This window comes from Helianthus annuus, chromosome 13 (assembly GCF_002127325.2).
Source record: "Helianthus annuus cultivar XRQ/B chromosome 13, HanXRQr2.0-SUNRISE, whole genome shotgun sequence".
Taxonomy (NCBI): Eukaryota; Viridiplantae; Streptophyta; class Magnoliopsida; order Asterales; family Asteraceae; genus Helianthus; species Helianthus annuus.
Window position 1 is genome coordinate 51,506,107 of NC_035445.2, and position 144,179 is coordinate 51,650,285.

General features: G+C 40.3%; 2 pseudogenes; one reads left to right on the plus strand and one right to left on the minus strand.

Moving 5' to 3' along the window:
- Positions 1-21,770: 21,770 nt before the first annotated feature.
- LOC110900828 lies at positions 21,771-101,489 on the plus strand (annotated as a pseudogene).
- LOC110897854 lies at positions 62,332-67,004 on the minus strand (annotated as a pseudogene).
- Positions 101,490-144,179: the final 42,690 nt, after the last annotated feature.

Consider the following 144,179-nt stretch of genomic DNA (forward strand, 5'->3'; position numbering starts at 1 on the left):
ACCCCGACCTGTTGAAGGTCAGCAATCTGGCGATCCTGATCCTCAACATGGCCAACATATGTCTCTACCTCAGCAAATTTCTACAAGGAATGATGTCAGAAACCAAGTGATCCTTAGACTAGCAGGATACACAAGCAGAACAGTGATCCTTACCTCGTTGATGTAATCCAGACACTGTTGGCGGAGCAGGGGCAGACCTTGCAAATTCTCAGCTTCAGAGGCCTTTCTCTTCTTGCTTCTTTTTCCCCTGATAGGTGCTTTAGGGGCCGAAGCAGTTGGGCTAGCAGCAGGGGTCTTCTTCTTAGAGGATTTGATGTTAGTAAGATCAGTGATGCCGAACTTTGAGGAAGATTTGGTGGATTTTCCAGCGCCCGCACAACCAAAACAAGATAAGTATCTTAATTTTATTTGACTCTCATTATATAAATACTCCTTAAATAAGGATACTTACTTGACATTGTGACAGAAGCAGAGGATACTTCCTGAGAATCCTGGGTGGTAATCTTGAAAGTTCTGACTTCAGGATCAAGCTTCTTAAAGGCCAGGAGTCTCTCTTTTGCAGCAGGAGTCAACTTCAGATGTGAAACTGAGATAGCTGCACAACAAGAAAACAACAGAACATCAGTGATCCTTATACTAAAGGACAAGTTCTACGATGATCCTTCCCAGGATCCTCTATCCTACCATGGGTAACCCACTTCTTGGGCAAATCCTCCCCATCAGGGATGGTATCTCTCCTTACAAAAAAGAACCGCCGCTTCTAATTAGTATCATTCTTGGTAGCCTTGAAGATCGGATGCTCCTCCCCGGGTCTACGTTTAAACAGATAACGATGGGAACCAAAGGTGGTCAGATCGTATAGCTCACCCAACTCGGCCATACCTAAGTCAATCCCCTCTTGCTCGATGATCCTCTCAAGGGTAAACAAAACCCTCCAGATCATCGGCATGGCCTGGATGTAAGATATGCCGGTCAAGGAGAAGAAGGCTTGGGTGAAGGCTGGAAAGGGATACGTATAACCTATGGAAAACGGGATCACAGGAAAGGCAACCCACGAATCGGAGGTGTGGTCACTCAGGGCAGAAGGATCATAAGCTTTGAACACCGTATTTGCAGGAAAACAGCACCGAATCCTATCAATCTGAGGATCAGCGAAGATACAGCGTTCTTTAGCAGAGTTTGTGATGATCCCTTGGCTCTTAAAGGGGCTTTCTTTCTGCTGATCCTTGGCAGGAGAATTCCGGAGCAACATTTTCAACGAAATAGACACAAGAAGAAAAACAGAGCAATCGAGAGAGAAGATGAAGGGAATACCTGTTCAATCCTCTGGTTGCGGTTATAAAGGGAGAAGTTCTTGATTTTAAATGCAAACGATCCTATCCCTATCCCTATCTCTATTTATAATCATGATTTGTGCAGGGCTGTCACCTCCGTGACGTCAGGGTTGCAACGGATAGTTCGTTCACAACGGCTATATATCTGTTGAGTTAGTTACAGATAAGATCAGCAAAATATAACTCGTTAATATTACATAATTACTCCTTATATTTTGGGGGCAATTGTTAGGGCAGGATTTTAATGACCTATGATCCTTACATGATATCCTAACAAGTGATCCTTGTTTCTTTGGCAGATAGTGATCCTCAGAAGAGCTTCAGGATCAGGATCATGGATCATCCTAAGGATCCTCATACTAACGATTGTTCTCTTTATATTTAATGTTGTTTTGCAGGAATTACGAGTTGGACCTGGTCTTGGCAACGTTATTAAGGAATCTTTCACGCTAATTTCGCACATGCATAACCAGAAATAGACGTTGTGGAGAATATGGAAACTTAGCACAAATTACGGGCGTTTAGTTAGGCTAAATTTTACTTCTGTTTCTAAAGGGGTAACGAGCTAGTAGTTAGGTGACTTACCTAAATTCAACCACACACACTTATATAAAGGGCACTCTCAAGCATTCGGAAGACACTACACATTTCTTACACACTCTAGCATACTACACCATAGTGATCCTTGTACCTAGCTCGTTACCATCCAAAGTTGTAAACATTGTTTATTATATTGAAGTTTGGTGATCGGTAGTTTCCATCACCCGAGGTTTTTTTTTGCCGGAGATCATTCATTGATCAAGGGCTTTTTCCTCGTATAAATCCTTGTGTCACTTGTGCAATTTACATTTAAGTGATCCTTTACTTTATCCACCACTACAAGCATCATTCCCCGTTAATAGAGAGTTTGGTTGCATTATCCTTGTGTGATTTTTGACCAAAACAGTTCTGACAAATTATATTTTGATAAAGAGTTTCCAATAAGAGGTGTTAAACCAGAAATGATCAAAAAGGTTTTCAAACTAACGGAAATTAATATTTCTGAAATAAAAGATGAAAATCTTACAAGAAAACCAAAACCTTACACCTCAAGAGTACAACAACGTTTAAACAAGAAAAAGGGTTACAATTCTGGTTCTGGTTTTCAAAAGAAACCAAACCAAAATCGTAGCTACAAAAAGAAAGGACTTGGTTTTATTCCACCTGAAAACTATAAAAATGAAAAATTTTCTAAAAATACAAAATTTGTTTCAGGACCATCTGCTGAAGAGGAAAAGAAGAGCTTATTCTGGAGACAATCAAATCAAGAATTTCTTGCTGAGAAAAAGAAGATTGAAGTTCAGAAAAAAGAAAGCAGAACCTGTTTTAGATGCAATGAAGTTGGACACATTGCATGGAATTGTCTTAAATCGACCAAGACAAAACAGGGAGTTTCTGGAAAACTGAAAGAAGTTGTTGTTGATAAAACCAAACCACCAACTGAAAAATTTAAAGTTTTCAAAAATTCTACATTTGAAGTTGGTGAATGTTCGAAGAGATTTTACAGGCGAAGTGTAAAACTTGACAACCAAAAATGGGTTGTTAAGAAATCTGAGGTAAAATCTGGTGATGAATCTGATTCCACAAAATCAGAGGAGCCACAGTTTGATGAGAGTGATGAAAACTCAGTTCCTTTAATGGATGACGACAACTTTCCACCATTGAGGACTGAGAATTTTAAAAGGAAAGCTGGAAAGTCTGAATTCTCAAATCAGGATTATTCTGAAAAGGATAATTTTGATGTTGAGAAAACATTTAATGGGAAAGTAAAGAAGATTTTCGGAAAAATGGTTGATGGGAAGGTGAAAGGGGTAAAGGACTTCTATGCTAAAAAGAAAGCAACTTACTCCCCAACTAAATCCGAATTGAAAACACCCAAGGCTGGTCAGGCTTGGGTGGACATTTTCTTTGCTTGAAAAAACTGACTTGCCGGAGATCCCAAGTTTGTAATCGTGGATCAGGAATCGGCATCTTTCATGTTTAATAAGATTGTTTTTGAAAATACTTGAAATTGTTAAATTTTACAGGTTGAATGACTACGCCGGAGCTTCCTGGTTGGTAAGTGCGAAGCAGGAATCAGCACTTTGATGGGTAAAATGTAGATGACTCATTCCTACAATTGGTATTGATTGGTTATACCTACAAGTGGTTATTCTTACAAGTGGTTTAGAGGTTGCTTGATTGCAAACAGTAAATCAAGGACATTAAGTTGTACTTGATTTACTACATTTGATAAAACTGACAAGATGATGAACCATATCCCCGTACTTAAACAAGTGGTAAAAACAAACTCATTTTCCGGAAAAATCATTTTGATTAAAACAAACATAAGTGTTCTGAAATCTAAATGAGAAAATGGTTTGTGAAAGGGGGAGTTCAGATTGTTTATGCCTAGTGAATGGCGAATTGAGGCAATTTGATATCGGTTGTCGTGTTTCTGTACAGTTTGTTTTGAATTTTTCTTCAAGTGGGTCAAGAAGTTTAGTTTGTTTTCAAATTTCTTTAATGTGTTTGCATTTTAGGGGGAGTAGAAAATTTCAGAAAATTCAAAAACATTAGAAAATTTGAAAAAGCCAAAAACATGAGAAATTCAAAAATGAGTTTTGCTGTATAAAAGAGGAAATGATAGTACATCAGTGGACTGTCAAAACATGCTAAAGAATTGGAAATTTAAAATGTGATAAACAATCTCACTGCGGATATGCCAGTAGGATTTTACACATTTAGTAGATTGTGACGAGATATAAACCTAAAAAATTCAAACTTGCTTATTCTGTGGGTAACAACATCTTAGATATATAGGTAACCCATGAAATCTTGTTTGAAAGGTCCTTTATTCTGAGATACTAGGTCTTTATGCTCAGTGATATCTGGGGTATTATCCCGGAACTTCTGCTGTATGGAAATACTGACCTAGTCCCCGGATAATGCTTTCCGCAAATGCTTGAAACATAGCATCGCCCTCAGCATGCTGATGAAACAATAAAATTGATAGTCGCTGCTGTTGAAATAAAAAAGATCCTCTAAAGGGGACACACCGAAAAGTCGAAGCCGTCATCTCTCTGCGTATACGGAAGTATCGACCTGAGCTCTCACGGCCCTCGCATTTAACCCCTGAACAGATATCATTTGTGGTATACTCACCTGTAAGACTGAATATTGGGATCTGGATACGGGAGTATATTCAAGTAGTGGGACACACGGATAAGTTTAAGTCATTAAAACATTAATATGTATCTCAGATCAGTTGAACTTTGTGTGAAAATTTAAATGGACAAATATACTGACAATCTAGGTGAATTGTTTAAAACTTAAAATGAAATGAAGCTTAGCGGTGTTGGTGACGTGTCTCAAAAACTGATATGATCCTCTTACACGAACTCACAAAAAAATTTAGTTTGTAAATATTTCTTTACTGCATTACATGTTTCTTTATTACAAAATCCAAAACGATTTTCAGTGTTTTAGCATAGAGTTTAAAAAAACCAAAAAGATTTTTGACAACTGATATTGGAAAGCTGATTTTCAAAATTCTGAGTGCTAAACATGATGAGTATAATTTGAGTGGGAGTTTTGTCTTTAACACTGATTATTTTTTATCAAACCTTCAAATGGTTCATCAGATTGAAAAATCATTTTGTTTCGGTTTTGAGAGTGAGTCTGAGTTAGTGCATGTGTTTATTTTGAAATATGTATGTAAGAGAAATTTACTTTGAGGTAGAGTTTTTTTCTTTTTTTTTTTACAGGATAAGATGAGCCAGGTTATTTGTTCATGAGATCTGAGCTAGATGAGAGCCAGGTTCCAATACCTGAGGACTCTGATTGGAGATAGCCAGGCAATGATCTTGAGACATGAAGAGTCAGGCTGATTGATATTGAGAAGCTGTTAGATGGAAAGCCAGACAACGATCCTAAAGCTGATGATGCTGATGAACTGAAGAAATGCCAGCATATCGCAAGGGGGAGTCTGAAGACTTGCAAGAAGAGATTGAGAGAGTAAAGCCCAGAGACAGATCAAGACTGAAGATGCGAAGACTCGACACTTAAGACTCGTCAACATCTGAGGGGGAGTCTGTTAGTGCATACATTTGTCGACTTCGTCTTGTATCGAGTCTTAGTCTTAGAATGTTAGATTAGGTCTCATTGTACGAGATTTCCCGACATGTCCATATGTGGGAAACCTTATGGATAGTTCCGCTTATGTGTACATGTCCGTATGTGGGAAACTATTAGTTCCGCTTATGTGTACATGTCCATATGTGGGAAACTATTAGTTCCGCTTATGTGTACATGTCCGGATGTGGGAAACTATTAGTTTCACTTATACGTACAATAGGGGGTTTCGCTTTTGTGTACATGTCCATATAAGCGAAACCTAGTCCCTATATATACCACATGAGCGAAATCATTTGTAACGTTCTTGTTTTCCATATCGAGGTGCTGCCGGTGTGAGAATTGGATGTAAACGCTGTTATATCAATCAATAAAGTGATTTAAGTGAAGATCTAGCTGTTTCTACGTCAGGTACTTGTTTTCCGCACCTGTATCTGATCAAAACTCCTCTGATAGACTCGTTCGGGTCAGAATTCGATCCTACATTTTGGCTCTACCTTAACAGGATCAGCCTTAAAATGGCTGTTAAACGTTCATCCTCACTCAATTACTTCTTTTGCTCATTTGGTTAACTTATTTAATACTCAATTTTCTTGCAGCCGGAGTTTTGAGAAATTAACTAGTGATCTTTACAGGATAACTCAAGGACCTCAGAAATCCTTGAGGGACTATGTGAATAAGTTTAGCCGGGAATCCTTGGATATCCCGCACCTTGATGTCGCAACAGCTGTGCAGGCTTTTAAGATGGGATTGCAGAAAGATTCCCAATTTTACCAGGATCTTGTGATGAATCCCTCCAGGAATCTGGATGAAGCTCGTAACAGGGCATTGAGATACATCCGGCTGGAGGATGATAAGAAGATGCAAGAGAGAATGAATTCATCCACAACCTATGAGTCAACCAACAGGAAATCAGAATCCTCATATAAACCATAGCGCTCAAAGCCATATGGCAGAAATGATGGCAAAAAAGTCAATGCTGTTGAAGATGAGGATCCTGAAGAGTATCCTGAGCTGTCTGAATATTGTTTCTCTGTTAATATACCTGAATTGATGTATGCTATGCAAGGTTTAGGAGACAAAGCCAGGTGGCCTTGGAAGAATCAACAAAAAGCTGATTGGAAGGATAAGTCCAAATGGTGTGCCTTCCATGAGGATTTCGGACATGTTACTAAGGATTGCATTGCCCTGAGGAAAGAAATAAGTTATCTCTTAAGAAAAGGATATCTGAAGGATCTTCTGGGAAGAAAGAAGAATAAGGGTCAGGATACTGAGAAGGATCCTGAACGTGCAACATCACCTCCTGCAGATGCCAAGATAATCAACTTTATTTCAGGAGGATCCGACATTTGTGGAACTTCATATTCCGCGGCCAAGAGGCATGCAAAGGAGGCCAAAGCCGAAAGAGGGGAAAGACTAACCAGGATGACAACCCTCACAGCTGATAAAATGATCACTTTTGATAGTGATGACAGGGATACTGTCCAGGATCCTCACCATGATGCTCTGGTAATAACATTATATGTGGCTAACCATTTTGTACGCAGGATATTGGTGGACAATGGAAGCTCCGTCAACATAATCCAACTAGAGACGTTGAAGAGGATGAATGTATCCCCAATGGATATCACTTCAAAATCCACTGTACTCATTAGCTTCAGTGGAGTAGCTAGGAATACTATGGGAGAGATCAAATTACCAGTATATGTTGAAGGGGTCAATTCAATACAACGCTTCTGTGTGATGGACTCCCTATCCTGCTATAATATTATATTGGGCAGGCCATGTATCCATGATATGAAAGCTGTGCCATCGACTTATCATCAGTGCATCAAAATCCCTAGACCTTGGGGGGTTGTCAAAGTAGACAGTGACCAGCAGGAAGCAAAGGAGTGTTACTCATCCTCCATGAAATCCTCTACCAAGCCTAATGCAGCATAGCAATTAAAGATACGGGCCCAGGATATCACGGAGACTTCGGAGCAGGATGTAAAGAAAGTTATCCTGGATCAAGATAATCCGGATATCTCGGTGCTCGTAGGGACCAATATCCCTCAGGATATTGAGCACCAATTGACTAACTTTTTGAAATGCAGGATGTCAACATTCGCGTGCAAGCACGAGGATATGACAGGTATTTCCAAGGATGTTATAACACACAAGCTTGGTATTGACAGGTCATTCAAGCCTGTCCAACAGAAAAGAAGGAAATTTGCCCCAGAACAAAATGCAATTATTCAGGAAGAAGTAGACAGATTGTTGAAGTCGAAAATGATCAGAGAGGTTAAATTTCCAAGGTGGCTAGCAAATGTAGTAGTGGTACAGAAGAAAAACGGGAAATGGAGAGTTTGTGTAGATTATACAGACTTGAACAAGGCTTGTCAAAAGGACCCGTTTCCTCTTCCTCATATTGACTCATTGGTAGATGCTACTGCCGGCCATGAAATGTTAACCTTCATGGATGCATCCTTAGGATTTCAGCAGATCCAGATGGAACCTTCAGACCAGGAGGATACTGCCTTCATGACACCAACAGGTATTTATTGTTATACTGCTATGCCTTTCGGTTTGAAAAATGCAGGTGCAACATACCAGAGATTGGTAAACATGATGTTCAAAGACAAACTAGGGGACACTATGGAGTTGTACATCGATGACATGGTAGTAAAGTCTAAGAAGGCTGAGGATCATCTTCGGGATATTGAAACAGCATTTGATATCCTGGATCAGTACAACATGAAGCTGAATCCTGCTAAGTGCCATTTTGGAGTGGGGGCAGGAAAGTTTCTAGGATATATGGTAACTAAAAGAGGGATAGAAGCGAGCCCGGAACAGATCAAAGCCATCCTAGATATCTTATCACCTTCTAAAATGAAGGATGTTCAATGACTGACAGGACGAGTAGCAGCGTTAAATAGATTTATCTCAAGATCCTCAGAAAAATGCAAGGAGTTTTATGATATCCTGAAGAAAAATAAGAAGTTTGAATGGGGGGAGAAGCATGAAGCAACCTTGCAGGATTTGAAGCAATACCTCTCAACTGCACCTCTACTAATGAAGCCTGAGGATGGTGAACCATTATCCCTGTATCTTGCAGTATCAGGGAATGCAGTAAGTGCTGTCCTAGTAAAGATCATGAAGGTCAGCAGTATCATGTTTATTATGTAAGCAAAAGTTTATTAGATGCTGAAACTAGATATTCTCATTTAGAAAAATTGATATTGGCCTTAGTTACAACATCAACAAAGCTTAGACATTACTTTGAGACACATAGGATTCATGTTAAAACTAATTATCCTGTTAAAAATGTGCTTAGGAAACCTGAGATGTCAGGTAGAATGGCTAAATGGTCAGTGAAGTTAAGTGCCTATGATCTAGTGTATGAACCTACAAATGCCATAAAATCTCAGGCTTTAGCTGACTTTGTGGCTGATTTCAGTAGTGATATTCAGGATGAAGTAGACCTAGAAGTTCAACAATTAGGAGAATCCTTAGAATGCTGGACATTGTATACTGATGGTGCATCTAATGTAAGAGGTGTCGGTCTAGGTATACTACTAAAATCGCCACAGGGGGACATATTACCCCAGGCTATTAGGTGTGAATTTCCTGCTACGAATAATGAGGCAGAATATGAAGCTTTGATTGCAGGATTAGAGTTGGCTAAAAGTATGAGTATCAAGAATTTGCAAGTATATGTTGACTCTTTGTTAATCACTAATCATTTTAATGGAACCTATGCAGTTAAAGGAGAGAAGTTAATCGAGTATCTCGAGATTCTCAAAAAAATAGCAGGATATTTCGATATTTTTACACTTGAATAGGTACCAAGAGAGGATAATGCTGAAGCTGATGCCTTGGAAAATCTGGGATCATCGGTCAGGATACCGGAAGGAACCCGAATACCAATATTACATATCCTGTATCCTGCGACGAATCCTCAGGATAAGAAAGTAATAAGTATTCAGGATCCTGATGACAAGTATCCCGACGAGGATCCTATGTCCTGGACGGCTCCAATCACAAGATATCTCAAGGATGGACATATCCCCTAAGATGAGAATCCTAAGGCCTTTAGGATGAAGGTTTCATGATTTACTATTATAAATAACGTTTTGTACAAGAAATCTCTTGCAGGTCCGTATCTGAGGTTCCTGGAGGATCCCGAGACCAAAGAGGTACTCCAGGATATCCACGAAGGGGATTGTGGTAACCATACTGGGGGCAGGTCTTTGTTCTCGAAGGTGTTGAGAACAGGATATATTTGGCCGACGATGAGAAAAGATGCTGCAGAATATGCTCGAAGATGTGACGCATGTCAAAGGCATAGTAATATATTACATCAACCTGCTGAACCATTGTATCCTATTGTTTCCCCTTGGCCGTTTATGAAATGGGGAATGGATATAGTGGGAAGGCTTCCAAAGGCTCCTGGAGGAAAGGTTTTTATGTTGGCAATGACGGATTATTTCTCCAAGTGAGTTGAAGCAGAAGCATTTGTTCAGGTCAGAGATCAAGAAGTGGTATCCTTCATAAAAAGGAACATCCTGACTAGGTTTGGAGTACCATCTAAGATAATTTGTGATAATGGATCTCAATTTATAAGTAGAAGGACTACCGACTTTTGCAAGAGTTGGGGAATCAAGATGATCACGTCCACTCCGGTACATCCTCAAGCAAATGGACAAGCAGAATCCTCGAAGAAGATAATTGTCAACAACTTGAAAAAGAGACTAGGGGCTAAAAAAGGAAGGTGGGCAGAAGAATTACCCTTTGTTTTGTGGGCCGATAGGACGACGATGAAGAGTGCAACTGGCCAAACTCCTTTCTCCTTAGTATTTGGAGCAGAAGCGGTGATCCTAATAGAAATGATGATACCGACAGCTAGATCAAGCCTACGGGATCCTGAATCAAATCCTGAACTCTTATGTCAAGAACTGGATACTATTGATGAGACAAGAGATGCAGCAAAGCTAAGGATGGCAGCATATCAACAGAGGATATCCAGAGCATATAACAAGAATATAAGGACTAGAAGGTTCCAAGTCGGAGACTGGGTGTTAAGGAAAGCTTTTCAGAATACTACGAATCCTGCTGATGGAAAGTTGGCTCCAAAGTGGGAAGGACCCTATAAGATTGAATCGGAATCCGGAAAAGGAGCATACCGGCTTAAGAATATGGAGGGGGATATACTACCAAGATCCTGGAATGCTATACATCTCAATGCCTATTTCAAGTGAGTTTAGAATTTAATTTCTAACTCAAGATGGTATGAATTATGTCTCTTTTAAATATGATTTATTTTATTCGAGCCTAATACTAACTTAAGCATCGGAGGGGTGTTAGCCAAGCTAACACCCACCTTAGTTTAAGGTTGTTTTGCAGAATATGCTTCTGGATATAGCACCAGGATACACACTCAGGATACTTCGAAAGATTAGAGGAGTGGCCCCCTCTCTCACGTTTAAGGGATCCTGATCCCTTCACATGTATAAAGGTACTCACCTTTCTCACGAATTGGGTTTAAACACCCCGCCTGGAGCACAAGTTATCCAGGGATAGTTCAAGGTGGCGGGACCAGTTCATGTCAAAGTGGCTGACAATTTCGTTACTGTTGGCTATACCCTGGATCCTTAAGGTATATGAGGATTGATCACCCTCTCTCGCGGAAGGGTATTTTCATACTCTCTAAGGTTTAAAGGTTTTCACCCTTCTAAGTCCTGAAGTTTATACACTCCCGCCTGTAGCGCATGAAAATTTGGGATTATCCCCAGGATACTAAGGATTTATCTCCAGGATGTTTTCGGGTTTTACCCCAGTAAATCTAAGCAATTTTTTCTAAGTGTTGGAGGATTTCGTGCACAGGGGACATTTCTCCTAAGGCGATTATGTAAGACACAATGAGTCAGGTTTGAACCAAGTGTACAAGGACTGGGGACATCTTGGTACAAGGAATTACAAAAAGGATTTAAGTTTGAAACTAGGGTTACACTCTATTCCTGGTATGATCTTTCCTTTGTGAATCTTACACAACTTGATTGAACTTTTGAAATCATGTTTGAAGTTTAAGTATCCTGATCAGGATATATCTCTAGGATATATTCTAGAGATATATTCTCGGGATATGATTCAGGACATTTGGTTGGAACCTTTGGGATGCAATACTTGGGTTTAAAAATCAGAGTTGGATTTGTTATAAATTCTGACTAAACTAACTTTTTCCTTTGAAAACTTTATTCGAATTAGTTGAGACTTTGAAAAATAAACTATTTTGAGAAACTTTGTCCAAATTGTTTGGATATTGAGAAGTCCTATTTTACGAAAGTCTGCATAGGATATCACTGAGTATACTGATTAGGATATCTTCACAGAAATGATAACACTAATTTCACAAAGCTAAAGTGAGTAATGTATGGCAAAAATTTAAAAAAGGCTACAACAAATAAGTCAAAAGAGAGTTATATTATTAGCATATCAAAAGTTGTGCTTTTGGTTTCACCTTAAACCAAGGCCCATCCACCAAAAGCACAATGGATTCCTAACCATATTTACACAACGATTGAAGGTTTCGTTTCAAACTGAAACCCATCCACCTCCAACCGTTGTATTGTCCAAAACAAAATATACTAACTGATAACCAAGGGTTCATCCTGAAACCCAGGACCCATCCACCTTTGGTTATCAAATTGTTCTAATGCAGGAAAGGTAAATTGTTCAAAAGACATGGAAAATAAATTGTTCAACAAGTCACGACCATCAAACTTAAAAAAGTGGGCTCCGGCCTTGGCACATATATCTATCATTGCCCACTTCGCTGCTTTTAAGGGGCAGCACCCTCTTCAACCATCGCTTCATCAGCACCTGCACCAGCGTCATCTTTGGGATTCTTCCCAGCATCGCCACCAGCATCGGCCGCCACCTCTGTCGTCTTGGGAGGATCCTCACCAGCATGCTTTGCAGGATGTTCCACAGGAGTGCCTTTGAGATCCATCAATTTCGCTTCCCAGGCCTTGACATTCCAGGAAGGGCATTCAAAGCCCAAGGCCTTGGCTTCATAGGCCATCCTTAGCCTGGCTTGAAGAAGGGAAACAACAACGGATCCTTTAAGGCCATCCCGATAGGAACTCATATCCTGTTGGTATTGGAGATGGGCAGCATCCAGCTTGGCTTGGGCGTCCTCATTGGCCTTGTGAATAGCGGCTTGGTGCTCCTGGGTCATAGCCTTGAATTTATCTTCATAATGCTGAGACTTTGTGGCGGCGATCATCCCTTGGTCAGCAATGGTGACTTCAGCTTTCTTGAGCTTGGCCTCCAGCATCTTGTTAAGCCCACACGCCTCCTCATAAAGGAACATGAGACGTTCCAAGCTCTACAACCAAAAGCACAGGTATCAACATATATATAAAATGTCCAGGATAATAGTTAACATACATGTGCAGGATATCAGATGAGAATTTTTACCTGATTAAGAAATGAAGTCATAAACCCACTAGCTTCATTTAATCCATAGTTCTCGTATGTGAAAGTCTCGGAGGTAGCCGGAGAATCTGTTTCCTTCCTCTTCCGGGCGCTAAGAGCACGAGTCCTGGTGGCTGGAGGAGGCTTGGGAGTGGTAACGTCTTTCGAGTTGCTGGGCCTGGAAGACGTGGGAGCTTTAGGGCTTGGTTCCTTCTTCACCAGGATGGGAGCGGAGTAGCTATCCAATTCATCGAGATCGAAGACCTCTGGAGCTTTGACTGGTGCTGCATAAAAGGGAAAAACATCTAACCCTTGAGTATTTATAAGTTATTATCAGGGGTGTGCAGAATTCGTTTCGAATTCGAAAAATTCGAAATTCGTTTAAATTCGATTCGTTTATCAAGAATTCGTTTCGATTATAAGAATTCAAATTCGAATTCGATTCAATTCGAGTCAAGTAAATCGAATACGAATCGAATACGAATTTATAATTTCAAATTCTATTCGATTCGATATTCGAATAAAAATTATACATTTTTATCTATTATTTTTATATATAATACATATATAACTTTTATTAGGCTATACTCTAAATTATTTTCAAATTTTTTTTGAGTATTAAAACTACCCATTACCAAACCCACTGACCTATAATTAAAACCTAAGTAACAAATCTATCAACAGATTTCTAAGCGTAAAAATATTAACTTGTAACGTGGAGTGGTTATTCCCGACTTCTCGTTTTGAATTTTAGACTTGTGGTACTTTATTTGGAACTTTTTAATGTGATATCGTGCTTTATAGCTGCTTTAAAATTTATGTTTCATTTTGAAAGTTTTTTACATGTTTTTAAAGAATCTGAATTAAATCGAATTTATTCGAATTCGATTCGAATTCGATTTTTTAATCGAATACGAATTGGGTTTTTTATTCGAATACGAATTCGAATCGAATTAGGTAGGTTTTAATCGAATTCGAATCGAATACGAATTCAAAGAAAAATAAAAATTATTCGAACAATTCGATTCGAATAATTCAAAAATTCGATATTCGATTCGATGAACACCCCTGGTTATTATATTTGTTTCATGTATATTAATATACTTACCAGACATGTCGGAGCTGGATTTTTGGCTTGAACTTGTAAATGACAGAGAAAAAGTTCTCTCACTTTCTGGGAGTTGGTAAATGCTTTTGATTCTCGGATCTGATTCAGCGCTTGGGGGGGCTAGATCTTTGAAATTTGCTGCACAAGAAATAAAGATGTCAGTTCAGGATATAACTTCAGGATACGGTTGGGGATATTCCTAAAACCCTAAATCCTACCAGAAGTTAACCACTTCACTGGAAGATCAAAACCTCCAGTGATATAATCCCTTTTTACAAAAAAGAACTTTCGTAGCCATTTTTCCTCGTTCTTTGTGGCTTTAAGAACGAGAGGGTTTTTAGAGGTTGAGAAAAGGAGAAAACGACTGTTGCCATGAGAACGAAGGCGGTAGGCTATCGGGAGATCTTCAATGCAAAGGTTAGGGATAAAACGAGATCTGATTTGATCCAAGGTCACTAGCACGCGCCAAACCATGGGCATGGTTTGGGCATAACTAAGACCGGTGAGTTCGAAGAAGCGGGATATAAAAGCCGGAAAGGGGTATCGAAGTCCGATAGAGAAAGGGTAGGCCAAGAAGCACACCCATTCGTTGGAAGAAAAGTCCGATCGGACTTCTCTGTCGAAAGGGCGGATGATTGTACCGGCAGGGAAAGCGCCGGAAGCTTGCAGGGCAGCAATGTCAGCGTTGTCGAATGAACAGACCTCTTTCTCGGGCTCTTTAAGAAGGTTTTGGGCTTCGAAAGTCGGGATTGAATCGTCTGTGTGGGATCTAGTTCTACTAGCCATGGAGGATTTCTGTGGAGAAAAAACAGAGGAAAAAAGAAAGAGAGGGAATTTACTTGAAGATTCCGGTGAAGATGGTGGTTTATCAAACAAAAAAAGAGAAGATATAGGGGCTAAATGGATAGCCATCGAGTAAAAAATGCATAGGAAGTTGCACACTGTCACTTCAAGAGTCCAATCATATTAATTGCCTCGATTCACGAGATAAGCTTTAAAATATATCCGTTGGATTATTATACCAAAAAATATATTTTGGGGACAATTGTTATGGGCCGTTTTCTGAACATATATCCTGATTAATATTCTGGTTTTGATTGTTTATTTGAGGTTAGGATACCGGATCAGGATATTGGTAATATCCTGATACGATATCCTGGTAATATCTGATTTAACCACGTGCAGATTAAAGGGTATAAGTCTCCAACGTTCAAGTGGACTTCTTCCCCTCAAGACTCGGGCAAATCAGTTAGATAAAAGACGTTGAAGCCGGAAGAAGTGGACTGCAACGTTCATATGTGGAATATTCGCTGTTTCCTGGAATAATAGGATAGTTGGTTGCTTTCTTTTTACTATAAATAGATTGATCGGATCAGATTAAGTCACACACACTCTTTCGCACACTTTGCTCTCTAGTTACTAGCAAACATTACACACAAACACTTGTACTCAAATCTCATTGTAACACTTAGTTGATCCATATCATATCCTGCACTGTATCCTGATATTTGAAGTAATTGAAGAACAAGGCAGTTGCGATTGTCAGCTCCCGAGGATTTATGCCGGCGATCTAGATTTATCAAGGGCTTTCCTCGTATATCCTGTGTCACCCCTTTTACTTTTCTGCTCATTGTTTGATCATCAATACGACTCTGTATCTTGAGCCGTATCCTGAAACTGTGTTTGCAAACAACTTAATCAACATATTTTTGAACACATTCTCTTAGCACACTACCTCACTTAACTAATTTAATTACTAAATTGCTTAGGTAATTTTTGACCAAAACACCACTGATAAGCTATCCACTGATAGTAAAAGTCACCCACTGTTTTCATTATAACCGTTGCAACCACTGATCTTGTTCCATCAGTGGTTTTCATAAAACACTTGTCCTTCATTATTCATCAGGGGTTGGCACGTGGACAGTACATAGCGGTCAGATCTTTTTGTAACCTGATATTCGCTAATTTACACAAATTTTAGTCCCCCGTTTTACCCCTATTTTATGCATTTTCAGCCGTAAAACCGTCATTCGGATACTTAATTATCTACATTTTTGTTTACAGGCCTAAAACAGCATACCAGACAAGATGATAGCAAAAACGAGGACTTTCCAGACAAAACGACGAAGCTGCGAAACTTCTGTTAGAAAACTGAACTGGGCGTCTGGAACGGTCGTGCGACCTCATGCACGACCGTGCGTCACCGATGATCCTGAATGACCCGGCAGTGAACGAGGCGTGCAACTCCGTGCAAGGCATTGAAGGCCAACCCGAAAAGGCACGGTCGTGCCGTATGCGGAACGGTCGTACGGATCCGACGATCAAACAAGAGCTCGGAACTGAACGACCAAAGGACCAGGCGTGCAACTAAACTTCGGTGAGGAACGACCGTGCCAAGTGAAGAACGCCCGTGCTTCTCCGAAGACCAGTCAACGATCTGTGACGTCACGCAGTATGGTGGACCACCACCAATAATTGTTTAAAGTGCACGGTCGTGCGATCGAAAGAACGACCGTGCAACATGGAAAAAGCATAAAAACAGAACAGAACCATTCTATTAGTAACTCTGTAATTTTGGAGAGCTTTGCAGGCGATTTTGAGGCTCCGAGGACTTCTGCTTTCACTCGGATTCAAGCCACATTGCCCGGTTTTGCTCATTTACTATCCGGATTCTTAATCTTGTGCTTTTTTATGGTTGGGTTTTCTAATCTTTCCATGATTTTGTTAATCTTTCAAGCATTTAGATTAATATTTATGTATTATTGTAGCCTTTGGGCAAAAACACAACAATCCCTTGCTTGATTATAACCATTAGTATGTCAATCTATGTTTGTAATGAAATTTGGAAGTGTTTTCTATGATTATCTTTGATGATTAGTTTGCAACCTTGTTATTGATATTGATTTCTTGATTATAAGTAATTGTGTTGGATGATTGGTGCTTGGTTAGGTAGGATAGTTGCAAAATGAAGCTTATTTAATCACGTATTAGTAAACTTTTAATTTGGTTAACTAGTTTAACTTGGTTAAAATGTGGGCACCATGATACTCTAACGGGTTAGTGGTTTAATAAAATGTAATTATTGTTAATCAAGAAAGCTTGCCCTCACGGAAGAACTCTAACGGGTTAGATGGTGTTGTTATGAATTCTTGCCATAATTTGTTAGCTTAGTTAGTAGTTTCGGCCAAAATTGCTATCTTGGTGAATTTATGCGTAAGATTTGTAAAATGAACTTGGTTGTGATTTAATCTAGTTTATGCTTGTCTCGGTGGTTGCATTGTGTTTATCGGTGTTGCTTTCCTTAATTAAGTGAGGTTAGAAAACTCCTAACGGATGACTAACTTATTTTTAGGAGATTTTTGTAGACATTAATCAATCGCACGTTAAAGAACAATTTTAGGTGGTTAAAGTGTGTTTATCGTTTTAACTTTCTGAATGATTGTCATGTTAGGATTCCCGAAAGGGATACTAATTGTCTTAAATTGGAAAATTAACCGAATGCTTCTAGTGCCAAAACCGACTTAGTTGACATGCTTTGGTTGTGTATTAAGCAAGGCTATATACATATAATTTACTATGTTTTATAAATATTTGCTTATGCTTATGTTAGTTTAATTAAAACCAAAACAACGTATGTTTTTACCGATAGTTTAGCGACAAAGGTCTAGTATTATTTCTCCGCCCATTTCCGTGGATCGATACTTGGTTCTTACCGATACTTTACTACATATATGACGGGGTACACTTGCCTCTTTCGTGTGTGTTTTGATGTAAAAGTAATAATCACTTTTATAAATTTAAAACCAATTCGTGTGTAATTTCATTGTAAAAATATGTATAGTCGCGCACGTACCAAGTTTTTGGCGCCGCTGCCGGGGATATGGCAAGTTTTAGGAACGACCCGAGTCATTGTGTTATCGGTGTATATACTTGTTAATATTTGTGTATATTTTCGTGATTATTTATTTTTTGATTTATTTGTTAATATTTCTTGCTTTTAATTCAATTTATTCATTTTCGTGATTCTTTTGTACACTTGTAAATTTTTATTCTATTTATTTGTTCAAATCCGGATTTATTTATTCATTTATTCTTTGAGTTTTCGGCTCTTAAAAATCATTTTCATACTAGTCGATTCGATTATTTTCGTTGCTTTAATTTTTATAAAAATTTCGGCCCATTTTCGGATTTTTATAAATTTTACAGCCCATATTTATACATATTTTGCTTCTATTCAGCAAAAAAAAAAAAAAAAAAAAAACATTATTATATTAATAAACTATTCATTGTGTCAGTTTTTCGTTTGCAGGTTGATGTCCTCAACTCCCGCGCCCGCTATTGCTGAGCCTACTGACGAACCAGCGCATAATCTTAGAAGAAGTAAGAGGTTGCGCGAAAGGTCGCTTGTCATTGCACAATGCATAGCAAATGCAATCGACGAGCCGGTGATTATCTCTGAAGACGAAAGCTCATGGGACGAGGAGAGAGTCGTCATGGCGGACGACGACCGACCGTTGAATGAAACAAATCAGCCCGGAAGGGCAGGCCTGGAGCCGAGTATCCTTCAGCCCACTATAGATGCACCTACTTTTGAAATTAGATGTAGTATTATTAACATGGTGCAGAATTCAGTACAGTTTGACGGACGTGAGCATGAGGATCCCGGGAGGCATATCGCTGCTTTTCTTGCTATTTGTTTGACATTTAGGATTACAGGTGTTTTGGAGGATGCGATTCGGTTGAGGTTGTTTCCGTTTTCATTACGTGACAAAGCTAGAGCTTGGCTTATGTCACTTCCTGCCGGGTGCATCAGGACCTGGAATCAGTTGGCGGAGCAGTTTATGCAGAAATATTTTCCACCTGAGAAAACGAACAAACTACAGAACCGGATTGTTTCCTTTCGCCAGGACGAGGGCGATTCGTTGCATGCGGCTTGGGAGAGATTCAAGGATTTGTTGATTGATGTGCCACATCATGGCTTCTCCAAGCGACAGCTGGTTTTGACGTTCTATCAGGGGCTCAACTATAATACGCAAGAGCGATTAGACGTGAACGCGAGAGGCGATCTTGGAACTAAGACGCCGACTGAAGCGTATGATATTATAGAAAAAGCTGCGTTGAAATCCAGCTCGCGTCGGGACGGAGATAGAGGTCGGGCATCATCATCATCATCATCATCTCGTTCAGGAGTTCATGCTGTAGACGACTACACGGCCATTACTGCACAAATCTCGGCTCTTGCATCGAGATTCGACAGGTCCCAGATGATTGCGCATGCTGGCTCGGGATGTGACCAGTGCGGAGTGTCACACGAGCCTGGGGCATGTTTTCAGGGAGTCGTATATGAGGGCCACGAAGAAGTAGATTTCGTGAGTAATTAGGTAAGGCCGCAGAACAGCCCGTACAGCAACACCTATAATCCCGATTGGAGAAATCACCCAAATTTTGGGTGGCGAGCGAACACATGAAATCAGAACCCATTGGGGTTCACTCAGCGTGTTCCAGCGCCTCAGCAGGGTCAGCAGTACCAGCAGTACAACCAACCCTACCAGCAGCGTCCATACTCGTACCAGAATCAGGGCACTGGGAGTAGCTCCCAGCAGCAGGCCCCTCAGTCTAGTTCCAAGCTGGAGGATATGATGGCTCAGCTTCTCTCTAGCTCTGAAAAACGATACCAACAAAGCGAAGATCGTTTTCTAGCTAGCGAGGGAGAAATGAGGAGTCAGAAAGCCTCGATTCAGAATATCGAGAATCAGGTTGGTCAGCTGGCACAGATGATGTCCAAAAGACCCCCAGGCGGTCTTCCGGGTAATACAGAACCAAACACGGGCGGACACAGGGATGTGAATGCTGTCATGACCAGGAGTGGAAAAACTACTGGACCCGTCATATCGGACTCAGCACCGATCACTGAAGCGGTCCCGACTGACACACCAGACGAGGTGCAAGCCAGGCTGCGCCTAGCAAGTACAGCACAAGTCCAAGAGCCGGTTAAAGGTTACACTCCTCCAGTACCTTATCCAGGCAGGCTGAAGAAGCAGAAGAATGAAGAACAATACGGTAAGTTCCTTGAGTTGTTTAAGCAACTACACATCAATATACTGTTTGTTGAAGCCTTGGCCCGGATGCCAAAGTATGCGAAATTCCTTAAGGATATCCTCTCGAATAAACAAAAGCTCGTGGATATATCATGTGTGGTGATGAATGAGACTTGTTCCGCCGTTCTACAAAACCGTCTGCCCACGAAAATGGGAGATCCTGGTAGTTTCACGCTCCCGTGTTTGATTGGAAACATGTCTGTTAGCCATGCATTGGCTGACTTGGGAGCGAGTATTAACCTTATGCCATATAAGGTTTTTACTAAACTGGATCTGGGTGAGCCGTCACCTACTAGGATGAGCATTCGGTTGGCAGATCGCTCAATAAAGTATCCGCGCGGATTTGTGGAAAACATGCTTGTAAAAATCGATAAATTTGTTTTCCCTGTGGATTTTGTTATCCTTGACATGGACGAAGATTCAAGAGTACCTTTGATACTTGGACGTCCTTTCCTCAATACAGCGAGGACGATTGTTGATGTGGCAGCTGGCCAAATCACGCTCCGAGTGAATGATGAGCACGTAACATTCGATATCAAAAGATCGATGCAGCATCCGCAATGTCACGATGACAAGCTTTATTACGTCGACATTGTCGATGCATGTGTGTGCTCTCATTTTCAAGGTACTATTGACGAGATTGATTCGGACACACGTCTGTCGTGTGGGGACCTGATTGGCATTACGCAGGAGGGCCACGATTTTGAGCAGCCAGTCTATCAGATTGGTGACGATGGTTCCCAGAGTTCGGAGAGATTTCTTGAAATTGACCATGTGAAAAAGGAGGAAGCAAAGCCTTCGGTTGAAGATCCGACGCCTTTGGAGTTGAAAGAACTCCCACCACATCTCGAGTATGCATTTCTTGACGAGGAGCATCGCTTACCGGTCATAATTTCGGCATCATTGGAAAAGGATGAGAAAAATCAGCTTCTCGAGGTTCTGAGACTTCATAAGAGAGCCATTGCATGGAAAATCATGGATATCAAGGGCATCAATCCTTCTTTTTGTACTCACAAGATTCTGATTGAAGACGAGTACAAACCATGTGCACAGCATCAGAGGCGCTTAAATCCAAATATGCAGGACGTGGTGAAAAAGGAGGTGATTTAGTTGTTGAATGCCGGCATGATTTATCCTATTTCGGACTCTGTGTGGGTGAGTCCAGTGCAGGTCGTACCTAAGAAAGGTGGTATGACTGTAGTCTCGAATGATAGGAATGAACTAATTCCTACCCGTAGCATCACAGGGTGGCGAGTTTGCATTGACTACCGCAAACTCAATGATGCTACTCGCAAGGATCACTTCCCGCTTCCATTCATCGACCAGATGTTGGAACGTCTGTCGGGGAAGTTGTATTACTGTTTCCTAGACGGGTTCTCTGGGTACTTTCAGATTCCTATCGCTCCTGAGGATCAGGAGAAGACTACCTTTACCTGCCCCTTCGGCACGTTCGCCTACCGGCGGATGCCTTTCGGGTTATGTAATGCACCAGCGACCTTCTAGAGATGCATGGTTGCAATTTTCCATGACATGATCGAGGATTCCATGGAGGTTTTCATGGATGATTTTTCGGTATTTGGGGATTCCTTCGATCACTGCTTGGAAAATTTGAGAAAGATGTTGAAGAGGTGTGAGGAGACAAATCTGGTCCTGAACGGGGAGAAATGCCACTTCATGGTGAAGGAGGGCATAGTTCTGGGACACAAAATTTCTCACGCGGGCATGGAAGTCGATCCAGCTAAAGTCGACATTATTTCTCGACTTCCGCCCCCACCTCTGTTAGAGCTATACGGAGCTTTCTCGGTCATACCGGGTTCTATCGGCGATTCATCAAGGATTTTTCAACAATCACCAGACCCATGACCCGTCTGTTGGAGAAAGACGCTCCGTTCATAATTGGAGATGATTGCTTGAGAGCCTTTGACCTTCTCAAGCGAAAGTTGATTGAGGCCCCTATTTTAGTTGCACCGGACTGGAGTCTGCCGTTTGAGATTATGTGCGACGCGAGTGATTACGCTATAGGGGCCGTTCTTGGCCAAAAGAGAGAAAAGCACTTTCACCCGATCTATTATGCGAGCAAAACTCTTCACGACGCTTAGGAGCATTATACCACGACAGAAAAAGATCTCTTAGCGGTCGTTTTCGCATTTGAAAAATTTAGATCGTACTTGGTGCTTTCGAAAACCGTTGTATATACTGATCACGCTGCCATCCGATATCTCTTCAGCAAACAGGACGCCAAACCGCGTCTGATCAGGTGGATCTTGTTGCTGCAAGAGTTCGATATTGAAATTCAAGATAAAAAGGGTGCGTTGAATGTAGCGGCTGACCATCTATCTCGGTTAGAGCATGGAGACATCGTGGACGCACGTTGGGATTCCATAAATGACAACTTCCCACACGAGTCTTTGATGAGTGTTGAGATATGCGATGAGTCGCCATGGTTCGCTGACCTTGCGAACTACCTTGCTTGCGGGATTCTGATTAAAGGGTTGACTCACCAGCAAAAGAGGAAATTCTTTTCGGATGTTAAGCACTACATTTGGGATGACCCTTACTTGTTTTGGGTTGGTGCTGATCAGGCGATCAGGAGATGTGTTTCAGGGAAGGAGGCGACCGATATTCTGCGCCACTGTCACGAGGGACCTACCGGAGGCCACCATGGAGCCAACTTTACCGCCAAGAAAGTGTTGGACTCCGGGTTTTATTGGCCGACTATATTTCGTGATGCGCAGAGTTGGGTTAGAGCGTGCGATGCTTGCCAGATGGCGACAAATATATCGGCACGTGATGAAATGCCTCAGACCTGGATTCAGGTTTGTGAAGTCTTTGATATCTGGGGGATAGACTTCATGGGACCATTTCCCCCCTCACGAGGTAATAAGTACATCCTGGTCGCGGTTGACTATGTATCGAAGTGGGCGGAGGCACAGGCCTTACCCACCAATGATGCAAGGGTGGTCGTGAGATTTTTGAAAAGCTTATTTGCCCGGTTCGGCGCTCCGAAAGCGCTTATCAGTGATAGAGGGACGCATTTTTGCAATACTCAGCTCGAGAGAGCTTTGTCCCGTTACGGTGTGCATCACCGTCTATCCACGCCCTATCATCCACAGACAAGCAGGCAGGTGGAAGTCACGAACCGGGGGCTGAAACGAATCCTTGAGCGGTCGGTAGGTGCAAACCGCAAGGATTGGTCGGATAAGCTTGATGAAGCGTTGTGGGCTTTCCGTACGGCTTACAAGACGCCTATTGGGACTACTCCCTTTAGGCTTGTGTACGGAAAGGCATGCCATTTACCGGTTGAGTTGGAGCATAAAGCAATGTGGGCGCTAAAAACCGCAAATCTGGACCTAAAAGCCGGAGGTGAAGCCCGGTTTCTCCAGATTCATGAATTGGAAGAGTGGCGACAACGCGCTTATGAGAGCTCGGTGTTGTACAAGGAGCGCACGAAGAGATTGCACGATAAACGCTTGAAGGACCACAAAGAATTCCAAGCGGGCGATCTTGTTCTTCTTTACAACTCGCGGTTGCGCTTATTTCCCGGGAAGCTTCATTCACGTTGGACAGGCCCATACACGGTTAAAGAGGTATTTCCATATGGGACTGTTGCAATAGAGAACGCGGACGGCGTTATTTTCAAAGTAAATGGCCATCGCTTGAAGTTATACATTGCCGGGCCGACAGAGTCGGTGATGGAGGTTATTGAACTCCAAACCCCGCACACATCATAAGTGTGGGGAGGAGAGAGTCTACGCTGCTGACTCGCGGACCAAAAATGCAGCAAGAGCGTATTTTGCGCTTTAGGGGTAGTATCGTCATTTAGGATGTATTTTCTAGTTTTAACTTGGAGTCTTGCTATCGACTCGTCGACAAAAATTTAGCATGAGTCTATGCTACTGACTCGCCGACAAAAATGTAGCAGGAGCGTCTTTGGCGCTATAGGGGCAAAATTGTCCGTTTTTATGTTTTTGTAGTTTTAGCGTGATTTAGGTTAGTTAGGTAGTTTCCGTTAGTTTGTACAGTTTCTATTCGTGCCGAGCGAAGGTTCTATGTTGCAATATTGTTAGAACAGTAGGCGTGTTGAAAAAATGGCGAAAAACGGCCAAAACAGTTGCTGGAAATGGCTTCTGCAGAAAATTCTGATCTGCAGCTGATGGACGACCGTGCCAGGATTCGCACGCCCATGCATTTCCGAGCTGCTGGCACGGTGGATCGCACCCTCGGTGCATCACCGAGAAAAGTGAATGTTGTCGGCGACGCACGACCGTGCCAAACGGAGAACGACCGTGCGTCAGGCTGAGGGCAGTTTTGTCATTTGGCACTATAAATACCCTCATCTGCAGCCCCCATTCACAATTCGCGAAACCCTACCAGCACCAGGCCGTTCCAGAGCGATACTTCATCAAATCGCACGATTTTTCGCACGATCTCACACCCTTCTTCGCACGGTACGTTCCTAGTTGTAGATTTATTGTTTCCTTGCTTTCTAGGTGGATTTCCTCCTATTCTTCAAGGGATTTATTAGGGTTCTCTTCATAAACAGATCGAAACCCTAACCCTTGTTTGAATCTTGCTTATCGTGAACACCCGGTTAAGTTTCCGACCCCTGTTTGTGCAAAAAAGTTGTTGATTTTGGGAAAATCAGGCTATTCAAAGTTCAGGGGATTGAAATCTGCAGGTCAGCAGTCGCACGGTCGTTCCTTGGATGGAACGGTCGTGCCGTTCCGGGTAAATCACGATTCAAGCTTGTTGTTCGGTGTTGCACAGTTGTGCCGATTGACCGCACGCCGTGCAGTTCCGAGTTCCCTGGGCAGATGGTGCACGTCATCGGCGACGCACGACCGTGCGTATCGCCGCACGACCGTGCCGGATGCCCAGATCAGATTCACAGTTCCTTCATAATTGTGCGTTCTACTGTTTTCGAATAAAATTTTTCCTGTTCCATGATTTCTAACTATATTCCTCGTGCAGATGAATCATCCCTTCCTACAATTCAACCCCAACGACGAGCGTGAGGCTTTATGCATTCCAAAAAGAGACGAACTATGGGCCCGGAGGGGGCAGTTCGGAGTCCCTAGATGGCTGGATTGGGAAGTAATGAAAGAGCTCAATCAGTATGACCGTTTAGAGAACATAATGAGTCGCCCACTTACAAATCTGGTCGGTTGCAACCGACCCGTTTACTTGGAGCTGACCATAGAGTTCTTTGCATCATATGCCTACGAAAAACTGGTTGCTGCTCGACGACCCAAAATCCGCCACAAGGAGCAGATAGCTTTCAGATTATGTGGTCGATGGCACAGGTGGTCGGTTGGTCGTTTGGGTAGGAGGCTCGGGATTTAGACTAGAGAAGACATGGATGATCCCGATGTCTTCACAGAGCAGTTCACCTTCCCTTCTGATGCAGCACGGGATGCGTTTTGGGCTGTAAATGCTGTTGGGGACCCATACAACCCGAGGATGTCAAAGGCCTCACGACTTAAAGACCCTCTGGTGTGAGTGATGCACCATGTGTTTAGCCACACTATATGCGGTCGCATGGACAGTCTTGGTAACTGTCCAACACCAGATTTGATTATTCTATATGCATTGGTGGAGAAGGCACCCATCAACTTAGCGGCGCGAATGGCTGAATACTTTGTGAAGTGCTCAGGGAGGACTCCTAACAGTCAGATACATGGCGGTCAATATGTGACCGAAATTGCGTACAACGAACACTTTATGACTGAGGAGGTGCTTCAGGGTCTCACTCTGATAACCGAGGGGGTTCATGTTGACATCAGGTCACTGAAGGCGATGGGGGTAATTGTTGAGACTGATCACGGGGATAGGTTGAGGGGGCTCAACAACGAGGTCTGGGACCCGTTGCCCCCACTCTCAGCAGAGGAAGAGGAAGAGGATATAGAGATTCAGGAGCAGCACGGACCACACACACCACCGCACCACACACCGCCACACCAGCCGCAGCACTATGAGTACTACCAGCATCAGGATTGGCCTGAGTTTTATCAGCAGTTCCAGCAGATGCGTGTTACGCAGGAACAGCATGGTACGTACATCGACCAAATTAGGACCAGCCAGGACCATATCCGGGCTAGTCAGGATCAGCTCAGGGCCACGCAGGATCAGCTGAGGCATAGCCAGGAGAGCTTATACCAGGGGGTGAGTGCCGGATTTTCGTACCTATTCGGGGAGATGCACCATGCATATCCCGACTACTTTCAGCACCCTCCACAGTTCCCACCGTGGAACCCACCTGGTTATGGTGGTGCGGGCCCATCCTTCACGAGAGACGATGACGGTGACGACGAGTAGGAGTTGGTGGTGATGTTCGTTAGTGGTTTTTATTATTATTTTAGTACTTGTCATTTCGGGTGTTCTTTTTTGCTTAGTATGTCGAACACCCTCGGATTGTATTGTATTTTCAAACACTTTACTTTCTGTTATGTCGTTATTTGGATTGGTAGTATTTATGTACATTATGGTTTATTTGTGTTTATTCTGTTACTGTTCTGTTTTGCTATACCATATGACATACTTGCAGATTTTGGCTATCAAGTCTTTGACCGGAGCATATGACAGACATAGCTTTGGAAGTCTCGATTCATCAGATATCATCTTGAGGGGAGTACTATTATCCTTTTTCTCTATATTTCGGGTTTCGCATTGGGGACAATGCGAAGTTCAAGTGTGGGGAGGGGGTTAAATTTGTTAACTTTGTTTGTCCTCATATATATATATATATAAAAAATAAAAAAATCAGAAAAATCATTCAAAAATACCTGTATTTTGTATATATTTTAGTAAATAAACCGGTTGGTTGTGTTTTAGAAAGCTTCGGACTTGATAAAAACTCGACAAGCAAAATATTTTTTGAAAAAGGAAACCGGAAAGCGTGACAAACAAAGAAAGACTTACATGATAGTTTTCACACTTTTACCCATTCCATTCGTTACGTGAGCATATTTGAGCCTATTATTATATATTTGTTCATTTCGGATATAGGAGTGAGCTGGATGTTATGTGTAATATAGAACTTGTCACTAGTATGCTTGTTAAAACCATGAACTTGCGGACGACGACCGACCGTTGAATGAAACAAATCAGCCCGGAAGGGCAGGCCTGGAGCCGAGTATCCTTCAGCCCACTATAGATGCACCTACTTTTGAAATTAGATCTAGTATTATTAACATGGTGCAGAATTCAGTACAGTTTGACGAACGTGAGCATGAGGATCCCGGGAGGCATATCACTGCTTTTCTTGCTATTTGTTCGACATTTAGGATTACAGGTGTTTCGGAGGATGCGATTCGGTTGAGGTTGTTTCCGTTTTCATTACGTGACAAAGCTAGAGCTTGGCTTATGTCACTTCCTGCCGGGTCCATCAGGACCTGGAATCAGTTAGCAGAGCAGTTTATGCAGAAATATTTTCCACCTGAGAAAACGAACAAACTACGGAACCGGATTGTTTCCTTTCGCCAGGACGAGGGCGAGTCGTTGCATGCGGCTTGGGAGAGATTCAAGGATTTGTTGATTGATGTGCCACATCATGGCTTCTCCAAGCGACAGCTGGTTTTGACGTTCTATCAGGGGCTCAGCTATAATACGCAAGAGCGATTAGACGTGAACGCGGGAGGCGATCTTGGAACTAAGACGCCGACTGAAGCGTATGATATTATAGAAAAAGCTGCGTTGAAATCCAGCTCGCGTCGGGACGGAGATAGAGGTCGGGCATCATCATCATCATCTCGTTCAGGAGTTCATGCTGTAGACGACTACACGGCCATTACTGCACAAATCTCGGCTCTTGCATCGAGATTCGACAGGTCCCAGATGATTGCGCATGCTGGCTCGGGATGTGACCAGTGCGGAGTGTCACACGAGCCTGGGGCATGTTTTCAGGGAGTCGTATATGAGGGCCACGAAGAAGTAGATTTCGTGAGTAATCAGGTAAGGCCGCAGAACAACCCGTACAGCAACACCTATAATCCCGGTTGGAGAAATCACCCAAATTTTGGGTGGCGATCGAACACAGGAAATCAGAACCCATTGGGGTTCACTCAGCGTGCTCCAGCGCCTCAGCAGGGTCAGCAGTACCAGCAGTACAACCAACCCTACCAGCAGCGTCCATACTCGTACCAGAATCAGGGCACTGGGAGTAGCTCCCAGCAGCAGGCCCCTCAGTCTAGTTCCAAGCTGGAGGATATGATGGCTCAGCTTCTCTCTAGCTCTGAAAAACGATACCAACAAAGCGAAGATCGTTTTCTAGCTAACGAGGGAGAAATGAGGAGTCAGAAAGCCTCAATTCTGAATATCAAGAATCAGGTTGGTCAGCTGGCACAAATGATGTCCAAAAGACCCCCAGGCGGTCTTCCGGGTAATACAGAACCAAACCCGGGCGGACACAGGGATGTGAATGCTGTCATGACCAGGAGTGGAAAAACTACCGGACCCGTCATATCGGACTCAGCACCGATCACTGAAGCGGTCCCGACTGACACACCGGACGAGGTGCAAGCCAGGCTGTGCCCAGCAAGTACAGCACAAGTCCAGGAGCCGGTTAAAGATTACACTCCTCCAGTACCTTATCCAGGCAGGCTGAAGAAGCAGAAGAATGAAGAACAATACGGTAAGTTCCTTGAGTTGTTTAAGCAACTACACATCAATATACCGTTTGTTGAAGCCTTGGCCCAGATGCCCAAGTATGCGAAATTCCTTAAGGATATCCTCTCGAATAAACAAAAGCTCGTGGATATATCATGTGTGGTGATGAATGAGACTTGTTCCGCCGTTCTGCAAAACCGTCTGCCCACGAAAATGGGAGATCCTGGTAGTTTCACGCTCCCGTGTTTGATTGGAAACATGTCTGTTAGCCATGCATTGGCTGACTTGGGAGCGAGTATTAACCTTATGCCATATAAGGTTTTTACTAAACTGGATCTGGGTGAGCCATCACCTACTAGGATGAGCATTCGGTTGGCAGATCGCTCAATAAAGTATCCGCGCGGATTTGTGGAAAACATGCTTGTAAAAATCGATAAATTTGTTTTCCCCGTGGATTTTGTTATCCTTGACATGGACGAAGATTCAAGAGTACCTTTGATACTTGGACGTCCTTTCCTCAATACAGCGAGGACGATTGTTGATGTGGCAGCTGGCCAAATCACGCTCCGAGTGAATGATGAGCACGTGACATTCGATATCAAAAGATCGATGCAGCATCCGCAATGTCACGATGACAAGCTTTATTACGTCGACATTGTTGATGCATGTGTCTGCTCTCATTTTCAAGGTACTATTGACGAGATTGATTCGGACACACGTCTGTCGTGTGGGGACCTGATTGGCATTACGCAGGAGGGCCACGATTTCGAGCAGCCAGTCTATCAGATTGGTGACGATGGTTCCCAGAGTCCGGAGAGATTTCTTGAAATTAACCATGTGAAAAAGGAGGAAGCAAAGCCTTCGGTTGAAGATCTGACGCCTTTGGAGTTGAAAGAACTCCCACCACATCTCGAGTATGCATTTCTTGACGAGGAGCATCGCTTACCGGTCATAATTTCGGCATCATTGGAAAAGGATGAGAAAAATCAGCTTCTCGAGGTTCTGAGACTTCATAAGAGAGCCATTGCATGGAAAATCATGGATATCAAGGGCATCAATCCTTCTTTTTGTACTCACAAGATTCTGATGGAAGACGAGTACAAACCATGTGCACAGCATCAGAGGCGCTTAAATCCAAATATGCAGGACGTGGTGAAAAAGGAGGTGATTAAGTTGTTGGATGCCGGCATGATTTATCCTATTTCGGACTCTGTGTGGGTGAGTCCAGTACAGGTCGTACCTAAGAAAGGTGGTATGACTGTAGTCTCGAATGATAGGAATGAACTAATTCCTACCCGTACCGTCACAGGGTGGCGAGTTTGCATTGACTACCGCAAACTCAATGATGCTACTTGCAAGGATCACTTCCCGCTTCCATTCATCGACCAGATGTTGGAACGTCTGTCGGGGAAGTTGTATTACTGTTTCCTAGACGGGTTCTCTGGGTACTTTCAGATTCCTATCGCTCCTGAGGATCAGGAGAAGACTACCTTTACCTGCCCCTTCGGCACGTTCGCCTACCGGCGGATGCCTTTCGGGTTATGTAATGCACCAGCGACCTTCTAGAGATGCATGGTTGCAATTTTCCATGACATGATCGAGGATTCCATGGAGGTTTTCATGGATGATTTTTCGGTATTTGGGGATTCCTTCGATCACTGCTTGGAAAATTTGAGAAAGATGTTGAAGAGGTGTGAGGAGACAAATCTGGTCCTGAACTGGGAGAAATGCCACTTCATGGTGAAGGAGGGCATAGTTCTGGGACACAAAATTTCTCACGCGGGCATGGAAGTCGATCCAGCTAAAGTCGACATTATTTCTCGACTTCCGCCCCCACCTCTGTTAGAGCTATACGGAGCTTTCTCGGTCATGCCGGGTTCTATCGGCGATTCATCAAGGATTTTTCAAAAATCACCAGACCCATGACCCGTCTGTTGGAGAAAGACGCTCCGTTCATATTTGGAGATGATTGCTTGAGAGCCTTTGACCTTCTCAAGCGAAAGTTGATTGAGGCCCCTATTTTAGTTGCACCGGACTGGAGTCTGCCGTTTGAGATTATGTGCGACGCGAGTGATTACGCTATAGGGGTCGTTCTTGGCCAAAAGAGAGAAAAGCACTTTCACCCGATCTATTATGCGAGCAAAACTCTTCACGACGCTCAGGAGCATTATACCACGACAGAAAAAGAGCTCTCAGCGGTCGTTTTCGCATTTGACAAATTTAGATCGTACTTGGTGCTTTCGAAAATCGTTGTATATACTGATCACGCTGCCATCCGATATCTCTTCAGCAAACAGGACGCCAAACCGCGTCTAATCAGGTGGATCTTGTTGCTGCAAGAGTTCGATATTGAAATTCAAGATAAAAAGGGTGCGTTGAATGTAGCGGCTGACCATCTATCTCGGTTAGAGCATGGAGACATCGTGGACGCACGTTGGGATTCCATAAATGACAACTTCCCACACGAGTCTTTGATGAGTGTTGAGATATGCGATGAGTCGCCATGGTTCGCTGACCTTGCGAACTACCTTGCTTGCGGGATTCTGATTAAAGGGTTGACTCACCAGCAAAAGAGGAAATTCTTTTCGGATGTTAAGCACTACATTTGGGATGACCCTTACTTGTTTTGGGTTAGTGCTGATCAGGTGATCAGGAGATGTGTTTCAGGGAAGGAGGCGACCGATATTCTGCGCCACTGTCACGAGGGACCTACCGGAGGCCACCATGGAGCCAACTTTACCGCCAAGAAAGTGTTGGACTCCGGGTTTTATTGGCCAACTATATTTCGTGATGCGCAGAGTTGGGTTAGAGCGTGCGATGCTTGCCAGATGGCGACAAATATATCGGCACGTGATGAAATGCCTCAGACCTGGATTCAGGTTTGTGAAGTCTTTGATATCTGGGGGATAGACTTCATGGGACCATTTCCCCCCTCACGAGGTAATAAGTACATCCTGGTCGCGGTTGACTATGTATCGAAGTGGGCGGAGGCACAGGCCTTACCCACCAATGATGCCAGGGTGGTCGTGAGATTTTTGAAAAGCTTATTTGCCCGGTTCGGCGCTCCGAAAGCGCTTATCAGTGATAGAGGGACACATTTTTGCAATACTCAGCCCGAGAGAGCTTTGTCCCGTTACGGTGTGCATCACCGTCTATCCACGCCCTATCATCCACAGACAAGCGGGCAGGTGGAAGTCACGAACCGGGGGCTGAAAAGAATCCTTGAGCTGTTGGTAGGTGCAAACCGCAAGGATTGGTCGGATAAGCTTGATGAAGCGTTGTGGGCTTTCCGTACGGCTTACAAGACGCCTATTGGGACTACTCCCTTTAGGCTTGTGTACGGAAAGGCATGCCATTTACCGGTTGAGTTGGAGCATAAAGCGATGTGGGCGCTAAAAACCGCAAATCTGGACCTAAAAGCCGGAGGTGAAGCCCGGTTTCTCCAGATTCATGAATTGGAAGAGTTGCGACAACGCGCTTATGAGAGCTCGGTGTTGTACAAGGAGTGCACGAAGAGATTGCACGATAAACGCTTGAAGGACCACAAAGAATTCCAAGCGGGCGATCTTGTTCTTCTTTACAACTCGCGGTTGCGCTTATTTCCCGGGAAGCTTCATTCACGTTGGACAGGCCCATACACGGTTAAAGAGGTATTTCCATATGGGACTGTTGCAATAGAGAACGCGGACGGCGTTATTTTCAAAGTAAATGGCCATCGCTTGAAGTTATACGTTGCCGGGCCGACAGAGTCGGTGATGGAGGTTATTGAACTCCAAACCCCGCACACATCATAAGTGTGGGGAGGAGTGAGTCTACGCTGCTGACTCGCGGACCAAAAATGCAGCAAGAGCGTATTTTGCGCTTTAGGGGTAGTATCGTCATTTAGGATTTATTTTCTCGTTTTAACTTGGAGTCTTGCTATCGACTCGTCGACAAAAATTTAGCATGAGTCTATGCTACTGACTCGCCGACAAAAATGTAGCAGGAGCGTCTTTGGCGCTATAGGGGCAAAATTGTCCGTTTTTATGTTTTTGTAGTTTTAGTGTGATTTAGGTTAGTTAGGTAGTTTCCGTTAGTTTGTACAGTTTCTATTCGTGCCGAGCGAAGGTTCTATGTTGCAATATTGTTAGAACAGCAGGCGTGTTGAAAAAATGGCGAAAAACGGCCAAAACAGTTGCTGGAAATGGCTTCTGCAGAAAATTCTGATCTGCAGCTGATGCACGACCGTGCCAGGATTCGCACGCCCGTGCATTTCCGAGCTGCTGGCACGGTGGATCGCACCCTCGGTGCATCACCGAGAAAAGTGAATGTTGTCGGCGACGCACGACCGTGCCAAACGGAGAACGACCGTGCGTCAGGCTGAGGGCAGTTTTGTCATTTGGCACTATAAATACCCTCATCTGCAGCCCCCATTCACAATTCGTGAAACCCTACCAGCACCAGGCCGTGCCAGAGCGATACTTCATCAAATCGCATGATTTTTCGCACGATCTCACACCCTTCTTCACACGGTACGTTCCTAGTTGTAGATTTATTGTTTCCTTGCTTTCTAGGTAGATTTCCTCCGATTCTTCAAGGGATTTATTAGGGTTCTCTTCATAAACAGATCGAAACCCTAACCCTTGTTTGAATCTTGCTTATCGTGAACACCCGATTAAGTTTCCGACCCCTGTTTGTGCAAAAAAGTTGTTGATTTTGGGAAAATCAGGCTATTCAAAGTTCAGGGGATTAAAATCTGCAGGTCAACAGTCGCACGGTCGTTCCTTGGATGGAACGGTCGTGCCGTTCCGGGTAAATCACGATTCAAGCTTGTTGTTCGGTGTTGCACAGTTGTGCCGATTGACCGCACGCCGTGCAGTTCCGAGTTCCCTGGGCAGATGGTGCACGTCATCGGCGACGCACGACCGTGCGTATCGCCGCACGACCGTGCCGGATGCCCAGATCAGATTCACAGTTCCTTCATAATTGTGCGTTCTGCTGTTTTCGAATAAAATTTTTCCTGTTCCATGATTTCTAACTATATTCCTTATGCAGATGAATCATCCCTTCCTACAATTCAACCCCAACGACGAGCGTGAGGCTTTATGCGTTCCAAAAAGAGACGAACTATGGGCCCGGAGGGGGCAGTTCGGAGTCCCTAGATGGCTGGATTGGGAAGTAATGCAAGAGCTCAATCAGTATGACCGTTTAGAGAACATGATGAGTCGCCCACTTACAAATCTGGTCGGTTGCAACCGACCCGTTTACTTGGAGCTGACCATAGAGTTCTTTGCATCATATGCCTACGAAAAACTGGTTGCTGCTCGACGACCCAAATTCCGCCACAAGGAGCGGATAGCTTTCAGATTATGTGGTCGATGGCACAGGTGGTCGGTTGGTCGTTTGGGTAGGAGGCTCGGGATTTAGACTAGAGAAGACATGGATGATCCCGATGTCTTCACAGAGCAGTTCACCTTCCCTTCTGATGCATCACGGGATGCGTTTTGGGCTGCAAATGCTGTTGGGGACCCATACAACCCGAGGATGTCAAAGGCCTCACGACTTAAAGACCCTCTGGTGCGAGTGATGCACCATGTGTTTAGCCACACTATATGCGGTCGCATGGACAGTCTTGGTAACTATCCAACACCAGATTTGATTTTTCTATATGCATTGGTGGAGAAGGCACCCATCAACTTAGCGGCGCGAATGGCTGAATACTTTGTGAAGTGCTCAGGGAGGACTCCTAACAGTCAGATACATGGCGGTCAGTATATGACCGAAATTGCGTACAACGAACACCTTATGACTGAGGAGGTGCTTGTAGGTCCCCTTGAGTCTATGGATCGTCACAGAATCGTCTTTCCAATCAAGAGTGCGGAATCCTCTTGATCAGAATTAGCAGAAAACGTGTAGGAAACAGAAACAGCAAATCACTTTCAAACCGGGTTTTATTGATTATCTATCAAGACTGATTACAATCAATCAAACCCTAACCACAAACCCTAATTTCGTCCAAGCAAGCACTCTCACGAAATTATGTCTCTCAAACTCTGTTTTGGCTGATTAACCTAAACCCTAATGTTTAACCTTGTTTATATACCACAAGGTTTACAACTGGGCTAGGTTAAAGACTCCTGGGCTGCGAATTGGACAGGCCCAATTCGCCCCCCATCACCCAATCCTTTGGGTTTAGTTAGCCAAAACATTACAACTAACTATTACAAAGCTAAACCCGCTAACTGTTTATCGTTTAACTAATTACAAGATATCCAAAGACCAAATCTAAGCTGTTGTCACAAATCTGCACCAACAAACTCCCCCTTGACAATAGCTTCATAAAAACTTTGTCTTGAGTCAAAACTTTGTCTTCAGTCTTCTTGCAATCTTCAAGTAGTCTCGCACTGTCTTTGGTCTTTGGATAGCTTCAGCTTCAACAGCTTCTGTCAGCAACAGACTGTCAGCAACAGACTCCCCCTAAGCTGATGCATCCAATCACCAAATCTTCAAAACATTTGCAAAGCAATCTTCAAACTCTTCAATCTTGTCTGCAATATAGAAAGGAGGTTCTACCATGCATCCAATCAAACTCTCATCTTCACACGTTACAGCAACTTCTCAGCAACAAACTGCTTCAATCTGTATACTATAAAACAAACATCTCGAGAAACCATAAGAATTTTTCAACATAAGTTAAATAAATTATTATTTTTCAAGAGATTAGTTAAACTGTATCACAGATTAAGCCTTTTCAATTTCATCACCAACACGCAAAACTTTTGTCCAACGCATAAGAACCTGCCGTAAAATTTTGAACTCACTTTCTAACACCGTCTCCCCCTATCAGTAACAATTCCTCCAAGAATAACAGTTTTCCGTACGTTAAGAATTTTAAACAGAAAATGACACTATTTTTGGATTTTTATATTTTTCTGAAAGCAAGTAAATACAAAAGCAATAAACACTCTATTTTTGTGAGAATCACTGGTAAGAAGATCATATCAGCACAATCAGACTGCTTCACACAATTAGATAATTCTTTATTTAATTTTTCATAAACAGCAGTTCAAGACGATTACCAGTATATTTGTCCACTTAAACAAAATGCATGAACATTTCAAGTACCATTATCGTATGATACGTTAAGGTAATTTTATTACTAATATATTAGTGTACCCCACTTCAGGATATACCCCCGCGATCAAGGTATGCACAAAGATTCATCGTAGTAGGTGAGTATACTGATGTCATCCTCTAAGATATCCTTACTGTGTCTAGGTCTGCTTATAATATGTGTTATCATGTTTTGATTTCGTAACCATGAACACCCAATTAAATACAAATCAAATCCTGGAAATATAAACAGCACACTCTATCATGCAAGTATCTTCCCTACCACATATTTCACAAGTCCAATCCAGATTTCTGAAATCTTAACTGGGAATAGGTTGAGAAGAGAACAGAATAGATCTTTAGTAGAGATGGTATAATATACAGATCAAATGAGATTTTCTCAGTTTGATATAGGTTTCTTGGGTTTCTTTTGGGCACTTGAGGGCCTCTTTCGGGTGTATTAGATCTATAGCGCGACAACGTACAGCTAGGTCAGCATGTGTCTGGATGCAGCAGAAGCTGTCGTTGCCTAGCACCTCCAGGTCAGCATATATCTGGATGCAGCAGAGGAGGTACACGACTTTTTTCAGAGAAGATTTCAGAATCAGATCAAAATTGTGTGTATCGGGAAATATACAGACATTCAAATAGAAATGAGCTAATTCCAAGTGACTATCTTTCCTGAGGTCATGTACAATTTTTGTTCTAACAGACAGACAGCCAAGATATCCCTAGATGAAATAACAGTATAAAGACCCAAAACTTCAGATTTTGGCAATCTATCAACACAAGAATTAAGGTCATTAAACCATACACCATCTATGTGTTCCCCACTCATATTCAGTTCATTTAAGTTTATATCACATTGGTAAGTTGATTATTTCATGCTTTTTGCCTACTGGTACATCATATAATGAAGCTGCTATCACACTTAAGCAATTTAATTTCAAGTTCAGTGTGACAGTCTAACTTGCTGATGTACTATCATTTCTCCTTTTCACACAGTGATAACTCATTTTTTATTTTCTAATTTTTTTTTATGTTTTTGATTTTTCAATTTTTTTTGTGTTTTTGATTTTTAAGAAAACAGTAAACTATTTACAAAAATTCTTATGAAAAACCAGTTATTCAGGATTCCTCATCCCGTTGAGTTCGACTAAATGTTCAAAGCGAGCCCTGTCAAATGCTTTAGTGTAAAGATCTGCCAGGTTATCCTCTGTGTCGACTCGATGTAATTCAATCAGTCGCTTTTCAGCACAATCCCGTATAAAATGATGACGTATGTCAATATGTTTTGTACGACTGTGGTTCACGGGATTATTAGTTATTGAAATAGTGGCATTATTGTCTATCATAATAAGAGTACGAGTGAAATCCAAACCGTAATCGCGCATCTGCTGTTGAATCCAGAGAACCTGAGAGCAGCAGCTTCCAGCAGCAATATATTCAGCTTCACACGTAGAAGTAGACACACAGGATTGCTTCTTGCATTGCCAAGACACGATCCTGCCTCCTAAGAACTGACAACCACCTGTTGTAGACTTTCTGTTCGACTTGCATCCTCCAAAGTCTGAGTCAGTGTAAGCAACAAACGTCAAATCACTATCAGCTGGATACCATAACCCAAGTTTAGGTTTCCCCTTCAAGTAACGAAGAATCCGCTTCACTGCTTTCATGTGTGACTCTTTAGGATTCGCCTGATATCTGGCACACAAGCATACGGCAAACATGATGTCGGGTCTTGAAGCAGTCAAGTACATTAGAGAACCAATCATTGCCCTGTATTGAGTAGGATCAACGTCTTCAGTACTTTCATGATCTGGGCCAAGATTGTGATTTTCACATATGGGTGTGTTGGAAGTAGTGCAATCATTCATTTTGAACCGACTCAAAATGTCATACACATACTTTGTTTGATGAATAAACATCCCATCCGCCTTCTGTTCAACTTGTAATCCCAGAAAGTAAGACAGCTCACCCATAGCACTCATTTCGAACTTGCTCTTCATCACCTGCTCGAACTCTTTACACATGCTTTCATCAGATGACCCAAAGATGATGTCATCCACGTACACCTGTACCAGCAGAAAATCTTCCTTCTTCCTCTTGATGAACAGTGTACTGTCAATCTGACCTCTTTCAAAACCATTCTTTATCAGATGTGTAGACAGTGTCTCGTACCACGCCCTGGGAGCTTGATGTAACCCATACAAAGCCTTATCAAGTTTGTACACTCGATCTGGATAATCTGGATCAACGAACCCATCTGGTTGTGAGACATACACCACTTCTTGGACTTTCCCGTAAAGAAACGCACTCTTCACGTCTAGTTGGTAAACTTTGAAGCCCTTGAAAGTTGCGAAAGCCAGAAACAAACGAATTGCCTCCAACCTTGCCACTGGTGCAAACACCTCATTGTAATCTATCCCTTCTTGCTGATTGAAACCTTTGACCACCAATCGAGCCTTGTTTCGCGTAACTATACCTCTTTCATCCTTCTTGCACCTAAACACCCATTTAGTTCCAATCTCTCTTTCACCTTTAGGAAGATCAACCAACTCCCAAACCTTCAACTTAGCAAACTGGGCCAATTCCTCTTGCATTGCTTCAACCCATGAATTGTCTTTAAGAGCCATATGAATGTTCTTCGGCTCCTCTTGGGAAATAAAGCAACTGTACAAGCACTCGTTCACAATCCCAGTCTTCTCAATTGAAACAAATAACCCTGTATTCGCTGCTATGCTTCTTCTTGTTTGAACACCTGCAGTAGGATCTCCAAGTATCATGTCAACTGGATGATCTCTATTTGCTCGTGTAGTAGCAACAGCATCGACTTCCAAATTGTCACCCAGGTTTGAGCCAACCTCCCCCTGAATATGCTGATCCGCAAACGGATTAATGAAATCCTCCCCCTGATTGGGTTCGGGTTCATCGTCACTTGAATCAGTAGCAGCAGCATCTTGGGAAGGTTCCGGAGCATCTGTCATATCAACATTCGATCTAGGCATGAACTCGCCTTCATCATCACCAATCACTGTTTGAATCAGCTGAGACTCATCTGCATTGGAAAACTCAGGAATATTAAATGATTTAAAGACACTTTCATAATCATATAATATAGCTGGTCCACTCGTTGACTGTTGAGGTTTGTAAGAAGTGATTTCAACATTAAACACAACCTCAATTTTACCAGTTTTTAGATTAAAAACCCTTTTATTCGGTGCGCCAGGTACATAACCTAGAAAGTAGCCCTCGTCAGCCACCTCACCGAATTTTTGTTTATCTTTATTTCGCACAATGGTGCAGGGTAATCCAAATGGTTCAAAGCCTTCTAAGTTTGGTTTCTTGTTAAACATTAATTCATGACAAGTTTTGTTAAACTTTTAACAGTCAAAACTTTGTTTAGGACATAGCAAGCTGTATTCACAGCTTCTCCCCAGAAAAGAACTGGTAGCTTAGAATCTGAAAGCATTGTCCTAGCGGCTTCAATCAACGTCCTGTTTTTCCTCTCAGCAACTCCATTCTGTTGAGGCGTATAAGGAGCAGAATATTGATGTTCAATTCCCTTGCGAAGACAGTAGAGATCCAGAATACGATTCTTGAACTCCGTGCCATTATCACTCCTTATCCTCTTGATCTTTGCATCATGGACGTTTTCCAATTTTGTAAAAAGATCTATCAACATCTCTGCTGTCTCATCTTTTGTACCTAAAAAGAAAACCCATGAATAACGTGAGTAATCATCAGTGACAACTAAACAATAGTACTTTCCACATATGCTCCTCACGTTCACTGGACCGAATAAATCCATGTGAAGTAATGCGTAAGGGGCATCTATGGAATTTACTGTTTTTGATTTATGAGGTTTCTTGTGTTGTTTTCCCTTTTGACATGGAAGACATTTGTCTTCCACTTGAAACCTCCGCAATGGAACCCTTTTCACTAGCTCATTTTTAACAAGATAGTTCATTTTGCGATAGTGAATATGGGCCATGCGTCTGTGCCACAACATCGATTCAGCTTCAGATGCTTTTGATAGTAAACACGCCACCACTGCAGTTGGATCCTTAGCACCCATGTCCATGACATAAGTGTCATTTCTCCTTGGCGCTCGCATCACTATCCAATCGTCCGGTATTTCCAAACCTGGTTTCAACACTAAAGCTTCATTCTTGGTAAAATGGACCGAGTGACCCTTGTCACAGACTTGTGACACGCTCATAAGATTGTGTTTAAGCTGCTCAACATAGTTCACTTTGTCCAGTGTGATCTTCCCATTGGTCACCTTTCCTCGTCCAGTAATTCTACCACCTTTCGCACCCGCAAAATTTACTTGTCCTCCATCATATTCTTCAAATTCAGTTAACAACCTCGCATCCCCCGTCATGTGCCTGGAGCAGCCACTATCAACATACCACAAGTTGATAATCCTCCTTAGCAGCTCCTGCACACACCAACCAAAAAATTAGTTAGATTGGGGGACCCAAGCCTTAATGGTCTTGGGTCGTCCAAATTCACCAACCACCGGAACATCCATCCAATATCCATTACTCCTAACTGGAGTCTTGGATCTTAGACCTGTTGGAATTTGATTTTGACTTCCACTAGGTCTTTGGTCATGAGGGTTCCTATGTGTGTTTGGACTATTTAACCTTTGAAAATTTTGATTTTGATTCCAAGAAGCATTATTATTATAATTTCTAAAGCCATTGTTATAAAAATTTCGACCACCATTATTTTGGTATCGATTTTGATATTGACCTTGACTTCTGAAATTATTTGTATTTTGGTTGTTCATTCTTGGTGAACTGCTTCTAGGTCTCTCAAATCTGCCTGGTGGAGATCTAGGCTGAAATCTAGGTTGATTTCTTTGAAAACGAGGAACTTGTGGAGTTCCTTTTTCAGCCTTATCCACACCAACAGCAACCGTCTCTGGTTGCTTAGGAGCAGATTTCTTTGGAGAGTTGGACTCTCTCTCCTGCTTATCACCACTCTTCTCTGGTGACTTCTCTCTCTTCCTCTCATTCACTTGTGCTTCATTCTTTTTGTTAGGACAGCAGCTAGCTACATGTCCTTTGGTGTGACATTTGAAGCACGATATCTTTTTCGAAGACTTCTTATCTGAAGCCTTTGAACTGGATTCAGGCTTTGATGATGATGCTTTAGAAGAATCTGGTTCAGTTTGCTTAATTTCAGAATTTTCTTTGTTTTCATTTTTAGCAAACTCTACGTTCGATTCATTTTCAATAACAGCTGTCTCATTTTTCATGTCACTTCCTTGAACAAAATTTATCTTTTTAGCAAAAGTCGAATTTTTATTCTTAGGTTGTGAAGTGTTCTTTTTCAAAGCTGGTTTGCTGTTATTATCCTTCTTAGCATCACCTCTCTCAGACTCATCACCTCGACTTGCTGTGGAACTACTTGGTGCTGTTGACATAAACTTTGTTAGCTCATCTTCATCAGGTAGGAATGAATAATCATGACTAAGAGGAGGTGGGACTTCATTATAGCCTTGGAATCCCACACTAGTCTTGTCATTACTCTTCTTTAACCCACCCATCATATGTTTCATAACAAAAGTAGAATCCCTGAATTGACCCAATTTCTTTTCAAGTTCAACAATTCTGAGTTGAGCATCTGACAACTCTTTGTTTTTATCAGAAATTTCCTTTGTTTTTTCAGCCATCATGTCATGAGCTAAGTCTATGACTTGAAGTTTTTCATTTAATTTGCAGGTTACGGCTTCAATTTCACTTTCATAACCTTTTATTTTCTTCAAGTATGACGTTTCATTTCTTTTAGCAAAAAAGTTTGATTCTTTAATGTTAGACATTTCGCTTACCAAACTTTTGTTTTGTGCAGACAACCTGTAAACCTCACCCTGTAGTTCACGACATTTTAAACACACAGAATTAGATTTTACCTCTCCTGTTTGTTTGTCAAGGTTGGCCATTAGAGCTGCAAGCTGAGCTTCCAATTGTTTATACTTGGCATCCTTTTCCTCAGCTTCTCTTTCATATTCAGACTTTTGTTTTTCATCTTCAGCACCTGTTGTCTGATCAACCTTCTTTTCTTCAGCTCTATTCTCTACCTTCACCTCAGCATCCACTTTCACTTCTGCATCATCTACTTTAGCTTCACCATCATCGACTGGAGTAATCTCTGCCATGAATGCTTGAGTGACATCCCCATCATTTTCTAAGTGAATGCTCCAATCATATGAACCCTCTCTTGCAGTAGAGATCAACGCCTTTGAGCTAGAGTTGTTTGATGCATTCCTGTTGTTTGAACTCTGGCTCGAATTATCTTGCTTTTGTTTCTGACATTCCCTAGCAAAGTGCCCGTAACTCTGATAATTAAAGCACCTCACTTTGGTCTTGTCGAAACCAACACTCCTTCCCACAAACTTTCTTCCTATTCTGTTCATGAACCTTTTCACACGCCTAGAAATCATGGCCATTTGCCATTGCAAATCCATCTCTTCAAGATCATCAGGGTCAATCTGATCATAGTCTTCATCTAAAGTAGCAGGATCAGAAATCTTTCCCTGAATATAGTTTTCATAAGAAGCAACAAACGAAGCAATTAGAGCCAGATGCTCTTCAGCAGACTTCACACTCATTGGCATTGACTTAGCACTAGTACTCTGCTTAGAAGCTGACGATTTCTTAACTCCTGATGATCCTCCTGAAGCAGCAACAAAACACACATCACCATCCTGATTCACCATAACCTGCTCATTCTCACATGATAAAAACGCAGTAGCAGAGTCGCTAGAAGCGTTGTGAGATGAAGAAGATGTAAGCCCATTGTACACTGCCGGATCTTGAACCTGATCATATCCAGTATCTTTCTTCTTCATGCTGAGCTCATAAGCTCTCAACTTTCCTACAACCTCTTCAAGCTCTTTTGTTTCATAATCTGCTTCACCCTTGATCATTAAAGTGTAGATATCCCACTTAGTAGGCAAAGCATCTAGCAGCTTGTCATTCTTCTCTACGTCAGAATAGCAATCGATCTCATAATTGTCCATTTCTGACATCAGATGGTAGTAACGCGTGATGACATCTTCAAGTGACTCATGCTTCATGTACTTGAAAACAGCAAACTGCTTCTTCAGTAGATCAATCTTGTTCTTCTTGACATCAGCATTACCAGCGTATCTTTTCTCCAAAGCATCCCACATATCCTTTGAGTTAGTGTACTTTTTGAAGGTATGTTTGATGCTATCAGGTAACGACATTTTGATTGCAGCCAAGGCTCTCTTTTCAGCCTCATACATCTTTTTATCATTATCTTGCATGTTCACATATTCTGTTCGACGTGGTCTGCCCTCAAAGTCGTGTGTAGGATTCACGTAACCATCTTCGATGCATATCCACATGCGCGTATCCTGATATTCAATGAAGGACTGAAAACGATCCTTCCATGTCAGATAGTTTTCCACCTTCATCATCTTAGGTGGTTTGTTGGTAGTACCAACCTCATGCTCCATCTTCAACAGCTCGTTCAAAGTAGACATGTTTGACATTTTAACGTTAACAGACTGAGAAAACCGTACAAAAGTCATCCGAAAACAGTGGTTACCAAATTACACCGTTAGAATCGTCTCGAAAAGACGAGTCCAATGATATATAATGTCAAAAACCGAATTTGGGATTTTCCAGACTCTTTTTTTTGTCCTAAAAATCACACGAGTTCAACGGTGCAAACGGTTTTGTCCAACGAGCTACGGATCAATTTCTATTTGCAAAACACTGAAAATTTTCCGACGCTTGCCAATGGAAATTCCACCCCTTAATTTTGCTGTTAATTTCGCTAGGTAATCACCTAAATTCGCTGGTCACTTGTTCAAATTCGCTGATCACAGATCAAAGGTTTTCAGGTCTAATTTCGCTGTTCAAGTTCGCTAGTCAAATTCGCTGGGTTATTTCGCGATTACGACGACTGGTAAAATCGCCGAAAACCGTAATAATTTCGCTGTGAAAACTATACGGTTACCAAAGTCGCCTTTGGATTTCACTTCGCCGATCACCGAGGTACTTAGTCACAAAATCGCCGGAGAGTTAATTTCGCTGGTCAGTCAGCGAAATTGATCAAAATCGCCAGTTAAATCTGGAAACTTGATCTGTTCGAAAATTTTGAAGATTTTACTGATTTTCTAACAACTTCCTGCAAAATCAAAGCAGCAAATCAGCAAAAAATTTCGAAAATTTTTCAAGAACATATTGAATAAACTCAAGAACACGAAGAACAGTCTTCGAATCTTCAAGTCTATCAGCCAAAAACTTTTCCAGAATCAGCCAAATCTTTCCAGAAAACCTGCAAACCACCAAACAAACAAAACAGAAGATCAAACAGCCAAAAAATTCGAAAATTTTATCAAACCAAAACACACAAAAATCGAAAATTTTAAAACCCTAATTTTCAGGTTTCAAAAATTTCGAAAATCCTCCTGCCAAACACAATTCTGAACCGAGCAATCAAGAGCCTAATGCTCTGATACCAATTGTAGGTCCCCTTGAGTCTATGGATCATCACAGAATCGTCTTTCCAATCAAGAGTGCGGAATCCTCTTGATCAGAATTAGCAGAAAACGTGTAGGAAACAGAAACAGCAAATCACTTTCAAACCGGGTTTTATTGATTATCTATCAAGACTGATTACAATCAATCAAACCCTAACCACAAACCCTAATTTCGTCCAAGCAAGCACTCTCACGAAATTATGTCTCTCAAACTCTGTTTTGGCTGATTAACCTAAACCCTAATGTTTAACCTTGTTTATATACCACAAGGTTTACAACTGGGCTAGGTTAAAGACTCCTGGGCTGCGAATTGGACAGGCCCAATTCGCCCCCCATCACCCAATCCTTTGGGTTTAGTTAGCCCAAACATTACAACTAACTATTACAAAGCTAAACCCGCTAACTGTTTATCGTTTAACTAATTACAAGATATCCAAAGACCAAATCTAAGCTGTTGTCACAAATCTGCACCAACAGTGCTTCAGGGTCTCACTCTGATAACCGAGGGGGTTCATGTTGACATCAGGTCACTGAAGGCGATGGGGGTAATTGTTGAGACTGATGACGAGGATAGGTTGAGGGGGCTCAACAACGAGGTCTGGGACCCGTTGCCCCCACTCCCAGCAGAGGAAGAGGAAGAGGATATAGAGATTCAGGAGCAGCACGGACCACACACACCACCGCACCACACACCGCCACACCAGCCGCAGCACCATGAGTACTACCAGCATCAGCATTGGCCTGAGTTTTATCAGCAGTTCCAGCAGATGCGTGTTACGCAGGAACAGCATGGTACGTACATCGACCAGATTAGGACCAGCCAGGACCATATCCGGGCTAGTCAGGATCAGCTCAGGGCCACGCAGGATCAGCTGAGGCATAGCCAGGAGAGCTTATACCAGGGGGTGAGTGCCGGATTTTCGTACCTATTCGGGGAGATGCACCATGCATATCCCGACTACTTTCAGCACCCTCCACAGTTCCCACCGTGGAACCCACCTGGTTATGGTGGTGCGGGCCCATCCTTCACGAGAGACGATGACGGTGACGACGAGTAGGAGTTGGTGGTGATGTTCGTTAGTGGTTTTTATTATTATTTTAGTACTTGTCATTTCGGGTGTTCTTTTTGCTTAGTATGTCGAACACCCTCGGATTGTATTGTATTTTCAAACACTTTACTTTCTGTTATGTCGTTATTTGGATTGGTAGTATTTATGTACATTATGGTTTATTTGTGTTTATTCTGTTACTGTTCTGTTTTGCTGTACCATATGACATACTTGCAGATTTTGGCTATCAAGTCTTTGACCGGAGCATATGACAGAAACAGCTTTGGAAGTCTCGATTCATCAGATATCATCTTGAGGGGAGTACTATTATCCTTTTCTCTATATTTCGGGTTTCGCATTGGGGACAATGCGAAGTTCAAGTGTGGGGAGGGGGTTAACTTTGTTAACTTTGTTTGTCCTCATATATATATATATATATATATATATATATATATATATATATATATATATATATATATATATATATATATATATATATATATATATATATATATATATATATATATATATATATATATATATATATATATATATATATATATATATATATATATATATATAAAATCAGAAAATCAGAAAAATCATTCAAAAATACCTGTATTTTGTATATATTTTAGTAAATAAACCGGTTGGTTGTGTTTTAGAAAGCTTCGGACTTGATAAAAACTCGACAAGCAAAATATTTTTTGAAAAAGAAAACCGGAAAGCGTGACAAACAAAGAAAGACTTACATGATAGTTTTCACACTTTTACCCATTCCATCCGTTACGTAAGCATATTTGAGCCTATTATTATATATTTGTTCATTTCAGATATAGGAGTGAGCCGGATGTTATGTGTAATATAGAACTTGTCACTAGTATGCTTGTTAAAACCATGAACTTGTGGATTTGTGTAAAAGTGATAGAGGCACTTAGATTACCCCTTTGTTGTAAACCTTGTTCTTTGTGTTGAGCTCCCCGTTCACCTTATATTACCCTTTAGGATTAACCATGTCGAGCCTTCCCGTTTACCTTTGTTTACCCATATTATCGCCCACTTAGCCAAATTTAGCCTTTGTACGTTTTATACCCTTTTTAGTGTTGAAACTCGGACAAAATAATCGTTTAACTAGCGTTTGTTTCAGTTTATTGTATAGTTTGCTTATAAAAAAAAACACCCTAAAATAGGGTGAAGTTGATAAAATCGAGCAATTTTGAACACTTAAATGTTAAAATTTCGTTGATAAGCTCGATTGCGCAATAGTCGCCTTTTTAAGGCATTTGTGTGTATTGTTGTATACGTTGTTGCTAGTTAAACGCTACTACCGAGTTTTAACCATTTTCGCCACTTTATATGTCTACTTCCATACCCTTCGCCCAAGCCTAACGTTACAACCCGTAAAGACCTCTTGATTTACGCTTATTTGCATGTTAGTTGGTGGAGACGAGATCTTATGACAAGCTTATGATATTGCATGTTTCATTGACGAGGCATTGAGTGTTTGCACATACACATTATATGTATGTTTCATAAATAAAACCGAGTGTGTGTGAACATTGTGAGTCGCGTGAAGATAAACATGCTGAGTCGATTAAATGTGAAGTCACGGCTTTTTGGTTGTCGCTTTATAATTGCATATGCTGGTTGGGTTTGAGTCTTTTGATGTTGTCTTTCGACAAACCGGCTAACCATTTATAGTAGTTTTCAATAAAATAGTGTTTAAATTATCGTTCTTGTTTGCTTCCGTCTTTTATTGCTTTTTAGTTCAGCTTGCTTGAGGACAAGCAAGGTTTAAGTGTGGGGAGATTTGATATTCGCTAATTTACACATATTTTAGTCCCCCGTTTTACCCCTATTTTATGCATTTTCAGCCGTAAAACCGTCATTCGGATACATAATTATCTACATTTTTGTTTACAGGCCTAAAACAGCATACCAGACAAGATGATAGCAAAAACGAGGACTTTCCGGAGAAAACGACGAAGCTGCGAAACTTCTGTTAGAAAACTGACCTGGGCGTCTGGAACGGTCGTGCGACCTCATGCACGACCGTGCGTCACCGATGATCCTGAATGACCCGGCAGTGAACGAGGCGTGCAACTCCGTGTGCAAAGCATTGAAGGCCAACCCAAAAAGGCACGGTCGTGCCGTATGCGGAACGGTCGTGCGGATCCGACGATCAAACAAGAGCTCGGAACTGAACGACCAAAGGACCAGGCGTGCAACTAAACTTCGGTGAGGAACGACCGTGCCAAGTGAAGAACGCCCGTGCTTCTCCGAAGACCAGTCAACGATCTGTGACGTCACGCAGTATGGTGGACCACCACCAATAATTGCTTAAAGTGCACGGTCGTGCGATCGGAAGAACGACTGTGCAACATGGAAAAAGCATAAAAACAGAACAGAACCATTCTATTAGTAACTCTGGAATTTTGGAGAGCTTTGCAGGCGATTTTGAGGCTCCGAGGACTTCTGCTTTCACTCGGATTCAAGCCACATTGCCCGGTTCTGCTCATTTACTATCCGGATTCTTAATCTTGTGCTTGTTTATGGTTGGGTTTTCTAATCTTTCCATGATTTTGTTAATCTTTCAAGCATTTAGATTAATATTTATGTATTATTGTAGCCTTTGGGCAAAAACACAACAATCCCTTGCTTGATTATAACCATTAGTATGTCAATCTATGTTTGTAATGAAATTTGGAAGTGTTTTCTATGATTATCTTTGATGATTAGTTTGCAACCTTGTTATTGATATTGATTTCTTGATTATAAGTAATTGTGTTGGATGATTGGTGCTTGGTTAGGTAGGATAGTTGCAAAATGAAGCTTATTTAATCATGTATTAGTAAACTTTTAATTTGGTTAACTAGTTTAACTTGGTTAAAATGTGGGCACCATGATACTCTAACGGGTTAGTTGTTTAATAAAATGTAATTATTGTTAATCAAGAAAGCTTACCCTCACGGAAGAACTCTAACGGGTTAGATGGTGTTGTTATGAATTCTTGCCATGATTTGTGAGCTTAGTTAGTAGTTTCGGCCAAAATTGCTATCTTGGTGAATTTATGCGTAAGATTTGTAAAATGAACTTGGTTGTGATTTAATCTAGTTTATGCTTGTCTCGGTGGTTGCATTGTGTTTATCGGTGTTGCTTTCCTTGATTAAGTGAGGTTAGAAAACTCCTAACGGATGACTAACTTATTTTTAGGAGATTTTTGTAGACATTAATCAATCGCACGTTAAAGAACAATTTTAGGTGGTTAAAGTGTGTTTATCGTTTTAACTTTCCGAATGATTGTCATGTTAGGATTCCCGAAAGGGATACTAATTGTCTTAAATTGGAAAATTGACCGAATGCTTCTAGTGCCAAAACCGACTTAGTTGACATGCGTTGGTTGTGTATTAAGCAAGGCTATATATATATATAATTTACTATGTTTTATAAATATTTGTTTATGCTTATGTTAGTTTAAATAAAACCAAAACAACGTATGTTTTTACCGACAGTTTAGCGACAAAGGTCTAGTATTATTTCTCCTTCCATTTCCGTGGATTGATACTTGGTTCTTACCGATACTTTACTACATATATGACGGGGTACACTTGCCTCTTTCGTGTGTGTTTTGATGTAAAAGTAATAATCACTTTTATAAATTTAAAACCAATTCATGTGTAATTTCATTGTAAAAATATGTATAGTCGCGCACGTACCATAACCGCTGCCACGTCAGCATTCACTATTTCCTGTATAAAACCCTGAGCAAAACCCCCAAACAGGGTTTTTACTGTCGAATCGAATTCAGAAATTCCTTTTATAAAGCAGTTATCATCCATTTTTTCTCCAATCATTCATCGTTCTTCTTCTTCAAAATGACAAAATCAAAGTCTTCATCTTCTGAAAAACCCACTGAAAAAGCCATCGAACTTCCATATAAAGCTCCTCATAATTACTTGGGTCTACTCACAAAACCCACTCAAATTGAAACCTACAATTCCATCATTGACGCTCTTTCGTCTTCAAAGTACAAAACTTTGTTGACTGCAGATGCTTCGATTTACCTGAAAACCCAGAGAGAATTTTGGAAAAATGCTACTCTTGAAACTCAAGGTGAAGACATCATAGCCATCAATTCCTCACTAAAGGGTAAAACAATCAAAATCACACCACAATCCATCTCAGAGGTATTCGAACTTGATGATCAGCAAGGTAAAACTTCTTTTCCTAAAAGCGAATATCAAATTGATTTTCCTGAAAGGGGGTATGCAGAAGAAATGAGAAGGGATACCTTACAAAAAGGCAACTTTCCTCCTGCAACAAGATTTTTATTCCATACCTTCTTGATGTGTGTCTCAAATAAAACAACTACTTTTAACGAAATACCATTAAAGATCCAATACCTGGGTTATGCTATTTTACAAAATGAAAATTTTAAGTATTCCCGGGAGATCTTTGATGACTTGGTAAAAAATGTCAATAGCAAAGCATTTTTACTGTTTCCAAGGTTTTTGAGCTTTTATTTTCAAAAGAAATTTGGAAAAGATGATGCTCATGTGATCAACCAAGGTGACTCTTTTCAAATAAACTGTTTAACTGCTGAAACTTTTACAGGATTAGCAAAACCTTTCAAAACAAAAGCAGAGGCTCCTGAGCAGAATTTAGCAGCTACCACTGCTCCTCAGGCACCTGCTGCTGAGCCCACTGCTCTAGGTGATCACAGCAGCAAAACAATTGATGTGAAACCCACACCTAAAATCATCAAAAAGCCAAGACAAAAGAAAACACAAAAGCCCCCCAAACCTACAAAAAGGCAACTCTAGAAGATGAGATCCCAGAGCAACTGCAAGTGACAACACAAAAGTCACTAGAAACCTCTGCTGCTACTTCCTCACAACAGATGGTAGAAAGATCTCAACCCATGCCTCAAACTCCTCCTGCTTCTTCTAAAAAAGAACAGGTTGTAAGAATAGGGACACCACAATATGATGCTCTGTAATCACTTGCTTCCATCATCCACAGCCCACTGCCCGAGGCAAATTCTCTTTCTACACCCAACCTGACTTCAACAATTCCCCCACAAACAAAGCTATTGTTGGATGCTCTTGATTTGAACCAGACACAAACCAGTCATTCTCAATCACCTGTCAATGAGAACATACCTCAACAAGTGACTGGGTCTGATGTTTCAGTCATTGCTAACCCACCAACAACACCTGAGTAGGTTACACCCCTTGACTTACAAGTTACTCTTGGTGGTAGTTCAAGTGAAGCAGCCACTACAAGTGCTGAACCCACTGGTTTGCATTTGGACAGTGGTTACATAATAAGACTTCCTTGGAGGCAATCTCTTCTCTGGGAACACTTGTGTATCCAGTCTTCACTGGTTCACTAAAAAGTGTCTCTTAATTTGAAGGAAGAAGTCCCCAGTTCCAAGACAAAGGGGCATCAGTTTTGGAAAACATTCCCTGAGTCAACCACTGTTACAACCACTGAGTGTGGGAAATCAGATGATCCCATTAAGTTGGGTGATGGTTTAATGTACCAAGAATTGACGGCTAGAGTTGATAAACTAGATACATCTGTTGCAGAAATCAAAGACATGCTGCAACAGTTGTTGAAAGTTCAAAAGGTACCATCCACTGCTGCACCAACTCCAACAGCTGCTCCATCATCTGCTCCTTCAACATATGAGTTGTGGAGGTTATTTCAACCACTGCTCCAACATCAAAGAGAATTAGTTGATCAGCAACATGAGATACAAGTTCAAAAGATCAGAAATCTCATGGAGTCAAGGTTTAAAGATACCCAGGCTGATATCAAGGCTTTAAAGGCCCATTTGCTGAACACCACTGGCACTGCACCTCCCACTGTTATCTTTGTAGATAACCCTCCAACAAATAATGCCAAAAAGAAGGAGAAATTAAAGCAGTTCAAGAAGAAAGGGTATGGAGATGGCCTCTACATTGAACCAGATAAATCAAGCATGCTTACAGACATTCCCTTGCCAGATGGTAGTAAAAAGACTGATGTGACCACAAAAGCAAAAGCAAGTGTAAAAAGGGAAAAAAGGCTAAGGATAAAGCCAGGTGGGTGCAGGAGAAAAGAGCTTTTATGGAGCTGAATGAGCAGGGTATTTCTAAGCCAAAGGATGATAAAAATCCTGAGCCAAAAAGAAAGAATCCCACTAGAAAAGTGAGGGAACCCAAACACACACCATCCAGACCCACAAAGCAAACTCCTAAACCTACTAAAACCTCCACACATCAATCTTCCACCCAAACAATTCACTATAACACCTGCTGTATCAACAACTGTTGGTACTTCAGTGGTTTCAGTAGTTGTTAAACCAACATCCACCATTTCAACTACAACAACTGCTCCCAGTACAACCACTGCCTCACCAAAAATACCATCACCACCAAAAACCACCTCACCACTAAAAACAACTACAAAACCACCATCACCTCCTGCCAAAAAGCAGAAGACAGCAGTTGACACATCATCAGTTGTAATGACATAAGTGGTTGAAACACCAGTTGTTTCAACAACTGTTAGTCAGCCAACTTCCACTTCAATCACTTCTACTACAATAACCACCACTCAAATCACCACCACTGAACCATCCAAAACATCATCAGCCTCTCCTCAACCAAAAAGGAGAAGGTTAATTCTGAAAGATGATGATTCTTCACCACCACCAACATCTTCACAACCTTTGTCACTTATCACTATACCAAACCCTATTCCTCTCTCTTCAGCTCAAGTTCAAAAACCAATCACTGCCATTACTCCTTCAGGTGTCCAATATCCTTTAGAGCTTATAGCAGTCAGAGAAGAGATCAAATCTTTCTACTATGAAGATGACCCTGCTAAAAGGAGTTTGCCATCTGTTGAAGGATATCTTAAACCTAGTAACATTGAAGAATACTTGAAAGTTAAGGCTCAACAAGCAGAGGATATTTCCAAAAGAAATTCACAAGGAAAATCTGACAAAGAAATTCAAAGGCATTATCAATTTCTGCTCACACAAGTCAGATCTTTGGAGCAGTTTGCAAAAAATGTATGTCAGCAACTATCAGAAAGAGCAGATGAATCCTTGAGAAAAGACTATATTGAAAACATCATGGCTTACAAGAAATACAAGGGAGAAAAATACATATACAAAGAATGGACCATTCAAGAGCTTGAAAGTGAAGCAGCCAGGATTCAAGACATGATCAAAAACAAGGTTAAACATACTCCTCCTGATTGGGCAAAATACAAGAAAAATATACCTGATAAGGTGCTAGAGCTGAAGAGAATGAAAGAGGAACTTATCACTTCTGATTTTGGGTCAAGAAATCAGGTGACAAGGTGGAAAGAAGACAAAATCAGGGCCAACTACAAAAAGTTGGAAGAACTTAGAAAGAAAAATCCAAATATCCCACAAAAACCTGACTATCCTGAACCAGAGGTCTCAATAAGACCACCAAAGCTGCAAGTCAGGAAATCCACTGCTCCACATGCTGCTATTCTTTATCAAAGAAGAAGACAAAGCAAATGGATGCAGAAACACCAGAGGATCAAGCAGCATGTGGTGAAGTTTTAAAATGGTCCTTAAACAAATGATGGTTGATATTCCTGAACTTGCTAAAGCTCAAAGCACTGCTCAGTCAGTCATCACCAGGCCATCATCTCCAAATTCCTCATCAAATAAAGATCTCCCAGGAAACCCATTGGATTCAAAAATACTAAAGTGGAAAACTGACAAACAGTCCAACGTATTGACTCTGATCAAATCCAGTGGAGAAGTGAAGAAAATATCAAGGAAACAAGCACTAGGCCTGAGTGTTGAAGATCTGCAGGATCTCCTTGATCTTCCACTTTACAGGGGTGAAGATAATACAGATGCCCTAGACTTTGAGTTACAACTTAAAGGTCAGATAAGGTAACTACTGATAAGACAATAAAGATCTACAATAATGAAGGGTTTTGGCATCATCTGTTCCAGGGGGAGATTGTTGGGATTGAACCCTATCAGAGGAACAGATGATTAAATCCAAAACTGGATCAGAGCAGTGGATCCAGTATAAGTAGTGGATGTATACAAGTCTCTCCCCTTGAAAGTGATTCTATCAACTGATGATCTCCATCCACTGATCCTTTACAACATCTGCTGACTTACAACTGCTGATCAAGTTAAAGACTGATGAAGACTAAAGCCCTGTTGATCAATCTACTGCTATGGGTCAAGCACTGCTAAAGATATCAAGTACTGCTGGAGTCACAACAGTGGAAGGATAAAACAGTAGTTTAGTCTTTCTTATGTAATGTATTGTAATCAGTAGTTAGCATAGCAGTGTTTATATTAGATCGGTTGTTAGATTTTGTTAGGAGGTTAGATGTCACTTTCATGGTGATGTCAGCAAAGATGCCACAGTGGTTTGGGTGTGCCTATAAATAGAACAGTACCCTGTACTGTTCTATCAGCTCTTCATCACTTTTCTTCCTGTACGAACAAACATTGTGAGCTCAGGCTGAGGGGGAGTTTGTTACATGGATGCATATTGTAATTGAACCTTGGAATAAATTCAAGCATTCAATTCAATGTTAAAACTTGTGTGTTAAAAGCATTTCTCCTGTTTGATTGTGTGCAAAGTTTATTTCCATTTTAATTCCGCTGCATTACTTGTTCATCTTCATCATTTCATAAAAAAAAACACAATAAAAAAGAAACTCAGATCCTAACAACACGGTACTAATGCAACCTACTTTCTGCCTTCTACAGGATATCAAGACGGGTGTGATTATTGGACGTGGTGCTGAGCACCAAGGATTGTACTACGTGGATGAAGTGGCTCAACAGGGTATTGTGATGTTGGCTCATGGAACCGAAAACCGGGAAGCCTGGCTATGGCATAGACGTTTGGGACACCCATCCCATGGTTATTCACACCTTTTGTTTCCGAAACTCTTCTCTTCAAATGGAAAAATAGATTGTGAAACATGTTATCGTGCTAAAAGCCATCGATAACCATTTAAACCTAGCAATACCAAAGTTGCTTCACCTTTTTCACTAATCCATTCTGATGTGTGGGGTCCTGCTCCAGTGATGGGGGCAGGGTCTTCGGTACTTTCTACTATTCGTGGATGATTACACTCGCATGACATGGGTATATTTTTTAAAAAACAAAGCCGAAGTTTACGAGAAATATATCACGTTTTATGCTATGATTCACACTCAATTCCAAACCCAAATCCAAATCCTTCGATCCGACAATGGGGGGGGATTTGTCAACACTTCCATGAAACAATTCTTTAAAACCAAAGGATTCATTCATCAAACCTCTTGTTCTCATACCCCCGAACAAAATGGTGTTTCCGAATGGAAAACCGTATTATTCTTGAAATGACTCGAGCTATTTTAATTGAGTCTCCGGTACCCAAATCTTTCTAGCCGGAGGTAGTTGCAACCTCCGTGTATCTCCTAAATCGGCTCCCCACCAAAGCTCTGAAGTTTAAGACTCCCTTAGATTGTCTATCTAAGTCTGCCAATATTCCCCATCCTCTTACACTTGAACCTCGAATCTTCGGGTGTACAGCATTTGTCCACATACCCAAAACTAACCAAAACAAGCTTGGCCCGTGTGCTGAGAAATGTGTATTTGTTGGCTATGGGATCGATCAAATAGGTTATCGGTGTTATAATCCACAAACTCGTCAAATGTTCACCACAATGAATGTTGACTTCCTTGAAACAAAATACTTTTATAACACCCAACTCAGTGGTCAGGGGGAGAATGAACGTATAGACACTTTGAGTTGGCTAACTCAACTACCATCATCCGAAGAAGTAACAGCACAAAACCATCACAGCACTCTGAGCCCTTCAAACACAGCCACACAATCTGCGGAGCACGGTACCACTGAAGAAAGTCCATCCAACGTGATACCAGAGGTAAGAAATACTGAGAACCCTGAATGTCCTGCGTTTTTCAATTATGAGACAACAGGGGAACACATAGACCCGACAAGAACGGAATTTACAGAATAGGTTGAACCAGATGTGGAAGAAGTTGAACCAGTCATTGAACACGTTGAACCAGTTACAACAGAGACAACCGGAAGATACTCTCTTCCCCCAGAGAGCCAATAGAGGGGTCCCTCCAAAACGGTATTCCCCGGAGAGAGAAACCAGAAATTCGAGGTATCCTGTAGCTAATATGGTTAATGGGAACTTATCTAATAGTGCGAAAGCATTTGTCACCTCACTATACTCCGAACAAATACCTGATTCTGTAAAGGAAGCACAAAGTAAGAAGAGCTGGAAAGAAGCTATGGAAACGGAGATGCACGCTCTTATGAAAAACAATACATGGGAAAAGTGCATTCTCCCGAAAGGGAAAAAACAGTTGGTTGCCGGTGGGTGTATTCGATTAAATATAAACAAGATGGTTCCATTGGAAGATACAAAGCCCGACTTGTAGCCAAAGGGTACACCCAGACGTATGGAATCGATTATTCTGAGACATTTTCTCCGGGTGCAAAAATGGACACCATCAGAGTCCTCTTTTCCGTGGCAGCCAATAAGGATTGGCCCCTTCATAAATTTGATGTTACAAATGCATGTCTTCATGGAGACCTAACTGAAGAAGTTTACATGGAAGCTCCTCCAGGTTTTTTAGGGGGTTTTAAAGATGGCGAAGTTTGTAGGTTGAAGAAATCCCTATACGGACTAAAACAGTCTCCTCGGGCATGGTTTGGAAAGTTCACCTTGGCCATGAAAGAATACGGGTATCACCAAAGTAACACTGATCATACCTTCTTCCTCAAAAGGAGGAACGGCCTCGTAACTTGCTTAATCATATATGTAGATGACATGATTATCACCGGAGATGATGTAGAAGAAATAGCACGGCTGAAAAGGAATTTGTTTTCAAAGTTTGAAATGAAAGACCTTGGGAATCTCAAGTATTTCCTTGGGATAGAAGTTCTCAGGTCTAAATGGGGGATTTTCATCTGCCAAAAGAAGTATGTTCTTGATCTCCTGGCGGAAACTGGGTTGATTGATTGTAAACCAGCAGATACGCCAATGGCGGTGAACCACAATCTTCACAGGGAACTCAATGGAAAGCTCGCAGACAAAGTAATGTATCAACGGCTCGTGGGCAAGTTAATTTATCTCTCCCACACTCGCCCTGATATAGCTTATTTTGTTGGAGTGGTAAGTCAGTTTATGCACCAACCACAAGTTGCCCACATGGAAGCTGCTCAGAGAATTCTAAGGTATCTCAAGGGAACCGCAGGCCATGGAGTGTTGTTCAAAACAAATGGGCAAGCTCTACACTGAAGCAGACTGGGCAGGAGATAAGGGAAACCGAAGGTCGACATCAGGGTATTTCTCCTAGGTTGGTGGAAACCTTGTTACCTGGAGAAGTAAGAAACACAAGGTAGTCGCTCTTTCAAGTGCAGAAGCAGAGTTCAGAGGTATAGCTTGAGGGTTAAGCGAAGTTCTTTGGATCAGGAAGCTTCTAGAAGATATTGGTTTCTCCCAAAGGGCACCTAGTAAAATTAGGTGCGACAATACAACTGCAATACAAATCTCAGAAAACCCAGTTCAACATGATCGAACAAAACACGTGGAAGTTGATCGGCATTTCATCAAGGAGAAACTACAGGGAAGGATCATAGAGCTCCCGTATATAGCATCAAAAGATCAACTCGCAGATATCCTCACAAAGGCAGTCGACGGAAACACGTTTAGTAGCTGTTTAAGCAAGTTGAGCATTGGTGACCCCACTACTCAACTTGAGGGGGAGTGTCGGAAAGGAGAAAATAGATAGTATAGGGGCTAGTGTGTAAAGTGGTGTCCTATATAAACCAATCTTTGTAACCCTAGTTGGTAACACACAGAAAACAGTTTCAATACAATTTTCAATAAGATTCAAACCCCAAACGCTGTCCATTCTCTATACCAAATAACAAAAGCTTCCATACTAGATTATTTGTGACTATTTGAGCTTGTTTATAGATAAGAGATATCTTGTTCTCTATAAGGGCCATGAAGCAATGATTTAACAGTCATGACGTATAGTCAGGCTATGTGATAAAATAAGTACCAATACATGTACACATAAGAGAGATAATAATAATAATAATTAAGAGGCAATGGGTTTGACCTAGTCGGCTGTCATTAGATTTCGTATAATCATTCCCCAATTTTGCAATGTGGTATGTGGTGGCACCGTTCGCCGCTCCACTAGAAAGAATCTTCCATTGCCTTGTCTTGTACCTGGTATGAAAGTCATGTGTGGTTTCCACGCACAACTTACTCCTACTTCTATTACTAACAACTAATAGTGACTGATGCTTCCGCACATGTAGCATGGATGGTTGACGCAAACGAGCTAGTAGCACGCTCGAGATGGCGCACCATAGAAGTACTCCGCCGATGTGAGCTTCACATATAAAGTTACCATCCAAAGATAGCACGACATTGAACATCGTCCGCGGTAATAGCGTGACAAAAATAAAGTTATGTCCTGGAGATGGCACAACATAGAATGTCTCCCCCGGGAGGTTACATACCATCGCGTGTTACCCCGCATTTCCGATACTCAGTTCAGAAGCAGAGCTATGTATTTATTAAGAGATATGCTGGAGATAAAATCACAGATCCTTCGGTTTGGAAGGTTTTTAGTTGCTGGAATTAGATCTGTAACCGGAGTTGTAAAACTCGACAAGCCCAGATCCGAAGGTTGTATGTCTAAAGATTAGTGATGCATCCGCTGGCTCGAAAGGGGTAGCGCGAGGGCGGAAGGCATGTGGCGCGAGGGAGCGAAGACCCGCAATGCGATAGCGTGATCCAAATCTACAGAACCTCTCCGTATATGGTTTTGGCGGGTCATATTTACAAAGGGAATATGTGTTGGTATCATCGTCATCGGAAACCCAGGACTAGTCGGAACGGATTGAGTTGTGACCACATACACAATCACTTTCGAACAAACCACAACCTTTACAATACTTCATGATGAATCAAACTAATAGAACTTGCTGAATGATAATAACACTAACCGTAAACAAATCTGAACGAACTTGAACTTCTAACAAACATAAACTTGCATTACAGATTGTTTTTAGAATGAGGATGGAGCCAAGTATTTATACCGAACGAATGGGTGTGAGTGAAAGGGTGCGTCGATCAACAGAGGGGTACGTCTCCTCCCTCAATAACCGTATAAGCGGTTATACCTTCTCACTCACGCCGGTTCATGTAACATGGCCCAAACCTCATATGACCCAAACCTTTAAACCTACTGGACTACTAATTGTTTGACCCATATACATCACGCGGCCTCCGGCCCAAGTTCTAAACACAAATAATAAAACAGTAAACTGTTTTGACCCATTAACCAAAAACTAATAAACATAAATAACTACCGGTCCGAAACCGGATTCATTCGGATGGACTTGATTATCTTTGGTCTTCATTCACCGCCCTAAGCAAGAACATCCGAATCTTCAGCCTTGATTACTCCTTGCAGTTGTTGGTGACCTCTATCTTGACCACCACTTCGTCATCACTTGATTCTTCGAGCCAACCATTGTTGTTAGAATTTCCAGCCATGATGTTTGCCTTTTTCCCACGCTCTTTCCTCATGAAGTCGAAATACCATTCGACTAGTTCCAAGTAGTAAATGTAGGCAACCTTGACTTCGTATGCATCATCCGGCTCATAACCATACTTAGCCACAATCACATCCCATAAATTCTTTTCCATTACTTCCTTGAATCCCCCGTTAAGCTTTACAATTCGATGTAACAAGATTAGACTAAGTTCACTGCCATCAATCAACTCGGGTGGCATTGCCTTTTCACATACGATTCCAAGAAAATCTGAAATGAACCAAATCAAAATCTCTTCGAATGGAGCATCGAAGAACCTTTGATGATTCTTTAATTCTTCGTGCAAAGTTATGAGATCTTTCGGTTCTACACAACTTTCAATGATCATGTTCTTTTCGATAACGTCTTCCTTGAGTTGTGAAAGAATTAACGCTCGTTCCCGGAGCGTTTCTTTTGACTCATGCGGATTATCCTTTTCACCTTCGATGTATATTAAAAGCGCCTTCTTTGCTTTCTTGGAGTAAACGATTTCTTTCTTGCCCTCGAACTTTCACCGTACGCCTTTTTCTTGTTCCTTTCCTTTTCGAATTCCCTCTCGTAGTAGTCTTCCAAACATTCTTTAAATTCCTTCTTTTCTTTCTTGTACCCGTTATCAACACCAAGATTATCATAAAACGTGTTGAGATAATCTTGTTCTAAGTCGACCTCCGACTTATCTTCATAAATATCAAACCCTTTCGAGCGACTTCCAAACATCTTCTTTAGTAAACATGTATCCCCCATTGTAACTGTTTCAATTCCTTGAAACAACAGTTGTTCTAGACTTAACACGTTCTTGTCTAGACTAGGAGCGTAACTTACACATGGGATTGTTTTGTCTTTTCTATCCACCGGGACTCTAACTTCTCCAATACCATGCACAAACGAGAAATCCTTCCTATTCTCGTTTGTCACTAACCCAAAATGCCTTTTGAAGCATTTGAACACATTCCGGTTTCCCGTCATGTGTGTTTTGTATGTAGGATCAACAACCCAAATCGAATCCCATTTACCGCCACATGTATCCTTAACCATATAATCACTTTCAACCGGTAATGGCGATAAATTAACATACTTACTTGGGCAAATCGAGGCGATATGACCAAATTGCTTGCACTTGAAGCAACGGATTCCCGGTTTCCTTGGTCTTCCCACCGGTGCACTTGCCTTCATTCCGGACTTCTTCACAAACCCCTTTGGAACCATTTTCTTTGGAAACTTCTTTACCGGTGACTTCCTGGTTCGTATGGTTGGCTTCCCCTGCGCGTACTCATTCATCTCTTCCGCCGCCCGGCCGCACTTTCCACTACGAACAACATCTACACCGTAGTCGGTCTCAACCGATTTTCCCTTGTCTCCTAGTAAACGGTTTCCATCATTATCACAACCCTTTCCTGTTCCTGTTAAACCTTGGCTCTGATACCAATGTTGGTATCATCGTCATCGGAAACCCAGGACCAGTCGGAACGGATTGAGTTGTGACCACATACACAATCACTTTCGAACAAACCACAACCTTTACAATACTTCATGATGAATCAAACTAATAGAACTTGCTGAATGATAATAACACTAACCGTAAACAAATCTGAACGAACTTGAACTTCTAACAAACATAAACTTGCATTACAAATTGTTTTTAGAATGAGGATGGAGCCAAGTATTTATACCGAACGAATGGGTGTGAGTGAAAGGGTGCGTCGATCAACAGAGGGGTACGTCTCCTCCCTCAATAACCGTATAAGCGGTTATACCTTCTCACTCACGCCGGTTCATGTAACATGGCCCAAACCTCATATGACCCAAACCTTTAAACCTACTGGACTACTAATTGTTTGACCCATATACATCACGTGGCCTCCGGCCCAAGTTCTAAACACAAATAATAAAACAGTAAACTGTTTTGACCCATTAACCAAAAACTAATAAACATAAATAACTACCGGTCCGAAACCGGATTCATTCAGATGTACTTGATTATCTTTGGTCTTCAATATGTATGGGCAAGAGTACTCCGCCGATGACGAGCGGTCTTCACAGGTACTGACAAAGGGAAATAGGTTGCGGTTGGCTGGAATAACTTTCCTCCGGTCATAGGTTGCTTATTCCCCTTTTTTGTCATGTTCCCCAACTTAGTTTATGACTTCTGCAAAAAGTCAGACAAGCCTTTACAGGAAAAGAAAGGAGAATATGCATTATGGGACATACCTTGTGCAACCTAGATTGTACTCATTGACTAAAAGCGTGTATTAGGTATGAAACCCCCATAAACACATATTCAAGGGTTGTATACTACACATTGTGGAAAGAAAATTGTGTACAGCATATGGCTCGAAGGAGCAACGATCCAGAGACCATTGATCCAAGACACGGATATTGAGATTCAGTGGAGAAGGGCGAAGTGCGGTTTGTTTTCCGTCCCACGGATGGCACCAATGTAAAAGAGTGAACCTATGCGGGTCAGTACTTCTACGGTGATGAATAATACTAATATAAAAGGCGATAAATAATGCATAACCGTTTAAGCCGGGTCAAGTACCTTACCTCTACCCTTGCGTTTGGCACGGACGCAATGTGACGCTTTGATGACTTAGCACACTCGCGTCGCAGCAAGTCACCTTTGTAAATCTGATCTCGTGCGCGAAGTCTGGAACTTGGTGGTGTGACTGACAACGTAGATAGTGTGGGTGAGGGGGTGCACTCCCACGGGCTCTTGGTGATTAGTTGTTGCGGTCTATGTGGCACGGAGTGGTGGGTCATCATTTCCGGATACGCACACGGGTCTGATTCGGGAGTCTAAACAATATTAACTCGACTGAACTCTCTAAGTCCGTTCCAACTTCTTCTCTGGTTTTTTCCAAAAGTCAAAACACTATTAACCCGGTAAAACCTTAGGCGGTACATCCAAAAGGAGACACGAAAGTTGTTATAAGGGACCCGTGATGAACACGACCGTTCAACGATTTTGTTTGTTCATTGTTGGAGTCAAGAGCATTGTTGAAGTTCTCATTGAAGAAAAAGGCTTGAGTCATCTTGTTCATATAAAATTGTAAGTTTTATGTTATTATTATTTTATTAATATAAGTGACACACTTTCCTACGATTATCAACATGGATACTGGATGAAATCCAATTTATCAAACTCAAATCAAATGATGATTACATAATCTTGAATTGTACAACAATAAGTGTTGAACTATACAAGCATCTAATTAACTGAGAGTAAAGAAGATTAGATGAGCATGAATTCATTATACCTTATGGAACTTACTGATCTCACAACTTTGACTTCAAATCGTTATAATTAACAGCCATTCGCTTTCGAAGCCGTTTCTGGACTTTAAAGAGAATTCCGTGAACTTCATCGAAATGAGGTGCAGTCGCCCGCTTTGTATCTTCAATCCACTGAACAACTTTCTTATAAGGTTTTAATATCCGATCATAATCCTTCTCACTTAGAAGCTGAAACATATGAAATTTTGCATTTATTAACCAAAAAGTTGAAGAAGAATTGCGAGAACTTGACAACCATGCAGGTTGATATATAATAATATTTTTTCACCTCAAGTTATCTTCTAATTTAGATAACGATCTCACGAGTAACTTCTCACTTTCCTCGGCTACTAGAGGGTGCTTTAAAGGTAATCCATGTCGTGGTGCAAGGATGGTGTTCCAAAAGCACGCCTGGAAGAAGAAGAAATTATAATAGAACCAAATAAATGATAAAAGTCATTTGGAAAATACTTTTGACAAAAATATTATACAAACAAACGGGAAATATTGTCACCTGAACTCTGGCGCAAATTAGAATGATGCCAGTCTAAAACTGAATGGATCTTACTTCTTTGAAATGGATCATTAGGATACCTATGAATATAATTATAGCTTAGAATTTCTACCAAGATATGGAACGAGAAGAAAACCACTCACCAGTGACTAGCCACTCCCGGAAATGCACAACATATGTAGATAAGAATTGCCTGACTGCAAATCAAATGATACTTTTACTTCATGTAAAGAATAATACAATGAAACCATAAAGAAAGAGTGATTTTAGAAAGAACCTCTCAAACAACTTAAACTTTCCATCAACTACTACTGTGGAAACTTGACACATGGGATTTATTGCTGCATAAAACAAGATTAGATAACATACTTATGTGTTAATGATTGTTCAAAAAAATATAATGTTAGATAAAGAGCAATAACTCAATAAAGTGGTGTCGATGTGAGTGGACAGAAAGTTGTTTTTTTAACAATGAGAACCCGTTACTAGAAAACTTGTTGGGATCAAGAACACAACAAATCAACAATATCGAATAATGTGTGTGATGAATGTGAGAACACAACAATATGGATAACAACAAACGAAATAGATTGTTGACATCTTGGTAACTAGAACAAGATCCACATTTTTGTTTATATACATACATAGAATGGCATTTATCGACGGTTAAGAGTTGATTGTAGTTTTGGCGCCAACAACCGTTCCTAACTGTCATTAGACAACCTCTTAAACCCTTCTGAAGGAGACGTAAAAGATAAGGTTTAACAAGACAACCTTTTTTACTTTTTTGACCATCATTTATATTCTTTTTACTTTTATTTTTTCACAAACGTTTAACCGATAAAAATGTGTAGTTATATTAATTAAATAATTAACTAACATACAAAATATATATTAATAATTTTAAGTAATTAAATTAAAAGTAAAAATATGTGATGATATGGAAAATGTAAGGATATCTATAGATGTTTGTAGGATTTGAGGTGAAATTGAGTGGTTTTAAGAATTTGTAAGAATTTATAAGGATTTATAGGGATTTATAAGAATATGATGTGTCAGCTAACAAGGACGTCATTGGAGATAGTCTTAATCAAGGTTGGTTGTATTTGATTGGTTGTTTTGTAAAAAAGTCAAACAACTTGGGGAGTATTTGGCCTAGCTTTTTTAACAAAGCTTATAGCTTTTTTAGCTTTTTTTACAAAATAAGCTTAATTTGGTGTTTGGTTTAGCTTTTAAGCCTATGCTTATTAGCTTATATTGAAGAAGCTTATTTGAAGATGATTTTTTAGCTTATTTGAAGAACCTTATTTGTGTAAGGGCAAATGATAGAAAATAAGCTATAAGCTAATCCAAACACTTAAAAAAAGGTTATCAAATGATAGAAAATAAGCTATAAACTACTTTAAAATATAAGCATAAGCCAAAAAATAAAAGCTAGGCGAAACACCCCCTTGGTTTGATTTCTTTTGGTGTTGACTCGTCAATTCAAGAAGCCTAAAATAGCTTGGTTGATTTTTGTGATTGTTTAAAATTACAAGCAAAAAAAGAATTAGTGTCACAAATAGGGCTGTAAACGAACTGAACGTTCAGGGAACAGTTCGTGAACCGTTCGGCGGGAAGTTCGTTTATGTTCGTTCGTTTAATAAACAAACAAACACGAACAAGGAATTCCGTTCGATTAGTTAAATGAACGAACATGAACAAAGGTCTCGTCCGTTCAATTGTTTCGTGAACGTTCGGTAAGGTGTTCGTGAACATGTTCGTGAACATTCGTTCATTTGCGTTCGTTTATGTTCGCATGTTTGTGTTTTATTGAAAGATTTTTGTACCTTCGTATATTTTATCTATACTCTTTATATAATTAAACCTATATTTATTTATTACCCTAAGAATTAAACTAGAAAACCCTATTTCACATTTTTATGCACCATTTCACTTTCATTTCTTATTATTTACATCGACGAAGACGATCTACCTTCATTCCACAATAAGGAATTCAAGTTCGAGTGCTACTCTTTGTGCTATCCACCTTTATCCTTCATCGCATTCGCCAAATTTATTTGTGTTCGTGAATTGTTCGTGAACACGCTCACTTTCTTAATGAACGAACACGAACATAAAATCTCGTTCGGTAAGTGTTCATGAACCGTTCGTGAACATAATTATTTCCCTAAAAAACGAACACAAACAAGGCCTTGTTTGTGTTCGTTTGGTTCGTTTACATCCGTAGTCACAAATCTCAAAAGCCCAAAGCATTAAAAGGGAATTGGTTTTGCACACGTGCATACGTGATAGCAATACGTTAAACAATTAAAAAAAAATTGCAATGTTTTAAAATAAAACAAGTTGGTTTATTTTTTTTGGTTCAACAAGTTCGAGTTTAACCATTAAAAACGTTGATTATTATTTGGGTTGACAAGCGGGTTCAATTCAAGATTTTTTTTACCAGGTTTCTGTCAGCAAATGAGTACGGTTCTGATAAGTCGTTGCGGACCGAACGGTTTGTGTTTGTTTTAAATATAGAGGTTGATTTTTTGGTGATGATTTGGATGACTAAGGTTCAAAGTGATTGGGTTGAACAAGTTGGTTTAATCAAGGGATATTGTTCGGGTTAAATGAGTATGGGTTTGGCCACATATTGAATCAAAGATGAGCCTAAATTTTGTGGGAGCGTGTAATGATCTAAGAAAGCGAGTGTTTGCTCAAGATCGCAGCCGAGTCAATGGTGTTGTGAGTTCTTATGACCAAAGGACGAGTCGTTGAGAAAAGAACTAGTCGGGTACAAGGTTGCAAGAATGTTCGAGCTAGGAAGGAGCCAAAAAACACAACTAGAAGATCAAGATGAGTTCTATGAGAATCAAGACAAAGAAGACATGTTAGAACCTATCTATTTCGAGTTAGAAATTAAGGGGGGTGATTGTTGACGGTAATTCCCGACTCATCACAAGTCGGTGATGGGAAAGGGTGACGAAGGAGATCAAGTTACAAGTCGGTGAACTTGAGGGACCAAATTTAACAAGTAGGTTAAGTTTCCTAATTACATTATAATTAATATTGTAATGTCTTGGCCACCAAGTTAGGGTTAGACATTATTAAGAGACCAGACTACAGAGAAATCGAGTTATGGTTTGAGAGTCTGTAATCAGTTGACTTATTTTCTGATTAATAAGATTGAGAGTTAAGTCAAAACCGAGATGGTCATGATCATGGGTCAAAACAAATTCAAGTCCGTAAATTACCAACAATCACCCCCGTAATTTGGAGTTGAAGACCTACCTGTTTTTTTATTCAATTCTAATTAGTCGAAAATATTGTAATCATTCAGTTTTTCTCTTGAAGCATTCAACTATTGAAATAATACGATTACATTCGACTAAACAATATGTGTTTTCTTTGATTTATTTGTTGTTCGCCTGATCCAAATCTAAGGGTGTAAGGAGTGGTTAAACACTTTGGAGTGGTAAACCAAAAAACCAACTAATTAGAGCGTGCCATGTCAATCAGTCAAAAATGTTTAAACTTTGCTGAAAAGTGTTGGCAATGGTTTAAACATTTGGTGAAGTGGTAAACTTTTTAAATAAAAAAAAGGAAAAAAATGTGATTGGTTGAGATTGGAATGGACCCCACCCCACACCCCCCTCTCTCTTTCCTTTCTCCTTTCCCGCATCGGTAAAGCATCACCGATTTTAACCCAATTTCGTCAACATTGTATGCGGCAATGGGGTTGGCAGTGGTTTGCCGCCCATTGCCGAATCGGTGATCTCCGTTTGCCGCCTCCACTCCTTACCCCCTAATAGTTGTCACCTAAATGAGCCCTAAGTCATCACAAATCAATAAGGATGGGGGTAAAACCTTTATATTCGGGGGCAACATGCTTGTGCTTTGAGATATCTACTAGTATCTCCTCGTAATCTATCCCGTTTACCCTACAAATGACATCCAAAAACTACATAACAAACATAACTTAGACAACAAGTATGAGCTACAATACTCCGTAGTACTCATAGTACTCGGTCACATGTAAATAAAATTTAACCTACTAATGAAATTATAAATGAAGGTAGGAAGATAACTTACTTGCAGAAGATGAGAACTGCACGAGACGGTTGGGACATCCGATTAACATACACTTTCATCGCCATTTTTATTAATGATATTTCTTGACGATGCTTTGAAATATATTAGTTTCATGATTGGATTAGGCCTGGTCTATTCGCACACGCCATTTGTCTTTTTGCACATCCAAAGCGTCGCGCTATGGCCAAAGCGGGGCGCTTTGGTCTTGGTCAACAGACAAGGACTGACTCAGTCCTTGTCTGTTGACCAAGACCAAAGCGCCCCGCTTTGGCCATAGCGCGGCGCTTTGGATTTTTTTTTTTTTTTTTTTTTTTTTTTTTTTTTTTTTTTTTTTGGAAACAGGTGGGATGTGGGTTAGTTTGGTAGGGATTTTTGGTTGTATTAGTTTGGTAGGGATTTTTGGAGGAAAAAATTTTATTTGAGTTTTATTACATATAATTCATAGTTGTTTTATAATTACGTCATTACATACAAATAGAAGATTAACTGCAATATATATATATATATATATATCAGTTTGTACATACAAAACAAAAAGGTACAACTGAGTACATAATACATAACAAAACACTAAACAAACAAAACTAAGGTACTAATCCTCATGCGGTGGGGACGGTGGGAGGGGAAATGGAGGCAACCCAGCGAGCTCTCGTAGAGCAACGAGCGTCTCGACGATCCAGTCAATGTGTGCGCCCTGGCGTCTGAGGCGCCGGTCGAAGTCCCGAGCCACCTCACGCGCTGCCGGAGGCAGGTCAGCGTAAACGTGCTGCGGGTACTGTGGCGGCTCATGAGCTGGCTGAACTGGTGGTACCGGGATCTCCTCGACGTGCTCCTCCTGAGCCGGATCCTCGAATACAGGTTGAGCCTGAGCCTGAGCCTGAGGCTCGCCCTGAGGTTGATCGAGGCCCAGAGCCTGTAGCTGAGCCTGCCGAGCGGCCTCCTGAACATGAGGAGGGGCTAACACTCCAGGCTTCACCTCAATAACAACCAGGATGACCTCCGGCAACACCTCCGGCTGCCAAATCAGCCCGTCACGACCCTTGAACCTCAGACCAACTTCAAAGACACGGGTGATCTGCATGCTAGATACTGACGAGCGGCCCAACGTAGTCGACGAGATTAGCGCGGACAGCTCCGGATCACTCTCGGGCACGATCCCTAGCGAGCGTGCAATAGCGGTGATGTATGAGCCACCGTGCAGCTTCCTGCGGAGCTGCCGGTGGTATGCTGTGGCAAAGTAATCTGCCAGGCAGCCTGCTAGATCGCAGGTCTGGCCGCGAAGTAGGCAGTATAGAAAGAAAAGGTCACTGAGGTTGACCTTCTCCCTGCTGGTACCCCGCGGCACGATAGATGACCCGATAATATGGTGCAGGTATCGGTACAAGGGGTCTCTAATAGTGGTGGCCTTTTGCCAGGATTTCCTAAAGGGAACCCTGGAAATGGCCCTCCAGAAACTAATAAGCGTCTTCCTGTCCATCTGTCTAACCCCCTGCGTATATAAATCAGTATCAAGCTCGGGCTCTGTGTACAAACCTGTATGGACAGCAAACTCCCGCACACTCATGACAAACTGCTGACCGACGAGACGGAATGTAACCTCGTGGATTGGAAAATTCGGGTTCTCCACGTTATCCGCCGGATGCGGCGCGTATGTAAACGTAGAAAGAAACTCGACCATAAGCTCACGGTACGAGTCCTCCATCGCTGTCTGAAAGAGGCGTGACCAAGGAGTATCTAGTCCAAGTATATCACGCGTCCGCGCAGCCTCTCCCACGGTCTTCAGCAGCTCCAAGTCTATCCCTACATGCCCCCCAATCTCCATGGTGCGCAACCTAGCGCATCTCCTCCTCGCCCGAGACCCCTGCGAAAACTGCAGGTACGGACATACCTCCTCTCCCACCTCTCCCTCATCCTCTATATGCTCAATCTCGTCATCGGAATCCATCCCTGCACGTTTAAAAGATAATAAATAAATAATATTATTAAACAATTCAAATACACAAATAATATTAAATAAAAGATAATAAACAAATAATATTATTAAACAACTCAAATACACAAATAATATTAAATAAAAAAATAATATTATTAAACAATGTAAAAAAAATAATAAACAAATAATATTATTAAACAATTTAAATAAAAGATAATAAACAAATAATATTATTAAACAATTTATATTAAAAATAATAAACAAATAATATTATTAAACAATTTAAATAAAAAATAATAAACAAATAATATTATTAAACAATTTAAATAAAAAATAATAAACAAATAATATTATTAAACAATTTAAATAAAAGATAATAAACAAATAAATAATATTAAATAAATAATAGAAAAAAAAAATTAAACATGAACCAAAGCGCCCCACTTTGGCCTCCGCGCCTTTGGTTCTTCGTTCTCAAAAACAGAACCCAGATCTGATCAAAACCGCCCAAATCAAAAACAAATCAAACATAATAATTGAACCAAAACAATAAATGAAGTTCGATCGTACCTAATAGCGTTTGAAATCTGGAAAAAGTAGATCTTCGCCTAAGTGTGTGTAATCGCACCTTTTGTGTGTGTGTTGTGTTTGGTGATGAAATGGGGGAGAAGCTGCTCCGCTTCAGGTTAAACGAGGGACCAAAGCGCCCCGCTTTGGCCATAGCGGTGCGCTTCGGTTCATGTTTAAGGGCAAAGCGCCCCTCTTAGGTCAAAGCGGGGCGCTTTGGGCCTTTTTTAAATTTTTTAAAGTGGTTTTTAATTCACAAACGCGTCGATAATAGTCTAAATGTTATGCTTTTTCCATTATACATCATTTTTTAATATATATATGGAGTATAATGCAAGTTCCGGATCAAATCGGTTACGTGTGATGTCTTATTCCATTATATCGTATCATTTTGGTTTAAAAGCACAAGTACTCCTATGAGTAGTGTTATGTGTATCAGCCGCCTACCGTACATGTACATGACGTATTTTTTTCATTAATTGTAGTATTATGATGTATATTGTCATTTTGGGTCGTACAAGTGCGTATTGAATCTGATTGGGTCGTGTCGGTGACATTTCGTTTTTAACGTGATGTAACGCATATATTGAACAAACACAAACGTGATTATTATTAAACACATTTAACATACATCGTGAACATATGGGGTTACATTAAGGTCAGGGGGACGATACGTAAGCATTTCGTACGCGTTGATCTGATCCCTGTATAATGTATGCCAGGTTGCTGCGCGCTCTGTTCTGTTCTCTGTCCAGGGTAGGTTTGGGGGAGGCATTGGATAACAACCTCCAAGCTCTACATGTATGAAATGCCCATCGTCGACGAACACAACCGCAACCACCAGGTGAGGTTGCTCAGCTTCGTTTGGCCCGCCCAGCAGAGGGAAAATTGTATCGCTCCCACGAATGTCGAAGGTGTGAACAATCACATCGTATCGTTGGGAAATAAGAAACCCCGTCTCAGGCATCGTCATGTAATTTTCGATACCTGCTCATCCCACCCCCTTGAAATCGATCCGTCTAACCAGCGCATCATAATGTCCTATGTTTTCCGGATCGAAAACCTGCCTCCAAAGCGATTCGTTCATACGTAACTCCATTATAAGTTGTTTCCGGATCATCAAATATGTATTTTGTTTCACTCCTAACCCAACAGCCACCGATCGAAACCCACAATGACCATCTGGTTTCACGTCCTTTATTCTCACGATGTATGGATGGATCACTTTGGGAATCTGAGATGCGTAGTTGCGGATCGCTATATCCGTCTTAGGACCGAGCTTGATCATCGGGAAATCAGGGTGTAGGTTGAGCGGTTTGGTATTCTTTTGTCTTCTAGAATCTTCGGATGATATGTACGAGCTGTGACGGGGAAGATCGTCTAAGGCCTCGACCCAAGTTTCTTCCGACGGAATGTACGAGCTTTTTCTAGCGGCTTCAACCTTCCTTTGTTCCTGCGTTTTCAATGTTGGGCGACCACGAGTTTTCTTCAGAACAGCAGGAGGTTTTTTGTTATTGTTCTCTGGATTGAGGATTTGCTGAAACTTTTCAAAGAAGCTCCTTTTCACTTGAGGGGGTGTTGGATCGATCTGTTGTTTCAATTTTTCAAATTCTGCGTCTACATTGATATCCTCTATGTTATTCCTTGCATGCTTGAAGTCAAGCTTCTTCCAGAACACGTCTATGTGTGTGATCCGGATTTGCTGACCTGTGGATGAAAACAAATTAGGTGGCAAAATCATAACGAGAAAGGTCAAAAATATTAATTACCGTTATTTTCCATCTTTTCCAAACGACAGGCACATGGCAAACCACAGCTGGTAAAAAGTTGGCAACCACAGCTTCCACCGTAGGCTCTCAACCCGTCTTCCTTACGTTTTAGTTCTATACTCAAAAGCTCAATCGCATATATTGAAACCTTTCTGAGAATATATGCAAGCATGGGCTGATCCTTGTGGTGCTTCATCACTTTTCGGAGGCTTGTTTCAAAGCTAGTTCTAATCTCGGCGTATTGTCTATCAACAACATGATCAACATACAGTACAAGTTTATCCAGTGTGTTGCGATGACTTGGAAAGTGACTTTTTAGTGTTTCATGGATGCCCTCAACCCTGTTGGTCGTAGTTTGGTGAAAGTTGATAGTTTTGTTAATCCAGCAAGATACAAACTTTTCACCGTACGGATCCAACCAGGATTTCATCAAATAATCAAAAACCTCTAAAATTAAAAAACGTAAATAGTCAGTTTTTGTTATTATATAAAATTTGAACGTAATTATGTAACAAATACTCACGTTCACGGCCATCTTCTTTCAGCTGTGCTTCAAGGTTTTCCAAGTTATACCTGTATATTTCCTCAGTCGTAGACTCGCACAATGTCCAAAATGTACGTACGAATTCTTTCCACTCCTTGTCAGAGAATTTCCTCTTGCTATTCTTATTAATATTTGGTTGAATATGGAACCGACAAAGATACTTATGCGCTTTTGGAAAAACTTGTTCACACGCGTTCATTAGCGCAAAATCCCTGTCTGTTAAAATCACGCGTGGTTCCATACATCCTACCAGCATAGACTTGATCCTCTGCAACACCCATAGGTAGTTCTCTAACTTCTCAGCGGAAATTACCGCACAAGCAGCCGTAAACGATTTGTTTGTCGACGTCATGCCTACGACCTGAACAAATGGCAGGTTGTACATGTTTGTTTTGTAGGTGGCGTCAATCATTAGCACATGCGAGAAGGCACACCACATAGTGAATGATTTTTTGTGAATAAAGAAGACATCTTCAACTTCGTTCGATATCTCATTCGTGCGCATGTAATAAGTGTAATCTTTTTCGAGAAGAATGTTTTCAAGTTTTTGCATCGGAGACTTACCGACATTTTTTTTGGCGTTGATCTTCTGAACAGCGTTGTGTATATCTTTCGGGATAAGCTTTCTATCCAGATTGTTTTTTGTCAGCGTTCGCCAGATACTTTGGTTGGGAATATCTTGCCCTGCCAGCTCCTTAACCAGTTTTTTATCCTCCGAAGAAAGCCTTCTCGCATACGCGTGACCCTCGAAGTTTTCAATAGGAGTGTGGTTATGCTTCGCCTTCGTCACCTCGATCCTCCAAACACTTCCGGATGATTTCGAAAACCCGATCATCTCGAACGGGCAGCCTATTTTCTTGCTACCCGTTTTCCTCTGTGTAGCTATACTCTTATGCTCCCCACCAAAAGTACATTGAAACCAAATCTCGTAATTCTCTCCTCTTTTATTCGACCTCTTAATCACAATGAGGTAACCATTGTCTTTTGTCGTGTCTTGTACCCAACGCACCAACTCTTTACTTGACGAACAGGTCTGCGTTGTATCAAACGAAAATGTAACCAGGTAACAGCCTTCCTCGTCAACAGACACATCCTCCGGCTCACCATCGTCACCGAGGTTCAAATAGACTTGATGTTCAAAGCTCTGTTCACAACCGTAACTGTGGTTTGGATAACACTCCTGCTGTACAAAGCTGTGCTCGCCACCGTAACCAAAATTCGAATAACCTTGTAAGCTCTGTTGACAACCGTAACTGTGGTTTGGATAACACTCCTGCTGTACAAAGTTCTACTCGCCACCGTAACCGAAATTCGAATAACCTTGTTGTGCGTAAGGGTCCTCCACAGGGGTATTCAAATCCAGCTTTACCGTGTTATCACTATAAAGAATGCTAGATACAACCTCTGCCTCCCTCAAGTTGGACGAGACCGGTTTTTCATACGAGTCAGAAATAGCGGTCCCCTCGTAAGAATCAGGAACAACTGACTCGTTAGAATATTGACCGAAAAGATAGTTGCTTAACCACGACATCGTTTTTTCAAGACACGTAACTAATACAGCAAAGAAATCAACAAACAACAAAACACTCGAATACCCTCGAATGCTAAATGTTCTGTCTATGCAGGTTTAAATAATGAAAATTTGGGGTCGAAGCGCGCCGCTTTGGCCATAGCGCGGCGCTTAGGGTTCACAGGACACTGCAACCTCGTACCACCTTTATGTCTCTGCAACTTATGTTTCAAACGTCATTCAAATCAACTTTTGTCAAGCAAAGCGCCCCGCTATGGCAATAGCGCGGCGCTTTGGGGTGTGAAAATAATTTTCACTGTGTGAGAATAGCATGACCCTTGGATTATTTGGTTTCTTTATTTATATCTAAGCATTGGATCCCATTTTGTACTCTTCCACTAACTAGCCACCATGTGTTTGAAGTCTGACTTGTCACCTTTGGCCCTTTCCGTTTACTGAGCCAACCACTACTTTTTTTTTGTCATATTGGGCATAAGACTGACAATTAGATTATTATTAATAGACTATATAGTATATAAGATATACGGTGAGCATGGAAATCTAGCGTGAAGCTCAGTCACGCTCATAAGACCATCTCGTGTTTGGTGTTGTGTGTGAGGTGGAGGATTCTTCACCGGCGTGCGGGCAATTTAGATGGTAATGTGGTGTGAGTTTTTTTTTAACGGAAAAGATGATCATATCATTACTTCAAACGATTACAAATAGTCGATTCTAGCCAGAAACTAGAAAGACATACAAGTAAAAAAACAAGGCCCCCCTTGTTCCCACACCCCCTATATCTTATTTTCACACCCCCTAGTGCATACGGGACGTATACAATTATACGGCCCGTATAGAATGTTTTTTAATAGGAAAATGCGCAGAGAATGTTTTTTTGATTTTATTATATACGGCCCGTATATAGTTATACGAGCCGTATATATCGGTATACGATTTGTAAAACGTATACGGCTCAATGGATTTATTTTGGGAGGTTTTTGATGTTACCACATTTATACGGGCCGTATAACTGTATACGGGTCGTATATAATGGTGTTTTTTCAAGTATCACGTTTTTCCAGTAAAAACACAATCATTCTAGGGTTTCTAAACTCTTCATCAACTTTAACAATGTCGATAATCATTGATCGGAATACGCCGCTTAAATCGGAGCACAGGTAGAGTATCGTTACCGATCAGTCCGTTGATGGAAACCTTAGCGATCGCAGAGATCTTGTGGTGGTTATTTATCGATTCCGAATAACTAGCCGAAGAACCCGACACAAACAAGTTCTCCACAGTTTGTTATTCAGATCTCTATTCGGTCATCTTTCCAAACTACAACACACGATAACTTTAAACTTTTTATTGTGTGATTTGACCAGGAAATGATTGGAGGTGATTGCTACTTTTAATAAGCTGTCATAGTTGTCGAATTTGATTTCAACAAAACTTTTCCTTTTCGTTCAAATTCTAGAACATTCTCCGTAACATGAAGACGTGTCGGGTTCTTCTACTAGTGGTATTTTAATGAAATATTGAAGATTGAATGTGCAAACCGCAACCGTTTTTTTTACTACGGAAACTGTGGCTATGCGAAATACAAACCGCAATCTTTTGTGACTATGGGAAACACAAGTTTTCTTTTTGAGCTTGATAGATGTCCGTTATCTCAGTTGAGGCGTTCATTGTTTAAATCTGAATATAACTAGATGTTACGTGCAACTTCATTAAACCAAGAACAAAGCCTATTTCAAAACACATGTAGACGAAAATAATAAACCAAGCAGGCATTGATTTTGCGAAGATTGAAGGAAAGAATCTGGTCATAAGCGTTGTGGATTCTCAGCGTTATTCGAATGTAAGTGGATCGAGTGATACGCTTATCTATTCTGGTCAAGGTGGGCATGGTTTGTTCGGGAGTAAATCACCACCCAAAGATCAACAACTTGTGAGTGGGAATATGGCTATGAAGAATAGTATGGATAAGAAATCACCGGTTCGGGTGATAAGGAACGTTGCCTCGTTCTAATAGATTAAAAGAAGGATCGTTCTAATAGATGAAAAGAAGGGGTTTACGGTGTTTTGGTAGGTTGAAAGAGGTGAATGGTCTTGAAAGATTTGTTGAAATCGAAGAAAAGAGTAACTAGCAGAAGACGTGTCGGGTTCTTCTGCTAGTTATTCGGAATGTTTCGAATCATCACAAAAGACGTGTCATGTTTGTATTTCCCATAGCCACTATTTCCGTATACAAAACGGACGCAATTTGCATATTCAATCTTCATTGCTTCATTAAAATTACAACACAGGATAAACTGCTTGGAAAATTGCATCAACTCTCCTATATCAACATACTCTTCTCAAGACGCTTAGTTGTTATGAATGACAACTTGAGATGTCTAGTTAACTTTCAGATTCAGATTCAGGAAGCAGATGATTTGTTAAAAAAACATGGTCAACGTAGTAAAATGTGAGCTTTGTGTTAGGTTGATTTGAATTTTGAAAGTTTCAGTTATTTCTGTTGATTCAGTACTTCAACGCATGAACCAACCGAAATCCACAAATTCCAACAAATTGTGTACATTAAATACCGTTCACCGTTTTTTAGTTGCTTCTCTTGTTAAGTTTCTGAACCAACCGGAATCCACAAATTCCAACAGTTTCTTCATAGATTCCATTCGGTTTCAAATCCGGTGAGGATTACGAGTGTTCTAGACTCGTTCAAAGCCGGTTGATGAAACCGAAGCTGTTATTTCTGTTGTTCAGTACTTCCGAGACGATTGAAGTGAGTCCTAAGAAGCAAGTGTCTATCTATTCAATTGAGAGGAATAATTGCATTGTTTAAATCAGAATCAGGGTTCTCAAAACAAAGATCGTTCTAATAGATTAAGGAGAATAAACCATTTTTTACCAACTTGTACCCATAGTATACGGGTTGTATAATATTATACGGCCAGTATACAATCATCGTATACATTGTATACGATCAGGTAAATTTTTTTCACATGCTGTTTACGGCCGTATAATAGTATACGGCCCGTATTAACAGGGTAAAAATGATCTGGTAATTTTTTTTTCACATGGTGTATACGGGCCGTATAATAGTATACGAACCGTATTCTTAGGGTAAAAAATGGTTTATTCTCTTTAATCTATTAGAACGATCCAAAAAACGAAGAACAAAGTCAAATTTGATCAAACTTGGACATCAGACGTAAATCTTGAAGAAAATATGAACATATGATGTTTTTTTTTTTCGCATAACCGCTGGTATACGTCGACCACAACGAGAACAGTGCAGCGACAGTTGAGTCTCCTCCTTTGTTCCCGATGCAACAATGAGAATAACGCCTGATTCAGATCTCTATTCGGTCATCTTTCCAAACTACAACACACGATAAGTTTACACTTTATATAGTGTGCGATTTGACCGGTTGTATTCAGTTATTGATGTTGATCCACAAATTCCAACAAATCTTTGTGAAGTTATTCGGAATGTGTATGTGTATGTGTATGTGCTGTAGTTAAACAGACTCTTTCACTCAAAGTTAATATTCAATGTGGTGGATGCAAGCATAAAGTTAGAAAAATACTCAAGAAGATTGAAGGGTACACAACTGAAGGTTTAGTTCACGAAAAGTTTCTTACGAACGATATGTATCAGGAAGCTCAACTTGAACGGACGATATGTATCAGGAAGCTCAACTTGAACGGACGATATGTATCAGGAAGCTCAACTTGAACGGACGATATGTATCAGGAAGCTCAACTTGAACGGAGGATATGTATCGAAAGAGCGGGATGCGATAGATGTATCTGGTGGGGGTGATATAGTAATTTTCAATAATGTAGGAAGGATTGTAGTAGTTGGACATTGGAACCACAGATAATGAACGGATTATTGGCCATTATTCGACCGAGTAATCAGTTGTATTTTTTTAGTTGCTTCTCTTGTTAAGTTTCTGAACCAACCAAAATCCACAAATTCCAACAGTTTCTTCGTAGATTCCGTCCAGTTTTCAAAGCCGGTTGATGAAACCGAAGCTGTTATTTCTGTTGTTCAGTACTTCCGAGATCTGAACCAACCGAAATCTACAAATTCCAACAAATTGCATCAGGAAGCTTAACTTGAACGGACGATATGTATCTTCTATTATGTGACAAACCCAACAAATTACAGAATCTTATTGAACGTAAACAAACCTTCCATGTATCTTGCAAGTTAAATCCACAATTGTCACACCCCCAAAATCCACCTTGCGGAGTACCACCGCTTGGAGGCGTGACGTGATTAGGATCGAGCCACCAATCATATCGAACAACATAATTAAGTAACTAAAACCAAACACAATACGATTGGTGCGCATCCCACAACGACCACCTCCATATGCAAGCTCCAAGCAGTTAGCGACCTGTAAGGCATGTAATAACGAGTCAACAACAAAGTTGAGTGAGTTCACGTTTGGTTGTTTAGTTTTAAGTTGTTTTCCGAAAACGTGGTTTGTCTTTCGTTGGCGCAATTGTCGTGGGGGTTACCCCGTAGTTGAAAGAAAGTTTAAACAATTCATTCTTTATTACCCATACCCTGTTCATGATTAGTGGGGGCTTCCCCATGTGAACCACTAGACCGTGTGATATCGACTACTACGCAAGTAAGTTGTGCCCTACATCAGTGTCTATCATCACTGATGGTTTGCCATAGTCCATTAGTACACGCCCGTCCGACTGGCACGGTGTGAGGTTTGTTAAACCTAATAGCGCTATTAACTAATGACCCGCTCGCCATTGGCCTCGGCGATTAAGTCGATATAAAATGAGGGACTTATGATAGAGTTTTGTCTAGTAAGTTTTAAGGTTGTTGTCCTACCCAAGGAGGACGAACGTACGTAGTTCTCCCAAAGAGAATACGCAGGATTAATACTGGCATCCTACCCGAGGAGGATGGCCGTACATATCCTACTTACGTAAGATATGTAGATTCCGTTTTAATTCTTTAACCCATTCCCAAACCACCGGGAATCCCATGCCTTAGAAAGTGTGTGAACTCACCTCGGTTTGCTCGGTTAGATTCTCAATATAGCTAACAGTCAAGGTCGGTCAATCACGTCCTAGTATGATTTACCAGTTAGTCATTTAGTGGCTTTCAAACAGAACACAAAGTTCCTACACATATCTATCACACAACATGCATCACTTTAACGGTTTATGCCCATCTAAGTTTCCCATTCATTCCCCACTCAAAATCAAACATACGATAATGCACATAACATATATAACATGTTAGATCATTCACGGATAGCATACTCGACATTTAGACACGCAAGTCACAACTTATATCAATTCAGCATTAATATTCAAAACCGGCTGTTTTCGGGCATTTAAATAAAATAGTTAAATTATTCCAAAAATTCACAAATTTTTACAGAATGTCTTAAACGTTCCATATTTTATTGTGTAAAAATATCGGGGTCCGGTTAATTACCAATATTTTCTAAAAATTCATGTTCCGGACTGAACTCAGATTTGTGTATTTCTGACCACAGTCCATGGAACAATTTATTAAAAATTCATCGAGTGTCCGATTTACGAAATTCGAGTGGGGTAATTACATATGCATCGGTTGTCATCTACTGTACAAATTTCATGGTCTGATTCATCACAAAACTCAGGTTATGACTGAAAGTATGACACCCATTTATTGCTGGCAAAATTCAGCTTAAGTTGCTGTTACAAATTAACACTTTAAAAATAGTAAACGGAGTCCAAAAATTACGATTCCGGTGCCATTAGAACCGAATTTCATAATAACATATTTTAGATTCAAAATATCGGTTTTTCATTAAGTTTATGACCTGTTTACAGCTAACTGAAGTTCGCTGTAAAGTATGGACAGATTGCTGTTTTCAGCTTTTAGCTTTCTAACTCATGTTCGATTGATTCCGTTAACATGTTTAGTGATCACAACGACATCAAACATCAATATTAACAAGCAAATCATCAGGTAATCAACAACATAATCAAAACAACTTCATTCTAGCATTATTTCATCTTATTTCTTCATCTTTAAGTTTATGTTTCAAGACTTAAGATTCATGTCGTTTAGAGTTCATTTGATTTCATCATAAAACAATCTTTAACCACTTATATGACATGAAAAATGAACGGATCTAAGTTCTTACCACTAGTTCAAGACTAGGGAAGTTCAAGTGAAGAAATGTGGTGGTTAATAGCACTTGCAAGAGGTCCTTCAACTTCCGAGAACACCAAGCTTACTTATACACCTTCTAACACCATAGAATCACCTTGGAATGCTTGTTAGTGGATTGGAAATGGTGGAGATGGGATGGAGGTGGTGAGCCGTGAGTATGGAGGGAGGGGAGAAGGAAGATGATGTTGGTGGTATGTGGTGAGAATGAAGATGAATGTTATGTTGGTTACTTATATTATCTTCCAACACACCTTTATCTAATGGTCACAATGTTCATAAAGAGGAGATATGATCTTGTTTAATATTCAAATAAAATCAATAAATGGGACCACATGGATCCGCCAACTAGGTGGGGGGGGGTCTAGCTTAGGTGCTAACCAATTTGGTTACAATCTAGTTATGAATCAAATGTTAGTTACATACTTTAGCTAGTAGATATTTTAGGAGGTGTTATGATGTTCGGGGATCATAACTAGCTTGGTAAAAGTGAAACAATGTGTTTAACAATATTTTTGTGTTCTGGGTAAAGTCCGGTTGTTCGGTTCGGTGTTGTTACGTTAAACTGCTTAATTAATCCGTAGAGCGTCCTATATATATATTGGCAACGTTTTTAATTTTTAACACTCAGGAAGTCATAACAGACTATTTAATGACTTTTCTGTACACTATTAGTGTGTCAACATGCACATGTAAATATAACACAGATATCAGAAAGCAATTATGTAATTCCACACAGTCGTCAAGCACATTAATTATTATTAATAAATTGTACGGAATACATGGGATTTTGAGGGTTGTCACATTCTCCCCCTGTTAAGAGAATTTTGTCCCGAAATTTAGCACGTGGTTACTGAGGAAGCTAGTTAAGTTGCGTTGGTTTCCTGATTTTCCTGGGGTGTCACATCATTCCCCCGTTGATTTGGAATTTCGTCCCGAAATTCTGTAGTAGCTTCAGCCTCAGTAGTGGTTGCGTTTTTCTTAAACAGCTGAGGATACTTGAGTTTCATTTGGTCTTCTCGTTCCTAGGTATACTCTGGGCCACGACGGGAATTCCAACGAACTCGGACGAGAGGTATTCTGGTGTGCTTGAGAATCTTAAAGTCTTGATCCGTAATTTCTACTGGTTCCTCGACGAATCGCAGCTGGCCGTCGATAGTGAGCTCTTTGAGAGGAACTATGAGGGTCTCATCTGACAGACACTTCTTCAGATTCGACCCATGGAATACGTTGTGAACTCCACTGAGTTTTTTAGGTAGGTTCAGCCTGTAAGCGACTTTGCCAATTTTCTCAATGATCTCGAATGGCCCGACGTAACGCGGGTTAAGCTTGCCTCGTTTGCCAAATCGGACTACACCTTTCCAAGGTGAGACTTTGAGCAGCACTCGATCCCCAACCTGGAACTCGAGTGGTTTTCTTCGCTTATCGGCATAGCTTTTCTGACGGTCATGAGCTGCCGCCATTCGCTGTCGTATCTGAGCAATCTTTTCTGTTGTATCTACCACTAGTTCTGGGCCAGTGATTTGACTGTCACCAACTTCCGCCCAACAAAGAGGTGATCGGCATTTATGTCCATACAATGCCTCGAATGGAGCGGCCTGGATGCTGGTGTGGTAGCTGTTGTTATATGAAAACTCCACTAACGGGAGATGCTTTTCCCAGCCGTTTCCGAAGTCGATCACGCATGCCCTAAGCATGTCTTCGAGAGTCTGAATGGTGCGTTCAGATTGCCCATCCGTCTGTGGATGATAAGCGGTGCTCATGTCTAATCGTGAGCCAAAAGACTTATGCATAGCTTGCCACAGTTCAGAGGTGAAACGCGCGTCACGATCAGAAATGATGGAGGTTGGCACTCCGTGCCTTGATACCACTTCTTTTAGGTAGATGTCTGCTAGAGTAGAAAACTTATCCGTTTCTTTGATAGGCAGAAAATATGCAGACTTGGTCAGTCGATCCACGATCACCCAAATGGTATCATTTGCGCGTTGAGATCTGGGCAGGCCAGTAACGAAATCCATGGATATTTGCTCCCATTTCCATTTTGGGATCTCTGGTTGTTGAAGTGGGCCTGATGGTTTCTGGTATTCGACCTTGACCCTAGCACAAGTCAAGCATTTACCGACGTAGGTCGCTATGCTAGCTTTCATACCAGGCCACCAGTATGTAGTCTTTAGATCGTGGTACATCTTATCCGAACCAGGATGTACTGAATAACGAGACTTATGTGCCTCATCCATCACAAGCTCGCGTAAGTCTCCATACAGCGGAACCCATATGCGTCCGTTAACATAGTAGGCGCCGTTTTCTTTTTGTTCTAGCCGTTGCCTCGATCCTCTTAGGGACTCAGCTCTGATGTTCTCTGCCTTCAATGCTTCAACCTGAGCATCGCGAATCTGAGTGGGAAGGTTAGATTGGATGGTAAGCTGTAACGCACGTACACGCCTAGGTATAGTATCCTTCCGGCTGAGGGCGTCAGCCACAACATTGGCCTTGCGCGGATGATACTTGATCGCGCATTCGTAGTCATTCAAGAGTTCAACGCATCGGCGTTGACGCATGTTTAACTCCTTTTGCTTGAAGATATGCTCGAGACTCCTGTGATCGGTCTAAATGGTGCACTTGGTACAGTATAGGTAATGTCTCCATATCTTAAGCGCGAAAACAACTGCTCCCTATTCCAGATCGTGAGTAGTGTAGTTCCTTTCGTGAACTTTAAGTTGGCGTGATGCGTAGGCAATGACCTTGTCGCGTTGCATCAACACGCAACCAAGTCCTTGGATGGAAGCGTCGCAATAAACCACAAATCATCTGTGCCTTCAGGCAATGAGAGGATAGGCGCGCTACAGAGTCTATCTTTTAGGCGCTGAAATGCGGACTCCTGTGCATCACCCCAACGATAGGTAACACCTTTCTGAGTCAGTGAAGTGAGAGGTTGCGCAATCTTTGAGAAATCCTTGATAAACCTTCTGTAATATCCTGCCAAACCCAAGAATTGGCGGATTTCTGTTGGTGTACGGGGTGCATGCCAGTTCTTGATCGAGTCAACCTTGGATGGATCAACATGAATCCCATCCTTGTTTACCACATGGCCCAGAAAATGGACTTCGCGAAGCCAGAAGTCACATTTCGAAAACTTGGCATACAGCTGCTCTTTACGAAGTAGTTCCAGAATAAGCCTCAGGTGTTGCTCGTGTTCCTCCTGACTCTTAGAATAGATCAGGATGTCGTCGATGAAGATTATGACAAATTTATCCAAGTAAGGCTTGCACACTCGGTTCATGAGGTCCATGAAGACCGCAGGTGCATTCGTCAATCCGAAAGGCATAACCAGAAACTCATAATGGCCGTAACGAGTCCTGAATGTTGTTTTGGAGACGTCCTCCTTTCGGACTCTCAGCTGATGGTAGCCTCACCTTAGGTCAATCTTAGAATAGAAACTCGACCCTTGCAATTGATCGAATAAGTCATCAATACGTGGAAGAGGATAACGATTCTTCACGGTCACCTTGTTGAGTTCGCGGTAGTCAATACACATCCTGAAGGTACCGTCTTTCTTCTTCACGAATAGCACTGGAGCTCCCCATGGCGAAGAGCTAGGACGTATGAATCCCTTTTCCAAGAGTTCTTGTAGTTGCGTAGACAATTCTTCGAGTTCTGATGGAGCAAGTCGATAAGGCACACGAGCTATTGGTGCTGCTCCAGGAGCTAGCTCGATTTGAAACTCGACTTGTCGATGAGGCGGAAGGCCAGGTAATTCCTCAGGAAATACCTCAGGAAAGTCGCGCACAATAGGAATGTCTTCTATCTTCCTTTCTTCCACGGATGCCTCAGTAACGAGGGCTAGGATAGCGGTGTGGCCCTTCCGTAAACACTTCTGGGCTTTAAGGAAAGAGATGATGCCTACAACAGCACCACTCTTGTCGCCACGAATCACGAGGGGTTCTTTACCAGGGCGAGGGATGCGGACGATTTTCTCCTTGCAAATAATCTCCGCTTGGTGTTGAGATAACCAATCCATCCCAATGACAACGTCAAAACTACCCAGAACGATAGGAATGAGGTCGATAGAAAAGGTCTGATCGGCAAGGACAAGCTTGCAATCCTTAACTATATGTGTAGCCTCTAAACTTTTGCCATTTGCTAACTCTACGATGTGCTTGGTGTTCAAAAGTGTTGGAGTACGCTTAAGCATCTGACTAACTTCTAAGGACACGTAGCTAGCATCGGCACCCGAATCAAATAAAACAGTAACAAAGAAGTCGTCCAGAAGAAACTTACCCATCACAACGTTGGGATCGTTCCTTGCTTCTCCCTGACCAATCACGAATACACGACCCTGGGCGCCATTGCCATTATTGTTACCCCCGTTGTTGCCTCCATTGTTGTTCCCATTATGATTCCCGTTTCTTGGGTTGTTCTGATTCTGGTTTTGGTTCAGCTGGGGGCAGTTCCTTTTAAAGTGGCCTTCAGCGCCACACTGAAAGCATCCTTTATTTCCCTGCTGGGGCTGCTGCTGGTGGTTCTGTGGAGCTTGTTGTTGTTGGCGATTCTGATTCACAGGACGTGGGCTCCTGCAATCTTTGGCTTCGTGACCCAGCTTGTGACATCTCTGACAGCGACCCTTGTTGCACTGGCCGCTGTGGTGCAGATTACATCGATTGCACTTAGGGTGGTTTCCCTTGTACCCACCCTGACCTTGATTTCCAGATGACTGCTGACTGGGGCTCCTGTACTCATCTGTCTTTCGCTGCTGAGATTGAGCTGAAGTAGAACCCTTGCCCAGATTTCCATCCCACTTGCGCTTATTGTCGTTGGGAGCATCAGAAGTAGTGGCGCTAATACGTTTGGGCAGTTTATTCTGCTTAACTGCCTGATCAGTGAGACGATGAGCCAACTTGATGATTTGTTGTATAGTGCCAAGGTTAGCTGAGGTTACGTGGCTTTGAATTTCTGGCACCAAGCCCTTAAGGTACAGCTCAATGCGTTTGTAGGGAGGGTCCACCATAGTTGGACACAGGATGGCCAGTTCGTTTGACCTCTTAGTATACGCCACAATCTCAGACCCCGTCATCTTCAGGTTGAAAAATTCCACCTCTAGCTTGTGGATGTCGTCACGACTGCAATACTCTTCTCTAATCAGTTCTTTGAAGCCGTTCCATGGGGTGGCGTTAGCAACTGCCAACCCAAGCAATTGGACCTGTGCTTTCCACCAGGTTAACGCATCTCCTTCGAGTGTTCCAGTAGCATACTTCACCTTACGATCTTCCGGGCAATCACACATCTCGAAAACAGACTCGAGCTTCTCGAACAAGTGTAGAAGGCCTACAGCACCTTCTGTGCCGCTGAAAGTGCTTGGTCGGCAATCCATGAAGGTTTTGAATGTGCACACAGGGGGCTGAGCATGTTGACCTGTGGTGCGAGAATAAATGACAAGGTTAAGCACGAGGGTTGATTCGCGAAGGTGGGATCTAAACGTCCTAAGATGGGTTGAAGTAGCTGGTTATACCTCCTGCAGGAACAGCTGCGAGTGCCTCAGCAACTCATTCATTGAACAAAGCCGTCAGCTGGGCTTGAGTTAGGTTGATTCGTCCTTCGCGTCCGCTCATGATCTTCACAATGAAGCAACGTAAGTGAGGAAAGTGTCGCCAAAGTGTGTAAGTGTGGGACGACAATAGAGAGTAAGCACACAAGGTTCAAATAGCAACTACCACATTATCTAATGCACAGTGAGAACTATCTAACCGACAATATAACATAAATCATACCACTTATGGCGTCGAGTCTTGCACGTGGAGCGTAGCGTCGTTGTGGATCGTTGAGCACTGTACTGGTTATAGTCTGGCTTTTATAAAAAATTTTCCCTTTTAAAAACCAAGTTCACTATAACCAATGGCATACCAATCTGTCACACCCCCAAAATCCACCTTGCGGAGTACCACCGCTTGGAGGCGTGACGTGACCAGGATCGAGCCACCAATCATATCGAACAACATAATTAAGTAAATAAAACCAAACACAATACGATTGGTGACGAAAAGGAAGTAAACCGATTTTAGTTTAACAGCGGAAGCATAAAACACAAGTTCAAAACATAGTCCATAGTTCATAAGTTTAAAGTCCAAAACGTAGGTTTAATAAGTTCATAATGTTTATTTATTAAATACGGGACATATCAGTTCGCATCCCACAACGACCACCTCCATATGCAAGCTCCAAGCAGTTAGCGACCTGTAAGGCATGTAACAACGAGTCAACAACAAAGCTGAGTGAGTTCACGTTTGGTTGTTTAGTTTTAAGTTGTTTTCCAAAAATGTGGTTTGTCTTTCGTTGGCGTAATTGCCGTGGGGGTTACCCCGTAGTTGAAAGAAAGTTTAACCAGTTCATTCTTTATTACCCATACCCTGTTCATGATTAGTGGGGGCTTCCCCATGTGAACCACTAGACCGTGTGATATCGACTACTACGCAAGTAAGTTGTGCCCTACATCAGTGTCTATCATCACTGATGGTTTGCCATAGTCCATTAGTACACGCCCGTCCGACTGGCACGGTGTGAGGTTTGTTAAACCTAATAGCACTACTAACTAATGACCCGCTCGCCATTGGCCTCGGCGATTAAGTCGATATAAAATGAGGGACTTATGATAGAGTTTGTCTAGTAAGTTTTAAGGTTGTTGTCCTACCCAAGGAGGACGAACGTACGTAGTTCTCCCAAAGAGAATACGCAGGATTAATACTAGCATCCTACCCGAGGAGGATGGCCATACATATCCTACTTACGTAAGATATGTAGATTCCGTTTTAATTCTTTAACCCATTCCCAAACCACCGGGAATCCCATGCCTTAGAAAGTGTGTGAACTCACCTCGGTTTGCTCGGTTAGATTCTCAATATAGCTAACAGTCAAGGTCGGTCAATCACGTCCTAGTATTTAAGTGGCTTTCAAATAGAACACAAAGTTCCTACACATATCTATCACACAACATGCATCACTTTAACGGTTTATGCCCATCTAAGTTTCCCATTGATTCCCCACTCAAAATCAAACATACGATAATGCACATAACATATATAACATGTTAGATCATTCACGGATAGCATACATGACATTTAGACACGCAAGTCACAACTTATATCAATTCAGCATTAATATTCAAAACTGGCTGTTTTCGGGCATTTAAATAAAATAGTTAAATTATTCCAAAAATTCGCAAATTTTTACAGAATGTCTTAAACGTTCCATATTTTATTGTGTAAAAATATCGGGGTCCGGTTGTTTACCAATATTTTCTAAAAATTCATGTTCCGGACTGAACTCAAATTTGTGTATTTCTGACCACAGTCCACGGAACAATTTATTAAAAATTCATCGAGTGTCCGATTTACGAAACTCCAGTGGGGTAATTACATATGCATCGGTTGTCATCTACTGTACAAATTTCATGGTCCGATTCATCACAAAACTCAGGTTATGACTGAAAGTATGACACCCATTTATTGCTGTCAAAATTCAGCTTAAGTTGTTGTTACAAATTAACACTTTAAAAATAGTAAACGGAGTCCAAAAATTACGATTCCGGTGCCATTAGAACCGTATTTCATAATAACATATTTTAGATTCAAAATATCAGTTTTTCGTTAAGTTTATGACCTGTTTACAGCCAACTAAAGTTGGCTGTAAAGTATGGACAGATTGCTGTTTTCAGCTTTTAGCTTTCTAACTCATGTTCGATTGATTCCGTTAACATGTCTAGTGATCACAACGACATCAAACATCAATATTAACAAGCAAATCATCAGGTAATCAACAACATAATCAAAACAACTTCATTCTAGCATTATTTCATCTTATTTCTTCATCTTTAAGTTTATGTTTCAAGACTTAAGATTCATGTCGTTTAGAGTTCATTTGATTTCATCATAAAACAATCTTTAACCACTTATATAACATGAAAAATGAACGGATCTAAGTTCTTACCACTAGTTCAAGACTAGGGAAGTTCAAGTGAAGAAATGTGGTGGTTAATAGCACTTGCAAGAGGTCCTTCAACTTCCGAGAACACCAAGCTTACTTATACACCTTCTAACACCTTAGAATCACCTTGGAATGCTTGTTAGTGGATTGGAAATGGTGGAGATGGGATGGAGGTGGTGAGCCATGAGTATGGAGGGAGGGGAGAAGGAAGATGATGTTGGTGGTATGTGGTGAGAATGAAGATGAATGTTATGTTGGTTACTTATATTATCTTCCAACACACCTTTATCTAATGGTCACAATGTTCATAAAGAGGAGACATGATCTTGTTTAATATTCAAATAAAATCAATAAATGGGACCACATGGATCCGCCAACTAGGTGGGGGGGGTGGTGTCTAGCTTAGGTGCTAACCAATTTGGTTACAATCTAGTTATGAATCAAATGTTAGTTACATACTTTAGTTAGTAGATATTTTAGGAGGTGTTATGATGTTCGGGGATCATAACTAGCTTGGTAAAAGTGAAACAATGTGTTTAACAATATTTTTGTGTTTCGGGTAAAGTCCGGTTGTTCGGTTCGGTGTTGTTCCGTTAAACTGCTTAATTAATCCGTAGAGCGTCCTATATATATATTTGCAACATTTTTTATTTTTAACACTCAGGAAGTCATAACAGACTATTTAATGACTTTTCTGTACACTATTAGTGTGTCAACATGCACATGTAAATATAACACAGATATCAGAAAGCAGTTCGTAATTCCACACAGTCGTCAAGCACATTAATTATTATTAATAAATTGTACGGAATACATGGGATTTTGAGGGTTGTCACACTCTCCCCCTGTTAAGAGAATTTCGTCCCGAAATTTAGCACGTGGTTACTGAGGAAGCTAGTTAAGTTGCGTTGGTTTCCTGATTTTCCTGGGGTGTCACAACAATCAACGTATATAGGTGCAAGAGAATGGCGAGTTATTTCAGTTATTTCTGTTGATCCACAAATTCCATCAAATTGTTTCTTCATCTTCATCTTCATCTTCAAGAACAATGATGAACAGATGATGTTTTTTTTTCGCAGAACCGTGGTGGATTGCGATGGTTTGGGTCTAGGGTTGTCAGAGAGAGAAAAGGAGGGGGAGAGAGTCTGATACAATCATTTTTTACCCATAGTATACGATCCGTATAATGGTATACGGCCCGTATACACTGATCATATACATTGTATACGATTCTGTAATTTTTTTTAACTTTGTGTATACGGGTCGTATAATTGTGTACGACCCGTATTCTTATGGTAAAAAATTGGTTTATTCTCTTTAATCTATTAGAACGATCCAAAAAACGAAAGGGAGAACCGTTGTTTATCTTAATCAGGTTCTTAAACAAACACTACTAAAGACGATCTGGAATTGGACAACCGCAACCGTTTTAGTGCTTCTCAATCAGATATTATTTATTGGATCATAACTGAAACAGTCGAAAAATAATTAAACCGAACCAACATAATTGAAGGTGCAAGAGAATGGCGAGTTATTTCAGTTATTTCTATTGATCCACAAATTCCAACAAATTGTATCCAATGCAAGGATCTTCAAATGCGGTGTGTACGTGCTTGTGTTGTAGAAACTGGTGATGAATTTGTGTATCTGAATCAGGTTCTCAAACAAACACTACCAAAGAATGGACCCAACAGTGAAATTAGCAAATCTGGAAGTGATAATGGTTTATTCTCTTTAGTCTATTAGAACGATCCAAAAAACGAAAGGGATTTCGAGCAGTTGGTATTAAACCAATCATTTGTTGATCCACAAATTCCAACAATTGTTGATCTCAAACAAACACTACTAAAGAAGAGTTGGTATTGAACCAAGAATACTTCAAACATTCTAAACCCTGCCTGGAAACAAACCAACAAAATCCTGATAGTGAAAAACATCAGCAACCATTTTTTCTTTTCCTTCAATTTCGAGAACATTCTCCCTGTGTATGTGCTTGTGTTGTAGAAACCGGTGATGAATTTGTGTAAAGATGAGTTGGTATTGAACCAACATTTCCTTCAAACATTCTAAACCTTACTTGGAAATCGGTGTATGTGCTTGTGCTGTAGAAACCGGTGGTGAATTGGCGTACACAACTGAAGGTTCAGTGCATGAAAAGTTTCTTACGAAATGTACGTGACAAAACAAGGATGTTGGGAATTAAACGCATGTCCGTGACAAAACAAGGATCGTTCTAATAGATTAAAGAGAATAAACCAAGTACAAAATCATCTGCTTTCTGAATCTGAATATGAATGTTAACTTTGACTCATAAACCCTTGAATCCCAGCGCTTCTCTAAAAAAATTTGTTTCTTTCCGTTTAATGAGGTAAAACCGGTTTCAACATCAACAGTTGTTTTTTCACCATGTGTGAGCATTGGAAGGCCAGCAAATAGTCTTGCAATTACGTCTTTTCAATCAAGACCGCATTGTTAATTTTAATGATGATTCGAAACATTCCGAATAACTAGCAAAAGAACCTGACACGTCTTCTATGATGATTCGAAATATTCACGAACCACAATGGACTCAGACTCATATTACACACCCTCCCCTGAGAAAAAGTTTTCCCGACGACTCAAGACAAAGCAGTTGGTTTGTGTTCATATCAGCGTTGTTTATCACCCTGTGTGAGCATTGGAAGCCCGACCACTAGCAGAAGAACCCGACACGTCTTCTATGATGATTCGAAACATTCACGAATAACAATGGACTCAGACTCATTGTTAAGAATTTGGTTTCTTCGGTACAGGCTGATGAAACTGAAGTTGTTATTTCGGTTGTTTAGTACTTTCGAGACGATTCAAATGAGTCCTATAAAGCAAGTGTCCTATGAAGCAAGTGGTTGTAATGACGGGACCCTTGATTTCAACGCTTCTCCTTACAACATTCACGAACCACAAAGCAGTTGGTTTGTGTTCATATCAGCGTTGTTTATCACCCTGTGTGAGCATTGGAAGCCCGACCACTAGCAGAAGAACCCGACACGTCTTCTGTGATGATTCGAAACATTCACGAACAACAATGCACTCAGACTCATTGTTGCGAATTTGGTTTCTTCGGTACAGGCTGATGAAACCGAAGCTGTTATTTCGGTTGTTCAATACTTTCGAGACGATTCAAATGAGTCCAATAAATCAAGTGGTTGTAATGACGGGACCCTTGATTTCAACGCTTCTCCTTACAACTCTCATCAAATGCCTCACCCTTCCTTTTATTCTGTAAATATTAAATAAAGAATAACACCATGCCCGTAATCCCGCATTGATAGCTTCCATTTTATTACAGTCATACGACACGTTTTTTTTGTTCTTCAATCTTTGTTACTTGTTAATGTTTTATTTTTTTCTACTTTTAGAAAGGTTTGAGCACCTCACGACTGTAAAATGTCTCGTGTGATTGACACCTTAAATCCCTTAAATACTTTGAGAAAAATCTAATTTCCGTTCCATACGAGCCGTATAACAGTATACGGCCCGTATGCACGTTTGTATACATTGTATACGACCAGGCAAATTATTTACACAGTATACGGCCCATATGGAATTAAAAAAACTGATAAAGTCTGCTCGCACAGACTTTGTTAGTTTTTTAAATTCTATACGGACCGTATAACATTATACGGCCCGCATACACCATGTGTAAATAAGTTTTTACCATGTGTTAATATTAGGACCCAACAACAAACATCACCTAACTATGAATTCCGTTTACACCCAAATTATTCCAATACTCTCTCGCGATATCTTTTATTCTACCTCTATGTTTCAGCCACAAAAGCGAGCATTCTTTAATGTCTTCGACAATCCTGGTGTGAGTTGATTAGTGATTTGTGGTAGAAAGTTTGTGATTGGTTAGTTTTTTTTTAAACATTAGGTGGGGCTCTTTCCACGCCCAACACCACCCCGGCAATTTCAAATTCAAAATGCATGGGAATAAGTAATTTGCAATTAATGCATGTCACTCACATACTCCTGTCACTCATCTTCTTATATAAGGCTTTTCTTCTCATTTCCCTCTTCATATTTGATCACACTCCCGTATTCTCTGATTTTGGATTTTGAAATTTGAATTCAATCCGAATTCCGAATTAGAAGCATGTCAACATCAGTTGAGAGTAACAATCTTAGTTTTGTTAACGATTTGAATCCTGTGAAAGATATGTGGCACATGAAAGTGAGGATTTGAATCAGGTAATTTTTATTTGTGTTTTTCCGTTCTATCAGAGACTGTATGTTTGTATGCTAAAAAAAATACTTTGTTTAAATGTTCTTCAGAGTGCTAAGATTCAAGGAGGTATTAAAAGTCATTTGATACCTGTTTTTGATGGAAAACTTCAAGAAGATGCTGTTGTTAATCTCTCGAAATTTGATGTGGGTGAAAATAAAGATTTATCTAAAGTTCTACATGACTATAAAATCAACTTTTATCGATGCACAACTGTTACACCTGTGAGAGATTGGCAAGGTGTTGAGTATGGTTTCAACTTAAGAGCTTATCAAGATATTCTTCAATGAGAGGCGTTAAAATCTTTGAGTGTTAGTAATGTATATTTTTGTAATCATGTCTTCTCTGTATAAAATTAGAAATTTTTACCTATTCTGTTGTATAACGTGATCATATAGATGTTGTTGGATCTGTGGTTTGGTGTGGAGATCTTGAATTCTTTGGTCGACCTCCAAAAGAAACTAAGAGGATGAATTTCGATATTCAAAACTTGGAGTAAGTGGTTGTTTACATGTTCAGTCATGTACAAATCATTGTTTGTATTTAATGTAGAATGATGTTAATGAATGAGATCAAGAATGTTAGTATTTAATGTGGAATTATGGTAATGGTAATAAATGAGATCAATAGTGTTTATATCTAAGACCATGCGTAGTGGTAAGGGTGAATAATGCCCCCACCCTTTGGCGTTTTGCGCCATGTGGCAGCCTAGTCCGCAATGGGGCATTATTAGGCATTTTCTAAAATGGGTGTAGTGGGGATAGGGCATTATTGGGCAATATGTTTTGTAGTAAAATAAAATTAAAAAAAACACCTAAAAATCTTATTGGCCAAGCAAATGGAATCTCTAATGTGATTAGCCAACCTTTTCCCCACTCGGCGTTTTTCAAACCACGCCAAGGAGCATTTTTTGCAAGATAACGCCCAATAACGCCCAGGTGTAGTGGGGAAGGGGCTTTATTGGGCGTGATTGGGCAATTTAAAAAAAAATGCCCCACTACGCATGGTCTAATGTGGAATCATGGTAATAAATGAGATCAACAATTTATTCTTCAAGTGAATATGGTAGTTAATTTGTGGCTCATTTACTACTTTAATAAATGTCATATATTTCCTTTGATTTTATGTTGTTATTCATTCAATTTAGTTTTGATTTTATAGATTGTAAAAAAATGGTCATAAATTAGTGTTTAGTTTATGGTCATACGAATATTGTTTTCATGTAGGGGTACGATTTTGTGATGTACTATGTGGAATGATGATGCTCTGCAGTTTAACGAGTTCATCTCTAAAACCCCAGCTCATGAGCATGTGATAGCATGAAAGTATAAGGAATGGAAAGGTAATTTTTGTTACTTTTTGCAAATCATAACTATACTCTTTATTTCTGGCAATATAATAATAGGTTGACTAAATATTTATATACTTTTGCATGTAGATCAATTTACAGTTCAAAGTGATAAGTTTGAAACACGAATGTTTCTGAATGAAGAAATCGATGAAGTTAATCAGCTAAGGAGGAGGTAATTTGTCAACATAATTTGTACTATATATAGATGTTGAAGCCAAATACTTTGTTTCATGTTATCTGTATACTAATTATAATCATTTATGGTATCGAATAGTCTTATACTGAAACATGGACAAGGGAGTGGTTCTATTTCTCAAACAATACTATCGTATCAGACTGTTTTTCCATTGCATAAAGAATTTGTAACAGATGGTATGAAGAAACATGTTGATGAGATTAGTGAGATAGAAAAGGTTTCACGACTTTTTATATAGTTTGGTTATTTGTTTGGCTTATCACCTACATGTTTGTCAAACTATAGATTACAAGTAGATATATTGTTTTTACCGGAAAACTCTTATGTTGTGGTTGCGACGATAAAGATTGTGCAAGAAGAGTATGGTTGGTTTTATCCTACCTGTCATAAGTATTTCAAGAAGGTCATATCTAAAAGTGAATACTTACAGAATGTTGAAAATGTTTCAGATGATATTCTTCAAATGCCTGCGACTTCTTTGGTTTGTCCCAACTAATACCGAATTGGTACTGGTACCGAAAATACTGGTTACGGTACCGGTATATGAAGGTAAAAACTAGTAGCGAACCGGTAGCAGGAATGCCAAAAGTCGATACTGAATTGGTACTTAAGATCTTTCAGTTCGGGAACTCTGTACCAGTACCCAGTACAATTTGCTCATCTCTGACCACAGGTTTCATACAAAAAATATCATTACCATACGACTTTTTTGATTGATTTTCTTTCAGTTATCTTTTAGTGTTTTTTTTCTACATTTTCTTTTTATTCTTGTCAGCGGTTCCGTACGCAACACGATCGTAATGATTTCAAAACACATGTAACACAGACTAAATAACAAAAGAAGTTCGCCGCAACGCGACGATGGCGATAAACCTAGTTTAAAAATAAAACAAAAAATAATTGGTCCCTCACATACCCATATAAAATCATTTGTGCAAAACATCAAATTACACATTATAAGCTTCAAATACAAAGAAAAACTTACAAATATTATAGAGTAAATTACAAAAATGGTCTTTTATATTGATACTAGATTGCAAACTATGTCATTTATCTTCATAAAGTACCAAAAACGCACTTGATATTTGCAAACCCTTGCACGTTTTGTCATTTAGCCCTAACCTAGTTTATTTTTATAGTTAAATCTAACCAAATGGACCCCATGTGAGGGCAAATTAGACATACCATTTAGTTATATAAAACATTTTAATACATAAAGAGATTGAAAATTTTAAAAACATATAACAATCCAGTAAAGAACAAAAATTGCTAATACAATAGTTACCTCTTGATTCAAAAACCCATGAACAAATCAAATCTCCTATTCGGCTCAACTGATACAACAATTACCTTCTGATTCAAGACTTAATCCCTTATCAAGAACTAAAATTGCTACGGAATCAAATCTCATAATCAACTTATACAACAATTACATCCTGATTCAAAAAACCCATGAACAATTAAGCTTGAGAAGCAACTTTAGATGTATTAGAGTATATATATATGTTGTGTATTTGTGTAGAGGTGGTTATGCTAGTTGTGAGTTAGTTAAGTTTGTTGATAGGTTGTTCATGTATGGTTGTCTATATAAAAAGAGATGTTGTATCATTGTAAACATAACAAGAAATGAGATCTTGATACTTTTACATGGTATCAGAGCACTCTCTGATCCAGTGGCAGTTTCCGGAAACTCTTACATCTCCGTTTATCTTCTCCGGCTAGTTTCCGGTGAATTGTTAAATCTCCGGTAACATTTTTTCTTCCCGATCAATTCTTCTTCTCCGATCTTTTCTTCTTCTCTGTCTCGTCCTTCTCTTCTGTTCAGAGTTATTTCTATCCTAATTCCATGGCTACCACAGAACCTGCAAGCAACAAAAACTTAAACCCAAATTTGTCTTCAAATTTTCCACCATATCTACCTAACATCCAACAATTTTCACAACTTAAAATTGATAAGCACAATTTTCTGAATTGGAGACACCAAATTCTCATAGTTTTTAAATCTATGGGTTTACTATAGTTTTTGAACAAGAAATTACCTATTCCTTTGGAAGGGTCGAATGAACGAGAAGTGTGAAATATGCCGCTACTTTTCTCAAAATTAGTTTATCTTCATCGTTTCTTTATCTTGTTCAAGGAATCTCCACAGCTTCACAAATATGGCATGAAATTGGAAATGCTTTCTATCACCAATTTACTCAAATCGATGGGGAAGATGGGTATGATGGTGGTTCTGGTGGTATACGGCGGTCAGACGACGGTGATGAAGATCACCATACTTGTTACGCAAGAGCTGATTTTAGATTTAGGGTTCCAGAGAAGTTTATGCGTGTCAGACCAAGATATGAGACCAAGTGTAATTCTAATTGGGCTAAGTCTTCTTTGTTAGGCCCAGAACCATCTAATAATTTCTTTGGGCCATCTGAGTTTGGGTTAGCTTCACAGATTACAACTCTTAGATCAGAATCTAGTTTTGGACTTCATCATCAGGCCCAGTTTGAATCTGTTCAGGGTTCTGGGCCTCATCAAGTTACAAATCAAGCCCAACAACAAAATTCTCCTCATTTTGGCCTCATGGCAGATTTATGAGGCTTATGTGAAAGAGTTGATTTGTGGATTCCTGACTCTGGTGCTCCCTACACTGGCTCTGAGCGAGTCGTTGTAGACAATGGTATGGCCCTTACTATTTCTCATACTGTTACCGCCTTGCTTCATTTATCTGATCGTACTTTTATTCTTAGAAATGTTTCATGTTTGACAGGTTACAAGGAGAAATGAATCGGAGCATGGATGAAGAGGTGAAAGAGTTGGAGGTTATGGCGGCTAAATAAGGAAGGCCCACTTGGACACATCAAGTGGAAAGTCTTTCGGAGAGCATCGACACAAAGTTAAAGTCGTCATTGGAAGAGCTTCCGGTGTTAGAGTTGAAGGTGCTACCCAAGCATCTTAAGTATGCTTATGTGGGTGAATGTAGCACGCTCCCGGTTATTATTGCATCTAACTTGACGAAGGAGCAAGAAGAAAAGTTGATGAGAGTATTAGTCACCCATAGAGCCGATATTGGGTGGACCATTGCAGATTTAAAGGGAATTAGTCCCTCGGTGGTGATGCACAAAATCATCACGGAAGACGACATGAGTCCTTCTCGCGACACACAAAGGAGACTAAATCCGAACATGCAAGAAGTCGTTAAGAAGGAAGTATTGAAGTGGCTAGATGCGGGTATTATATACTCCATCTCGGATAGCCAATGGGTGAGCCCGACACAAACAATTCCGAAGAAGGCGGGTATTCAAGTCATCACAAATGACGCAGGTGAAGAGGTCGCCACTCGGCCGGTAACCGGGTGGCGTATTTGTATTGATTATAGGAAGTTAATTGCTGCAACTTCCAAAGATCATTTCCCTTTGCCATTTATTGACCAAATTGTTGAGAAATTGGCCGGACAAAAATTTATTGTTTTCTGGATGGTTATTCGGGATACAATCAAATTGCTATACATCCGGAAGACCAAGCAAAGACTACCTTTACTTGTCCATATGGTACTTCCGCATTTAGGCGAATGCCCTTTGGACTTTGTAATGTCCCCGCTACCTTTCAAAGGTGTATGATGAATATCTTTTCGGATATGGTGGAGGAGTCTTTGGAAATATTCATGGATGATTTCTCAATATTTGGGTCATCATTTGATACATGCGTTGACCAACTCGAAAAAGTTTTGAAAAGATGTGTTGAGAAAAATCTTGTTTTGAGTTGGGAAAAGAGCCATTTTATGGTTCAATAAGGGATGTTGTTAGGGCGTGTTGTTTCGAGTCGTGGGATTGAGGTGGATAGAGCAAAAGTGCAAGTCATATCCACTTTACCTTACCCCACAAGTGTTAAGGGTATTCGGTCATTCTTAGGACATGCGGGGTTTTATAGGAGGTTTATAAGAAGTTTTAGTGATATAACTAAACCCCTATATAATCTATTGTTAAAAGATAAAACATTTGACTTTGATAAGAATTGCCAAGACGCCTTTAACATTTTGAAGAAAAAGTTGGTTGAAGCCCCAATCTTGCAATCACCGAATTGGTCTTTGCCATTCGAAATTATGTGTGATGCAAGTGATTATGCGGTGGGGCCTGTATTGGGTCAAAGGGTAGACAAGAAACTGGTTTCCATTTACTACGCAAGTAAGACTCTCTCGGATGCACAATTAAATTATACAACAACCAAGAAAGAGCTACTTGCGGTGGTATATGCATTGGATAATTTCGTGCTTATATATGGGGTACTAAGGTCATTGTATATTCTGACCATTCTGCTGTTAGGTATCTCATGGAAAAGAAGGATGCGAAGCCGAGATTAATCCGATGGGTTCTCTTGCTACAAGAGTTTGACTTGGAGATCCGAGACAAGAAAGGGAGTGAAAATGTGGTTGCGGACCACTTGTCTCGATTGGTTGTGGAGGAGAATTCTTCCCGTGAAGAGATCAATGAGAACTTTCCCGATGAGCAAATTTTAAAAGTTGGAATATTACCATGGTATGCTAATATTGTCAATTATCTGGTTACAGGTGACTTGCCGGCTCATTGGATAGAAGGAAGAGGTTGCACTTCCTATCTCAAATCAAGTACTAGACATTGGAAGAACCGGACTTATTCAAGTTTTGTCCGGATCAAGTCGTTCGAAGATGCATACCCGACGAGGAGATTCCTAGCGTCTTGATGCACTTGTATTCATTTGCTTGTGGGGGTCATTTCAGTGGTCACAAAACCGGGCACAAAGTGCTCAATAGCGGTCTTTATTGGCCGACTATTTTCAAGGATGCTTTTAATTTCGCTAAAAATTATGTTGAATGTCAAAAGTTAGGGGGTATTTCAAAAAGGGACGAAATCCCCATGCAACCGATCCTCATTGTAGATATTTTTGATGTGTGGGGGATCGATTTCATGGGCACATTCCCCAATTCTCATGGCAATTTATACATTTTGGTGGCAGTCGATTATGTATCCAAGTGGGTCGAAGCGATTGCGACCAAGACGAATGACCATACCGTTGTTTGCAATTTTGTACAATCAAACATAATTTCGAGATTTGGGATTCCCCGAGTGATCATTAGTGATGGGGGATCTCATTTTAAGAATTTCAACTTTGGCAAACTTTTGAAATGGTATGGTGTTGACCATCGAATTGCTACCCCTTACCACCCACAAACAAGCGGTCAAGTGGAGGTTTCCAATAGGCAAATAAAAGAAATTTTGCAAAAGACCGTTCGACCCGATCGAAAGGATTGGTCAACGAAGTTGAATGATGCTTTGTGGGCTTATAGGACGGCTCATAAAACACCTATGGGAACTACACCTTATCGCTTAGTTTATGGGCGAAATTGTCATTCACCGGTTGAGCTTGTGCATCGTGCTTGGTGGGCTATCAAAGAGGTTAACATGAAATATGATGATGCAGGAAAAGAGCGAAAGTTAAAGCTTTGCGAGTTGGAAGAGCTTAGGGAAGAAGCGTATGAGTGCGCCTCAAAATACAAGGATGATATGAAGAGGGCACATGACGCGAAGTTGAAGCCGAAGGAGTTTGAAGTGGGTCAAAAGGTTTGGCTCTACAATTCACGGCTTAAATATTTCCCTGGTAAGCTCAAGGGCAAATGGATGGGCCCGTACGTGATTACACGGGTCGGAAAGCTTGGAGATGTTACAATCAAGGACCCGAAGGATGGGTCGAAGCAAACGGTTAGTGGGCATCGCCTTAAATCGTTTCTTGATGGTAACAATGAGAAAAAGGATGAGAATGTGGAGTTGGTAAACTTCATGGTAAGTGTGCCAACTTATGAGGTCAACTGAAAGGACCGGTAATGAATTTTGTAAAGTTATGTACAATTATTTAATTGTTTGTGTGTTTTTGTGTTAATCGTTCTCGTTTCGTACTAATCCTCTTGATTGTGTGAAGTTCGGATATCACGAACGGGTCTTGAAGACAAAAAGGTATGTTTTAAGACTTATTTGTGTGTATTAGGGATAATACACGACTTTTCGGGGGGTGGTAGGGCCGTTAACGGTTTCCGCATTTTTAAAATTTAACTAATAAAAAAATCACAAAAAGATTTTTAATTTTTTTTAGGAATTTTTAATGTACATAGTCCCTTTTGAAAAAGTTCATAAAATTCCTCATATTTTTCATAAAAAAAAACATAAAATTTGAAAATATAAAAAAATGAAAATTGAAGAGCCGTCGCCGACGGCTGGCTCCCTCGTCGCCTACGGTGTCCCAATATCTCTGTCGCCCAAAATTCCACCGTAGACAGCAATTTAGGCCGTCGCCACTTGTGCCCATTTCCCTAAGCCGTCGCCGACGGACTGTCTCACCGTCGCCGACGGTGCCCCAATCTTTAGTCGACGCTGATTTGAGTTTGGCTTATAATTCGAACCCAAAGTCACTTGTGGGTATCCAAACTTAACCCGAAACACCTTATTCACCACATATCTTACCAAAATCTTATTCATATCACTTATACCCTCTCACATCATCATCAAATCAGTTTTGTCATCAACCGTTCTCTCTCCCCATCTTCATCTTCTTCATAAAACCTCAAGAACCCTAATCTTTCATCTCTCATAACTTCTTCGATTCTTAACCAAATTAGTTGATTCTTGAGCCTATCTTGAGTGATTTTCCGAGAGGAACAAAACCCCCTTAACGGTTTCAATCAGTTCTTGCTCGTTTGCAAGATTTCTGGGCGTGAGTTTTTAGGGTTTTGAAGAGTGTTCATCCAAGTCATTTGCTTTGCACTTTTTCTTAGTTCTCCTTGTTAATCTACATCAAAGGAATGAAATTTCACTTAATTTATGCATGATTATCATATAAATTGTTAATTTCCTTCGAAATTTTAAGCCTAGTGTTTAAGAGTAGACTGTTTATCATAATGTATGATGTTTTAGCATAAATCTAAGAATGTTTACTTGATTTGGGTGAGATTTGAGCATGCTTTAGTCTTGGTGATATGATTACACTAGATTGTTGCATGATTGAGCATAGTTGTAATGTTGAAAATTGTTAAAACCATGAATTTTTTAGAAATCTTGTGAATAGACATGATAAATTGATATGTAGATGTTAAAATGAGCGACTTTGGAAGTTTAAAAAGGCGATTTTACATCTAATTATTGATTGAAATTCAACATTGCATATTATGTTCAAAGTTTGAGATTAATTGAAGGAATTGGGTATACTAATTGTTGTCTTGTCTTTTTATTGTAGCTATATTTAGAGGAAGCAAGAAAGCAAAAACCTCCGGACAAGGTTCGTCTTCGGGAGCCGGTTCAGGCTCGGGGCAATATCAAAGGCGTTGGGAACAATTTAGTAACGTAGAAGAAGATGATGGGAAACTCTATAGACAAGATTGGGATTGCGAGGAGGCCAAGAATAGTAGGTCGGCTTCGGTATGGAAAGATGAAAAACTGAAGGCTCTTTCCAAGTACCGAAACAAGAGACTTGAGGTGAAGATGTGGAAAATGAAGATGGTCACAGGTCTTTCAAAGCCCATACCTGAGAGGGCAGTATGTGAGCGTACGTTGAATGCCGATGAGTTCTGAAAAATCGGCATAGTTCAAAGGTTTGAAAAGATTGGGTGGGAACGAGTACTTGACTGGTGTGAGGATATCACCACCCGGGTGTATTTGGGGGCTGCTTGTGAATGGTTGTCTACTCTCCGTTTTGAAAATTCTGATGGGTCGGCTCCTACGTGGCAGTTGATCGGAAATGTTGCCAAAAACCAAATGATCATGTCATTCGAGCACACGAATGCTATAGCAAGATTTGATTCGCTTGGGATTGAAGCGTATGACTACTGCGGTTATGATCAGTTTTTGGATAATAAAAGAAAGGACGCTGATCCGGCGCGAATGCTAGCATCCTTATTGCCAGGTTCCAGGGGTGCAGGGGATTCAAGAAACGACTTGTCTTTGGAGGGCAAAATACTACAAGGCATTTCGTTGGAGAATGTTTTGATGCGGTTTGGGGACCGCGGTAAAGTGAAGGCACCCGACTGCCGGGTTTTGCATTCGTTGTTGTATGGGACGCCAAGGTTGTCATGGCGCCAAATTGTGATGATCAATACATGGGATACAAGTGAATCATTCAAGGGAAAGATGATCCCTTACGTAAGCTTGATTAGCGCAATGATTTTGCAGCAAAATGCATTGCCTCAGGAGTCACTGTGGGTGTCTAAACCCATCGATTAGTTCAGCTTCGCCTCCATGAGGCGACATTGGAAGATAACTGTGAAGGCTTTTGTTCATCTTCATACGGTTGAAGATGAACAAGGAGATAGTTACCGATTCACTGAACCGAGAGAGGGTGATGAAGAGGGTGATGAAGAGGAAGAAGATGAGGAGATGCCTGATGTTGAGGAGGAGACGGATCCTTCCGGTCCGCGGGGACCAAGGCAAAGATATAGGAGGAAGCATCAGGAGATTTCTGCCGATGTAGCAGACTTTGTGAACCAAAGGCAGATACCGTCATACCGGTTGTGGACTCGCGGGCAACAAGCGGTTTACGATAATGTATCGGCATGCATTGGGAGGAAAATGAGGCAAGGCGTCAAAATGCACAAAGGGAATTGGAGCAACGCCGATGGAGAGCTTTAGCTGTCTCTAACCAAATGGCGATTAATAACGCCAAGGTACTCCATGATCAGGAGCGCCATCAAAGAGAATATCAAGCTGGTCTCCCTTTTGCCGAACATTTGGGGTGGACCGATTACCCCAACCTTCCCCATCCACGAGGCCCATCCGATCCAACCCCTCATTGGCCCGAGGCAGTCGGCTCTAGCTTCATCCCGATTCCTTACCAACCACCACTTCAAGGAGAGTCGAGTCCACTCGATAACTATAGGGAGGTGTTTGAGGCCCTCACTGGTTATCAATACCAGCCAAACCCGCTAGTGAACCCTAACGAGAGATATCGGCGGTAGAGGCAAGGTATGTTTTGTGTTGTTGTTGTTGTATATTATTTTATTTTCGTTACTTTTATTTCGTTTTATTTATTTTTGCCTAGTTAAATGAACGTTGTGGGTTTGTTCCCTATATAACCCTCACGAGACCTACTCGTCCTCCCAAGCTATTGGGGGGTTTAAAAGGGCTTGTTGCATACGCTAAATGCAACCGTGATTCCTACGAAAGTGAGTTAGGTTTGTTGTTGTTGTAAATTATTTTCCACATAAATCAAAGTGAAATAACGTATAGCTTGGTAATATTTTCATAAAAATTGTAGAACTAGGTAACTAACAAATTTTGATGGTTGTAAGAAGCATGCTTCTACACAAGGGTTAAGATTTGCAGGTACATTGGGTTTGTGGGACAACCGCTTTCATGAAGAGGAGAGGAGCACACGAGGAATGAGCTCAAAAACCAGGTGCATACGTTTCTTTGTACTTTTGATTTTTTAGATTTGCAAATAAGTGGATTGTAAATTGTACATTATTTTCCGGGGTGAAATTTTGGGGAATCAGCCGTATCACATCCCTTGTGCGTTTAATACTCTCGTTCTTAGACATTGAGGACAATATGTACTTCAAGTGTGGGGATGGGGGAGTAGTAAAAATTTTCGTTTTTGACCCGTTCATTTAAACACTACACATTGAGGACAATGTTTACCTTAAGTGTGGGGATGAGGGGAAATTTCAAAAATTTTTCAAAAATATCTTGTTTAAAAGCGATCTTAAAAGCACAAGTAACTAAGTCAACGAGGAATGTCACAACCCATTTGGTCTTTTGTCATGGTCAAGTTCAAATTAATAGCATGACGGGTATTTCGCGGGTGGTTATTTGGGAATAATCCGCCTAAGAAACTAGTCTTTTATGCATGTCACATACCATACCCTTTTAGATATGTGAGGTTTTGAGCCACTTTTATATCATAGATTACATACCTATGTTTCTTTGTTTGAGTGGACCATTAGTCATATATTGTAGAACTTGCAACTTTTGATACGTTTGAGACCATAGACCGAATACAAGCACGAGAATGATTAAGGCATTAGGTAAACCTTTTCTTTTAAAACCATTTATCCATCCTTACCCAAATAATCCCCTAGTCTCCCACTTTGAGCCTAAACCTTTCGTGACCACCCTATAGCCCATAAGCTTAAACTTTTTTTCTTTTAAACCCGTGTGATGAAAATTCGATTATAGGAGTCGTATTTGTATAGTTGCTTTTGATTGTTTGCATAAAAAAAAATCAAAAATCAGAAAATGTTATGAAAAAGAATTGAAAAAGCATTGAGAAAAACACAAAAAGAAGTGTAAGTAGTTGTTGAATAAAAGGCGAAAAGTTGTTGCCTCATAATTGGTGTTTATAGTTAGTGTTGTTTAGAGTAGTCGTTTGTAATAAAAAAAAATCGAATATTCATCACTTAGCCACTTTAAAATATCCTAATTCCTAACCTTAGCCTAGCTCCGTTACAACCCTTATAAAGACCTTATGACTTGTGATTAGTGTACGTGATCAATGGTGGAGAATGATTGAGTTGCAAGCTTATGCGGGTATGTGTTCTAATTGGTTTTGAGTGAATATTCTTTGAAGTGCTAATACATTATAAATATTAGCCAATTTACAAGCCGAGTGGAGAGAACATTGTGAGGGATGTGCATGAATTGTTGGTTTCACAGGCGGGTTAATCTTGGGTAACCATTTGTGTATGTGAAATCACATTACCGTTAAATATATTGAAAATTGTAAAGAGTTTGAACTTTAGCATGACATTGGACCTTAACCTTGGTCTCGGGAATGGGGAGTGTGTTTGTTGTTCGACCCATGTAAAAGTGAAAAACAGATTTGCTTGAGGGCAAGCAAAAGACAAGTGTGGTGATGTGATACGTGGTCGAAAACCGGTGATCGTAATTGCTTAATTTGATGTTTTTACACATGTTTTAATTCCGAATAGCCTACTTTTGATTAGATACTTGTTTTGCAGGTATAGCAGAGTTTAAGGAGCTTTTCGGGAGCTTTACGGGTCACCGGAGTGAAAACAGAACCACCGGGACGCGACACGGGTCAACCGGGAGCAAGGGAAGCGAAAAATAGAAAATACAGTTTCTGGGCACCGTCGCCGACGCCTGTATGGGTCGTCGCCGACGGTCGGTGCAAATGTCCGTCACTCAGAAGGTCCGTATACAGCCAGTTTGGCCGTCGGGTGTTTGTGAGAAAGTACACACCGTCGCCGACGGGGCATCAGGCCGTCGGCGACGGCCCCTCAATGTTGCTGTCGCATTTTGTTGACTTTCCTTGCTTGTTTGACGAATAGAAAAGGTATTCACCAACCAAAAACGACAGTTACACTTTCTTGGAGAGTTTGAATATCATCTTGGAGCCATTATCAATCATCTATCACTCACCATTCCATCTACCTTCACATCTACAACCCGAATCAACACCCGAATCATCAATCATCAATCAAGAACCTAATTCACCATCACATCCTTCATTCCAACCCATCATCACCAACCTTCCATAACCCTAACCATTCATCCATTCATCCACCTTCAAGCTTCACGATGATCCAATTCAAGCTTTCTACATCAGGTGATCAAGTTTCTTCGATCATGCTCGACTAATCTCTTGGAGGTTTCACCCCGGTGTAGGTTATTGTAAGTCTAGGGTTTGAAAAATGTTTTAGTTTGGTTTTGTGACAACTTGATTTGTATTTGAATTGATTGACAATTTTCTTGCATTTGAACTATATTTGTGAATCGTCGAGTGAGTTATGAAATTTGACTTTGCGAAACAAGTTTGTGCAATTATGCCATGTCTTTCAATAGGTTTTACTTGTCCAAAGTAACGAAGTGCATTGTGGTACGTCCTTCATGGCGTTGATAGAAATTGGCACCTAAGCTTTGATGATAGAATTCCGTTAATAACATATTCGAGTGAATCAAATTTAAAACGTGTAAGAACCCTAGGATTGCAATTACCGAACCGGGTGTGAGCCTTGTTTTCTCTATATTGTTTAAACTTCTAATTACATTTTTGCAATTGTTAATTGTGCGTAATCAATCAAACCAATCATTTAGTAATTTTAATTCACATCTCTCAATTAAACAAAAATACAAAAATATATCATAGCAAGCTTCATAAGTGTGACATCTTTTACAATTCATTCAAATCCATTCGCAAACCACAGACTCTTCGTGGTTCGACCCCTTGCTGCCACTAACTATTTGTTAAGGGTAATTTGGGCATACAAATTTATCTTTGATCGGAGCGCGACACTCCGATCAAATTTTGGCGTCGTTGTCGGGGAGTGCGTGCGCTTTGTGTTTGGATATTATTTGAATTTGTGTGATTATCTGTTTAACTTGCATAATTTCTTTTCTTGTACTTGTCTTTTTCCTTGTTACGCGGGGTGTGTTACTTGTGCAGGTTACAGGTAGTGCATGCATACGCGGAACTCCAGGAGGACTTCACCTTTAGTCTACGAACCGGAAATTGAAAGAGTTGCAAGGAGAAATTTAGCAAGCAGGTTAGAGACAACACTTGCTTCTAATCAAACCACCACAACACCACCACTCACACCAACCATTGAAACTGATTCAATGGCAAACCAAAACTCAAACTCAAACCAAAACCCCAATCAAAATCAAAACTCGAACCAATTCCAATACCGAAGCACTTTCAATCCCGCCCAAAACGTTCAACCAATACCTCAAGAGCGACCGGGTGGTAACAATAACAACTGACCACCCACACCACCTTTTCAAAACCAAAATCCCAATAACACCCAAAGAACACCCCAACACCAAAACCTTCATCGAAAACAATCCTTACCCCTAAACCTTGATGACCGGAATGTCAATTCCGACCGTCGAGGCAACCGAGATCGTGGCAATCCCGCGAACGAAGACCCATTCTTCAACATAGATGATTTGAGAAACACCATCCCCGATGACGAACCATATAGTGTTCCTGGTTGTCAATCGCCGGAGCATGTAAGTGTTCATACGGAATATTCGGACGATGGAGGGTAGTATGATGATCGGGTGAATGATAACAAAGATTGGGGGTATGTGAATCGGGGTAATGGCTACAATGCAAGAGGGTATGAAGATGAGGAATTTGGCTACCAAAACGCCAACTATGTTGGGGATGATGATTACGGGTATGGGGATGGAAGAAATGATGGTTACGAAAATAACCGCCAACCACGAAACAATTACCAATGGAACCGGAATGATGGGTTCAACAACAACAACAACAATGCTAACCCTAACCGGATTCCTCGCTTCATGGGAAGGGGTAACCAAAGGGGTAACCAAGGTGGAAATCGAAGAGATGATAGAGGAGGTGATAGGGGGTGATCGAAGGGACAACCGAAGACCGGTTGATCAAGAACTTAACGGTCTGCATCGTCGTCAACAACCTCCACGGGGAGTGAATGACCGTTTTAGGTCGGTGGTCACCGAGAATGATTCACCAATTGTTTGTGAGAGGAGGATGTTAGATTGTAAACCTCATTACATCAACATACTTCCTCACTTCAATGGAAGGTCGAATGATGAACCATACACGCATTTGGCGGAAATCTCATCTATATGTAACACAATTGGGGGGAACAATTTTGCATTGGAGGAAGTCAAGCTTCGACTATTTCAATTTTCGTTGAAAGACAAAGCGAAGCAATGGTTCCTTACACTTCCGGCAAATAGCATTCGAACATGGGGAGAAATGCAACAAGATTTTCTGGATGAGTACTACTCGATGGCAAAGACCGATGATGCTCGTGCTGAAATTAGGTCTTTTCGCCAACTATCGGGTGAACCGTTGCATGAAGCATTCACAAGATTTAAGGAGTTGATGCGAAAGTGCCCACATCATCAAATAGAGAAGTTTTTGTACGGGGTCTAGACGACAATACATGGAACCGCCTTGAATCAACGAGCAACGGGACTCTCTTGAGCAATCATGAAGATGATGATTGGGAGTTTTTGGAGCGGATGAGCAAACGGTCAAAAGAGAAGGAATCGGCCAATAGAGCTAAGAAACATCCCATTTCCCGGTCACTTCCCGATCTTGATTCTAAGGATCGAATTTCTACCTTAGAGCGGGAAATGGCTCTTATGAAGAAGAAGGAAGTGAACGCGGTACAATTCGCGGTGTGTGAAGAATGTGGAGATATTGGGCATAGAACCTGTAACGCCCATGAGATATACCAATGTATTTTTAACAACATCATTCTATATTTTACGAAAAATTGGGCATGACCCGTTCGTAAAACAAACGATCCCCCTGTTTGTCATATTCAAAACTTATGATCTACACGACACACTTTGAAAATCAAAATATATGCCATCAAATAACCTTGGCACACATATGAAAATCATTAAGTTTAAAATACAACATCCTACTAAAGTTTTCAACCGACGACATAATAAGAACTAAGTTTTTAAATACTAGGTATTAACAAGGTGACAAAATTACTAAGCATTGACTTCTTGACAAAAGTAGCGGAGCATGGGTCGGGCATTGAAGCGTGTTTGAACCGGGCAAAGCTTGATAGCTAGACTTGAGATTTACCTACATTGCCAAGACAAGATAAACTCATTAGAACAAAAATTCTTTCTTTTAACTCGAGCATTCATCTTACGGACTTATAGCCATTATGACATCCGCAACTTGTAAGTTACTACAAGCTTACATCCTTGCACATAAGTATATTCCAAACGGAACATCATACCATCCCTTCTATTCTTACTTTCAATTTCCTTCGACCCGTTCCAAGATGGGTCCACATAACGTCATTTTCATACTTGATTCAATTCGGCGCATTTAATGTTAATCACAACAAAATAATAAACTCATGAATTGTACAAGTAGCGTACCTCGATCTTGATTCCCTTGTTGCTTCACTTGACTTGAACCCTCCCCCTTAACACCTATACATAACCATTCATACTTTTAATTTTATGTCCCATACCCGTTTGTACACACCAATGGATATTACTTCATAAACTTTACACTAGCTTCATAATCACATTCAATTTATATGAAGTTTATAACTAACAAAACTAACATCTTTATTAAGGCATTTCATCAAACACTTGGTGTGCGTATCATCAACAAAGCAAAAGGTACAAGTGTTCAAAGCATGATCCTACTTGTTCACTTTCTAGTCTAACAAGAATCAACCAAATTCATATCTTTCTTTCATCCTACCTTATCTCATCTAATTTCTCTATATCAATTCAAGGTCATGTATCAATTTTTATCTAATGGGATACATGCAAAGCATTATGTTTACGATTCCTTCACAACAATTGGGTAATACACTTAAATCATTCAAATAAATCTGAAATCAACAATAATTTTGACTACTATGAAACCCTAACTCTCAATTATATGAGATATCCACATAATTTCATGATTGGGTTAAAACCCACTTTCTACAAATCATTCAAATCAGAAATTTCTACTTACAAATCGTTGAACAAGCTCAGATTATTCGAAATTTGAGTTCATGCATCCATTTGGGCTCTTAATTCCCTTTTGATTTTGAGAAGTTCATGAAGTTAGGGTTTTGTCTTCTTGGCCCTTGCTCTGATCGATCCACACAAACACACCAGTGCGTGTGTTTGTGTTTTCTTTTATTTATTTGTAATTATTAAACTTCCATCCTTTTTGACAAGTTTAGCCCCCCTAGTTAATTAGATTGTTATTTGTCATATAACCTTCCTTCTAATCAAGTTACTAACATATATACTTAACTAGGTTAATATAACATGACTAGACATTTTAAGTAACATAAATAAATTGCACATTTTGGGGTGTTACAAGTCTACCCCCCTTAAAAGAGGTTTCGTCCCCGAAACCTTAACGCGTACCAAATAATGTCGGGTAGTGCTCCCTCATTTCATCTTCTAACTCCCATGTAAGATCCGATCCTTTCCGATGTTGCCATTGCACCAAGACTTACTTTATAGTTTTGTTCCGAAGGTGCGTTACTTTGGAATCCTTGATAGCTATCGGTCTTTCAACGTAATTCAACCTTTCATCCAATTCAATATCGTCGAGGGGCACGTATGCCGTCTCATCTGCTAAGCACTTTCTCAATTGTGATACATGAAATGTGTCATGTATTCCATCTAAAGTTGGCTGTAATTCCAACCGATATGCGACCTTCCCAACCCGGGCTAAAATCTTGAAAGGTCCTATGTAGCGGGGGCCTAGCTTTCCTCGCTTACGGAAACGGATTATACCTTTCCATGGGGAACCTTTAATAACACATGATCACCTACCTGAAACTCGATAGGTCGTCTTCTTTGATCCGCGTAGGCCTTTTATTGATCTTGAGCCGCTTTTAAACGGGCTCGCACAATATCAATCTTTTCGATAGTTTTAGCTACTACATCATTGGGCGTAATTTCTCTTTGCCCCACCTCTCCCCAACAAATGGGAGTTCTACACTTCCTCCCATACAACATTTCATACGGCGCCATTTGAATGCTATTGTGATAGCTATTGTTGTACAAAAATTCAACCAATGGCAAGTGGTCATCCCAGCTTCCCCCGAAATCTATAGCACACGCTCGTAGCATGTCAATAAGTGTTTGAATGGTTCGCTCAGACTGACCATCCGTTTGAGGGTGGTAGGCGGTGATGAAATGCAATTTCGTACCCATACTCTCATGGAAACCTTGCCAATAACGGGACGTGAATCGGGTATCTCGATCCGACACAATAGATACAGGGACTCCGTGTCGAGATATTATGTCATTAAAATAAATCTCTGCCATCTTTTCGGAAGGGAAAGTCTCCCGAATGGGTAAGAAGTGCGCGCTCTTGGTGAGGCGGTCCACGATCACCCATATAGCATCGTGACCTTTCTTTGTCTTAGGAAGCTTGGTCACTAGGTCCATTGTCACTTCTTCCCATTTCCAAACCGGAATCTCTAACGGTTGCAACTTTCCATATGGTTTCTGATGTTCTGCCTTTACCTGTAAACATGTCAAACATTTTGCAACATACTTGATGATATCACGTTTCATACCGGGCCACCAATAACTTTTCTTCAAATCCAAATACATTTTTGTAGCTCCTGGATGAACCGAAAATCGGGATTTGTGTGCTTCTTCGAGTAATACATCTTTTGCTTCACTAAACCGAGGTATCCATATCCGGCCATACATTGATTTAATTCTGCTGGGTCCTTCTTCTAATTTATCAACAAACCCCTTTGCTCTTTCCTTTCTTGAATCCATTTCACTCAGCGACTTGACTTGGGCTTCCTTAATCATTTAGAGAAATCGAGGTGTAACTACCATTTTCATGGATTTCACTTGAATTGGAGGCGGATAATCCTTTCGGCTCTGGGCATCGGCCACTACATTTGCCGTGCCCGTATGGTAGAGGATTTCACAATCATAATCTTTAAGCAGCTCTAACCACCTTCGTTGCCTCATATTTAAATCTTTTTGCTCAAAAAAGTACTTAAGGCTTTTGTGGTCAGAATAAATTGTGCTTTTCGTACCGTATAAATAATGCCTCCATATCTTCACAGCGAACACTACTGCTGCTAATTCTAAGTCATGGATTGGATACTTACTTTCATGTGTTTTCAACTGCCTTGAAGCATAAGCAATGACTCTACCCCTTTGCATTAAAACACATCCCAACCCTTGGTGTGATGCATCAGTGAACACCACCAAGTCTTCTGTTCCATCCGGTAAGGTTAGTACCGGGGAGCTTGACAGCTTTTCTTTCAAAATTTGAAACGCCTTTTCTTGATCTGTGCCCCATGTAAATTTCTCATTCTTCTTGGTTAACTTGGTCAACGGCAGGGCCAATTTAGAAAAGTCTTGAATAAACCTCCTATAATAGCCTGCTAAACCCAAAAAGCTTCTCACTTCACTTGGGTTCTTTGGAGGTACCCATTTCAAAACAGCCTCCACTTTTGACGGATCCACCAAGATACCATCCGCATTTATCACATGACCGAGAAATTGTACTTCTCTAAGCCAGAAAGCACACTTTGAGTATTTCGCGTACAATTTCTCCTTACGGAGTACTTCAAGAATTTTGCGCAAATGGCATGCATGTTCGGCTTTACTTTGGGAATAAACCAAGATATCATCGATAAAGACTATAACGAATTTGTCTAACATGGCCCGACAAACTCGATTCATTAGGTCCATGAATGCAGCGGGCGCGTTCGTCAACCCAAAGAACATTACTAAGAACTCGTAATGCCCGTATCGCGTTCTAAATGTCGTCTTCGCCACATCCTCATCCCGTACTCTTAACTGATGGTATCCGGACCGCAAACCCATTTTTGAAAACCAACTTGCCCCTTGTAACTGATCGAAGAGATCATCGATTCGGGGCAACGGGTCTCGGTTTTTCACCGTCAGCTTGTTCAACTCTCGATAGTCGATGCACATGCGCATCGAACCATCTTTCTTTTTGACAAAAAGTACAGGCGCACCCCAGGGCGATACGCTCAGGCGTATAAATCCCTTATCGAGTAATTCTTGTATCTGAACCATCAACTCCCGCATTTCAGTTGGGGCCAACCTATAAGGAGCTTTGGCTACAGGTTTGGCATCAGGATACAATTCAATCTTAAAATCCACTTCGCGTTCTAGTGGAAGCCCCGGCAAATCTTCCGGAAAAACATCAAGAAACTCGTTCACGACTTCAACCTCTTCTATCTTAGGGGTATTCTGCTTAGTATCCACCACGTAGGCTAGAAATGCCTTGCTTCCATTTCGTACATACTTGTATGCTTGGACTATAGAACAAAGCTTCGAATTAATATCCTTTCCCCTTGTATGCTTACTCGTTTTCCTCCCGGTGTTAACACATGAATCACCTTCTTCTCACATTGAATTTCGGCATGATGTTTAGCTAGCCAATCCATGCCAACTATAACCTTAAATTCCCCCAATACCATGGGAATAAAGTCAATGGCAAACTTCTCGTCTTCAATGATAATTTCACAATTTCTACAAACTTCATGCAACAAGTAACACTTATTATCCGATATCTCTACTTCTAAGGGCACATGCATTCTTTCGGTTGTAAAAGAGGGATGTGACACTAATTCACTTGATACAAACGATCTACTAGCTCCAGTATCAAACAACACATACGTAGGCATCAAGTTCAATAAGAATATACCTGACACAACATTCGGGTGGTCCTTTGCTTCTTCAGTCGATATCTGAAACATCCTTCCCTTTGCTTTTGGGGCTTCATCCTTTCTTGTTTCCTTGTCGGTTTTTTGTTGAAGCTTGGGACATTCAGCCTTAACATGACCCGTTGGAAACAGTTATAGCATGTTCTGGTAGGAGTAGGACTTCTATAGTATGGATGTCCCTCTTGACCACAGTTGTAACAGCCCTTCTTTCCTTTCAAACACTCCCCCGTGTGTAACTTTCCACAAGTTTTGCATTTCGGGATACTACCCTTCGCCTTATCCTTCCTGCCATGATCTTGAGATTTCTGTTTCTTTGACAGGCTTGAGCTGGAAACATTCTCAGACACTCTCTTTTCACCTCTTTCTGCCTATCTTCTTAGTTCGATCTCCCTATCTCGGGCCAAGTTAATGAGCTCATTCAAGGTTTCACATTTAGCGGGAATTATAAACTCCCGATATTCAGCCTTCAACATACCATAATAGCGGTTTATCTTCATTCTTTCCGTTCCCGCTATTTCCTTACAGAATTTCAGCTTGTCAAGAAAAATGTTGGTGATTTCATCAATGGTTTCGTCCTTCTGTCGAAGGTGTAAGAAATCTTCTTGGATCCGGTCAATGGCAGATTGCGGATAGTGGTACTTTAGGAATGGTTCCTTGAACTCTTTCCATGTCAAGACTTGAACCTTGTCTTCCCCGATCTCTTTACTATAAGCATCCCACCCGTCTTTAGCTTGGAGTTGTAACAAACCGGTGGCAAACATCACTTGATCCTCCTTTTCACAATGACTCCTTATGAACACTGCCTCAGTACTTGCAATCCACCTTTGACATGCTATAGGATCAATTTCTCCCTTGAAAGGTAATGGGTTACACGCCATGAATTCTTTGTAAGTACATTTGCGAGTTCCTTTCTTTCCTTGCATTTCTCCAATCATTCCCTTCAACTCGTCCATCTTACTCGTCATCATTGTTTCCACCACTTCCAACACATGGCTTTCTACTTCTTGGGCTAACCGAGGAATACTTGACCCGATTGCCTTTCCAACCTCTTCTGAAATCATTGTTTTTATTTGATCTTGTTGCACCTCCTCGTTGTCATTCGTGTCTCTATTATCCGCCATCTACACAAACATTTCTTTCTTTTATTAACATTCATCAGCTGTAGAAAAATCACATTCTTGTGCATTCTTTATATCACATTCTAAGATGTTCAAAGAACATTCATATGTTAATCACAACTTGAACCGTTTTTCTTTCATTCATTCTTGTTCATACTTTCGGAAGGTTTCATTTCCAATACGTTTTACCAAGTTAATTTACATGCACATACTTCATTTATTAGTTTTAGTCATCTATCGGGACTAACCAAGGGTCAATGAACAGGTTTCGGGAGGTTCAGATCGTCTCAAGAGACAAAACAAGTGAATCAGCGTTTTGGGGTTTGTACTGGGCGTCGGCCACGCACATGGGGTCGTCGGCGATGCCCCTTGTAAAGTTGTGTCGGCTGAAAAAGGCCGTAGACAGGTGATTAGCCCGTCGGAGATCCCAGGGGCCGTCGGCGACGCACCAGGGGCCGTCGGCGACGCACCAGGGGCCGTCGGCGACGCCCCTTCTGTGTTACTATCGCTGATTTGTTTATTTTTCGCGTCTTTGACCCGTTTCCAAGTTCTGTTCTAACTCGAACTGTCCCCAATCGATCCACAACGACCCACAATAACCCCTAGCCCTCCCGAAACAATCCCATAACATTTCATCACATCCTCGACTAGTTTATTCATTATGCAAAAACCCAAATGTTAAAGTTACTTACTTGCTTCGCGCCGCGAATCGAACACACACTTCACATGATCTTTCGGTTTGAGTTCAAGCACTTGATGCTTGAATCCCTCAAACCTAGGCTCTGATACCAACTTGTAACGCCCATGAGATATACCAATTTATTTTTAACAACATTATTCTATATTTTACGAAAATTGGGCATGACCCGTTCGTAAAACGAACGATCCCCCTGTTTGTCACATTCAAAACTTATGATCTACATGACACACTTTGAAAATCAGAATATATGCCATCAAATAACCTTGGCACACATACGAAAATCATTAAGTTTAAGATACAACATCCTACTAAATTTTTCAATCGACGACATAATAAGAACTAAGTTTTTAAATAATAAGTATTAACAAGGTGACAAAAGAACTAAACATTGACTTCTTCATAAAAGTAGCGGAGCATGGGTCGGGCATTGAAGCGTGTTCGAACCGGGGAAAGCTTGATAGCTAGACTTGAGATTTACCTACATTGCCAAGACAAGATAAACTCATTAGAACTAAAATTCTTTCTTTTAACTCGAGCATTCATCTTACGGACTTATAGCCATTATGACATCCGCAACTTGTAAGTTACTACAAGCTTACATCCTTGCACATAAGTATGTTCCAAACGGAACATCATACCATTCCTTCTATTCTTACTTTCAATTTCCTTCGACCCGTTCCAAGATGGGTCCACATAACGTCATTTTCATACTTGATTCAATTCGGCGCATTTAATGTTAATCACAACAAAATAATAAACTCATGAATTGTACAAGTAGCGTACCTCGATCTTGATTCCCTTGTTGGTTCACTTGACTTGAACCCTCCTCCTTAACACCTATACATAACCATTCATACTTTTAATTTTATGTCTCATACCCGTTTTTACACACCAATGGATATTACTTCATAAACTTTACACTAGCTTCATAATCACATTCAATTTATATGAAGTTTATAACTAACAAAACTAACATCTTTATTAAGGCATTTCATCAAATACTTGGTGTGCATATCATCAACAAAGTATAAGGTACAAGTGTTCAAAGCATGATCCTACTTGTTCACTTTCTAGTCTAACAAGAATCAACCAAATTCATATCTTTCTTTCATCCTACCTTATCTCATCTAATTTCTCTATATCAATTCAAGGTCATGTATCAATTTTTATCTAATGGGATACATGCAAAGCATTATGTTTACGATTCCTTCACAACAATTGGGTAATACACTTAGGGTGTGTTTGGTATGACGTAATGGAATGGACGAGTGAATGGAATGGACGAGGTAATGGAATGAACGAGGTAATGGAATGTATCATTACCATTCCATGTCTTGTTTGGTTACCATGTGAGAATGAAATGAATCATTACTTTGTGTTGTTTGGTAGAAAGAATAGACGGAGGAATAAAATTGGTGGTGAGTGACGGCAGTCGGTGGCGGTGGATGGTGATAGGTGGTGTTTGGAGCAGTGGTCGAAGGTGGTGGCAACGGCGGTGGGGTGGTGGTTGGGGTGGAGGTAGGTGGCGGCGACAACGGTGGTGGGTGACGTCGACGGTGGTGGTCGGTGGTGGAGGTGGGTAGCGGGTGACGGCAGCGGTAGGGGTGGGTGGCGGTTGTGGCGGGTGACAGCGGGGGCAGAGGTGTCGATGGTGGGAGACAGCAAGGCAGAGGTGGGTGGTGGCGGTGGTGGGTGGTGGCGGGTGACGGCTGGGGTGGTGGTGGCGGTGACGAAAGTGGATGACGGTGGCGGTGGGTGGCGACGACAATAGTCATGAAGATGGTTGTGTCGGTAGTGGTGTCGCCCGTGGGTGGCGGCGGAGGTGGTGTCGTGTGACGGTGGAGGTGAATGACGGTGGTGGGTTATTAAAAATGATATTATTAAAAATAATAATAATAATAATAATAATAATAATAATAATAATAATGATGGTAAAAAAAATTAATAACAATAATAATAATAATAATAATAATAATATATTTGTTCCATTCCTTGAAGGAATGGAAAAAAAACACCACATTACAAAGGAATGAAAATTGTTATATTTGGAAGGTTTACATTCCTTGTGGAATGCTTCATTCCATTACCACATGATAACCAAACATGTTTCTTTTCATTCCATCAGAATGATCCATTCCATTCCGCCTTCTATTCATTCATACCAAACGCTACCTTAAATCATTGAAACAAATCTGAAATCAACAATAATTTCGACTACTATGAAACCCTAACTCTCAATTATATGAGATATCCACATAATTTCATGATTGGGTTAAAACCCACTTTCTACAAATCATTCAAATCAGAAATTTCTACTTACAAATCGTTGAACAAGCTCAGATTATTCGAAATTTGAGTTCATGCATCCATTTGGGCTCTTAATTCCCTTTTGATTTTGAGAATTTCTTGAAGTTAGGGTTTTGTCTTCTTGGCCCTTGCTCTGATCGATCCACAAAAACACACCAGTGTGTGTGTTTGTGTTTTCTTTTATTTATTTGTAATTATTAAACTTCCATCCTTTTTGACAAGTTTAGTCCCCCTAGTTAATTAGATTGTTATTTGTCATATAACCTTCCTTCTAATCAAGTTACTAACATATATACTTAACTAGGTTAATATAACATGACTAGACAATTTAAGTAACATAAATAAATTGCACATTTTGGGGTGTTACATAACCGAGCAATGTCCAACGGGGTCGAGTGACTACACCGAGGAGGTAAACCAAATGTGTGGGGATCGAAAGTAATATGACATGAACTCCAACACTTACCATTCGGGTTTGAGAAATCACCCTAATTTCCGATATGGTAACTCTTCGAATCAAATGAATCTGAATTTCCAATCGGGTATCAAGGTGGTCAAGGTGGGTCATCGTATAACAATCGTCAAGGTGGTTACCAAGGGGGTTACCAAAGAAATTACAATCAAGGGGGTAACCAAGGCTATCAAAATCGGGGTAACAACCAAAGTGGAAATGGGGGTGGTACATCAAACTCTCAAGGTCACGACTCGTTCAATTCTAGAATGGACGCTCTCATGAATGCTATGACCACCCTTACAACCGAAGTAAGGAAAGAATTTGAAGTGAGGGATAAATCTCATAAAGCGTTGGAGAAGCAAGTGGGGCAACTTGCTCAAGAGATGGCTCAAATTCGTGGAAGTGGAGAAGGACTTCCAAGTGATACCACGGTAAACCCTAAGCATCAAGGGTCGAGCTCGAAGAATACACGTGAGGTACCAATTAATCAAATTTCTTTACGTAGTGGTCGAGTCATAGATAGTGGTGTCGAGCCACCATCACCCAAGTTTGTTGAAGGGGTGGTGGAAGATGCGGGTGATGATGAAGGTAAAAACGGTCAAACGGCTCAAAAGAAAAATGATACTACACCCATTGTGACCGTTCCCTTCCCAAAGGCTAAGGAAAAGGGTGTGGAGGTTAATACCGCCCCTTATCCCGAAGCTTTGGTGGGACCATCTAAGAAAGTGGTAAATAAACAAGGCCCACAACAAGAAGAGATGTGGGAAATTTTTAAGCAAGTCAAAATCAATTTACCACTTCTAGATGCAATTAAGCAAATACCTTCATATGCTAAATACTTGAAGGATTTATGCACCCAAAAACGGACTCACAAGTTTCCTAAGAAACTTGATTTGACTGAAAATGTGAGTTCGATTTTTTCGGGTGCACTTCCACCAAAACTTCAAGATCCGGGGGCGCCCATTATTTCAATACAAGTTGGGGAATTCAAAATGACTCGGGCACTTTTGGATCTTGGGGCAAGTGTGAGTATCTTGCCGGGTAGTTTATATGACCAATATGATTTTGGTCCACTTCAAGTGTCTAACACCACCGTGGTGTTGGCCGACTTAACCCCTAAACTACCCCGTGGGATAGTCACGGATGTAATAGTTAAGGTCGAGGACTTTTACTATCCGGTGGACTTTCTTGTATTAGATTATGTTTCTTTGGACCGAACCAAGCAACCAACGGTAATCCTCGGTCGACCATTTTTGGCAACATCAAATGCCCAAATTAATTGCAAATCGGGCACGGTCAACATGACTTTTGGTAACCGTCGGTTGCGGTTAAATGTCTTTTCAGGATTAACGGATCCTCTAGTTGGCGATGAATGCTATATGGTGGACATCGTTGACGAGTGTATACCTCTATGCGACAATAGTGTCGATGAGGAAAACACAATAGAGGAATGTTTCATGTTTGACAGGTTACAAGGAGAAACGAATCGGAGCATGGATGAAGAGGTGAAAGAGTTAGAGGTTATGGCGGCTAAAAAAGGAAGGCCCACTTGGACACAAGTGGAAAGTCTTCCGGAGAGTATCGACACAAAGTTAAAGCCGTCATTGGAAGAGCCTCCAGTGTTAGAGTTGAAGGTGTTACCCAAGCATCTTAAGTATGCTTATGTGGGTGAAGGTAGCACGCTCCCGGTCATTATTGCATCTAACTTGACCGAGAAGCAAGAAGAAAAGTTGATGAGAGTATTGGTCACCCATAGAGCCGCTATTGGGTGGACCATTGCAGATTTGAAGAGAATTAGTCCCTCGGTGGTGATGCACAAGATCATTACGGAAGACGGCATGAGTCCTTCTCGCGACACACAAAGGAGACTAAATCCGAACATGCGAGAAGTCGTTAAGAAGGAAGTATTGAAGTGGCTAGATGCGGGTATTATATACCCCATCTCGGATAGCCAATGGGTGAGCCCTGTAGGATCGTTGTAGGACCCGACTGAGTCGGTCAGAAGAGCTTTATATCCGATTCAAAGGCGGAATCAGTGAAACGGACTTGGAAACAGCTTGATACTATTAAATCTGTCACTTATATTGATTATAACACCAATTACAACCTGAACATATTTTGGCAGCACTTCGTTACAAATCCAGAAGCCGTGTGCCAAATGAATCAACAAGTGAACTATTTATAAGGATGGGATTCCGCTCGAAATGGTCCAGGAGGGTTTCAAGCGGAATCAGAACTTTCTGATTTCGCTCGAAATGTCCTCTTGCACTTTCAAGCGGAATCACCTCTTAAGTCCTGAAAAACTATTTCTCGAACCTCGTGCACTGATTATCCTATCCTATTACATGATACAAGACGAAGTCAATAGACGTAATGCACTAACAAACTCCCCCTCGGATATTGACGAAGTCTTCAGTGTCTAGTCTTCATCATGACACATCTTCAGTCTTGATCATTCTGCCTTCTCATTCAAATTGTAACACTATAAGCATCAATCAATCTTTATCTTCTACTCTCAGCTTCAGGCTCCCCCTTTCGTCAAGATTCCGTGCTTTGGGATCGACACCTAGCTTTTCATCTACAAGCTCCCCCTAGCTTCAAGCTTGTCTTCAGACTCCCCCTTAGACTCTACTCTCGGGGTCGTAGTCTGGACTATCTGCAATCACTCAAACATCTATAAATATAATGTTTTCAAATCATCAACCAACTCTCTAAACTACTCCCCCTATCAACAAACTTCATTGATTTGGAAATTTCATCTAACAGGATCTTAAACTGGCTCTAAGATAATATAAGCATCCAAATCCAACTCCCTCATAGTTAATCATCCACGTCCAAACTAATGACCTTGGAGATATCACAAACTGCTTTTGATTTTTGATTTTTAATTCAAGTTTCAAATTAATGAACTTGTTTTATTTTCAGAAACACAATCAGCTTACTTAGATTTTGAAACTCGGCATTTCAGACATCGGTTGTCGAAAATAAAGCAGAAATCAAAATCTTTTTGTATTTTTCTGAAAATATAAAGCAGTAAAGAAATATGTACAAACATATTTACAGACAATATTTTTGTTTGAGTATGCGACAGAGGATTATATCAGTTTTTGACAAGTCACAAGTACCGTTGAGCTTAATTACACATTAAGAATTAAACAATTCACTTAGATTGTCGATATATTGATCCACTTAAATTTTCACACAAATTTCAACTGATTCAGGATACGAATTAGGTGTTTTAAGAACTTAAACTCATTCATGTGTCCCACCTCTTGAATATACTCCCGTATCCAGATCCCAATATTCAGTCTTACAGGTGAATATACCTAGATGATATCTGTAAGGGGTTAGATGCGAAACCGTGAGAGCTCAGGTCAGAACTTCCGTTCAGCAGAGAGATGACGGTTCGACTTTAGGTGTGTCCCCTTTAGAGGATCTTTTCTTCAACAGCAATGATTATCAATTTTATTGTTTCATCATTTTTGCTGAGGGCTACGTTATTTTTCAAGTAATGCGAAAAGTATTATTCGGGGACTAGGTCAGAACTTCGATTCAGTAGAAGTCCCGGAATAATAACCCAGATATCACTGAGTATAAAGACCTAGTATTTCAGAAAGAGGGGTCCTTCAAACGAGATTTCAGGGGTTAGCTATATATCCAAGTAGTGTTCCCCACGAAATAAGCAAGTTTGAATTTAGATTTATATCCCGAAAAAGTTTACTAAATGTATAAAAACCTATCGGCATATCATCAGTGAGACTGTTTAACGCTATTTAATCATTGCATTTCATTAGCATACTGTAACTGTCTACTGATGTACTATCATTTCCTCTTTTTACACAAAACTCAATTTTTGAATTTTATCATGTTTTTGGCTTTTTCAAATTTTCTAATGTTTTTGTATTTTCTGACAATTTTTCTCCCCCTAAAATGCAAAACCATTAATAGAAAAATTTGACAACGATGCTGATAGCTTTGTCTCGCCATCCATTTTCTGCTAACTATGAATCATATTACACAAAAAGCAGTAATTACCCCCGTGATTTTCAACACATTGATCTTTTAAAGTTTGAAAACCATTTTTCAATCTTGTGAAATTAATCATGTTTGTTTCGCCGTGAGGGTTTCGGCATATTCAATCAACATATATTTTTGGAATTTTCTAATTTTGACAAAAAAATTAAAAACAAACCTATTTTTTTTTCAAATTTTTAACAAACTAAAAACATATTTTTGGTTTTTAATTTTTTTCAATTTTTAGGGTTTTGAAAATATTGTTTATTTATTTACAAAAAGAAAATAAACCCCCTATTTCACCCAACACAGGGTCCAGCAACCTCTTCCTCCTCTCCATGTGCCAGGCTGCTCCAGATTTCATTCTCACATTCTTCATTTATCTTGAGCACCTGCACATTCAACTAAATCAATTACTTGAACAATTTAGCCCAGGTCTGTTTGACCTTAGGCATTTCAATGCAATAATTTTCATTCAATGTCGAAAAATCTTTGTCATTAGGAACAAAGACTTTTTCATCTTTAACTTCAACTTTTTCTTCTTTTACCGAAGTTACTTGTTTCTTTACAGACCATTTTTGACCTTTCGGTGTACCTCTTTTGTAAAAATGTTTCTCTTTTTGATCACTTTGATTTTGAACAACAACTTTTGGTTTCCAAAACTGTTGGGGTTTTGTCATATCAACTCATGTTTTCCAACTTTGTGTTGTTCTTAATCTGGGTGTGTGAGAATTCCAGGTCTGTCTTGAATCAAACCTGTTCGGGTTTGATTTCCAATTTTGATTCGAAGCAAACTTGTTTGTGTTGTACCTCCAAGTTTGTTTTGAATCAAATCTGGTTGACCTTTGTTTCACATCCTCAGATTTTTGTTTTTCCACATTTTCAGACTTTGCTTTTAAATCAACATCTACAGGTTTCAAATTTGGACACTTTCGTGCAAGATGTCCAATTTGATCACATTTAAAACATGTTCTCTTGGACACATCTTTAACCTGTGATTGTTGCTTTTTCTTTTGAGCTAAGAACTCATCAATAGACTGTCGTCTAAATTTTAGTTCTTTCTCTTCTTCTGATGTTGTTCCATGAACAAAATTTATCTTTGTTTGAGAACTCGGAACTTCATTCCTTTTCCAACTTTGTTTCTTTTTATATCCCAAACCAGCCTTCATGTTTTTCTTCTTAAAACCTGGTTTGTTATAAAAAGTTTTGTGACCTTTAACAGCAAACTTCGAAATTTCAGATTTTTCAATTTCAACCATTTTGAAAACTTTGTCAATCTTCTCTGAAATCACATTCTGAATTGGGAATACAACATCTAAGAATAATTTGTCTGATCCAATCATGGTATATACCAATCCTTTTGAATCTTCATTCAAATTTTTCTCAGATTTTGTGCTTTTCAGATATCCATCATGAAAATTACCTTCATCTTCATCCTGTGATTCAGAATTACCTGTATTAACTGACTCTTCTTTCAATACACTTTCAACAACTTTACCAACCACCTCTGAATCATGAGTATCATCAGATTTGGAATAGGTTATATCAATATTGTCTGGCAATTGATCAACCATGTTGAAAGCTTTTTCGACCTTTTCCTCATCGTAAAATGCAAACTTTTCCGGTGGTGGAACTTGATGAAACTCTGAGCCAATCCCTTTCTTGTTTTGCTCAGACTCACCATCACCCTGTTTTATATTGAAAATTCGTTCAAACACATATGACGACACGTGATAACTTTTTAACTTGTTGTTATTCTGTTCTAAATCAGCAATCTGTCGCTTTAGCTTAGCAACATCCTCAATATAAGAGTTAACAACATCTTGTTTTATAGAATACATTGTTTAAGCTCTTTAGTTGTTTCAGAAAGATAATTCATTCTTGATTGAGCATATTTCATTTCCTCTTTCACCTTTTCATATGACTCTTTTGTAATGTGATATGCTAATTTCATTGAGTCATATTCCTTTTTCATTTCTTGACAAATAATTTCTTTTTGAGAACACTGTTCTGTCATTTTAGAAACATTTTCTTTCAAAACTTCATTTTCTGTTTCTAACTTTTTACATTTTTCTGAAAGTTTTCATCATTTTCTTTTAAAACTTTTTCTTTTTCTAGCATTTCTTTGCATTTTTCTTTGAAAATGTTTTCAATTTTTGTGAACTCAAGATCTCTTGTTTTGAATTGCTCATCTTTTTCAGTACAAGCTCTGCACGGTTCCATGCATTTCTTGCACTGATCAATCAGTTTCAAGTTTTCAGAATCAGAATTTACCTCAGTGATTGGCACTTCGGTGTTTGTTGCAGTCTCTGTCTGCTTCTGATTAGCAACCTTCTGCTTTTCTTCAATACCAACTTCATTACCATCATCACCAGCTTTCAAATTCTCATTCTTTACTTCTTTTCTTCTTTCTTCACATCTTCTCCAATCTGCTGTTCTTCAGTAACAGCTTTCTCAACTTCTACATTCACCTCAACTTTTTCTTTCACTTCTTTAACATTTACAACTTTGATTTCTTTTACAGCCTCAACTTCAACATTTTCAGCTTTAACTTCTTCAGCAACTTTCTTCAGATTGTTCACCATTTCTTCAACAGTTTTCTTCATTCTCTCTTCATCCCTCTTTCTCAGACACGATAACATGGCATATCTAATTTCTTTTTCATGCCTTTTTGCATATATGTCATCTTTCATCACATTTCTATAGTACTCGGCTCTTGAAGGAATTATGAGAAGAACATCATCAAAGATTATGTCTTTCTTTGGAACAACTGGTTCACCTTCTCGGTTGAAGTAACACTCTCTCTTCTTATCCCATCTTCTGCTCATAACAGCACTCTCATATTCTTCCTGCATCTCATCCATTCTATTGTAAACAACGTTTCTTTCTCGATAAGTTTTCTCACTCAAGATCTCTTCCCGAGTTTTCTCCTTCATCTCGACTTTATCTTTTTCTTCATTGTTTTCTTCACGGATTTCAGCAACAAAAACAAACTTTCTTTCCTCTGTTATAGCTCTGCCATGAGCTGTTTTTCGAACATGCTCCAAACGATCTTCTTCTAGACAAATTGAGCTCCAGTCAAAACCTTCATCATCGTGAATTACAAAACAAGCTCTTGGTCTGGTTTTATCTTCAATCAATTTCGGTTCTTCTTTGCTTCGGTGGTAGATCGCCTTTCGATAATAATCATCGTTGAAAGGACGTTCATTTCCTTCAGCAACTTCAGAGTTTCTGCATTCTCTTTTGAAATGACCCTTTTGCTTGCATCTGAAGCAGCTCACTTTGGATTTGTCGAATCCAAGCTTCGTTGACGGACCACCCAATGATTGCTTCCCTGTAATCTCCATATATCTTTGAGCTCTGCGAATGCAACTTGCCAAACACCAGCGAATGTCAATGAGTTCCATTTCCTCCAGATCAATCTAGTCGTAGTCATCTTTGGTCAATTCGGAGTTTCCAATTTTACCAGCTACAAGACCTTCATACGATTCCATAACAGATGCAAGGAAACTCATTTGCTGCTTAGCTGCATTGATGCTCATCGATGGAGAATTCTTCAGTTTGAGAGCGATGTTGCACAGAATCTCCACAGTTTCATCAGAACTTGATTTTGAAGATGAATGATATCCAAAATGATAACTTGATGAAGTTGTTTGAGGTTCTTTCATTGTCTCTCCACTGAAAGCTGTCTTTGGTGAACCAACACCTTTCTCCGAAGATACACTGCCTTTGTAGTATAGACCAACATTCTGTTGATGTGAAGAACCAGTCATCTTGCTCTGCTTTTGTAGCTCCAGATCATGACTCTCTATCTTTTCAAACAAAACATCAAGAGAAATCGTGTCATATAAAGCATCATTTTTCAAAATAAACACAAACGTGTGCCGCTGATCAGCTCGTGGTAACGCTTCAATGACTTTATCAATAATTTCCTCTCTTGTTTTCTCAATTTTAAACCGTTCAAGTTCAATTTTGAGGTGACAGAATCTCTCTATCATTTGCCTCACCGACTCTCCTTTTAAACTATCAAATAGATCGAATTCCTTTTTAAGTAATGCAATTTTGTTCTTTCTAATCTGTTTACCCCCCTCAGCTTTAACATATAAAGCTTCCCAAACAGATTTTGACGACCCGTCATGATTAAGCAAAGCAAAAATATCATTTCTAATTGCTGTCTGGATTAAAGCTATCATTCTCTGTTCAGCTGCCTAATCTGCTTTGTCTTCTCTAGGTAGTTTCCTGAATGAAATTACTTCGCCTTTATCATCCTTCGGTCGTTCCTATCCAAATTCTAAACAGAACCAGCTTTCATGCGCATACGCTTTCGCCCAGTTGAGAAACTGTTCTTTCCACCAAGTATAATCTTCAATGCTTTCTAGTGTCGGTGGCTTAGAGTGTGTTCCGTAGAAATTGTCATGCTTGATGTTCTCATTGATCGCTTCCGTGATGGTTTTTGGGGTAACAGTTGTAATCTCGGAAGACTCTGAAGTGAACGCATTGAAAAATATGTTATAGAATTCCTTAGCCATGGTTTGATCTTTGGATAACCTGAACAGACAATCAAACAAACAATATCAATACAAATAATATCAAATATCTTAAAACAGACTAACACTCGGTTGACGTGAAATATCCTCGACACAAAATATCTAATTTCAAGCGAAATAGGAATCTTGAGCAAAATCACAAGTCTTCAAGCGAAATCAACTTTTGATCAGTTGAAGCGAAATCAGAAGTTGATACTTTGGAGCGAAATCAGAATCACTTCCTCAAGCGGAATATGTTTTGAAGCGGAATCTGATTTACTTTTCAAGCGGGATAGCAAATTCGAGCGGAATCAATTGTTTTTTCAGGCGAAATCACTATTTCGAGCGAAATCAGATTTAAATTCCAAGCGGAATCATGTTTTGGAGCGAAATCACTGATCTATTTCAAGCGGAATCTCAATGTCTGTTCAAGAGAAATCAAGTTTTTGTCCTTTTTTTCATTTTTAGTCCGAATTTTGATATCAAACTTTCAAGGCTTTGTTAATATACTATTTTGCTCGTTCGGTGAAAACTTCATTCCATTTTGACTGTGAAATTTTGTCCATATTGAAAACGAAGGTGTAGAAGTCAGAAAATAGATGATATCAAGCTAAACTCTTCTTCCTGAGCTCTGATACCACTTGTAGGATCGTTGTAGGACCCGACTGAGTCGGTCAGAAGAGCTTTATATCCGATTCAAAGGCGGAATCAGTGAAATGGACTTGGAAACAGCTTGATACTATTAAATCTGTCACTTATATTGATTATATTGTAGGATCGTGTTTCGACCCGAACGAGTCGTTCAGAGTAGTTTTGATCAGATACAGGTGTGGAAAACAAGTATCTGACTTAGAAACAGCTAGCAAATCACTTTTAACACCTTTTTGTATTGATATCTGACAGATTACATTCAAACCTCACACCGGCAGCATCTCGGTATGGAATCGCACAACTGTTACATGATTTCGCTTATAAGCACCTATATATAGTGCATGGGATTTCGCTCCAAGGAACATGCCGTATGAGCGAAACCACCAACTGACACATAAGCGAAACCCCTCTATGTCCCTATAAGCGAAATCCTCATCTAAGACATATATGCTATCCTATTTTCTCGTAAAACGTGCCCTGGTCTAACAATCTAAGACTAAGACTCGATACAAGACGAAGTCAACAGATGCATGCACCAACAGATTATAACACCAATTACAACCTGAACAGATTTTGGCAGCACTTCGTTACAAATCCAGAAGCCGTGTGCCAAATGAATCAACAAGTGCACTATTTATAAGGATGGGATTCCGCTCGAAATGGTCCAAGAGGGTTTCAAGCGGAATCAGAACTTTCTGATTTCGCTCGAAATGTCCTCTTGCACTTTCAAGCGGAATCACCTCTTAAGTCCTGAAAAACTGTTTCTCGAACCTCGTGCACTGATTATCCTATCCTATCCTATTACATGATACAAGACGTAATGCACTAACAAGCCCGACACAAACAGTTCTGAAGAAGACGGGTATTCAAGTCGTCACAAATGACGTAGGTGAAGAGGTCGCCACTCGGCCGGTAACCGGGTGGCGTATTTGTATTGAATATAGGAAGTTAAATGCTGCAACTTCCAAAGATCATTTCCCTTTGCCATTTATTGACCAAATTGTTGAGAAACTGGCCGGACAAAAATTTTATTGTTTTTTGGATGGTTATTCGGGATACAATCAAATTGCTATGCATCCGGAAGACCAAGCAAAGACTACCTTTACTTGTCCATACGGTACTTTCGCATTTAGGCGAATACCCTTTGGACTTTGTAATGCCCCCGCCACCTTTCAAAGGTGTATGATGAGTATCTTCATCTTCATAAAACCTCAAGAACCCTAATCTTTCATCTCTCATAACTTCTTCGATTCTTAACCAAATCAGTTGATTCTTGAGCCTATCTTGAGTGATTTTCCGAGAGGAACAAAACCCCCTTAACGGTTTCCATCAGTTCTTGCTCGTTTGCAAGATTCCTGGGCGTGAGTTTTTAGGGTTTTGAAGAGTGTTCATCCAAGTCATTTGCTTTGCACTTTTTCTTAGTTCTCCTTGTTAATCTACATCAAAGGTATGAAATTTCACTTAATTTATGCATAATTATCATATAAATTGTAGATTTCCTTCGAAATTTTAAGCCTAGTGTTTAAGAATAGACTGTTTATCATAATGTATGATGTTTTAGCATAAATCTAAGAATGTTTACTTGATTTGGGTTAGATTTGAGCATGCTTTAGTCTTGGTGATATGATTACACTAGATTGTTGCATGATTGAGCATAGTTGTAATGTTGAAAATTGTTAAAACCATGAAATTTTTAGAAATCTTGTGAATAGACATGATAAAATGATATGTAGATGTTAAAATGAGCGACTTTGGAAGTTTAAAAAGGCGATTTTACATCTAATTATTGATTGAAATTCAATATTGCATATTATGTTCAATGTTTTAGATTGATTGAAGGAATTGGGTATACTAATTGTTGTCTTGTCTTTTGATTGTAGCTATGTTTAGAGGAAGCAAGAAAGCAAAAACCTCCGGACAAGGTTCGTCTTCGGGAGCCGGTTCAGGCTCGGGGCAATATCAAAGGCCTTGGGAACAATTAAGTAACGTAGAAGAGGATGATGGGCAACTCTATAGACAAGATTGGGATTGGGAGGAGGCCAAGAATAGTAGGTCGGCTTTGGTATGGAAAGATGAAAAACTGAAGGCTTTTTCCAAGTACCGAAACAGGAGACTAGAGGCGAATATGTGGAAAATGAAGATGGTCACGGGTGTTTCAAAGCCCGTACCTGAGAGGGCAGTATGTGAGCGTACATTGAATGTCGATGAGTTTCAAAAAGTCGGCATAGTTCAAAGGTTTGAAAAGATTGGGTGAGAACAAGTACTTGACTGGTGCGAGGATATCACCACCCGAGTGTATTTGGGGGCTGTTTGTGAATGGTTGTCTACTCTCCGTTTTGAAAATTCTGATGGGCCGGCTCCTACGTGGCAGTTGATCGGCAATATTGGAAAAAACCAAATGATCATGTCATTCGAGCACATGAATGCTATAGCAAGATTTGATTCGCTTGGGATTGAAGCGTGTGACTACTACGGTTATGATCCGTTTTTGGATAATAAAAGAAACGACGCTGATCCGGCGCGAATGCTAGCATCCGTATTGCCAGGTTCCGGGGGGTGCAGGGGATTCAAGAAACGACTTGTATTTGGAGGGCAAAATACTACAAGGCATTTCATTGGAGAATGTTTTGGTGCGGTTTGGGGACCACGGTAAAGTGAAGGCACCCGACTGCTGGGTTTTGCATTCGTTGTTGTATGGGACGCCAAGGCTGTCATGGCGCCAAATTGTAATGATCAATACATGGGATACAAGGGAATCATTCAAGCGAAAGATGATCCCTTACGTAAGATTGATTAGCACAATGATTTTGCAGCAAAATGCATTGCCTCAGGAGTCACTGTGGGTGTCTAAACCCATCGATCAGTTCAGCTTCGCCTCCATGAGGCGACATTGGAAGATAACTGTGAAGGCTTTTGGTCATTTTCACACGGTTGAAGATGAACAAGGAGATAGTTACCGATTCACTGAACCGAGAGAGGGTGATGAAGATGGTGATGAAGAGGAAGAAGATGAGGAGATGCCTGATGTTGAGGAGGAGACGGATCCTTCCGGTCTGCGGGGACCAAGGCAAAGATATAGGAGGAAGCATCGGGAGATTTCTGCCGATGTAGCAGACTTTGTGAACCAAAGGCAGATACCGTCATACCGGTTGTGGACTCGCGGGCAACAAGCGGTTTACAATAATGTATCGGCAGGCATTGGTGAAGGGAGAGAATACCATGCGAGCACGAAAGCTTGGGAAGAGGCGCAAGGGGCGTACTCGCAAGGGCTTTCCAAGCATCCTTTCGCGAGAGGATGGAAAAACAGATGGAGGAACAACAATTGCAACAAGCGTTACAACGGTCAAATATGGAACGCTTGTTATAGTTGCAAGAGGAAGAAAGGGCCCAAAGACGGGCATGCGAGGAAGATGAGGCAAGGCGTCAAAATGCACAAAGGGGATTGGAGCAACGTCGATGGAGAGCTTTGGCTGTCTCTAACCAAATGGCGATTAATAACGCCAAGGTACTCCATGATCAGGAGCGCCATCAAAGAGACTATCAAGCTGGTCTCCCTTTTGCCGAACATTCGGGGTGGACCGATTACCCCAACCTTCCCCATCCACGAGGCCCATCCGATCCAATCCCTCATTGGCCCGAGGCAGTCGGCTCTAGCTTCATCTCGATTCCTTACCAACCACCACCTCAAGGAGAGCCGATCCCACTCGATAACTATAGGGAGATGTTTGAGGCCCTCACTGGTTATCAATACCAGCCAAACCCGCCAGTGAACCCTAACGAGAGATATCAGCGGTAGAGGCAAGGTATGTTTTGTGCTGTTGTTGTTGTATATTATTTTATTTTCGTTACTTTTATTTCATTTTATTTATTTTTGCCTAGTTAAATGAACGTTGTGGGTGTGTTCCCTATATAACCCTCACAAGACCTACTCGTCCTCCCAAGCTATTGGGGGGTTTAAAAGGGCTTGTTGCATACGCTAAATGCAACCATGATTCCTACGAAAGTAAGTTAGGTTTGTTGTTGTTGTAAATTATTTTCCACATAAATCAAAGTGAAATAACGTATAGCTTGGTAATATCTTCATAAAGTGGTAGAACTAGGTAACTACACAAGGGTTAAGATTTGTAGGTACATTGGGTTCGTGGGACAACTACTTTCATGAAGAGGAGAGGAGTACACGAGGAATGAGCTCAAAAACCAGGTGCATACGTTTCTTTTACTTTTGATTTTTTAGATTAGCAAATAAGTGGATTATAAATTGTACATTATTTTCCGGGGTGAAATTTTGGGGAATTAGCCGTGTCACATCCCTTGTGCGTTTAATACTCTAGTTCTTACACATTGAGGACAATATGTACTTCAAGTGTGGGGATGGGGGAGTAGTAAAAATTTTCGTTTTTGACCCGTTCATTTAAACACAACACATTAAGGACAATGTTTACCTTATGTGTGGGGATCGGGGGAAATTTCAAAAAAAATTCAAAAATATCTTGTTTAAAAGCGATCTTAAAAGCACAAGTAACTAAGTCAACGAAGGATGTCACAACCCATTTGGTCTTTTGTCATGGTCAAGTTCAAATTAATAGCATGACGGGTATTTCGCGGGTGGTTATTTGAGAATAATCCGCCTAAGAAACTAGTCTTTTATGCATGTCACATACCATACCCTTTTAGATATGTGAGGTTTTGAGCCACTTTTATATCATAGATTACATACCTATGTTTCTTTGTTTGAGTGGACCATTAGTCATATATTGTAGAACTTGCAACTTTTGATACGTTTGAGACCATAGACCGAATACAAGCACGAGAATGATTAAGGCATTAGGTAAACCTTTTCTTTTAAAACCATTTATCCATCCTTACCCAAATAATCCCCTAGTCGCCCACTTTGAGCCTAAACCTTTCGTTTGACCACCCTATAGCCCATAACCTTAAACTTTTTTTCTTTTAAACTCGTGTGATGAAAATTCGATTATAGGAGTCGTATTTGTATAGTTGCATTTGATTGTTTGCATAAAAAAAATCAAAAATCAGAAAATGTTATGAAAAAGAATTGAAAAAGCATTGAGAAAAACACAAAAAGAAGTGTTAGTAGTTGTTGAATAAAAGGCGAAAAGTTGTTGCCTCATAATTGGTGTTTATAGTTAGTGTTGTTTAGAGTAGTCGTTTGTAATAAAAAAATCGAATATTCATCACCTTAGCCACTTTAAAATATCCTAATTCTTACCCTTAGCCTTGCCCCGTTACAACCCTTATAAAGACCTTATGACTTGTGCTTAGTGTTCGTGATCAATGGTGGAGAATGATTGAGTTGCAAGCTTATGCGGGTATGTGTTCTAATCGGTTTTGAGTTAATATTCTTTGAACTGCTAATACATTATAAATATTAGCCAATGTACAAGCCGAGTGGAGATAATATTGTGAGGGATGTGCATGAATTGTTGGTTTCACAAGCGGGTTAATCTTGGGTAACCATTTGTGTCTGTGAAATCACATTACCGTTAAATATATTGAAAATTGTAAAGAGTTTGAACTTTAGCATGACATTGGACCTTAACCTTCGTCTTGGGAATGGGGAGTGTGTTCGTTGTTCGACCCACGTGAAAGTGAAAAACAGATTTGCTTGAGGGCAAGCAAAAGACAAGTGTGGGGATGTGATACATGGTCGAAAACCGGTGATCGTAATTGCTTAATTTGATGTTTTTACACATGTTTTAATTCCGAATAGCCTACTTTTGATTAGATACTTGTTTTGTAGGTATAGCAGAGTTTAAGGAGCTTTTCGGGAGCTTTACGGGTCACCGGAGTGAAAACGGAACCACCGGGACGCGACACGGGTCAACCGGGAGCAAGGGAAGCGAAAAACAGAAAATAGAGTTTCTGGGCACCGTCGCCGACGCCCATATGGGCCGTCGCCGACGGTCGGTGCAAATGTCCGTCGCTCAAAAGGTCCGTAGACAGACAGTTTGGCCGTCGGGTGTTTGTGAGAAACTACACACCATCGCCGACGGGGCATCAGGCCGTTGGCGACGGCCCCTCAATGTTTCTGTCGCATTTTGTTGACTTTTCTTGCTTGTTTGACGAATAGAAAAGGTATTCACCAACCAAAAACGACAGTTACACTTTCTTGGAGAGTTTGAATATCATCTTGGAGCCATTATCAATCATCTATCACTCATCATTCCATCTACCTTCACATCTACAACCCGAATCAACACCCGAATCATCAATCATCAATCATCAATCAAGAACCCTAATTCACCATCACATCCTTCATTCCAACCCATCATCACCAACCTTCCATAACCCTAACCATTCATCCACCTTCAAGCTTCACGATGATCCAATTCAAGCTTTCTACACCCGGTGATCAAGTTTCTTCAATCATGCTCGGCTAATCTCTTGGAGGTTTCACCCCGTTGTAGGTTATTGTAAGTCTAGGGTTTGAACAATGTTTTAGTTTGGTTTTGTGACAACTTGATTTGTATTTGAATTGATTGACAATTGTCTTGCATTTGAACTATATTTGTGAATTGTCGAGTGAGTTATGAAATTTGACTTTGCGAAACAAGTTTGTGCAATTATGCCTTGTCTTTCAATAGGTTTTACTTGTCCAAAGTAACGAAGTGCAATGTGGTCCGTCCTTCACGGCGTTGATAGCAATTAGCACATAAGCTTTGATGATAGAATTCCGTTAATAAAATGTTCGAGTGAATCAAATTTAAAACGTGTAAGAACCCTAGGATTGCAATTACCGAACCGGGTGTAAGCCTTGTTTTCTCTATATTGTTTAAACTTCTAATTACATTTTTGCAATTGTTAATTGTGCGTAATCAATCAAACCAATCATTTAGTAATTTTAATTCACATCTCTCAATTAAACAAAAATACAAAAATATATCATAGCAAGCTTCATAAGTGTGACATCTTATACAATTCATTCAAATCCATTCGCAAACCACAGACTCTTCGTGGTTCGACCCCTTGCTGCCACTAACTATTTGTTAAGGGTAATTTGGGCATATAAATTTTATCTTTGACCGGAGCGCGACACTCCGATCATCTCTTCTCCTGTACCATCAAACACCTTCAGTGTGATGGTGCTCCTGAGCTCATTCGTGGTCCTATGGCTCGTTTTCTTTCAGATTATGGCATTGCTTATCGCATTTCATGTCCCTATACTCCCCAACAGAATGGGGTTGCTTAGCGGAAAAACCGCCATCTTTCCGAGGTAGCTCGAGCTTTATTGTTTCATGCTCGATTACCAAAGAAATTCTGGTATGATGCATATGCTACTGCTGCCTTCCTTGTTAACTGGTTACCATCACCGGTTCTTCATCACTCATCTCCCTACGAGGTCCTATTTGGATCTCGTCCCGATTACTTACTTCTTCGCACTTTTGGGTGTTTGTGTTATCCGTTTCTAGGTGATACTCGAGCGGATAAACTCTCACCCAAGTCTACTCCTTGTATCTTTGTTGGTTATGCTCCATCTCGTCTTGGTTATCTCTGTTATAATCCTCATACGTCTCGTACGTATACTTCACGACATGTTCGATTCCATGAGTCGATATTCGATATTCCAGGGAGTTCTACTACTCCTGCAGCTTCTTCTGATTTTATTCCTTTATTAATTCCTCCTCCCTCGCTTCCGGTTTCTAGTTCTTTTCCTTCACTTCCGGTTTCTGTTTCTTCTCCTTCCTCTTCATCTCCTTCGATTATTCCTTCCTCATGTTCTCCTAATATTTCTTCTCCTGATATTCCTTCTCCTTCTCCTCCTCCTCCTCCTCCTCCTGCTCCGACTCACCCGATGGTTACTCGATCTCGCGATCATAAACGACAGCCACGTCAGTTTCCCGATCATGTTCTTTTTCATGTCTCTACTACACCCACCACTGAGCCTTCTACGTTTCGACAGGCTCAACAGTACTCTGTATGGTGGGATACGATGCGTGCTGAGATTGATGCTCTTCATGCCAACCAGACTTGGCGTCTGGTTCCGGCTCCCAATGATGCCAACATTGTTGGTTGTAAGTGGGTTTATAGGATTAAGCATAATCCTAATGGTTCTGTGAGTCGATACAAAGCCAGGCTTGTTTCCAAGGGCTTTCATCAGACTGAGGGTGTTGATTATACCGAGACTTTTAGCCCGGTGGTTAAACCCACTACTATTCGTCTTGTTCTCTCTGTTGCTTTTTCTCGCGGATGGGTCATCAGACAGGTTGTTGTCAACAATGCCTTTCTTCATGGTGATTTATTTGAGATTGTCTATATGTCACAGCCTCCGGGCTTTGTTGATTCTTCCCGACCTCATCATGTTTGTTTACTGCAGAAAGATCTTTATGGCTTGAAGCAGGCACCCAGAGCTTGGTTTTCCAAGCTTTCATCGGCACTTATTTCTGGTGGATTTTCTCAGTGTTTTTCTGACACCTCTCTATTTGTTTACAGTCGAGATTCGATCATGTGTTATGTCTTGATCTATGTGGATGACATTATTATTGTTGGGAGCTCTTCAGAGTTTGTTATTGGATTGATTAAGTGCTTGCATTCACAGTTTGCACTCAAGGATTTGGGACAGTTGTCATATTTTCCAGGTATTTAGGCTACAATTTCTGAGGATGTGTTACATTTATCACAGCAGCGCTACTTACTTGACTTGTACAGCGCACTGGTCTTGCTGATTGTCGTCCGTCTGTTTCTTCTGGTAGACAACTTTCTCGGCACACTGGTGATCCTTTATCTGATGCTACTATGTATAGGAGTACTGTTGGTGCATTATAGTATCTTGTGTTGACACGGCCAGAGATTGCTTATGCGGTCAGTAAGGTGTCACAGTTTCTTCAGACACCTACTGATCGACATTGGGTCACTAAGGGTACCATATCTCACGGTTTATGTATACGCCGGTCTACTTGTGTTGATTTACATGCTTACAGTAATGCTGACTGGGCTGGGTGTCCCGATGACCGACGTTCCACCATAGGTTATTGTGTTTTTCTTGGGCCCAACCTCATCAGTTGAAGTTCCAAGAAACAACATACAGTTGCTAGGTCGAGTACTGAGGCTGAGTACCAAGCTCTTGCTCATACAGCTGCCGAGTTACGATGGATTACATCTATACCACGTGAGTTACACATTACTGATGCGGGTTGGTGTGTATATGGAATTAAGAATATTTTAAGCCCTTTTTACACGTTAGTCAAGTTTTAAATTTATAAAAGACGATATTTTACTAACACCAAACACACATATTGGCAAGTGCACCCATCGTGAGCGTAGTATAGTGTTGGCAAGATACCGAGGTCGTCCAAGGACACAAGAGCTTTTAGTGCCGGTTTATCCTCAACGTCTAATCAAATCAAAAATTTAGAAAAAGGTTTTAAACTAGAAAAATAAAAACTAACAAAAATGCTGAAAAATAAAATAAAAATAAAAATAAAAACAGATAGACAAGATGAATCACTTGGCTCCGACTCGTGTATAGTGTAACCTTTGATTATTTCCGCACTTTTGTACTTTTTAAGAGATTATCTTAGTTATTGTAGTAGGCCCTTCTTTTGAAGTTGACGTTACCCTCAACCCAGTAGTTTGAGTCAGCAAGGATACAATCCTAAAGGGTCGGATTATTGAAAGATAATTAATTAAGTTATTAATGCATATTGTGGTAGGCCCCTCCTTTGAAGGTGACGTTACCCTTGGCTAAGTAGTCTGAGTCAGCAGGGATACAGTCCTAAGTAGCCGGGTTAAAATATTAATAGTAGTTTAACTTATGAGGGGATCAAAGAGTTTGGACCTGTAGGATCGTGTGACTGACCCGAATGAGTCGTTCAGAGGAGTTTTACTCTGTTTCAGGTGCGGAAAACAAGAAACAGAGGTAGAAACAGCTTGCACTTCACTTAAATCACTGATTTGATTAATCTGACAGCAATTACATTCAAACCTCACAGGGGCAGCACTTCGGCATGGAATACAAGGATTGGATTCTTGATTTCGCTCCAGGTGACCTATATATAGTCACCTGATTTCGCTCATAATGACACAAACACATAAGGAGCGGAATTGGCATGATGTGATTCCGCCCGAAATCAGTCCAAATGACATTTGGAGCGGAATTACCTTTTGGAGCGAAATCAGCCTAAATGTAACACAAAACTTAATATTTTCTCATTCTACGAGCCCTGATCTATACACTATAGTCTAAGACTCGATACAAGATGAAGTCAACAGATGTATGCACCAACAGACTCCCCCTCAGATGTTGACGAGTCTGACTGTGTCGAGTCTTCTCAAACTTCATCCTTGATCAGTCTCTGGGCTTCACTCTCTCTTCTCTTTCACGTCTTCAGACTCCCCCTTGCGATATGCTGGCATTCCTTTAGTTCTTCAGCATCATCTACATCAGGATCGTTGTCTGGCCTTCACAGGTCTATGATCGTTGCCTGGCTCAAGCTTTGTCCACAGAGTCCTCAGGTATCTGAATCTGACTCTCATAAGCTTCTCAGAATCGAAAGATCTGGCTCTTTAGAAGATTGTTTCAAGATCGAATCTTGGCTCTAGTTCTGCTCAGGATCGATAATCCAGCTCATACTTAACCTGCATAAACTCTACCTCACAGTAAATTTCTCATTTTTCAACTATAGAGACATACATCAACACTGACTCTTCCTCAGATCAAACAAAGATTTTTGATGAACCAATTGAAAGATTAGATTTTGAAAACATTTAATTTCAAAGTACACACTCCCCCTCAAATTTTGCTCATTATGTTTAGCACTTGGAATTTTGAAAATCAGCTTTCCAACATCAGTTGTCGAAAAAAAATTTTGAATTTTAAAAAAAAAATTATGCTAAAACACACCGAAAATCTTTTTGGATTTTGAAACGTAAAGAAATGCAGTAAGAAATATTTACAGACAATCTTTTTATGAGTTTGTGTAAGAGGATCATATCGGTTTATGAGACAAGTCACTAACATCGTTAAGCTAGATTACATTTTAAGTTCTAAACAATTCACCTAGATTGTCAGTATATTTGTCCACTTAAATTTTCACACAAAGTTCAACTGCTTCGAGATATGAGATTAATGTCTTAGATACTTAAACTTATTCGCGTGTCCCACTACTTGAATATACTCCCGTATCCAGATCCCAATATTCAGTCTTGTAGGTGAGTATACCACAGATGATATCTGTCAGGGGTTAACTGCGAGGGCCGTGAGAACTCAGGTCGATACTTCCGTATACGCAAAGAGATGACGACTTCGACTTTTGGTGTGTCCCCTTTAGAGGATCTTTTGTTACAACAGTAATGACTATCAATTTTATTGTTTCATCAATTTGCTGAGGGCGAGCTTATATTTCAAAGCATTTGCAGAAAGTATTATCCGGGGACTAGGTCAGTATTTCCATACAGCAGAAGTCCTGGGATAATACCCCAGATATCACTAAGCATAAAGACCTAGTATCTCAGAATAAGGGACCTTTCAAACAAGATTTCAGGGGTTACCTATATATCCAAGAAGTTGTTACCCGCAGAATGAGCAAGTTTGAATTTTTATGTTTATATCTCGTCACAATCTACTAAATGTGCAAAAACCTACTGACACATCCGTAGTAAGATTGTTTATCACATTTTTACTTTCCAATTCTTTAGCATGTTGTGACCATCCACTAATGTACTATCATTTCCTCTTTTTCACAACAAAACTCAATTTTTGATTTTGTAATGTTTTTGGCTTTTTCAAATTTTCTAATGTTTTTGGATTTTCTGAAATTTTCTACTCCCCCTAAAATGCAAACACATTTAAAAGGAAATTTGAAAACTAAACTAGACTCTTAACCCAAATACAGAAAACTCAAAACAAGTTGTACAAATAAAATGACAACCGATATCGAATCGTATCAATTCGCCATCCACTTAGGCATAAACAATCAGAACTCCCCCTTTCAACAAACTATTTTCTCATTTAGATTTCAAAACACTTAAGTTTGTTTTAATCAAAATGATTTTTCCGGAAAATAAGTTTGTTATAACCACTTGTAGGTTCGCTTGTAAGTTAGGGGTATGATTCATCGTATTGTTCATCAAACACTTGTAGTAGATCAAGTATAAATTAATGTCCCTGATTTACCATATGCAAATAAGCACCCCCTGTACCAATTGTAAAAACACAAACACCTTTGCCCAGTTGTAGGAATAAAAACATCTATACTAGATCATTTACCAAACAAGATGCCGATTCCTGCTTCTCACTTACCAACCTGGAAGCTCCGGCGTAGTCCTTCATCCTGTAAATATTTCAACCATTTTTCAAATCTTTCACAAAAACACTTTACAAGAATGATGCCGATTCCTGATCCATGATAACAAACTTGGGATCTCCGGCATAGTCAGATGTTTCACGGGAAAAGAATTTCCACCCAAGTCTGACCAACCTTGGGTGTTTTTAGCTCTTTAAGTTCTTGTTCAGTTGGGTTAAAAGTTGCCTTTTTAGTTGCGTAAAAATCTTTAACCCCTTTTGCTTTCCCATTAAGCATTTTCCCAAAAATTTTCTTAACATTCCCATTGAATGTTTTCTCAACATCAAACTCATTCTTCTTGTAGTAAAACTGATCCGAGATTTCAACCTTACCGACTTTCTTTTTAATTTCCTCAAATTTTAGTGATGGAAATTCATCATCATTCACTGAATCTTTTGTCTCAACCTGTGGCTCTTCTGGCTTTGTGGAACTAGATTCATCGCCGACTTTCTCATCAACCTTTTTAACAATCCACACTTGGTTGTTTTTTGCTTTCTTTTTGTAAAGATTCTTTTTAGAACACTCACCAACCTCATAAGTTGAGTTTTCAAAAATTTTAAAGTTTTCGGTAGGTGGTTCAACATCAACAACTATCTCTTTTAGTTTCTTAGAAACTCCCTATTTTGTCTTGGCATTTTTCGGACAATTCCATGCAATGTGACCAGCTTCATTGCACTTGAAACAGGTTCGAGTCTCTCTAGGATGAAACACTCCAGTTCCATTCCTTTTCTTCTCAGCAAGAAACTCCTGGTTTGATTGTCTCCAGAATGGTTTCTTCTGTTCATCCTCAGCACTTCCACCTGAAACAAATTCTGTTTTTGTTTTAGAAATTTTGTCATTTTTAGAATTTTCTGGTGGAATAAAACCAAGACCTTTCTTTTTGTTGCTACGATTTTGGTTTGGTTTCTTTTGAAAACCAGTACCAATATTGTAACCTTTTTTCTTGTTTAAACGTTGCTGAATTCTTGAAGTGTATTTTTTAGGTTTTTCAGGATTTTTCAAAACTTTCAATTCTGGAATATTAATTTCTATTAGTTTGAAAGTCTTGTTAATCAATTTCGTTTTAACACTCATTATAGGAAACTCTTTGTTATAATATAATTTGTCAGAATCATTCAAAGTATAAACTACTTCGAATGTCTCATCATTCAAATTCGATTTGGATAGCAAAAACTCTTTACTATAAGCCTTTTTTACCAACGACTTTGGACTGTTGACTGATGAACTTGACCCTCCAGATTTAGACTTAGACTCAGACTCCTCATCAGTATCAAACACCTGATCGACCACCTTTTTGATTAACTTGGACTCATGATCAGTGTCAGACGAGGTGAACGTGACATCAATGTTTTCTGGTAATTCATCAGTTGTATCGGTTTTTAGCTTTATATTGACTGCTTTTTCAAGTTGCTCCTCGTTTGGTTTTCTAGGAGAATATCCTTCCCAGATCGGAGGCGGACACTTGTTATAGCTAACAGTCGGTTTCTTACTGGTTTTGTAGGATCGTGTTCGGCCCTGATTGAGTCGATCAGAAGAATTCCTATCCAAATCAAGAGGCGGAAACTAATGATTTGGTGCTATTTCAGTCGGATTCACTTTAAATTGATGTTGTATTGATCTTGATAACGTTTACAGACTCTGACAGCACTTCGGCAGCACTTTGTGGCTCACCGGAAGAAAACACCTTCAACACACACACTAGTTTCGCTTGAATGACCTATTTATAGATGACATGGTTTCGCTTATATGGTCATGACATATAAGCGGAACTATCATGTTCACATAAGCGAACCTATTCTAACATATGTTTCTATGATTTCGTGCCATGTCTAACCTATACAACACTAGACTCGATATAAGATGTAGTCGACAGACGTAGTGCACCAACAAACTCCCCCTCGGATGTTGACGGAGTCTTCGATTGTCAATCTACAGTCTTTATCAGTCTTCAATCATCCTCTGAAGAATTTGTCATTTCAAGAATCCACAAACTCTATCTTCATCATCAACAAACTTCTCTCTCTCGGATGTTGACACGGTGTCTTCAGACTCCCCCTCTCAATCTACTGGGATCGTAGTCTGGAATTCACAGCTTCAAAATTTATCTCAAGATTGATACCTGGCTCTTTTCCATCACAGAATAGTCACCTGGCACACATTTACTTTTAAATACAGGATATTTTACTGGCTCTTTTTTCAAACAAACTTAACAACATCACATACTCTCTCCCAAACCTGTTCTTCATGTTTAGCACATTGAACTTCGAAAATCAGCTTTTCAACACCAGTTGTCGAAAATCTTTTTGGATTTTAAAAAAATTTATGCTAAAACATACTAAAATCTTTTTGGATTTTCTGAAAGAAAGTAACTAACACCACTTGTAAAAACACGAAATAATGCAGAAAAAAATATTTTTGTGAGTTTGTGCAAGAGGATCATATCAGTTTCTGAGACATATCATCAACACCGTTAAGCTTGATTTCATTTTAAGTTTTAAACAATTTACCTAGATTGTCAGTATGTTTGTCCTCTTAAATTTTCACACAATGTTCAACTGTTTCGAGATACGCAATTAGTGTCTTAGATACTTAAACTTATCTGTGTGTCCCACTACTTGAATATACTCCCGTATCCAGATCCCAATATTCAGTCTTACAGGTGAGTATACCACAGATGATATCTGTAAAGGGGTTATATGTGAGGGCCGTGAGAGCTCAGGTCGATACTTCCGTATACGCAGAGAGATGACGGCTTCGACTTTCGGTGTGTCCCCTTTAGAGGATCTTTTAATTACAACAGCAGCGACTATCAATTTTATTGTTTCACCAGCATGCTGAGGGCGATGCTTATATTTCAAAGCTTTTTGCAGAAAGCATTATCCGGGGACTAGGTCAGTACTTCCATACAGCAGAAGTCCCCGGATAATACCCTAGATATCACTGAGTATAAAGACCTAGTATCTCAGAATAAGGGACCTTTCAAACAAGATTTCAGGGGTTACCTATATATCCAAGCAGTTTTGTTAACCCACAGAATAAGCAAGTTTGATTTTAGGTTTATATCTCGTTACAGTTTACTAAATGTGCGAAAACCTACTGACACATCCACAGTAAGATTGTTTATCACATTTTTGACTATACATTTCTTTAGCGTCTCGTGATAGTCCACTGATGTACTATCATTTCCTCTTATATGCAATCAAAACTCATTTTTCAGTTTTATCATGTTTTTGGCTTTTTCAAATTTTCTGATGTTTTTGGATTTTCTAAAAATTCTTACTCCCCCTAAAATTCAAATACATCTAAAGAAAATGAAAACAAACTATACAGAACATGACAACTGATATCAAATTGCCTCAATTCTCCATCCGTTTGGCGTAAACAATTAGAACTCCCCCTCACAACAAACTATTTTCCCATAATGATTTCAAAACACTCAAGTTTGTTTTAATCAGAATGATTTTTCCAGAAAATAGGTTTTGTTGATTTTATCACTTGTAAAATTGGGGATTAAATCATCACGTTGTTTTACCAATCTTTTGAATGATAGTTAATTCAAGTTCAATCTAATGACCTTGATTAACCACTTGTAGAGTCAACCTGGTTCTAATTCTGAACCACTTGTAACAAAAACAATCATACAACTCAAACCTGTTTTTCAACCAATTACCATCTGTTGGTTGAATTCTCAAAGTGCCGATTCCTACTCCTCGCTTACAAACCTGGGAGTTCCGGCAAGTCCTGCAATAACTTCTCAAACATATTATACAAACATGATAAAGAATGATGCCGACTCATGATCCACGATTACCAACTTGGGATCTCCGGCAAGTCAGGTTTTTATTCATTGAAAAATATATCCACCCAAGCCTGACCTTCCTTGGGTGTAACAACAACTTCTTCATCTTTTCTTTCAACGGATCCGTGAACTCTTCTTTTGGCAGCGTAAAATTCTTTAACACCTTTGGCCTTACCATTGATCATTTTGCCAAAAATGTGTTTCACATTTCCATTAAAAGTTTTTTCAACATCAAATTTCTTCTTGTCAGAATAAAATTGATTTGAAATTTCAACTTTTCCAACATTCTTCATAAAATTTTCAACACGAAAAGGTGGAAAATTTTCATCGTTCATAGTTGGAACTTTTTTTCAACCTTTTTCTCAACACGTGGCTCCTCTGATTTTGTGGAATCAGATTCATCACCAGACTTGTTACCTGAACCTTTCACAATCCATTTTTGATTTGGCACATTATCTTTTCTTTTCAAAGCACTCTTTGAACATTCTCCTTTCTCAAAAGTTGAATTTTCAAAGCCAGTAAACTTTCGGGTTTTCAGTTCAGTGTTATCCACAACTTTCTCTTTCAATTTACCAGATGCTTCCTATTTTGGTTTGAATGTCTTCGGACAATTCCTAGCAACATGACCAACAGTTTTACACTGAAAACAGGTTCTGGTTTCTATCTTCTTTGGAACATCATTTTTCTTCAACTCTTCTTGCTTCTTGGCAAGGAATTCTCGATTTGTCTGCTTTCTGAACATTTGTTCTTTCTCAGCCTCTGATGTTTTCCCTGAAACAAACACAGTTTTTGGTTTATACAAATTTTCATTTTTATAGTTTTTCGGTGGTACAAAACCAAGACCTTTCTTTTTGAAATTACGATTATGGTTTGGTTTCTTTTGGAAACTATAACCACAATTGTAACCCATTTTCTTGTTAATTCTTTGTTGATCTCTTGAAGTGTATTGTTTAGGTTTTCCAATAAGAGTTAAATCTTTTATTTCAGAAATATTAATTTCTGTTATTTTGAAAACCTTTTGAATCATTTCTAATCTGACACTTCTTATTGGAAAAGTATCATCAGAATATAATTTGTCAAAATCTTTCAAAGTATATGCCACTTTGAATGATTCATCATTCAAATTAGATTTTGATAGCAAAAATTGTTTGTCATAAACCCGTTTGTCCTTTTTGATTGTTGGCTTTGACGCATCGGACTCAGACTTTGACTCGGGTTTGGACTCCATGTTTAACTCCTCACTGTCGTCTTTATCTAACACCTGATCGACCACACTTTTTATCAACTTTGACTCATGATCAGTGTCGGATAACGTGTATGTGACATCAATATTTTCCGGCAAGTTATCCGATGGCCCAGACTCCCATTCTAAGTTTATTGCTTTTCGACTCTCCCAGAATTTGGATTTCGAGGTGAATATCCATTTTCGACCGGGGGCGGACATCTATTGTAGACCACACTTGATTTCTTACCAGAAGTCTTCACTTTTTCTTCGTCTTTTGTCATAGATTTCTTTTCTTCGGACGTCTTCTCTTCTCCAAACGTCTTCAAATTCTCCACAACCGGATAAATCCTGTCAACAACAAAAGTAGAACATGAGTAACTTTCTAATAATTTTTTAACTTTCTCAGTTTCTGTCTTTTGTGTTGCTAACTCCAACTCCAAATCAGCACATTTCTTTATATGAAAATTGGCATCATCAAGTTGTCTCAGATATGCTATCTTCAGTGTATTCATTGCCACAGCTTGTTCACCACTTGAATCAGTATACTTGTTGATTTCTCTGTTCATTGTATCATAGGATTCTTTCAATCTGTTTATATTATGCAGCAACTCATTGTTCTGTTTGATTAAAGAATCACAATATGCACTT